The sequence below is a fragment of the Notolabrus celidotus genome, chromosome 11 (assembly GCF_009762535.1).
Source record: "Notolabrus celidotus isolate fNotCel1 chromosome 11, fNotCel1.pri, whole genome shotgun sequence".
Lineage (NCBI taxonomy): Eukaryota > Metazoa > Chordata > Actinopteri > Labriformes > Labridae > Notolabrus > Notolabrus celidotus.
Genome location: NC_048282.1, coordinates 25,925,829 through 26,048,996, shown reverse-complemented (window position 1 = coordinate 26,048,996; position 123,168 = coordinate 25,925,829). Strand labels below are relative to the sequence as shown.

The 123,168-nt window shown below is 38.3% G+C and overlaps 8 protein-coding genes and 1 non-coding gene across 20 annotated transcripts in view; 6 read left to right on the top strand and 3 right to left on the bottom strand.

The window, feature by feature from the left end:
• The first annotated feature begins 8,406 nt into the window (after positions 1–8,406).
• On the top strand, positions 8,407–17,838 carry LOC117820915 (deoxynucleoside triphosphate triphosphohydrolase SAMHD1-like). The gene is made up of 11 exons (XM_034694860.1): positions 8,407–8,435; positions 8,591–8,600; positions 8,853–9,013; positions 9,243–9,358; positions 11,352–11,431; positions 11,615–11,770; positions 11,862–11,962; positions 16,095–16,209; positions 16,305–16,396; positions 16,612–16,727; positions 17,693–17,838. Exons 1-11 carry the CDS (start codon positions 8,407–8,409, stop codon positions 17,836–17,838), a joined length of 1,122 nt encoding a protein of 373 aa, XP_034550751.1.
• A 371-nt stretch (positions 17,839–18,209) lies between these two features.
• On the top strand, positions 18,210–24,152 carry LOC117821764 (deoxynucleoside triphosphate triphosphohydrolase SAMHD1-like). 2 transcript variants are annotated; one of them, XR_004633055.1, is made up of 6 exons: positions 18,210–18,378; positions 19,669–19,743; positions 20,627–20,731; positions 20,873–21,007; positions 21,117–21,240; positions 23,950–24,152. XR_004633055.1 is itself a non-coding variant. In XM_034696253.1 (5 exons), the coding sequence occupies exons 1-5, from the start codon at positions 18,376–18,378 to the stop codon at positions 21,120–21,122; spliced, it is 324 nt and encodes a 107-aa protein (XP_034552144.1). In that variant the 5' UTR covers positions 18,210–18,375; the 3' UTR covers positions 21,123–21,450. The 2 variants fall into 2 exon arrangements, 1 of the variants encoding a protein (XP_034552144.1); XM_034696253.1 differs by lacking the exon at positions 23,950–24,152 and having other exon boundaries at positions 21,117–21,450.
• A 2,859-nt stretch (positions 24,153–27,011) lies between these two features.
• On the top strand, positions 27,012–37,844 carry LOC117820969 (deoxynucleoside triphosphate triphosphohydrolase SAMHD1-like). The gene is made up of 15 exons (XM_034694930.1): positions 27,012–27,100; positions 27,255–27,264; positions 27,517–27,677; positions 27,900–28,015; positions 29,177–29,256; positions 29,440–29,595; positions 29,687–29,787; positions 33,921–34,035; positions 34,131–34,222; positions 34,438–34,553; positions 35,519–35,658; positions 35,991–36,065; positions 36,948–37,052; positions 37,194–37,328; positions 37,438–37,844. The coding sequence occupies exons 1-15, from the start codon at positions 27,072–27,074 to the stop codon at positions 37,441–37,443; spliced, it is 1,437 nt and encodes a 478-aa protein (XP_034550821.1). The 5' UTR covers positions 27,012–27,071; the 3' UTR covers positions 37,444–37,844.
• A 5,433-nt stretch (positions 37,845–43,277) lies between these two features.
• samhd1 (SAM domain and HD domain 1) lies at positions 43,278–55,800 on the top strand. Its single transcript, XM_034695929.1, has 16 exons — positions 43,278–43,645; positions 44,314–44,380; positions 45,217–45,289; positions 45,824–45,984; positions 47,539–47,654; positions 47,824–47,894; positions 49,716–49,871; positions 50,167–50,267; positions 50,359–50,467; positions 50,566–50,657; positions 50,757–50,872; positions 52,874–53,013; positions 53,480–53,575; positions 53,678–53,782; positions 53,939–54,076; positions 54,606–55,800. The coding sequence occupies exons 1-16, from the start codon at positions 43,465–43,467 to the stop codon at positions 54,753–54,755; spliced, it is 1,872 nt and encodes a 623-aa protein (XP_034551820.1). The 5' UTR covers positions 43,278–43,464; the 3' UTR covers positions 54,756–55,800.
• Positions 55,801–59,016: 3,216 nt separating this feature from the next.
• On the bottom strand, positions 59,017–69,771 carry LOC117821554 (NACHT, LRR and PYD domains-containing protein 3-like). Its single transcript, XM_034695928.1, has 12 exons — positions 69,569–69,771; positions 67,905–68,042; positions 66,852–66,989; positions 65,487–65,722; positions 63,133–64,993; positions 62,650–62,826; positions 61,456–61,632; positions 60,882–61,055; positions 60,528–60,701; positions 59,822–59,995; positions 59,396–59,569; positions 59,017–59,247 (listed from the first exon to the last, which is right to left on the bottom strand). The coding sequence occupies exons 2-12, from the start codon at positions 68,033–68,035 to the stop codon at positions 59,226–59,228; spliced, it is 3,438 nt and encodes a 1,145-aa protein (XP_034551819.1). The 5' UTR covers positions 68,036–68,042; positions 69,569–69,771; the 3' UTR covers positions 59,017–59,225.
• A 22,524-nt stretch (positions 69,772–92,295) lies between these two features.
• On the bottom strand, positions 92,296–94,558 carry snai1b (snail family zinc finger 1b). Its single transcript, XM_034696583.1, has 3 exons — positions 94,314–94,558; positions 93,466–94,020; positions 92,296–93,173 (listed from the first exon to the last, which is right to left on the bottom strand). Exons 1-3 carry the CDS (start codon positions 94,393–94,395, stop codon positions 92,992–92,994), a joined length of 819 nt encoding a protein of 272 aa, XP_034552474.1. The 5' UTR covers positions 94,396–94,558; the 3' UTR covers positions 92,296–92,991.
• An 8,712-nt stretch (positions 94,559–103,270) lies between these two features.
• trnaa-ugc lies at positions 103,271–103,342 on the bottom strand. The gene has a single exon. It is a non-coding gene; the product is annotated as a tRNA-Ala (tRNA).
• A 7,284-nt stretch (positions 103,343–110,626) lies between these two features.
• LOC117822134 (tumor protein p53-inducible nuclear protein 2) lies at positions 110,627–119,564 on the top strand. Of its 10 annotated transcripts, none has more exons than XM_034696790.1 (4): positions 110,627–110,930; positions 115,850–116,211; positions 117,302–117,458; positions 117,552–119,564. In XM_034696790.1, exons 2-4 carry the CDS (start codon positions 116,088–116,090, stop codon positions 117,817–117,819), a joined length of 549 nt encoding a protein of 182 aa, XP_034552681.1. In that variant the 5' UTR covers positions 110,627–110,930; positions 115,850–116,087; the 3' UTR covers positions 117,820–119,564. The 10 variants fall into 10 exon arrangements, with proteins under 10 accessions (XP_034552681.1, XP_034552682.1, XP_034552675.1 ...); XM_034696791.1 differs by having other exon boundaries at positions 110,637–110,926; XM_034696784.1 differs by having other exon boundaries at positions 110,641–110,926; positions 116,885–117,458.
• Positions 119,565–121,912: 2,348 nt separating this feature from the next.
• The window catches only part of LOC117821468 (glutathione hydrolase 7), a 13,780-nt gene continuing 12,524 nt past the window's right edge, over positions 121,913–123,168 (top strand). Inside the window, exon 1 of one of the 2 annotated variants that reach the window (XM_034695757.1) lies at positions 121,913–122,491. The gene's annotated coding sequence lies outside the window, so the exon portion shown is untranslated. The remainder of the gene's footprint in view (positions 122,492–123,168) is intronic. The other variant, XM_034695761.1, reaches the window with a different exon arrangement.

The window sequence follows — 123,168 nt, the reverse complement described above, 5'->3', positions numbered from 1 at the left end:
TCTATAATTTCTTTAGAATGGTGACATTTTATCGTTGTTAAATCTAATTTTGAGGCATTGTTATGATTTTTTTATTACGCTTTTATGCACAGTATTTGAGAAAGATGACTTCTCCTATAAAAGCATTAAAACTGCCGCCATTATGCTTTACTACCAAGAGGCAACCTCTGGTCTCAAAATATGAAGCTAATGCAGAAGTGTTATAAACTGCAATTCATCGAGAATGAGCTTGAGGCTGGCACATACACACCAATTCAAAAAAGCCAATCTTTACAGCAGAAATAAACATGTTGACAGCCTGGTACAAAAAACTGCTTGGGTCTCAGAAGATATTAAGATTACCAGTTTTGCCCATTTAAGGACGTGACTGACTTGACTGACTTGACTGACACCTAGCTGTTGGCTAGGAGGCTCAGACCCCGCCTCTTTACCTCACACTACGTTTAGTTGAGTTCAGCATTTCCAATATGGCTCCCGCCGACGATTGGCTTCAAAACAGTGCTCAGGAACAGATGGGTGACGTCATGGATACTACGTCCATTAATTATACAGTCTATGTTTACTACCCAGACCTCTGCTTACAGGTGCACACAATAGGAGGATGGTAATTACATCAAGTTGTCTTCTTAACTGCTAACTAGCTTCATCAAAACTCCCAACTACATTATATTGTGCTTTAAAACATTCCCTAAATGTCGACAGGATGAATTTGTTTTTGGAATCCAGAAATGTGACTTCATTCAGGCTAAGTTCACACTTCATTTGATACATTTGTGCACAACCATGCCACATTTATTAATATAAGTTCACCATCAGTTTTCAATGAAAAAAAGTAATACTGAAACAAAATAAAGAGTTCTGTGCCAAAATTCAGAGCCCAAAATTAGTATTTGTTTTCATTTGTTTTGTGTTGGAACACTTTTACTTAGATAAAACTATATAGTAATTCTTAATAATGAAGATAACAATAATTCATAATAATTAACAATAAAATTAATAGTGATAATAACCATAATTTCACTTGGCCCTCTTTTTTGAGTCGTACGTTTCAGCAAGTTCAAACACCTGCAGTTCCATGACAATTGAACTACTGCCACCTACTGGGGACAATCAATAAATTCAATGAAGCCTCGAACAAAGCTGCAGGGTGAAGTTTGGGATGACAAACAAAAAAGTGCATAGTTAGCTGTTGAAATCTAAAATGAAAGACTTTAGAGCAGATTCTATTGGATGTTGATGTTTTTAGCTTATCTGGCAACAAAACTGACTCATAGATAGTTTCTCTTCTATTGCAAATCTTGTAAAATATACTTTAGCTCCCGGTTTGACGATGTCTGACACTTTATGTTTTTTGCTGCCGACTGTCTTGGCCAGGTCTAGCTTGAAAAGAGATTGTTAATCTCGACCAAGCTGATTAAACAAAGGTTAAATAAAAAGAAAGAAAGAATATGGGCTCAATTTTAGGAGTTGAAAAAAAGAGGGGCAGTATTGACTTGAAGTGACATTTAATAAGTTAATGAATAAAGCTAATGCAGGAAATACATGTTTGAAGATATTTGCAGTTCTTAGAAACTGAACTCCATTTTCAGAACTCCTGTGTTGATAAAGGGTGACCAGGATTTTACAAAAATGTAGAACAAGAATTGTTACCCCATCCATCCATTATCTTGACCGCTTATACCGTTAGGGGTCACGGGGGACTGGAGCCTATCCCAGCTGACTACGGGCAGAAGGCAGGGTACACCCTGGATAGGTCGCCAACCTATCACAGGGCAATTGTTAGCACTAATTAAAAATTCACCTTGTTTAAATGATCAGAAACATGTGTTTTGATGACGAGAGTAGCAAAAATAACAAGGTGCTTCGTAGTTAACAGTAGGAGAGGAAAACTGCTTTCTAGTCCTCAAATGTATTTCGAGTGTGTTAATATTTTTCTTTTCAGCCATTATTATATTAGATCATTATAATTATTCTACCTTGAAAACACATTATACGTTCATAAATACAACACATTGTTCAGGATAAAACTGTTTGGTTTGTAACCCCCTTTACAGAAATATCACCTTCAACTAATAAAAGACATCTTGTTTCATTTCAGATGTATTTTAGTTTTTAGTTTCTAAACTTGTTTTTGCATTATAACCTCAATAATAATCATCTTAGGACCCCACTGATTTTTTTTATAGATAGAAAATTGATCTGAATACCAACACTGGGGGGGAAACCCTGCTTCAATATCATTTTGTGGAGATTGAGTTGAATTAACTCTGTCTTTCTTGTGCCTATCGTGTCATATTAAAAGTTAATTATCCAAAAAGTTGAAAAGTTGGGTTCTGAACAGTAATCTGTAAGATCCCTGTAATGGTCTCCTTCACAGAGAAGCTCAACGCGCAGAAGCAAAGACTTGACTTTAAAAGTCAGAAAAGGATCACAGTAAGGTAACAATAGCTTCAAGCATTAAAGTCATGTGTGGGCCTCCTGTCAATCACATTAACATTTCCCTTACACAGTATGGACTCACAAACCAAACACTTTATAAAGATGCTGAAGTATTCCAAATATCTGCTACAGTTACGAATGCAAACCAGGGGAAGTGGTTCACTGTTAAGTCCTACAGGCCAAGAGGCTTTTCTCCCGGGTCCCTCACGTGTGGATGAAAGTACTGTTGAGTGAACAAAGCAGCTACACTTTACTGGTTTTTAGGCTGATTACTGGAGCTCAGGCAGGTGAGCAACTGGGGCATTATGATGAAGAAATCTTTCGTATTCACATAATGTGAGTCCTTCAATTTCTCTGTTTGCTTGTGCCTCTGTCAAACACAACTGTTAGGGTACTTCAGTTGAATTTGTTGCAGGAAAATGTGCTCACATTCAAAGCACTGAATGTAAACATGATGCCACACTTTAAACCAATACAAACTACCACATCAGTGTTTAATCTGCATTGTTGGATCATATATTCATGTATATGTGAATATACAGCTTGCTTTTATATATCGTGATTTTGTGTTTAGTTGCTGTATGTAGTGTTATGTGACTCTCTTACTGACTAGGCTTAATTAACAGCAAAATCAGTAAATCTAAAATTCAGACCACAAAAAAATTTCCATATTTAGCTCAAAATTACACTTATAGCACCTTGATAAAATTCACTACACATTCATCAAGAATCAAATTTAGATGAGATTATATTCATGCCAATTCTAGTCTTTGTTTTTCTCACAGTGTAATCAGTTTTGTGTTTTCACATCTTATGTGCAGTTTTTAAAAAATGTTAGCCACAGCATAGATTAACATTTTATCAAAACAGATAGTTTTCTTATTTTGGATAGACAGGAACATGAACCTCATAGTGTTTTCTTTTATCTTTTAGATAAATGTATACACAACAGAATCCACCTAATATAAGCGTGCTACAGATGTCTCCTGTCTTAATCCTCATATTTATAATTTTAATTTCCATTCAGGTTAGTCAAATAAAAATAAATAACTTATTTGAGCATTTCCTGCATTAGAGCACACATCTCACTGCTTTGCTGCAGCATGTTCAACCTAATTAAACTGCGCAACACTGTCATCTTGAGGCTACTTGAGGATTTGTAGTGTTCACATACAGATTGAAATAGATACAAATGTAGTACACAAGCAGTGTTTTGAACATATCACTTCTTCTCTTCTCAATGAGGTGACTCACATTGACAGGGCGATGAGCTGATCCAGCTAGAGAAGTGGTTACAGCCTGAACCATCATGTCTTTTTAATTTGTTACAGCAGTTTTTCAGAGCATTTGAAGATTATCCAGGCAAGATCATTTCATATTTGGTATGATTTATGAAATAACCTGCATGGAATTTGTTTTCTGTGTTCTTCTAAGTCCCCCTTTTTTATCTGGGCCAAGTGTTCAAAAGTCTGTGTTGTGTTGTCAGGGGTGGACCTGGCTCCACCAAACAGCTGCAATAAGGTGAGGGATTGTCTCAACGGCCCAATTGTTCAAAAGAAACTGATAAGACTATGGCAATTGGGTTGAGTCCAGTCTTAAAAAGATTACTCCCAATAGGAATAAGCAGTATGGAAAATGGATTGATGGTTACATTTTCAAAACCTCTTTTCTGTTACCCAATATTATCCAATCAGTTCCATAATACTCCTCAGTTAGCTGTTAAAATATGCTTTTTTATTACTGTTGATATGTGAACAACACCAAATGTATTCACACATGTTAAAGTTACCATCCTCCACAAATTATAACTGCATCTTAAGACCATACTTTCTATGAACACTAGATGGAGATATCGTCACCTGGAAAACAAGACTTGAAAGTATCTGTTTATTTGTATTGGATAGAACAGATGTTAAAGAAAAACATGAACTGAGTGTTACTGGTTGGATTGCCAACTTACTTAGATTTAGGCTTAAAGATAGAATACATGGTCAATGCAAAATGAAACTGCATTTTGACATTGTACAGCTTGTGAAGAGACAATGATTCAATAAAGGGATTTAAAATGGTTGTACAATAACACTATCACATTCTCTGCATAAACTGTTTTCTGGATCAGAGGAGCCATTTCGACAACTGCAACTGAAATTATTCATTTTTATTCTTTCAGTTGCCTTTGGAAATTATGATGTATTTTCTGTTTAGCTTTCTGTAATGTTTTCTTTTTTTAAGAACAGAAGACTGTCAGGGCAATCAACCATCTTATAGGTGTGGTGGAGATTTAATTACCAGGTATGTTTCAACCCTGGGCGTCGTTTTTGACAATCTATTTAAACAGTCCACCAATTAGTATTTCCATGGTCACAAATTAGTATTTGGTTGCGAAGCAATTTTAATTTGTGGTCAATAATTATTTTTATTTTATCATATGTCACCTGAGGGGCTCCTACTTTAAACAGTTGAGGAGCTATTTGAAACTTTAGAGCTAAAAACTAATGGTACCTAAATGATTCTAAGTTACTCTACACAAGAACAACAGAGTTTAGTTTCAGTTTTACTTCTCCTCCTCTTTAAGGGTGGGGTTGTTTGTATGCAGCTCTTTAAATGTGGTACAGCATTTGATGACTCTTGTTTGACAGGTTTTAACCGACGTCCAACGTGTGAAACAGTTTGATTTGCTAATGCCTTGCTTGGGTGTAACCATGCTACGTTGTTTTGTTTTTACACCTTCTCTCTTGTGCAGCATGTATTTATTACACAAGTTCAATTATTCCAGTTGACTTAGCAGTGTGACAACCCCTCCAGACCACTAGGGGTTCCTGTGTAACTGTTTTTTTGTCTTTCAGATCCGGAGTCATCATCAGGGTGATGAGCTGCACCTGTGCCAGATGGAGCTTTCAACTTAAAGCCTTCTCCCATTTGGTATTTCTCATTGGCCCTCACACTTCACGTGTTGGCATCACGGCGTGCTGCTAGTGTTTTCTTTATTTTATGCACCCATCTTCTGTTCTATTATTTCCTTATTCTTCTAATAAATTTGCACACTCCATGTCTCCTCTCCCGTTTTGTAACATCGTCTGAGCCAGGTTGTAACAGCAGTTACATAAGAGACAATGATTTGATAAAGGGACTTAAAAAGGTTGCACAGAAATACTATCACATCACCATAAAGACTATTTTATTTATGGATCATTTTATTTGTTGTTCTTTCAAAAGTGTCTTTTTGAAAACTGCAACAGCAAGTGCAATCTACAAATTCAGGAAAATGTTGTGGGGTCCATTCAAATATCCAAACCAAACTTCCAAACCAGTTTACTCCTCTTCATTACTTTTTATAAACGGGGATATAGAAACCTCGGACTTTCTGTATTATAAAATGGCATGTCCAATGAAGTCAGTTTAGGATAAATCACATTTCTTCTTGTATAAAATTGGACAATGCATTTTATTGCATGGAAAACTTGTGGTAAACAGTGTAGCTCATCATGATAAGATAGACAAAGAACGTGTGGTGTTTAACTTTAATCAGGGTTATGATATGATTTTTACTGAAGTCACTTTTAACACAGTTTTCTTACTTAAAATCTTGTTGTGCCTTAACTGTGAAATTAATTATTTTATTTGTTCAATTGCCCTCAGAAATTATGATGTTTTACTGTGTTGCTTTTCCTGTTTCATTGTTCAATAACAGAGGATCATAGGGAGAACAACAAAGTTTGGGTGGGGTTGCATATTTGTATGCAGCTCTTGAAATGAGGTGCAGCTTTTTGGGACTCTTGTTTACTGACATTTGATGTTATGTTTTATTGTTCAATAACAAAAGAATATCAGGGCAGTGACACATCTCATAGGTGGGGTGGAGATTTAATTGCCAGGTATTTTCCAACCCTTGGTTGGAACACAACATAACTTAAACTTGAAAGTAAAAAATAATGATACTTAATGATTCTAAGTTACTCTGCACAAGAACAACAGAGTTTATTTATAGTTTTACTTCTCCTCCTCTTTAAGGGTAGGGTTGCATATTTGTATGAAGCTATTTAAATGTGGTACAGATTTTTCGACTCTTGTTTGACAGGTTTTGTCCAACGTCATTAGCTGACATTTGACTGATTACAGTTAAGACTGTTTAACAACTAGTTTGATATATGTTTTTAATGAAAACATCCACAGTAAAATAAAAGGACAAATAGAATTATGTTTTAGTCTTTGTTGTTTTGTTTTTACATCCCCTCTCTCTTGTCAGGATGTAGTTCAATTATTGCAGTTGACTTGTCAACATTCCCTCTCTCTTGTGCAGCATGAAGACATTTATTACATGAGTTCAAATATTCCACTTGACTTGTCAGTCACATATTACAAAGGAGAGACATTGATTTGATGAAGGGTTTTAACAGGGTTGAACAGAAAAACTATCACATCATCACCATAAAGGCTATTTATTTTCTGGATCATATTATTTGTAGTGCTTTCAGAAGTGCCATTCTGAAACTGCAACAGCAAGTGCTTTCCACATTTTCAGGAAAATGTTATGGGGTCTCTAACTGTGTGGTCCTGGATCAAAACCAAACATTAAAACCAGTCTCCACTTCTTCATACTTTTCATCAAAAGGTATAGAAACCTCACTCTTTCTGTGTTAAAAATGGCATTTCTTCTTAACAAAATGTGACAATGCATTCTGTTGTACATAAGTAAGTAAGCATAGTTTCTGGGAAACAGTGTAGTTCATAATAGTTAGAGAGACAAAGGATGTGTGGTGTTTAACTTTAATCAGGGTTATGAAATGCTTTTTACTGAAGTCCCTTTTAACACAGTTTTCTTGCTTAAAATCTTGTTGTGCCTTAACTGTGAAATTAATCATTTTATTTGTTCAATTGCCCACAGAAATTATGATGTTTTTTCTGTGTTGCTTTATGTAACGTTTTGTTGTTTTACAATAGAGAAATGCCAGGAGAACAACAACGTCTAGGTGTGGATGCATATTTGTATGGAGCTCTTTAAATGATGTACAGCTTTTTTGGACTCTTGTTTACTGACATTTGACTGATTGCAGTTAAGACTGTTTAACAACTCGTTTGATATATATTTTTAATGAAAACATCCATAGTTAAATAAAAGGACAAATAGAATTATGTTTGTAGCCTCTGTTTTGTTTTTACATCCCCTCTCTCTTGTCCAGTATGTAGTTCAATTATTGCAGTTGACTTGCCGGTCAAATATTGCAAAGGAGAGACAATGATATGATAAAGAAAACAGAAATACTATCACATGGTCAGCATGAAAACATAATGACATAAAAAGGTAAAAACATCACACCTTCTGTATGGAAATAGTGCATATCAGTCAATTATGTCAATTGAGACATTTCTTCTTAAAAAATGGAACAATCAAAATGTGTACCTACATATGTGTCTTTCTATGTTTTTGTCTATTAAATCGTCTTGTGAAGGTCTTCTGTACTTTGTGTTGTTCTTTGTGAAATATATGTATTGATTAATGACAGAAGTCAATCATCAGTGCCCAGTCTGGATCAGGTGGTATCATGTGATGTGGTAAAGAAATAAATGCCAGGAATGTTCCAACCCTGGGCGTCACAAAGGTTTAAATAACTTCCACCAGCTGTCAGATCAGCACCAGAGATGTTAGCTTAATACAGATAAAACAGCTAGCAGCTTCAAAGCACTAAAGTAAAATCAATTGATTTAAACAGTAACAGGGAGTAAAGGAAGCGTGTTTGTTACTGTAAATAGACAAACTTGGACAACTGGAAGAAAAGTTCAGAGGTTGGTTTTTCTGATTTGTTTTTTAAATTAATGGTTGTTTTTTGGTTTGGTAGGTTACATCGTTGGATGTCTTTCCAAAATAAGTTTGCCTGTTGAGTCTTGCTCATATATGTAGCTTTCATTGTATTGATTGTCATTGTCATAATACAGTGACTTTTATCTTCCACCTCCTCTTTCAAAAGGATGGCAACACCAGATCCAGAACCAGAAGAGTAAGTGTCATTTTCCTTGTTGAAAGCAGACTGGAATGTCTAAAAGTAACAAAATCCTGAAAAGAAAATGTATTAATTAAATGTCTCTACAGTTTAGTACTTCATACTTTGTCTCTTATCAACTCTCCTATTTATGTCTTTTTTTTTATCTCCAGGAAATACAAGGTAATATACACCACATGCCTTACAACACATCACACCATGTTTTTGTGTCTGTTGAGATAAAAGAGAAAAGAGCTAAATAAACAGAAATGATGATGGCTGGCACAATAACTGCACGCAAACCACTGAGTCCATTGTCAGTATTCCTATCTTAAAGCTACTTCACAGAGTCCTCAGGACAACTGGAGCTTTTTTTTTTCTGGTATTCTTTAAGGTATTTAAGTTTTGTGTTTTTTGTTAATTGTTTTCTGACAGGTGATTAATGATCCCATCCATGGGCTCATTAAGTTGCATCCACTTCTCATTAAAATCATTGACACACCTCAGTTCCAGAGGCTACGACACATTAAGCAGCTTGGAGGTGTCTGCTTTGTTTACCCTGGAGCGACTCACAGCCGCTTTGAACACTCTATCGGGTATGTCAACATATTTCTTTCAAGTAACCTAAGTCAATATCAGATGAAGACTGGTTTGAAGTAAAGCAAATGAAATGAAATCAAAACAATGAAATCAACATAAAAAGTACATATCTTATCATGAATGTTTATCATTTTGAATAGTTGTGCAACAGCATCCTAAAGGGATAGTTGAATTACATGTTTGTTTCTTCCTTTTCTTGTTCATTGTTGTATGTTGTGTTTAAAGGACGGGATACTTAGCAGGGCAGCTTGCAGAGAATCTAAGAACAAGGCAGCCAGAGCTCGACATCACTGAAAAGGACATCCTTTGTGTGCAGATCGCTGGTCTCTGTCACGATCTGGGTGAGTAATGCACGTCTCATCGATATTAGATCGAAAGTTAAAATATTGACATAATCCTTCCCTTTAAAGTAAAATAAAAATAAGGGCTTCCCCCATTAACAATTTAAGGCTCATCCATAATGAAAGTACTTTGTCATGTTACTTTTTAATAAAAGTAACATGATAAAGTAGTAAGATAACCTTACTAAGCAGATGGATTGTCAGATTCCATGTCTCTCATCAGGCTGCTCCATCTTGTGAAAGCTTCAAGCTGATACACTTGTTCCTAGTCAGAGAATGATTAGACCAATCAGCATCATTTTAGGAGAAAGAGGTGGGGCACGGTTTAGTTTGGACGTAAGCCTGTGAAGAGATCAGTGTGGATGCAGCTACAGCAGCAGTTTTATCAGAACTGGACAACATCTCATAAAAGAAGAGGGAAGGCCTTTCATGTGCAAATATTCTTTACAAAAATGACAATATTTATGCATTGAGATGTCAGCAGCTGCCTGATGAGCTTTCATTATGTAGTTTACTCCTCAGGGGTGTGCAACTACTACATCATGTATTTTGTTGCCCTAATTGGCAGATAATGATCTTCTTGAGACAAAACGTACTGGAAGTGCCTGACCAATGTATATTCAATAACACATGCACAAGTCCAAAACAAACGCATCAGCTGAAATACTCTGCAAATAAAAAGCAGGTTGAAAAAGGCAGAAACAATCGCTTTTGGCCTTAGAGTCAAAAACACACAAAGGCAGAAAACAAATGCAAACGATTAACGCTGCAAATCAAGGCTTTTAAACTGAAGTACTCCAAGCTTGTAGGGTTGCTATATGAAACTGCTTTATTGTTGACAGGACAGAGAAGAATACCCGGCACTGAGCTCATTGTTAGATGGGAAAATAAAAAAATAAAGTAAAATAAAAATAAGGGCTTCCCCCATTAACAATTTAAGGCTCATCCATAATGAAAGTACTTTGTCATGTTACTTTTTAATAAAAGTAATGTGATAAAACAGTAAGATAACCTTACTAAGCAGATGGATGGTCAGATTCCATGTCTCTCATCAGGCTGCTCCATTTTGTGAAAGCTTCAAGCTGATACGCTTGTTCCTGGTCAGAGAATGATTGGACCAATGAGCATCATTTTAGGAGAAAGAGGTGGGGCACTGTTTAGTTTGGACGTAAGCCTGTGAAGTAGGGATGCACCGAAATGAAAAGTCTTGTCCGAAACCGAAAACCAAAAGCAAGGAAACCAAGGCAGAAAACCAAAAACCGAAACCCCCACAACAACAACAAAGGCAGACAACTTAGCATGCTTGCTGGTGTTGCTCCTGGCTTTTCAAAATCAGATGAGGGCCTGGAGAGGGCCCAACTGTATCAACAGTTTTGTGCTACTCAGCATTCTCTGCGTGGACGGCGACTTCATACGAGAAGAAAGGTTTTTATTCTCTATAAGTCTGAACGTAAACAGTTGTTAGCCTCTCTGCTAGCCCGCTAGCCCAATTTAGCTTGTTGTTTAGCATAGACTAAACTGGTGTCTATGGAATGAACCAGTTTTCCAGGCTGGAAGCTGGTTCACTCGCAGTCGAAACACGAAAAGCCAGTTCTCCGAACTCCGAACTGGCCCTGAAACTGCCTTGGTGGAAAAGGGGTATATGAGGAAATAGTGGCTTCCCAGCCAATCAGGGTGAGGTAGTACGGGGGAGTAGCTCTGATTGGTCTGTGATAACGGGAAAGAGGGGAATAATAAAATTGCTTGATACAAAGACATTGGAAAACGCAGAGATTTCGCCACAATGTCAAATTACTTCACTTACAGATAAGTACCGATCGGTGTTCTGACCTTTTCTCCAAACCCAACAGAAAAAAGTACTTATTTTTTACACCATTCTTACCAATAGCAGCTTTAATCACAAGTTATTAATCACTGAGCCTGTAATAAAATTAATTTAATTCAACCCCAGAAAAAAGGTAGTTTTTACACACATTTATTTCTCTATATCAAGGTCATGGGCCATTTTCCCACCTGTTTGATGGTTGCTTCCTACCCAAAACAAAGAAATCAGAAGAAAAGGAAAACTGGAAGGTAAGAAATGATCACGTCATATGTGCATGGTGCAACCAACCCCCCAAAAAATGAAGCATATTTAAAAAATAAATCAATTCCATGATAAATACAAACCATTCCTGTTTAGGCATTGAGTCATTGTTTGTTTTTTTACTTTCATTTTGTATTTATAACATTTTAATGAGTCTCTATGTCTCCTAGCATGAACAAGGCTCTTGTGACATGTTTGACCACCTGGTGAGAAGTAATAAACTTGAGCCGGTGATGAAGGAATATGGACTGAAAGAAAAGGACATGACTTTCATCAAGGAGATGTTTTTTGGACCTTTGGACACTAAAAGAAATACAGACCAGAAGGTCAGTTCAGCTCATGGGAGTTGTGTGAAATCAGCCTGTGTTCTTATCGTGACATTGCCACTAATGCCAATATTGTCTATCATCTTCACAGTGGCCATATAATGGCAGGGAGGAGAAAAAGGCCTTCCTCTATGACATTGTGTCCAACAAAAGGAGTGGCGTGGACGTGGACAAGTTTGACTACCTACTCAGGTGATTTTTAGTGAACTTGCTGTAGATAAACTTTATTTTTCAGACAGTGTTGTGGAAGTTTTCGCCGTTACTTCCCGTTGCTGGTGAATAATGAAATAGAGACTTCTGCCGGCCGACAAGGTTTTATTTTCTTTGCAAGGAAAAGGTCAGTCAACACCCGAGCGGTTGGAATGGAGAAAGACCTCGAACATGGGGAAAGCTCGAACATTTATACCTGAGGACCGCCCCCTAAGGTGTGTTTCACACCCTTTGTCTGTTGCAGGTATCTACATCAGGGTGGGGTCCCTAAGGTGTTTTTCACACCCTTTCACACCCTTTGTCTGTTGTAGGTATCTGCACCAGGATGGGATTGTGTATTCATCAAGGAGGTTTCAGGGTCTAGACGTCACAATTTAAAACACAATGGGACCTAGTGTCTTGATGAGGGGTCAAGAGATGGGGCGTCTCGGGCAGTTGACCACAAAGGAACGGATTTTACCATTACAATTCTCCCTTTTGATCATTCATTGATCATTTAAGAGAAAAACAAAACAAAACAATTGTCACAACTTAATTATCCGACACATTAATTCCATGGATTTGTAGATGTATCATCATGGCAGTTGTTTACAAGAGAAGAATTAAACAAAACAAAACAAGACAAAACAAAACAAAACAAAACAAAACAAAACAAAACAAAACAAAACAAAACAAAACAACATTATTTACACAATGTCTTCATCAGAGTCAGAGTCTGAGCTGGGGTAATGGTGGGGATCTCTGTTTGGAGCAAGGGTTTTGTCAGTAGCGGTCACGATTGAGTGCCAATCGTGTGGGCTTCAGGGGTTTCTGCATAGGTACTTGTCATATGATATAATATGCATGAATTTGGCCTGATCGCCAAATTTCAGGATAAACAGTACAGATGAATGTTGTTCTTTGTCCTTCTGTCAGAGTGACAGTCTTGGCAGGTTTGTAGGTGTACTGTAGGCTTCTATCAGCATCTCCGAACATGATATGGTCAGGATCAGGTGGTGCATGGTGTAGTTCTCGGCCTTGTTCGTCCTCGCGTTGACAACTGAGTTCCTCCGTTGACTCAGGGACCTTCCTGCAGTGGCTGGCGTGAATCTACGTAACTCTCTCAACGATCTTCACAGCAGTATGCGTTGTTAGGAGCACCTGGAATGGACATCGCCGGCGTTTGGAGTGCCAGTGTTTCCTTCTTAGGTTCTTTATCACCACTCAGTCATCAGGATGGAAATCATGGAGTGATGTGGAAACTGGTTGTGGAAGGGCTGACTTCACCTGCGTTATGTGTTGCACGAACCATACATGATTGACAAAATTTTTGTGCATGAACTGAAAACCTTAGGTGAACCAGTGTTGAGTTATGGCGTCCGACATTCCCCCTTTTGACACATGTTACAACCCATGTGTCAATTTGCAAAGGCAGGTCAGAGCCACACTGCTTCTTTCTGTGTGGCACCGCAGCGTCTCCACAACGTCTTTTCTTATGATGTTGCTAAGGACTGTAGTGCTGTAAGGAAACTGGGAATAGAGATTGGAGTTGAACAAAGAATCAAGGATAATGGGTTGGAGAGTAGGTCTTTTGCAGCGGTATCAGCTTTTGCGTTTCCTAGAGAGACAGAATCTGAGTTGTTAGTATTAGCAAAGCATTTACAAACAGCAATTGAGTTTGGGAGCAAAATGGCATCTAGAAGAGCTGTGACCCTGTCCTGATGGAGAAGAAGATTTCAGATTTTAAGAATTGTCTGTGTTTCAACAAAAAAGAAAAAGATTTAGAAGTGCTTTTAGGTACCAGCTGGATTTTTCTAGGAGTGTTCACAACAGATGTTAAACTTTTGGAACAGCACTGCAGTGTCTGGGAAAAAAAACAAAACAAAAAACAAACAAACAAACAAAAAAAAATAAACCTTCTTTTTCCTTCTCATTTCTAGTTCCTTTCCCTTCAGTTTTTTTCTTCTAAAATTGATATGTTTCTTAAACTGAGGGATCCCCCTATTGGGAATCCAAACTCAGCTGTCCAGGCATTTAAATATTTTAGACTTTTATCCCCATATTTCCTTCTCATGACATCCACAATAGGTCCCTCTGGAGGTTTCACCTCTACAGACTTTTTACTGCCCATTCCAAATGTGATGCTCGTGCACAACAGATTACAATACAGACGTCTCTGTATTATCCCGTATATGCTATAAGCAATCAAAAGCACATTCCGTTTAGGCTATAAATGATAAATGCTCATTTCGTTTAGGCTACAAATGATAAAAGCTCATTTCGTTTTTTAGGCTACAAATGATAAAAGCTCATTTCGTTAAGCTACAAATGATAAAAGCTCATTTCGTTTAGGCTACAAATGATAAAAGCTCATTTCGTTTACAAATGATAAAAGCTCATTTTGTTTAGGCTACAAATGATAAAAGCTCATTTCGTTTTTTAGGCTACAAATGATAAAAGCTCATTTCGTTTTTTAGGCTACAAATGATAAAAGCTCATTTCGTTAAGCTACAAATGATAAAAGCTCATTTCGTTTAGGCTACAAATGATAAAAGCTCATTTCGTTTACAAATGATAAAAGCTCATTTTGTTTAGGCTACAAATGATAAAAGCTCATTTCGTTTTTTAGGCTACAAATGATAAAAGCTCATTTCGTTTACAAATGATAAAAGCTCATTTTGTTTAGGCTACAAATGATAAAAGCTCATTTCGTTTTTTAGGCTACAAATGATAAAAGCTCATTTCGTTAAGCTACAAATGATAAAAGCTCATTTCGTTTAGGCTACAAATGATAAAAGCTCATTTCGTTTACAAATGATAAAAGCTCATTTTGTTTAGGCTACAAATGATAAAAGCTCATTTCGTTTTTTTAGGCTACAAATGATAAAAGCTCATTTCGTTAAGCTACAAATGATAAAAGCTCATTTCGTTTAGGCTACAAATGATAAAAGCTCATTTCGTTTACAAATGATAAAAGCTCATTTTGTTTAGGCTACAAATGATAAAAGCTCATTTCGTTTTTTTAGGCTACAAATGATAAAAGCTCATTTCGTTAAGCTACAAATGATAAAAGCTCATTTCGTTTAGGCTACAAATGATAAAAGCTCATTTCGTTAAGCTACAAATGATAAAAGCTCATTTCGTTTTTTAGGCTACAAATGATAAAAGCTCATTTCGTTAAGCTACAAATGATAAAAGCTCATTTCGTTTTTTAGGCTACAAATGATAAAAGCTCATTTCGTTAAGCTACAAATGATAAAAGCTTGCCAACTGTGGATAATACAAGAAAAGGAAATATTCTGCCAAATTAAACCGTTTTTCAATCAAGGACAATCTTTTGAATATCAATATTTCAGTGCTCACCAGATGAATTTCGCTAAATTGCGTTCGTGGAATCCCTGCGGCAAAGATCTGGGGCGTCCGCGGTCAGTCCTCCCTTCTCAGAAAGAGATTTGAGGTAAGAGGCTGGAAAACTTTTTACTTCCAGGATGGCCTGTCACTGACCGCGCTCCGTCCCAGACGATCGCTCGAGGGATCCCACTTCTGACACCAAATTGTTGTGGAAGTTTTCGCCGTTACTTCCCGTTGCTGGTGAATAATGAAATAGAGACTTCTGCCGGCCGACAAGGTTTTATTTTCTTTGCAAGGAAAAGGTCAGTCAACACCCGAGCGGTTGGAATGGAGAAAGACCTCGAACATGGGGAAAGCTCGAACATTTATACCTGAGGACCGCCCCCTAAGGTGTGTTTCACACCCTTTGTCTGTTGCAGGTATCTACATCAGGGTGGGGTCCCTAAGGTGTTTTTCACACCCTTTCACACCCTTTGTCTGTTGTAGGTATCTGCACCAGGATGGGATTGTGTATTCATCAAGGAGGTTTCAGGGTCTAGACGTCACAATTTAAAACACAATGGGACCTAGTGTCTTGATGAGGGGTCAAGAGATGGGGCGTCTCGGGCAGTTGACCACAAAGGAACGGATTTTACCATTACAACAGCTAAAGCAAATTTGTTTTTCTCCTGAACAGTTATGGTGTTCACCTGAGTATTTCAATAATAAGCAGCATTTTACAGCAAATTCCGCCTGAGTTGACACTCATATTCTCGACACGTTTCCTATTTCTGTCTCTCCTCAGAGACAGCTACTATCTCGGAATCAAGACCAACTTTGACTACCACCGCTTCATGAAGTTTGCCAAAGTGTTTGAGGTAGAAGGCATGACGCGGAAGTACATCTGCAACAGAGACAAGGTGCTGACAGTGAAACTCGTGTTTTTTATCAGATTATAAATAGAAAACATTAAGTATCTTAACTTGGGACTAAACTATGACAATAACCTCTACAGGAAGTCAACAACATGTATGACCTGTTCCAAACAAGACACTCTCTCCACAGAAGAGCCTACCAGCACAAAGTCACCCAAATCATACAACATATGTAAGTGCTTTCCTTCAGTTATTAGTAGAGTTTAACTCTGTGACTTTCAACTGGTGGGTCAAGGTCGTAAAGTGGGTCGCAGATGTGTAAAAAAAACTGAAAGGTAGAAGCACAGCTCTGACGACATTAAATTAGGTGTTCTTCTAGAGTAGCTTATTTGATTTGCTGTATCATTTTCTTCTTTAATCAACATTATGTTTGGTATGATCATCCAGGATTGCTGAGGCTTTTTTAAAAGCAGACGACCACATCAACATTAAAGGATCAGATGGGGGAATTTTCACTCTCTCCACAGCCATAAATGACATGGTGGCCTACACAAAGCTAACAGGTGTGTACATTCTGTGTGGTGTTAGTACAATCCAGGGGAATTTGCTTTCGGGTCTTTGTTCAGCCAAAATTCTTTGGCAATTTGGTGAATTTCACAGAGCAACATCAACATCCCAACTGGCCTTTCTGATCATTTCTAACATGTTTGATATTTCAAATCTGAACGATTGTGTCAGCACCTTCTGGAGGTGTCTATGTAGCCAATGAGAGAGGACAGAGTCACTGAAGCCTTAGTCATACATACAGAAAACTCCTTAAAACTTCCTGAACACAAACAGATTAATTTTTTATCCTGACTTTACTTGTACCTTTTCGAGTTGTGGTGAGCTGATGTGAGAGCAAAGCAGGTAAAAGTCAGCAACATTTGCTACAAGTGAGCGGGTGACAGTAATTATATTTATATAATTATGATATAGAAACTTCTGGGATTTAAGATGGGGTGAAAGGAAGCGGAAACAGTCCTTTCGTCAGATAAATGAAAATGTGACATTCTTTTTGGAAATCATGGATTCTGCTCTAAAGAGGAGAGGGACCACCTAGCTTGTTATCAGCACCTTTTCAAATGCCAGCATCCAGAATAGTATGGGGATGCATGAGTGTCCATCGCATGGGCAGCTTACATATTTGGGAAGTGACCATTAATGCTGAACAATATATACAATGTTGGAGTAACTCATTCAGCCATCCAGACAATGCATTACAAGGGGAGACCTTGCATATTTCAGGAAGACAATGCAGATATTACTACAGCATGGCTACCTAGTAGTACTCAAGTTATTGTTATGCAACTCAAATCACTGACACCAGATCCTGCATATAACGTGAAGCTGTACTGACTTTTAAATAATCATGCCAAATTGAACAAACATTTTAGAAAACAAATTAGATTTACCAAGGTTTTTGTGTCATTATTTGTAAAACAACGGTTTATTCCAACTCATCTCTCTTGCTCTGTTTGTCTTTTAGACAGTGTGTTCGAACAAATACTCAACTCTTACAATGAGGAACTGGCAGAGGCAAGGAAGATTCTGGAAGACATCGTCTCTCGAAAAATACCCAAGTTTGTGGGTGAGACTAGGCCAAGGGCACCCATCGAGGATAGGGAGGTATAACTTTGTTTTCCTGTACGCTTCTATGTGACACATTCAGAGGTGGGTAGTAACGAGTTACATTTACTCCGTTACATGTACTTGAGTAGTTTTTTCAAAAAATTGTACTTCTGAGAGTATTTGTTTTGCAGAGTACTTTTTACTCCTACTCAAGTACATTTGTGTTAAAAAATATGTACTTTTACTTCGTTACATTGGGCTGTCCAGTCGCTACTTTTACCGTTCCTTTTTTTCTACATTTTATATTGTTTTATACTCAGCCGATCTCTCACGCAGCTCCTTCTGATCCAGAGCTATAAATAGCTTCAACACTGAATGAACGGAGAAGTAGCTCCGCCCCCGCCTCCACCTACAGCTGGGGAGAGAGGCTGCGTAATACCTGCGTCCCCTTTGGAGGAACATGTTTACCCTGTACCCAACATCCGGACTCTCTCATAACTTCTAAATGACGAGGAGAAACAGTCACATTATGCGCTGCTTACTTTATCTATACGGTTGAAATCTTGAGCTTATAGAACAATTAAATCTTAAAAACATGTCATGGTGAGTAATCAGTTAGGTAAGCTAAGGATCATACTGGTTAATATTAAATCTTAAAAGCATCTTATAGTTAGTTATCAGTTAGGTAAGCTAATGATCATACAGGGTAATATTAAATCTTAAAAGCATGTTATAGTTAGTTATCAGTTAGGTAAGCTAAGGATAGTACTAGTTAATATTAAATCTTAAAAGCATGTCATGGTGAGTTATCAGTTAGGTAAGCTAATGATCATAGTAGTTAATATTAAATCTTAAAAGCATGTCATGGTGAGTTATCAGTTAGGTAAGCTTAGGATCATACTGGTTAACATAAAATCTTAAAAGCATGTTAGAAATGTTGGAAAGTGATCTAAAGTAACTTATAAGAGCAGTAAGGTAGCATGCTAATAAAAACAGCTGCTTCTGAAGCCCAACAGTCACCTCAGAGAGATTCTTCAGGACTGAGTTCATGGCCTTTTTAAACACTTCCAAGTTGTTTTAGTATTTTCAAGTTATGTTTTTAAGTAAGATGTACTGAAAATAAGTTAAAGGTTAAAAAAGAAAGTTTGGAAGGCATAGATATATTTTTTTTGTAATGTTGGAGTATTGATGTTCTGGAGTTCTGATGACATCTCAGACAGTTTGAAGTTCTAGCTTGTTTTAAAAAATGAAAGCGGTTACATTAGTTTGTGCACAGTACAGCTTCTCTTTCTTTAATGTTTGAAAGTAAACCATGCCTAACAGCATTCATTTTGGCATTTTCCTATTTATGTCACTTTATTAAAGGCAGTGTGCACTTCACATTGGTATTAGCATTTCCAATACAGTACAATTTTATATATGATACTACTCACAAGTTACTCACTACTTAAGTAGATTTTTTTTTAGTTACTTATTTACTCTTACTCAAGTACTTATTTCTATGAGTACTCTTACTTCTACTTGAGTAACATCATTAGAAAGTAACAGTAGTTTTACTTGAGTACTGTTTCGGTTTACTCTACCCACCTCTGGACACATTACCCAATTCACTGCCACAGCAAAGCTCAATACTGTGCTCATCTTGCAGTCAATAAGATAAATACACAAATGTTTACATTTTCTCTTGCCTGCATTGTTCTGGGATACAACATGGACAAACACTCTCTAAACAGTCTAAGTTCTTAGAAATGGAATTTGGATGTATAGCAGCATGAGCAGTCATAGAACAAACCAATAAAAACAAAGGAATAAGAACATATCCTTAGTCAAGATGAAAGTAATCTTTAGTATTTTTCTTCCAATTGTTCTCATCTTTTCTGCTCCCTTCTCAAGGCACTGATTTCTGATTGGAAAAAAGAACTGGCTAAACACCTCCCTGGAGGGAAACCAGAGGACTTTGAAGTTTTGGTGAGTTCAGGTGTTTTTTGGCCTCACCTTGAGTAAAAGCATTTGATACTCATTTATAAGATAAGATACTCATTTATTCGTCCCACAACGAGGAAATTCATGGAGTTACAGCAGCAAACAAAAAGGTGTACAGTACAAGAATTTCAACAAGAATATATATAGAAAAAAAAAAATTTCATCAAAGACGACAGCTTGGCCATAGTTATCCTGTCAGCCACCACCTCTACAGGGTCCAGGACTGAGCTGGCCTTCTTCACCAATTAGTTCAGTCTTGCTCTCCTGTATCCTGTCCACCCACAGCAGGTGAAATCCTTCCAATGTGGCGTTCATGTCCAGTGTTAGCTCTGTTAGCATGATGCTACTCTGCCAGTATTCCCTCTGGTGCTGGGTTAGCTCGTCCACCTTATCGTAGATAGATCTTACATTCCCCATAACGCTGGGTGGAAGGACAGGTCGATGTCGTCTTTTTTTAGCTTGCACCTCAGTACCAGCATGTCGTCCTTGCCTCCTTCTCCTCAGCTCGCAGGGAACATGGGGCCTAGCATCGTTTAGCATCAACATGCTACAGGCTGCTCACAGCTGATCTCGTATGTAAACAATGTTACCATGGATACACACGCAAGATCTCCGGACACAGACAGGAACAAAAATAGCAAAAACACCACTGAAAACGTAGCCAGTTTTGGTGTCGATGGCCAACAAATAAGTCATTAAAAGTCATTACAGGCTCCAAATACAAAGATAACTAAACAAATATGAAAAAAAAGTTGAAAAAAGAACATGGAAGAGAGAGCTGCTGCAACAAGCAGCCACTCGAGCTGCGCTAAGCAACGGAAAATTTGATCTGTAAAGATGTTGTCAAATTGTTGTTGTTTTTTTTTAGGTCGCTAGGATGGACTACGGCATGAATGACGAGGACCCTGTGGAAAAATTTCCTTTCTACAGCAAGTTTAATCTTAATGTGGCAAAGTTCATCACTGGAGACCAGGTCAGAACTTAATCTCAATGAAAAGTAGAATTAAAACCTAATTATTTCTTTACATTCAGTAATATTCCTTGGGTTGATTAATTGTAAGTCAGTCTATGTTGTGTTATGTTATTGCTCTTAAATTCAAATGTATCTTGTCAGGCAACCAGGATGGGCACAACACGCTTTTCTGAGGAGCTGGTCAGGGTCTACTACAAGAAGGCTGATGACATGCGTGGATATCTTACTGCCAAGGAGAGTCTTGCCATGTGGTGGAAGCAATTTTTAGATTCTCAGGTAACAACATGTCTGTTGTAAATGTCTGCTTCCCTTTATCTCTCATTAACTTTTCTCTGCACTGCTTTCTTTAAAACTGAAGCACTTACCTGTCTTTATGTCCATGCAGGAATAAGATCCAGAGGAATCTGCCTGAAGTTTTGAAACACAAAGACCAAACCTGCAAGAAGAAAGCAAACATTTTCTAATATCACTGGTTCATTATGATTTATACTATTTCCATGTTGCATAAGGTGAGGGTGTTAGTAATCGGTAAAGACACAATTTGTCCTAAAATGACTAAAAGAGTATAGATTATTTAATATTTAGACCCTGAGCACAGGTCTTCAGAGACCTGTTATTAATGAAAGACACACTGAATGTTTGTTTTCGTTCACCTATTTGGGGGTGTAAATTATATGTCCCAACATGATACCATATTAAATCAGTTGTCTGGAAAATGATATGCTTACTGTTAATGTCACACAGCTATCAAAATACCATTTATTACAATAAAGGAGCCAGCAGTTAATATGAGATTGGCCAATTACGTGACTCATTAAATACAATTAGTTACATCATGTCCTGCTTAAACCTTGAAAAGATCCGCTATTCAGTCACTGGCTGCAGTAACAAGGTTAACCAAATGTCGGGACCTTTCATGGAGCACTTTCAGCAACTTCAGTCAATTTAAGAAGCACCCTCCTTCTTTGTCTTCGTCTCTGTCTCTGTCTTTGACCTTACAATTTTCCTCTCTGTAGTATTTTTATTTTTCTTATTTTTATTTGTTTACACTCTTTATTCTATGTATTCCCACCAGATTATTGTTATGTCTAGTACCTTTGTAATCCTCGAAAATAACTGATGACCTGACTTCCAGCACTTGAACACGGTTTACTCCAGGACTGTTTTTTACTAAATGTTCGCACTATTGAGCCCCTATACGGACATTGGGACTGTTGGGTTATGAGGGATGGGTTTTGTTTTAGAACCAGCTGATCTCATCGTGCAGTTTTCTGTGTACATTTGTCTATTTGTTTTTGTGTGAAAATCAATACAAATTATTGAAGTAAAAAAAATACAATTAGTTACACTTCTATCAACACAGAAAAAAACATTTACAATTTTGATTCAATAGGTAAAAAATCGTCCATATGCTTAAATAATAAAAAAGTGTTTTTGAAAAAATGTAAATAAAATATACAATATCAGCGATACAGTACATCTTAAAGATCAAACACTGGACGGTTAATTGATCTGAATTATTTAACCATCTGAATCCAATGTGATATATCCAAAATAATTCAAGAGTCATTGTCTGAAACCAATGTCTACAGCATGTTTATGAATTGATGTAGTTTTTGGTCGTATCAATGCTTGTTGAGATGTTCTATGTATTCCTTGGTGTTGGGAAAGCTTAGAAATATGTATGTTTAGAGATAACTTGTGCGACTATTTAGAGTTTTAAAATACTTTGTGATTTGGTCTGGTTTTGTTTTTCATGGTTATATTAATGTTGAAATCTGATCTTGACCTGGGTAATGTTTGAATTGGGTTTATTTGGTGATTGTTGTTGTTTGGATTTGGCTATGTTGATGTATCTTTTCTCATCTACAGCATTTTTTTTGGCTCTTTTATTTAGGTGTAACCAATTCTATCTTTTGAAATAGGCTCTCTTGAAGCACTTTGCATTTACATCTAACAATTTGGAATAAGAAGATTTTAAAAAGTTATTCATATACTGTGTGTTTAAAATCATGTATTACAAGTTTAGAAGTGCTTAGAAAACTGTGTGCAATAAACTTAGTAGACAGCTTGGAGTTTATGGTACATGATGGTGTCAGGCAAAAGTGGTGCTCCGACTTTTGCATGGGTGATATGAATTATATGTGCTGTGCACCCACATGAATGAAAACCATTTACTTACCCTGTCCATTTTCAATAATCATATCTTCTTTGCTAACATTAAAGTATAGATAATATTCTATATTTATAAAGATTTTTTTATTTTTACTTTAAAAAGGAACACAACAGGGTGGCAACATTTAAGTCTTCTTAGCTTCAATTCCTAATGACTTCAAATGAAGATGAATACCATCTGTTCATCAGACTAACCATGCCCTGACTCGTACTAACATTTAGGCTTCATATTATTTTAACAGCATGCCATCATCTCCCACCCTATTAGTGAATAGAAAAACAAAACTTAGGATCAAGCTGTTGTTTCCACCAAGCTCTAAACTTGTTGATTCCTGCTGTTAAAAAAAAGCTAAATAAGGTATCTTTTGAGGTTTTGTGGTGCTTGATGTGTCATGTCCCTGCCAGTCTAAAGCGGGTTAGTACTTTTGCGTCGAATCAAAACTGTAGCAAGTGCCATAGGTTTGCATAGCCCTGTACCTACGCAGAAGTCGACCTACATAGCCTGACATGCGCCTCCTTCAATATGTAACAACCAAGCCGCAATCTCAGTCTTTGGAAATGAAGCTGATGCACAATTGCCAAAAACTGCAGTCCTTTGAGCGTCCCTAACAGTAAAAAAAATCATGATTACATCCTGATGCAAAAACTAGTTTGGTCTGGTTAGCTCATTTGTCTATCCACACAAAGAATACAGGGGGGTTAAACTTTTCTATAACTCAATAGTTCTGAACATCATATGGTTAGCGTTTTGCATAATTAGGCACATGCATACAGTCTATGGGCATGGCTGACTTGACTGATGAGTGGTACAGCATTTGATGACTCTTGTTTGACAGGTTTTAACCGACGTCCAACGTGTGAAACAGTTTGATTTGCTAATGCCTTGCTTGGGTGTAACCATGCTACGTTGTTTTGTTTTTACACCTTCTCTCTTGTGCAGCATGTATTTATTACACAAGTTCAATTATTCCAGTTGACTTAGCAGTGTGACAACCCCTCCAGACCACTAGGGGTTCCTGTGTAACTGTTTTTTTGTCTTTCAGATCCGGAGTCATCATCAGGGTGATGAGCTGCACCTGTGCCAGATGGAGCTTTCAACTTAAAGCCTTCTCCCATTTGGTATTTCTCATTGGCCCTCACACTTCACGTGTTGGCATCACGGCGTGCTGCTAGTGTTTTCTTTATTTTATGCACCCATCTTCTGTTCTATTATTTCCTTATTCTTCTAATAAATTTGCACACTCCATGTCTCCTCTCCCGTTTTGTAACATCGTCTGAGCCAGGTTGTAACAGCAGTTACATAAGAGACAATGATTTGATAAAGGGACTTAAAAAGGTTGCACAGAAATACTATCACATCACCATAAAGACTATTTTATTTATGGATCATTTTATTTGTTGTTCTTTCAAAAGTGTCTTTTTGAAAACTGCAACAGCAAGTGCAATCTACAAATTCAGGAAAATGTTGTGGGGTCCATTCAAATATCCAAACCAAACTTCCAAACCAGTTTACTCCTCTTCATTACTTTTTATAAACGGGGATATAGAAACCTCGGACTTTCTGTATTATAGAATGGCATGTCCAATGAAGTCAGTTTAGGATAAATCACATTTCTTCTTGTATAAAATTGGACAATGCATTTTATTGCATGGAAAACTTGTGGTAAACAGTGTAGCTCATCATGATAAGATAGACAAAGAACGTGTGGTGTTTAACTTTAATCAGGGTTATGATATGATTTTTACTGAAGTCACTTTTAACACAGTTTTCTTACTTAAAATCTTGTTGTGCCTTAACTGTGAAATTAATTATTTTATTTGTTCAATTGCCCTCAGAAATTATGATGTTTTACTGTGTTGCTTTTCCTGTTTCATTGTTCAATAACAGAGGACCATAGGGAGAACAACAAAGTTTGGGTGGGGTTGCATATTTGTATGCAGCTCTTGAAATGAGGTGCAGCTTTTTGGGACTCTTGTTTACTGACATTTGATGTTATGTTTTATTGTTCAATAACAAAAGAATATCAGGGCAGTGACACATCTCATAGGTGGGGTGGAGATTTAATTGCCAGGTATTTTCCAACCCTTGGTTGGAACACAACATAACTTAAACTTGAAAGTAAAAAATAATGATACTTAATGATTCTAAGTTACTCTGCACAAGAACAACAGAGTTTATTTATAGTTTTACTTCTCCTCCTCTTTAAGGGTAGGGTTGCATATTTGTATGAAGCTATTTAAATGTGGTACAGATTTTTCGACTCTTGTTTGACAGGTTTTGTCCAACGTCATTAGCTGACATTTGACTGATTACAGTTAAGACTGTTTAACAACTAGTTTGATATATGTTTTTAATGAAAACATCCACAGTAAAATAAAAGGACAAATAGAATTATGTTTTAGTCTTTGTTGTTTTGTTTTTACATCCCCTCTCTCTTGTCAGGATGTAGTTCAATTATTGCAGTTGACTTGTCAACATTCCCTCTCTCTTGTGCAGCATGAAGACATTTATTACATGAGTTCAAATATTCCACTTGACTTGTCAGTCACATATTACAAAGGAGAGACATTGATTTGATGAAGGGTTTTAACAGGGTTGAACAGAAAAACTATCACATCATCACCATAAAGGCTATTTATTTTCTGGATCATATTATTTGTAGTGCTTTCAGAAGTGCCATTCTGAAACTGCAACAGCAAGTGCTTTCCACATTTTCAGGAAAATGTTATGGGGTCTCTAACTGTGTGGTCCTGGATCAAAACCAAACATTAAAACCAGTCTCCACTTCTTCATACTTTTCATCAAAAGGTATAGAAACCTCACTCTTTCTGTGTTAAAAATGGCATTTCTTCTTAACAAAATGTGACAATGCATTCTGTTGTACATAAGTAAGTAAGCATAGTTTCTGGGAAACAGCGTAGTTCATAATAGTTAGAGAGACAAAGGATGTGTGGTGTTTAACTTTAATCAGGGTTATGAAATGCTTTTTACTGAAGTCCCTTTTAACACAGTTTTCTTGCTTAAAATCTTGTTGTGCCTTAACTGTGAAATTAATCATTTTATTTGTTCAATTGCCCACAGAAATTATGATGTTTTTTCTGTGTTGCTTTATGTAACGTTTTGTTGTTTTACAATAGAGAAATGCCAGGAGAACAACAACGTCTAGGTGTGGATGCATATTTGTATGGAGCTCTTTAAATGATGTACAGCTTTTTTGGACTCTTGTTTACTGACATTTGGCTGATTGCAGTTAAGACTGTTTAACAACTCGTTTGATATATATTTTTAATGAAAACATCCATAGTTAAATAAAAGGACAAATAGAATTATGTTTGTAGCCTCTGTTTTGTTTTTACATCCCCTCTCTCTTGTCCAGTATGTAGTTCAATTATTGCAGTTGACTTGCCGGTCAAATATTGCAAAGGAGAGACAATGATATGATAAAGAAAACAGAAATACTATCACATGGTCAGCATGAAAACATAATGACATAAAAAGGTAAAAACATCACACCTTCTGTATGGAAATAGTGCATATCAGTCAATTATGTCAATTGAGACATTTCTTCTTAAAAAATGGAACAATCAAAATGTGTACCTACATATGTGTCTTTCTATGTTTTTGTCTATTAAATCGTCTTGTGAAGGTCTTCTGTACTTTGTGTTGTTCTTTGTGAAATATATGTATTGATTAATGACAGAAGTCAATCATCAGTGCCCAGTCTGGATCAGGTGGTATCATGTGATGTGGTAAAGAAATAAATGCCAGGAATGTTCCAACCCTGGGCGTCACAAAGGTTTAAATAACTTCCACCAGCTGTCAGATCAGCACCAGAGATGTTAGCTTAATACAGATAAAACAGCTAGCAGCTTCAAAGCACTAAAGTAAAATCAATTGATTTAAACAGTAACAGGGAGTAAAGGAAGCGTGTTTGTTACTGTAAATAGACAAACTTGGACAACTGGAAGAAAAGTTCAGAGGTTGGTTTTTCTGATTTGTTTTTTAAATTAATGGTTGTTTTTTGGTTTGGTAGGTTACATCGTTGGATGTCTTTCCAAAATAAGTTTGCCTGTTGAGTCTTGCTCATATATGTAGCTTTCATTGTATTGATTGTCATTGTCATAATACAGTGACTTTTATCTTCCACCTCCTCTTTCAAAAAGGATGGCAACACCAGATCCAGAACCAGAAGAGTAAGTGTCATTTTCCTTGTTGAAAGCAGACTGGAATGTCTAAAAGTAACAAAATCCTGAAAAGAAAATGTATTAATTAAATGTCTCTACAGTTTAGTACTTCATACTTTGTCTCTTATCAACTCTCCTATTTATGTCTTTTTTTTATCTCCAGGAAATACAAGGTAATATACACCACATGCCTTACAACACATCACACCATGTTTTTGTGTCTGTTGAGATAAAAGAGAAAAGAGCTAAATAAACAGAAATGATGATGGCTGGCACAATAACTGCACGCAAACCACTGAGTCCATTGTCAGTATTCCTATCTTAAAGCTACTTCACAGAGTCCTCAGGACAACTGGAGCTTTTTTTTTTCTGGTATTCTTTAAGGTATTTAAGTTTTGTGTTTTTTGTTAATTGTTTTCTGACAGGTGATTAATGATCCCATCCATGGGCTCATTAAGTTGCATCCACTTCTCATTAAAATCATTGACACACCTCAGTTCCAGAGGCTACGACACATTAAGCAGCTTGGAGGTGTCTGCTTTGTTTACCCTGGAGCGACTCACAGCCGCTTTGAACACTCTATCGGGTATGTCAACATATTTCTTTCAAGTAACCTAAGTCAATATCAGATGAAGACTGGTTTGCAGTAAAGCACCTTATCGAAACAATGAAATCAACATAAAAAGTACATATCTTATCATGAATGTTTATCCTTTTGAATAGTTGTGCAACAGCATCCTAAAGGGAAAGTTGAATTCCATGTTCGTTTCTTCCTTTTCTTGTTCATTGTTGTATGTTTTGTTTAAAGGACGGGATACTTAGCAGGGAAGCTTGCAGAGAATCTAAGATCAAGTCAGCCAAAGCTTGAAATCACTGATGAGGACATCCTTTGTGTGAAGATCGCTGGTCTCTGTCACGATCTCGGTGAGTAATGCACCTCTCATCGATATTAGATCGAAAGTTAAAATATTGACATATCCCTTCCCTTTAAAGTAAAATAAAAATAAGGGCTTCCCCCATTAACAATTTAAGGCTCATCCATAATGAAAGTACTTTGTCATGTTACTTTTTAATAAAAGTAATGTGATAAAACAGTAAGATAACCTTACTAAGCAGATGGATGGTCAGATTCCATGTCTCTCATCAGGCTGCTCCATTTTGTGAAAGCTTCAAGCTGATACGCTTGTTCCTGGTCAGAGAATGATTGGACCAATGAGCATCATTTTAGGAGAAAGAGGTGGGGCACTGTTTAGTTTGGACGTAAGCCTGTGAAGTAGGGATGCACCGAAATGAAAAGTCTTGTCCGAAACCGAAAACCAAAAGCAAGGAAACCAAGGCAGAAAACCAAAAACCGAAACCCCCACAACAACAACAAAGGCAGACAACTTAGCATGCTTGCTGGTGTTGCTCCTGGCTTTTCAAAATCAGATGAGGGCCTGGAGAGGGCCCAACTGTATCAACAGTTTTGTGCTACTCAGCATTCTCTGCGTGGACGGCGACTTCATACGAGAAGAAAGGTTTTTATTCTCTATAAGTCTGAACGTAAACAGTTGTTAGCCTCTCTGCTAGCCCGCTAGCCCAATTTAGCTTGTTGTTTAGCATAGACTAAACTGGTGTCTATGGAATGAACCAGTTTTCCAGGCTGGAAGCTGGTTCACTCGCAGTCGAAACACGAAAAGCCAGTTCTCCGAACTCCGAACTGGCCCTGAAACTGCCTTGGTGGAAAAGGGGTATATGAGGAAATAGTGGCTTCCCAGCCAATCAGGGTGAGGTAGTACGGGGGAGTAGCTCTGATTGGTCTGTGATAACGGGAAAGAGGGGAATAATAAAATTGCTTGATACAAAGACATTGGAAAACGCAGAGATTTCGCCACAATGTCAAATTACTTCACTTACAGATAAGTACCGATCGGTGTTCTGACCTTTTCTCCAAACCCAACAGAAAAAAGTACTTATTTTTTACACCATTCTTACCAATAGCAGCTTTAATCACAAGTTATTAATCACTGAGCCTGTAATAAAATTAATTTAATTCAACCCCAGAAAAAAGGTAGTTTTTACACACATTTATTTCTCTATATCAAGGTCATGGGCCATTTTCCCACCTGTTTGATGGTTGCTTCCTACCCAAAACAAAGAAATCAGAAGAAAAGAAAAACTGGAAGGTAAGAAATGATCACGTCATATGTGCATGGTGCAACCAACCCCCCAAAAAATGAAGCATATTTAAAAAATAAATCAATTCCATGATAAATACAAACCATTCCTGTTTAGGCATTGAGTCATTGTTTGTTTTTTTACTTTCATTTTGTATTTATAACATTTTAATGAGTCTCTATGTCTCCTAGCATGAACAAGGCTCTTGTGACATGTTTGACCACCTGGTGAGAAGTAATAAACTTGAGCCGGTGATGAAGGAATATGGACTGAAAGAAAAGGACATGACTTTCATCAAGGAGATGTTTTTTGGACCTTTGGACACTAAAAGAAATACAGACCAGAAGGTCAGTTCAGCTCATGGGAGTTGTGTGAAATCAGCCTGTGTTCTTATCGTGACATTGCCACTAATGCCAATATTGTCTATCATCTTCACAGTGGCCATATAATGGCAGGGAGGAGAAAAAGGCCTTCCTCTATGACATTGTGTCCAACAAAAGGAGTGGCGTGGACGTGGACAAGTTTGACTACCTACTCAGGTGATTTTTAGTGAACTTGCTGTAGATAAACTTTATTTTTCAGACAGTGTTGTGGAAGTTTTCGCCGTTACTTCCCGTTGCTGGTGAATAATGAAATAGAGACTTCTGCCGGCCGACAAGGTTTTATTTTCTTTGCAAGGAAAAGGTCAGTCAACACCCGAGCGGTTGGAATGGAGAAAGACCTCGAACATGGGGAAAGCTCGAACATTTATACCTGAGGACCGCCCCCTAAGGTGTGTTTCACACCCTTTGTCTGTTGCAGGTATCTACATCAGGGTGGGGTCCCTAAGGTGTTTTTCACACCCTTTCACACCCTTTGTCTGTTGTAGGTATCTGCACCAGGATGGGATTGTGTATTCATCAAGGAGGTTTCAGGGTCTAGACGTCACAATTTAAAACACAATGGGACCTAGTGTCTTGATGAGGGGTCAAGAGATGGGGCGTCTCGGGCAGTTGACCACAAAGGAACGGATTTTACCATTACAATTCTCCCTTTTGATCATTCATTGATCATTTAAGAGAAAAACAAAACAAAACAATTGTCACAACTTAATTATCCGACACATTAATTCCATGGATTTGTAGATGTATCATCATGGCAGTTGTTTACAAGAGAAGAATTAAACAAAACAAAACAAGACAAAACAAAACAAAACAAAACAAAACAAAACAAAACAAAACAAAACAAAACAAAACAACATTATTTACACAATGTCTTCATCAGAGTCAGAGTCTGAGCTGGGGTAATGGTGGGGATCTCTGTTTGGAGCAAGGGTTTTGTCAGTAGCGGTCACGATTGAGTGCCAATCGTGTGGGCTTCAGGGGTTTCTGCATAGGTACTTGTCATATGATATAATATGCATGAATTTGGCCTGATCGCCAAATTTCAGGATAAACAGTACAGATGAATGTTGTTCTTTGTCCTTCTGTCAGAGTGACAGTCTTGGCAGGTTTGTAGGTGTACTGTAGGCTTCTATCAGCATCTCCGAACATGATATGGTCAGGATCAGGTGGTGCATGGTGTAGTTCTCGGCCTTGTTCGTCCTCGCGTTGACAACTGAGTTCCTCCGTTGACTCAGGGACCTTCCTGCAGTGGCTGGCGTGAATCTACGTAACTCTCTCAACGATCTTCACAGCAGTATGCGTTGTTAGGAGCACCTGGAATGGACATCGCCGGCGTTTGGAGTGCCAGTGTTTCCTTCTTAGGTTCTTTATCACCACTCAGTCATCAGGATGGAAATCATGGAGTGATGTGGAAACTGGTTGTGGAAGGGCTGACTTCACCTGCGTTATGTGTTGCACGAACCATACATGATTGACAAAATTTTTGTGCATGAACTGAAAACCTTAGGTGAACCAGTGTTGAGTTATGGCGTCCGACATTCCCCCTTTTGACACATGTTACAACCCATGTGTCAATTTGCAAAGGCAGGTCAGAGCCACACTGCTTCTTTCTGTGTGGCACCGCAGCGTCTCCACAACGTCTTTTCTTATGATGTTGCTAAGGACTGTAGTGCTGTAAGGAAACTGGGAATAGAGATTGGAGTTGAACAAAGAATCAAGGATAATGGGTTGGAGAGTAGGTCTTTTGCAGCGGTATCAGCTTTTGCGTTTCCTAGAGAGACAGAATCTGAGTTGTTAGTATTAGCAAAGCATTTACAAACAGCAATTGAGTTTGGGAGCAAAATGGCATCTAGAAGAGCTGTGACCCTGTCCTGATGGAGAAGAAGATTTCAGATTTTAAGAATTGTCTGTGTTTCAACAAAAAAGAAAAAGATTTAGAAGTGCTTTTAGGTACCAGCTGGATTTTTCTAGGAGTGTTCACAACAGATGTTAAACTTTTGGAACAGCACTGCAGTGTCTGGGAAAAAAAACAAAACAAAAAACAAACAAACAAACAAAAAAAAAATAAACCTTCTTTTTCCTTCTCATTTCTAGTTCCTTTCCCTTCAGTTTTTTTCTTCTAAAATTGATATGTTTCTTAAACTGAGGGATCCCCCTATTGGGAATCCAAACTCAGCTGTCCAGGCATTTAAATATTTTAGACTTTTATCCCCATATTTCCTTCTCATGACATCCACAATAGGTCCCTCTGGAGGTTTCACCTCTACAGACTTTTTACTGCCCATTCCAAATGTGATGCTCGTGCACAACAGATTACAATACAGACGTCTCTGTATTATCCCGTATATGCTATAAGCAATCAAAAGCACATTCCGTTTAGGCTATAAATGATAAATGCTCATTTCGTTTAGGCTACAAATGATAAAAGCTCATTTCGTTTTTTAGGCTACAAATGATAAAAGCTCATTTCGTTAAGCTACAAATGATAAAAGCTCATTTCGTTTAGGCTACAAATGATAAAAGCTCATTTCGTTTACAAATGATAAAAGCTCATTTTGTTTAGGCTACAAATGATAAAAGCTCATTTCGTTTTTTAGGCTACAAATGATAAAAGCTCATTTCGTTTTTTAGGCTACAAATGATAAAAGCTCATTTCGTTAAGCTACAAATGATAAAAGCTCATTTCGTTTAGGCTACAAATGATAAAAGCTCATTTCGTTTACAAATGATAAAGCTCATTTTGTTTAGGCTACAAATGATAAAAGCTCATTTCGTTTTTTAGGCTACAAATGATAAAAGCTCATTTCGTTTACAAATGATAAAAGCTCATTTTGTTTAGGCTACAAATGATAAAAGCTCATTTCGTTTTTTAGGCTACAAATGATAAAAGCTCATTTCGTTAAGCTACAAATGATAAAAGCTCATTTCGTTTAGGCTACAAATGATAAAAGCTCATTTCGTTTACAAATGATAAAAGCTCATTTTGTTTAGGCTACAAATGATAAAAGCTCATTTCGTTTTTTTAGGCTACAAATGATAAAAGCTCATTTCGTTAAGCTACAAATGATAAAAGCTCATTTCGTTTAGGCTACAAATGATAAAAGCTCATTTCGTTTACAAATGATAAAAGCTCATTTTGTTTAGGCTACAAATGATAAAAGCTCATTTCGTTTTTTTTAGGCTACAAATGATAAAAGCTCATTTCGTTAAGCTACAAATGATAAAAGCTCATTTCGTTTAGTCTACAAATGATAAAAGCTCATTTCGTTAAGCTACAAATGATAAAAGCTCATTTCGTTTTTTAGGCTACAAATGATAAAAGCTCATTTCGTTAAGCTACAAATGATAAAAGCTCATTTCGTTTTTTAGGCTACAAATGATAAAAGCTCATTTCGTTAAGCTACAAATGATAAAAGCTTGCCAACTGTGGATAATACAAGAAAAGGAAATATTCTGCCAAATTAAACCGTTTTTCAATCAAGGACAATCTTTTGAATATCAATATTTCAGTGCTCACCAGATGAATTTCGCTAAATTGCGTTCGTGGAATCCCTGCGGCAAAGATCTGGGGCGTCTGCGGTCAGTCCTCCCTTCTCAGAAAGAGATTTGAGGTAAGAGGCTGGAAAACTTTTTACTTCCAGGATGGCCTGTCACTGACCGCGCTCCGTCCCAGACGATCGCTCGAGGGATCCCACTTCTGACACCAAATTGTTGTGGAAGTTTTCGCCGTTACTTCCCGTTGCTGGTGAATAATGAAATAGAGACTTCTGCCGGCCGACAAGGTTTTATTTTCTTTGCAAGGAAAAGGTCAGTCAACACCCGAGCGGTTGGAATGGAGAAAGACCTCGAACATGGGGAAAGCTCGAACATTTATACCTGAGGACCGCCCCCTAAGGTGTGTTTCACACCCTTTGTCTGTTGCAGGTATCTACATCAGGGTGGGGTCCCTAAGGTGTTTTTCACACCCTTTCACACCCTTTGTCTGTTGTAGGTATCTGCACCAGGATGGGATTGTGTATTCATCAAGGAGGTTTCAGGGTCTAGACGTCACAATTTAAAACACAATGGGACCTAGTGTCTTGATGAGGGGTCAAGAGATGGGGCGTCTCGGGCAGTTGACCACAAAGGAACGGATTTTACCATTACAACAGCTAAAGCAAATTTGTTTTTCTCCTGAACAGTTATGGTGTTCACCTGAGTATTTCAATAATAAGCAGCATTTTACAGCAAATTCCGCCTGAGTTGACACTCATATTCTCGACACGTTTCCTATTTCTGTCTCTCCTCAGAGACAGCTACTATCTCGGAATCAAGACCAACTTTGACTACCACCGCTTCATGAAGTTTGCCAAAGTGTTTGAGGTAGAAGGCATGACGCGGAAGTACATCTGCAACAGAGACAAGGTGCTGACAGTGAAACTCGTGTTTTTTATCAGATTATAAATAGAAAACATTAAGTATCTTAACTTGGGACTAAACTATGACAATAACCTCTACAGGAAGTCAACAACATGTATGACCTGTTCCAAACAAGACACTCTCTCCACAGAAGAGCCTACCAGCACAAAGTCACCCAAATCATACAACATATGTAAGTGCTTTCCTTCAGTTATTAGTAGAGTTTAACTCTGTGACTTTCAACTGGTGGGTCAAGGTCGTAAAGTGGGTCGCAGATGTGTAAAAAAAACTGAAAGGTAGAAGCACAGCTCTGACGACATTAAATTAGGTGTTCTTCTAGAGTAGCTTATTTGATTTGCTGTATCATTTTCTTCTTTAATCAACATTATGTTTGGTATGATCATCCAGGATTGCTGAGGCTTTTTTAAAAGCAGACGACCACATCAACATTAAAGGATCAGATGGGGGAATTTTCACTCTCTCCACAGCCATAAATGACATGGTGGCCTACACAAAGCTAACAGGTGTGTACATTCTGTGTGGTGTTAGTACAATCCAGGGGAATTTGCTTTCGGGTCTTTGTTCAGCCAAAATTCTTTGGCAATTTGGTGAATTTCACAGAGCAACATCAACATCCCAACTGGCCTTTCTGATCATTTCTAACATGTTTGATATTTCAAATCTGAACGATTGTGTCAGCACCTTCTGGAGGTGTCTATGTAGCCAATGAGAGAGGACAGAGTCACTGAAGCCTTAGTCATACATACAGAAAACTCCTTAAAACTTCCTGAACACAAACAGATTAATTTTTTATCCTGACTTTACTTGTACCTTTTCGAGTTGTGGTGAGCTGATGTGAGAGCAAAGCAGGTAAAAGTCAGCAACATTTGCTACAAGTGAGCGGGTGACAGTAATTATATTTATATAATTATGATATAGAAACTTCTGGGATTTAAGATGGGGTGAAAGGAAGCGGAAACAGTCCTTTCGTCAGATAAATGAAAATGTGACATTCTTTTTGGAAATCATGGATTCTGCTCTAAAGAGGAGAGGGACCACCTAGCTTGTTATCAGCACCTTTTCAAATGCCAGCATCCAGAATAGTATGGGGATGCATGAGTGTCCATCGCATGGGCAGCTTACATATTTGGGAAGTGACCATTAATGCTGAACAATATATACAATGTTGGAGTAACTCATTCAGCCATCCAGACAATGCATTACAAGGGGAGACCTTGCATATTTCAGGAAGACAATGCAGATATTACTACAGCATGGCTACCTAGTAGTACTCAAGTTATTGTTATGCAACTCAAATCACTGACACCAGATCCTGCATATAACGTGAAGCTGTACTGACTTTTAAATAATCATGCCAAATTGAACAAACATTTTAGAAAACAAATTAGATTTACCAAGGTTTTTGTGTCATTATTTGTAAAACAACGGTTTATTCCAACTCATCTCTCTTGCTCTGTTTGTCTTTTAGACAGTGTGTTCGAACAAATACTCAACTCTTACAATGAGGAACTGGCAGAGGCAAGGAAGATTCTGGAAGACATCGTCTCTCGAAAAATACCCAAGTTTGTGGGTGAGACTAGGCCAAGGGCACCCATCGAGGATAGGGAGGTATAACTTTGTTTTCCTGTACGCTTCTATGTGACACATTACCCAATTCACTGCCACAGCAAAGCTCAATACTGTGCTCATCTTGCAGTCAATAAGATAAATACACAAATGTTTGCATTTTCTCTTGCCAGCATTGTTCTGGGATACAACATGGACAAACACTCTCTTAACAGTCTCAGTTCTTTGAAATGGAATTTGGATTTATAGTAGCATGAGCAGACATAGAACAAACCAATACAAACAAAGGAATAACAACATATCCTTAGTCAAGATGAAAGTAATCTTTAGCCTTTTCTTCCAACTGTTTTCATCTTTTCTGCTCCCTTCTCCAGAGACTCATTACTGATTGGAAAGCAGAACTGTCTGGACACCTCCCTGAAGGGGAACCAGAGGACTTTGAAGTTTTGGTGAGTTTAGGTGTTTTTTGGCCTCACCTTGAGTAAAAGCATTTGATACTCATTTATAAGATAAGATACTCATTTATTCGTCCCACAACGAGGAAATTCATGGAGTTACAGCAGCAAACAAAAAGGTGTACAGTACAAGAATTTCAACAAGAATATATATATAAAAAAAAAAATTTCATCAAAGACGACAGCTTGGCCATAGTTATCCTGTCAGCCACCACCTCTACAGGGTCCAGGACTGAGCTGGCCTTCTTCACCAGTTAGTTCAGTATTGCTCTCCTGTATCCTGTCCACCCACAGCAGGTGAAATCCTTCCAATGTGGCGTTCATGTCCGGTGTTAGCTCTGTTAGCATGATGCTACTCTGCCAGTATTCCCTCTGGTGCTGGGTTAGCTCGTCCACCTTATCGTAGATAGATCTTACATTCCCCATAACGCTGGGTGGAAGGACAGGTCGATGTCGTCTTTTTTTAGCTTGCACCTCAGTACCAGCATGTCGTCCTTGCCTCCTTTTCCTCAGCTCGCAGGGAACATGGGGCCTAGCATCGTTTAGCATCAACATGCTACAGGCTGCTCACAGCTGATCTCGTATGTAAACAATGTTACCATGGATACACACGCAAGATCTCCGGACACAGACAGGAACAAAAATAGCAAAAACACCACTGAAAACGTAGCCAGTTTTGGTGTCGATGGCCAACAAATAAGTCATTAAAAGTCATTACAGGCTCCAAATACAAAGATAACTAAACAGATATGAAAAAAAAGTTGAAAAAAGAACATGGAAGAGAGAGCTGCTGCAACAAGCAGCCACTCGAGCTGCGCTAAGCAACGGAAAATTTGATCTGTAAAGATGTTGTCAAATTGTTGTTGTTTTTTTTAGGTCGCTAGGATGGACTACGGCATGGATGACGAGGACCCTGTGGAAAAATTTCCTTTCTACAGCAAGTTTAATGTTAATGTGGCAAAGTTCATCACTGGAGACCAGGTCAGAACTTAATCTCAATGAAAAGTAGAATTAAAACCTAATTATTTCTTTACATTCAGTAATATTCCTTGGGTTGATTAATTGTAAGTCAGTCTATGTTGTGTTATGTTATTGCTCTTAAATTCAAATGTATCCTGTCAGGCAACCAGGATGGGCACAACACGCTTTTCTGAGGAGCTGGTCAGGGTCTACTACAAGAAGGCTGATGACATGCGTGGATATCTTACTGCCAAGGAGAGACTTGATGAGTGGTGGGAGACATTTTTAGATTCTCAGGTAACAACATGTCTGTTGTAAATGTCTGCTTCCCTTTATCTCTCATTAACTTTTCTCTGCACTGCTTTCTTTACAACTGAAGCACTTACCTGTCTTTATGTCCATGCAGGAATAAGATCCAGAGGAATCTGCCTGAAGTTTTGAAACACAAAGACCAAACCTGCAAGAAGAAAGCAAACATTTTCTAATATCACTGGTTCATTATGATTTATACTATTTCCATGTTGCATAAGGTGAGGGTGTAAGTAATCGGTAAAGACACAATTTGTCCTAAAATGACTAAAAGAGTATAGATTATTTCATATTTAGACCCTGAGCACAGGTCTTCAGAGACCTGTTATTAATGAAAGACACACTGAATGTTTGTTTTCGTTCACCTATTTGGGGGTGTAAATTATATGTCCCAACATGATACCATATTAAATCAGTTGTCTGGAAAATGATATGCTTACTGTTGATGTCACACAGCTATCAAAATACCATTTATTACAATAAAGGAGCCAGCAGTTAATATGAGATTGGCCAATTACGTGACTCATTAAATACAATTAGTTACATCATGTCCTGCTTAAACCTTGAAAAGATCCGCTATTCAGTCACTGGCTGCAGTAACAAGGTTAACCAAATGTCGGGACCTTTCATGGAGCACTTTCAGCAACTTCAGTCAATTTAAGAAGCACCCTCCTTCTTTGTCTTCGTCTCTGTCTCTGTCTTTGACCTTACAATTTTCCTCTCTGTAGTATTTTTATTTTTCTTATTTTTATTTGTTTAGACTCTTTATTCTATGTATTCCCACCAGATTATTGTTATGTCTAGTACCTTTGTAATCCTCGAAAATAACTGATGACCTGACTTCCAGCACTTGAACACGGTTTACTCCAGGACTGTTTTTTACTAAATGTTCGCACTATTGAGCCCCTATACGGACATTGGGACTGTTGGGTTATGAGGGATGGGTTTTGTTTTAGAACCAGCTGATCTCATCGTGCAGTTTTCTGTGTACATTTGTCTATTTGTTTTTGTGTGAAAATCAATACAAATTATTGAAGTAAAAAAAATACAATTAGTTACACTTCTATCAACACAGAAAAAAACATTTACAATTTTGATTCAATAGGTAAAAAATCGTCCATATGCTTAAATAATAAAAAAGTGTTTTTTGAAAAAATGTAAATAAAATATACAATATCAGCGATACAGTACATCTTAAAGATCAAACACTGGACGGTTAATTGATCTGAATTATTTAACCATCTGAATCCAATGTGATATATCCAAAATAATTCAAGAGTCATTGTCTGAAACCAATGTCTACAGCATGTTTATGAATTGATGTAGTTTTTGGTCGTATCAATGCTTGTTGAGATGTTCTATGTATTCCTTGGTGTTGGGAAAGCTTAGAAATATGTATGTTTAGAGATAACTTGTGCGACTATTTAGAGTTTTAAAATACTTTGTGATTTGGTCTGGTTTTGTTTTTCATGGTTATATTAATGTTGAAATCTGATCTTGACCTGGGTAATGTTTGAATTGGGTTTATTTGGTGATTGTTGTTGTTTGGATTTGGCTATGTTGATGTATCTTTTCTCATCTACAGCATTTTTTTTGGCTCTTTTATTTAGGTGTAACCAATTCTATCTTTTGAAATAGGCTCTCTTGAAGCACTTTGCATTTACATCTAACAATTTGGAATAAGAAGATTTTAAAAAGTTATTCATATACTGTGTGTTTAAAATCATGTATTACAAGTTTAGAAGTGCTTAGAAAACTGTGTGCAATAAACTTAGTAGACAGCTTGGAGTTTATGGTACATGATGGTGTCAGGCAAAAGTGGTGCTCCGACTTTTGCATGGGTGATATGAATTATATGTGCTGTGCACCCACATGAATGAAAACCATTTACTTACCCTGTCCATTTTCAATAATCATATCTTCTTTGCTAACATTAAAGTATAGATAATATTCTATATTTATAAAGATTTTTTTATTTTTACTTTAAAAAGGAAGACAACAGGGTGGCAACATTTAAGTCTTCTTAGCTTCAATTCCTAATGACTTCAAATGAAGATGAATACCATCTGTTCATCAGACTAACCATGCCCTGACTCGTACTAACATTTAGGCTTCATATTATTTTAACAGCATGCCATCATCTCCCACCCTATTAGTGAATAGAAAAACAAAACTTAGGATCAAGCTGTTGTTTCCACCAAGCTCTAAACTTGTTGATTCCTGCTGTTAAAAAAAAGCTAAATAAGGTATCTTTTGAGGTTTTGTGGTGCTTGATGTGTCATGTCCCTGCCAGTCTAAAGCGGGTTAGTACTTTTGCGTCGAATCAAAACTGTAGCAAGTGCCATAGGTTTGCATAGCCCTGTACCTACGCAGAAGTCGACCTACATAGCCTGACATGCGCCTCCTTCAATATGTAACAACCAAGCCGCAATCTCAGTCTTTGGAAATGAAGCTGATGCACAATTGCCAAAAACTGCAGTCCTTTGAGCGTCCCTAACAGTAAAAAAAATCATGATTACATCCTGATGCAAAAACTAGTTTGGTCTGGTTAGCTCATTTGTCTATCCACACAAAGAATACAGGGGGGTTAAACTTTTCTATAACTCAATAGTTCTGAACATCATATGGTTAGCGTTTTGCATAATTAGGCACATGCATACAGTCTATGGGCATGGCTGACTTGACTGATGAGTGGGCACACTGTAGCTCTTAGCGAGGCCTGCCTTATAACTCCACCGGACGACCAAAAGTTGGGTTGAGTCAGGATTTTCAGTATGGTGCCAGCCGTTGATAGAGTGTCAGAACTCCACTTCAAAAACCAATGGGTGACAACGCTGAAGCAACGTCCATGTTTTATACAGGCTATCTTACACTTTGAAAGACCCCAAACGCAAGCCCTGTGATTGGTCTGCTGGGTAGCATTGTATTTCCTTCTTTACTACATTTCTCTAATGCTAAACATCTATCTGCTCCAACTCCAACAAAATACAAAGTGGATTCAGTCATCATGGTTACCTGTGCACAAACAAGCAGGGAATGTAGTGGAACCAGAAACTGGCAGAACAACTTGATATAAATCTCACTGTGAACTAGCATTTGGGCAGAGTATTGCAAAGTAATGCAGGAAAAGAACCATACAATGTCTAAAATCCTTATAACTTGGTTTACCTTGAACACTTTGAATCTAAATAACATGGCTCTTTAAGGACCTCTAATTTTACAGCTTTTTAAAAAAAAAAAAATACAGTGACTTAGGTTTAAATGAGTTTCATCCAGAACAGGGGTTCCCAAACTTTTCAGCCCGCGACCCCCAAAATATAAGTGCCAAAGACTTGTGACCCCCACTTTCCCTCGAAGTGATTAAATGTTGCTTCATACTTCAAAATAAGTTTGCCTACATGCACATGTGACGGTGCTGCTGTGAAATAACCTGCTGCTACTGATCCTTTTGTTAATTCACTCTTAGCTTACCCTAACCCTAGATTTAGGAGTCATCTGGCAACAAAGAAAGGCAGAAAACTAATGAAATGAACTTATTTTCAGGGTTTTATTTAAAATGTAATCACTATGTTTGTCTATATTTTTTAAATAATGGGTAAAATAAGTAAATCAAAATACTTAAAAATAAAAAATAAAAAAATTGGAAGACATCTATTGGTGTCTCAGAGGGTCCCGACCCACACTTTGGGAACCCCAGATCTAGAACACGGTATAAAAAATATTGGTCATCTGTGCAGAGAGCTGGCCAGAAATGTAATAAAGTAATAAAGCACTAACTTGATTAGTACTGAATTTGAATAAGTTTCATCTGGCAGGTGTTTCACTTGAAGTGTCATTACAAAACATGGACAATGTAAGGTACTGTAGAATACCTTACCTTGAAGCCTCCACGCACATCACCACGTTTCACATCGAGAGGTCTTTGGATTTAGGATATTTAACCACTGCCTTGGCAAAACGTGGATTAGCAGATTTAAAAAGGGCCGGCATGTTGTCACTGTGTGTTTCTGGGAGTTTCGCGTCCACGCTCTGGCCTCATTCGCTCCTCTATATTTGGCTCCACCTTCTGCGCTCAGCCACAGGACAGGGACCCTCTGTCAAGTCACATGCACGCTGCAAGGAATTTACCGGAAGCAAGGTGTTTAACCTGCGAAATAAATCCTCTTGTTCACGTGTTCCCAAAAATATATTCAGAATTTTCAGTCAAGGTAAATGTAGGTATCATTAAATATTTTTTTATTCACCAGAAATATCTTTGTTCTTGTATTCAAGGTCACCACAGAAGTCATGTAGGCTTATTATTTTAATTATTTCAATTGTTATTTTAATCACTATTATTTTAATCATTGCTTTAACATTGATCTATCGTATTTAATTATTTATTTATCTATTTATTTCTTGTATTCTTCTGATCATGTTAACGCTACCTTATTTTGACCTTTTTTTCCACTACTACTTATTTTATTAATTTCACTGTATTGATTTTATTTTATTTTAAAGTATTTTATTTATAATCATGCCTTTTATAATTTTACCATTGCTGTTGTTTTCTGTCCCTCTGTTATTCTGTGAAGCACTTTGGGCTGCATGTTTATATAAGATAAGATAAGATAAGATAAGATAAGATAAGATATACTTTATTGGTCCCCCATTGGGGGAAATTCTTTTGTTACACCAGCTTACAACACGGGACAGGGGAATACAACAATGTACTAACATAGTTAAAGTTTTATGTATGAAAGGTGATAAATAAAGTTGAGTTGAGTTGAGTTGAGTTGAGTTAGTTTACATTTAATTATTGTTTCACACTTCCATTTGGTAGCTTATAACAGTCTTTTTCGATTGTGTACACACATTATCTGAAAGCATGCCTCATACTCTCAGAACTCTACACACAAATCAAAAAACACACACACAATGGGCAAAACCCCTCAATTCACCTGCAAAATTAAACTTTATATTCAAAACAATGTTATTTCTTCTCAAAATGCAATATTATTTTCAAATGACACACAAACCACCATATGAATAGACATTTATAAGAACCAGTTGAACACTGATGTGCTCAATGTAAAACACTGATGAATGGAAAACACTTCTTCTCCATACATCATAATGACTTAGGCCTTTTTTTTGTTCAGTGTTAAACTTATTACAGACAGTACATACATAAGTGTGTTGTAAAATATTTTAGAATATTGTTTTTATTCTCAAAACACATAAATACACGGAAACAAATATATTTCAGACAAAATAAACAGTGCACACAGTGTACATCCCAACCAACACAAAGTTGCACAAACTGTGGTCTACATACAAAACAACAGAATAATTTACTGTATACAGTTACAGTAAAAAAAAAAAAAAAAAAGTTTTAAAAACTATGCTGCATCCTCTCTCATCTGTTTTGGTCTGGCCACAGCACCTGATCCACATAACAAGCAATGTTTTCCCTGGCCAAGCAGCGGACGGAAACAAAGCTCTGATTGTTAATTGTAAAACTGTGTGACAGGTGTTTGCTCATGTGATGAGTCAGTGTGCATAGTAGGGCAATTAACTTTAGATTTTGAATGACAGTGTGTTCCTTGTGAAAACAAGAGATTTTCTTCATGAAAATTGTGCCAAATACAGAGAATTGTGTGTAGTGTTTTTTTTTTTTTTTTTAAGTGTGATTTAGAACTGCAATTTGAGTGTAGAGCAGGAAATGTGCTAGCAGAATTGGTTCAGGGGGCTGGTGTATGGGTTACATGTTGTGGTCATTGTGTCTCAAGGACCAGTATTTGTGTGTCAACAATTGAGAAAAACTGTAAACTAAATCTAAATTCATCATGCTCAACGTTAACAGGTGCTGGCTGGTTTAAATCTGGCAGACAGCTTTAGTGTTGAGCTGAAGACTTTTATTTTGAAGGCAGAAACCGGAAACTGTATTTGCGTTTGTATTTAGCGCGAGGTACTCGCTGTGGTAACAAAACCCGGGTATTTTCACCATTCCTGCTACAGTGTCTCCACTGCTTTACTACCTCACCAGCTGTTTACAGTCGACGTGTGAATCGTAACCGACTCTTGTATTGGGACTCTCGTGTTCTCGGACTTGCTCTGATTCCCGCCGGTTTGTGAGATCAACATGGAGAACAGGAAACGACCGTTCGGGGCAGTTTCGACCCCTGATGACAGCTTCAAAACGCCGGAGAAGAGAGTGTCAGTGGTCCGGCTGCAGGACTATGACTACATGCAATGGGGTGTGGATGAAACTTGTCGGTACCTACGACGAGAAGGTCTTGAAGAATGGGAAGATGCATTTAAAGGTTTGGTTGCTTCCATTGATTAATTTGATCTTAATTATGCCAGTCGGATGAGGGTTTCTAGACCAATTTTACTTGGGGGGGGGCAGGCTGGGGCCAAGGGTGTTGTCAGAGGGACACATTCAACCCTGATTAAAGAGACTGAGAAGGGTGAGGACCGGCTGAGAACAAACTGGCAAAACATCAGTGCATCCCTATATACTAGGCATATACTACTGTGTATAGGGATGCACCGATCCGATCCTGGTATCGGATATCGGCTAGATCGGACTCAAAAAGCTGGATCGGATATCGGTGACAAAGTGCCATATACTACCGAGCAATATGGCAGATCTATTCATCTTAGTTCTATGCTTTTCTGTGTTTACAATACACTAGCACCAGCCGGTCTTTGGCAACTTCAGGCTTTTCTGACTTTGTAAACCAAAATAAAATAAACATTTGTTTGGCTGTTTACACTCAACATGAGTCCCTTAGCGCTCTAAGGGACTGGAACCAAGTGCCACACGCATGTGTTCCGCCTGTAACATCGGCGCGTTACCGAAGCTTTTTTTATTGTATATTATTTGTTTGGTGTGGAGGGGGGGGGTACAGGTTCAGTTTTACAGGGGCACTGGCCCCTGTTGGCCCCTCCCCAGAACCGCCACTGACTACATGTTTCCGTTATCCAGCACAAAAAGTCACTGGTGTCAGCCTGAGGCTTCTCAACGATGAGGATTTGGAGAAGATTGGGATCAAGTGAGTGTGTCCTTTTTTTAACTAGTCATATTTTTGAATCCTGAAGCCTTTTGAATTGTGCAATGTAAATGGCCATATAACGAGGCCAAATTATCCTACTGGTGTTACTTTAATGTTCCATTCATTCATTGTATGTCAGGGGTGTCAAACTCATTTCAGTTCAGGGGCCAAATTGATCTCAAGTGGGCTGGACATAAATAACAAACATTCAAAATTGTTCTGTTTGTTTTAGTGCAAAAAAATACTATCTTGAACTATCTTTTTACAAAAACAGCTGTTGTATTTTTCGCCATATTGAGTCTCAAAGTGGGGCCAAATATGATATTATTTAAGCACTGAAACCTGCTGCAAACACACCATGCATACAGGTTTCCCATTCAGCTGACACACAGAGTGTAATGTTTACAGCAAAAGAACAGATAGATTATAACAATGAAGAAGGTAAAGTTGACTAATGTTGACTCCCCAGCTCCAGCATAAACAGTTTGTTTGCTGGACAGTGTTGTATGCAGGAGTCCAAAAAGTCTATGAATTTCAACCGGATTATGCAATTATTGTTTTTCCTCACTTTGAGAAAAAAAAATCCTGGAGCGCTGTTCATGTGGCTTTTGTCAGCTGTTTGAATGTATGTGACCCCCAGAGAAAAAAAATTAAATAGCAGTTACTTTTATTTAAAGATTACAGTTAATGTCTTCTCTGTAATTTTTTAACTTTTCAAAGTCATCCTGTGGGCCAGATTGGAACCTCTGACGGGCCGGTTTTCGCCCGCGGGCCGTATGTTTCACACCCCTGTTGTATGTCGTTCTCTCACCATTTTGATGATTTTATTTTTCAAGGTGTCTTGGGGACCGGCAGAAGATCCTACACAGCCTCAGGAAGCTGCGGCAGAAAGTAGCAGAGCTAAACAAGGTATCATGTGTCAGCAAGCTAAACTCTCAAGGCTTTAACAAGAAGAAAGACATAACAGAGTGAGGACAAGTGAAACATAACCACAGTGTAGAGGGAAAACCATATGATTGTGCATTTCTTAAAAAGATAAATGAAACTTGCAAGCTGAAAAATACTTATTAAATGGTAATAGTGAGTGAGGTGTGATACAAAAGGAACTACTTCTTCTGGGTAATGTGTGAAATGAAGAGACCTACCTCCTTGGTTCTTGGTGTGGAACTTTCCACTGAAGTGAAACTAATCAGAGAGCCTCTGACAGGCCACAGAAACTAGTTAATGCCTCTTTTGCTCTGACATCCTGTTTGATTAGGAGTTGAATTTCAAATTTAAATGAATGAATGGCCAGGCAATATCACAATTTTGGAGCAGGAGTTGAAAATGCATTTCACCCAAAGAGGGTCACTAAGATTAGGTACATTTGAAAAATTATCTTTGAATGGAGATATAGTTATCTTTAGTGTTTTTATTGATGTTTGTTGTTCTGTTTTCTGCCAGGTCTTTAATGATCCCATCCATGGGCATGTGGAGCTCCACCCTCTTCTCATCAAAATCATTGACACACCTCAGTTCCAGAGATTACGAAACCTCAAGCAGCTTGGAGGCGCCTACTTTGTTTTCCCTGGAGCGTCTCACAACCGCTTTGAACACTCCATTGGGTATGTGTTAAGTGAGATAAAGTGGTTGTTGATTAAGGCGTATAATGACATAATTAACCAGCACTGCTTTTCTGTTGGATACACATTTAAGTAAGCTGTTGGAGTTGTTCGAACACAAATGCTAGTATCAGTATATACACAGATGCTGCCTAAAATGTGTTATTATTGGGTATTGACGAATGGTACCATGTCTTATCAACCTTCTATCATTTGGCTCAGGGTAAAAATTGTCATTCAACAATAACAATCAATAACAGTGTGGTGTGAGCAGAGTGTGAAATGTTAGTAAAAGCTCATAAATATCAGCATTCAGTGTTTTTTATTTTTGAAATCTTTTTATTGGAATTTTTTCCTTTTTCCTTTTTTTTTCATACATTAATTCACACATCACAACATGTATCAACCCAAAAAAAAGACATTAACAAACAGCAAAAAAACAACTTAACAAGGCAATCAAAGCCTAACAAATGTAGAAAAGAAAATATACAGAGTACAACAACATAAGTATTTTAGACAAAACAAAACAAGACAGCAGAAGAAGAAGGGAATGAAAAAAGAAAGACACTCTGAGATTAGGGGGAGGAGGTTCAAGGAACCCAGATATAATGTTCACTGTTTAGAGGTCACATTTTGTTCAAAGTAAGAGAGGAAGGGTTTCCAGACTTTAAGAAATACTTCAGCTGAGCCCTTAATGGAGTATTTGAGTTTTTCAAGTTTTAGATGGGCCATCACACTTGCCGCCCAATTACTGTGTGATGGTGGTTCTGTGGATTTCCAGTTAGTCAAAATTAGACGTCGGGCCAGTAGCGACAAAAAGGCTAAAGCGTCACCCTGTGCACCTGTAAGTGCGAAAACTCTGGGAACAACTCCAAATAATGCAATGATTGGGTCAGGATGAATCTCCTTTCTACAAATAGAGGAGAATGTCACAAAGATGGCCGACCAGTGTTTTACCACTAATATTATGTGTGCTCTTTGTGAGATTGCTATTCAGTATCCTTCGATACTGTGGTTTTGGAATCTGTATCAAAAAGGAAAAGGTGAAAACGAAACATTCCTTCTATTGAAGAGGGCGCATCACATGGACTGAACTGCTGTGAAGAATACTTGTCTGAAAATAAATCTGTCAACAAAGCTGTCTTGTTTTAAAAAGAGCATGACTCCCGTCCTCAAAAGAGGAACATGTAGTAATCTACGTGGTGTTTTGGTAAAAATGGCAACAACTGGAAAAGTCAGACTGACCCATAATAACTACTCTTTGGAAAAGCAGTCAGTGTCTGGCCTTGACCTTGAGCTCTGCCTCTTTAAAACCCCACTGTGGAGATTAGTTCAATGAAGAGTGTTTTTATCATCTAACTTGTGGAAGATTTGGTCCCCTGAGGCTTTTTCCAAGATATTCTTTGTTCTTCTCTCTTCATCAATAAAGCCTCACACATATCTCTAAAATAGTCCTGAAACCACATGAAACTTGACTCTCTTCTTGACACTCTGTTTGGACACTCGATGAGGCTCATTTTTTCAAACTGATAGGTGTTTTTTTGTGCGCTGATACAGGGTGGGTCATTTGGCGGGGAGACTTGTTCAAGCTCTGAATGAGAGGCAGCCAGAGCTACTCATCTCATGCAGAGACATCCTGTGTGTACAGATTGCAGGGCTCTGCCATGACTTGGGTGAGTAATACACACAACCAGCTAAAACAAGTTTGAGCAAATTAAAGTCAGATGGTGTGGTCAATACTCAGAATGAAAATGAAACTATTCTGGTTAAGTTTCCTTTTTCCAGATAAGTCTAAAGTTCACCAATGACAAATTAGTAACCTCTTTTTCATGTACCCCCTAGGACATGGGCCATTTTCCCATTTGTTTGATGGGAAGTTCATCCCCAGGGCACGTCCTGGAATAAACTGGAAGGTAAGAACTATGGGATTTAAACTTCTCTTGTCCTTGCCATAAACAACATAAAGATATTAATTTTAAGTAAACATATTAACAACATGAAAGAGAGCCAGTGAGGCCCAATCTAGCTACAGAATAATTCAGAATTAATTTACTTCAATCAACGAATAACTTAAAGCTCCTGTGAGGAGTTTTTATCTTGTTTGTAACATACTAAAATTAATAAATGTCTCTTTATGATCTCCAAAAGCAAACAAGGCCATCAGTGACTCGAACAACATTTTCTCTGTTGTGATCATTTATGTCTGAAACTGCTGCCACAGGGTAGGTGTCAGACAAGATAATGTACAGTACCCTGCAAAAACAGCCCTACTTTTATCTGTTTCACAGCAAAGCTTCTTAAAGTGTGATACCCCTGACTATTACAAGAAAGTGATATGACATATGGAAAAGCATGACTTACACAAATACAGCACAAAATCAGCAAAGAGGAAGCAGGTACTGCTTCCTCTTTGCTGAAACCCAAAACCCTCACAGGAACTTTAATACGTGAGGGATAATGCTTGTTGAACGTAGAGGTTATCTAACGTGAAACCCTGACAGTGCGAGACAAGAACCCGGTACAAAGAAGAACTAATGTTTCACTGTTTTTGCCAAGATGTTCATCAATAGGATGCAGATGGCTGTCTAGCATGAGTCTGGTTCTTCTCCAGGCCACTGTAACTTGCTTAATGGCACAAAGTGGCATTAAGATGAGAGAAGGCTGAGTCCTGCCTGTAAGATGGGACTGGATTTTATCCTGTCTTGATGTTGGGGCTTTCTTAATACTACAACATAGGGTATGGTCTGGACTAGGGATGTAAATTTTAAGTATTTTCCATGATCATTTTTTTTTGTTAAATCGGCACTGGTAAACGGAGGCTCCTCTAGTCTTCTGATTTCTTTTTTCCTTTGACTTGAAAAGATTTTGTGTGCTGTTGGCATGTCATGTTACCCAAAATGTGTCTAAACAGATTTGGGGATTCACCAGAAACCATCTGGCAATCGTGGAGATGCAAATACACATTGTATGACTCACCACTCCTACATGCTAACCCACATTTGCACATCATTATCAACTGAATTACCGTAAGGAATTCCAAAGGAACCTCTTTGTTTGTATGACCACACATTTTAAAGTTTAAGTAATTGGTTTAAAACAGCATAACTCTCACAGAGAAGGGAAGAAGAAAATACTTGATATGGAATGGTGTGATGTCTCCCTGTAGAGTCACACTGGCTCGTACCATCTGGTTCTTATAAGAGTAAACATTGATCATTGCCTTTTTCTTTGAGCCATCACTTGTGGGGTTCTTCTTAGTTTTCTAGAAAGATCGAACAACCAGACACAAATCCTTTCTCCATTTAGTCTTTTTGATATACAATGTAGACTTTAAACTCCAGTCCTCCTCAGCACTGACTGCATGGATGAAGTATTCTCTCCTTATCTTCATCCTTTCCTCTTTTATTGGTTGATTAAGTTGTTAAGTAGAGTAGTAAAGTTCCTTCCTGCTCTTTCTTATTTAGGCAGTTGTACCATAGAACAATGCCACTGTGCAAAGCGTCACCGTCAATTTAATGATAAGAAAAGGCAAGAACATGGTTTTTGTGAAAGTTATGACCCCAGACGTGCCATCTGGTAACCATTAGTGATAAGATGAGGATTCATGTTTGTGTTGAGTCATGTTTGAGCTGAGATAAGCCCTTTATATTTGAGTCGTGAGGCACTTAGCTTTCGTTTTCAAACATGAGTATTTACATTCCCATATTTACAAAATGTGATTGTTTGTTTTGCAGCATGAGACCGCCTCTCTGGCAATGTTTGACTACCTTGTGGAGGACAATAACCTGAGACCGGTGATGGAGCAGCATGGCTTGGTGCTACCTGAAGACCTGGACTTTATCAAGGAGCAGATTGCTGGACCGCTGGACAATAAACCAGCTCAAGGCAAGGTATTTGCTGGTTCTGCCTTACATGGAACCATCACCCCAGGCTTAAAGCTAAGCTTGATAGCCATGGAAAACTAGCATGAATTTGAATGTAGCATTTCCTTGGGACTCCATCTTTTTTCAGATTTAGTTAACTTTTGCACTTTGCATTCTGCCTCGGGAAGGACTTTCATTGTTCTGAAAGCTGTTACCCCAGAAGAAAATCTTTTAAATTAACTGTGAACAGTTAAGATTCTTGACAAAAACAAATGTGGTGAATAAAACTAATCCTGATTCACGACTCTCTTGTCCTCCCCAGTGGCGTTATAAAGGGCGTCCAGAAGACAAGTCCTTCCTCTATGAAATTGTGGCCAACAAAAGAAATGGTATAGATGTAGACAAGTGGGACTACTTTGCCAGGTAGGGGATGTTGACCAATAGAAGCTCATACTTCTCTCTGCTGTTTTTTTCCCTTTTTTTGGTATATATTTTTCAATCTCTGTCTTCTCAGGGACTGCTACCATCTGGGAATCCAGAACAATTTTGACCACCGCCGCTTCCTGAAGTTTGCCAGAGTTTGTGATGTGGATGGTCAAAAGCACATCTGCACGAGAGACAAGGTGCAGAAGTTATTATGGTTTCTTTTGGTACATTTTTTGAACGTTTGACCCGTTTAGGTAGTTTATAATGACTAACATACAAGTCATTTATTTAACAGGAGGTGGGCAATCTCTATGACATGTTCCACACGAGGAACTGTCTCCACAGGAGAGCCTACCAGCACAAAGTGGGCAACATCATAGAGATGATGTGAGTAGCTTGTGGATCTGATGATGTTTGTTGTCATTCCTGTATGGTAAACTGGTATTATGGAAAATGGTTCTTTATCATTTTTTGTATATTTTTTAGGATCACTGAGGCTTTCCTAAAAGCAGACAAGCACATCCAGGTGGAAGGCTCAAAAGGGAAGATGTTCACTCTCTCCACAGCCATAGATGACATGGTGGCCTACACCAAGCTCACAGGTGAGTGGACAGGGAAAAGAGGACACAGATGAGGTACATAATTGCCTCATCTGTACCATCTCTTAATTACATGCTGGGTTACTGAGACCTACTCTGTGAAAACTACTCAGATGTTCAACAAGTTGATGTTTCAAGTATTCAAGCTCCTGTGACTGCCTTTCCTTTCCTGTCTGTGGCCACTAAGATGGCTCCACAGCCTGATACAGCAGCTCAGAAATAAATTCTGTAATGTTCAATTTTGATGAACAGGTTATTTATGCATTAGTAAACTCTTTGTTTGATATCCAGCTTGTAGTTTGTAGTAGTGTTGAAATTAGCTACAATTCAATTTGGAAATGTTTTAAATGTGTCGCTGATTTATAACCGTAGATGGGGAAACTGGATAGGCAGCCCCACAGGCTAACAACTATGCCAAGCCATAGACAAAAAGCTCACTTATCTGAAAGAAGAATGGGTAAGAGTTATAAGTATAGGGGTATCAAATGTATCACATTAAAATGCTACATGTATACATTTTTTCAGGTTGTGATTGCTGCATGTACTAAAACTATAAGAGACGTTTGTCTGTTTGTTTTTGTTTAGTTTAGTTTAGTTTTGATCATGTTTTCTGTGGGAGCATTATATGTTTTTTCTTTGTGGGCTTTTGTGTATTGTAAAATCTTTATTTAAGAATAAATACATTGAAAGAGAGAAAATAAAACAAAAATTAAACTGGAGGAACACAATAAAATATATATATATATATATATATATATATATTTAAAAAACAGTTACATTTCCAGTCCTGTCAAAAAATTCCCCTAGTGTGGTTGTACCTTGTACAGTGGAGTGGTTTGGCTCTTAAATGTATGTATTTATTTTTTTCATTTAAAAGGACCATGCATATTAATTAACATTTTTGTAAATATGCCAGAATTAGCCAAAAGGCTAGTTTACATCCGTAGTCCCTTGCAAGATGTTAAAAAAGCTCCCTAAAAAGATCAAGATTAAACAAAAAATTATAATAAAGTATAGTAAAATAAAAATAAAAAAGGGAGGGGAGAAACCAGAACACAAACAAAAAAGAAAAGAAGAAAAAAAAGTACAAATAACACCATACCATTAAAAATGACTGAAGAGCTACATAAATGATGGTAGTTGCAAAGTATGCACAACATTGTCCTCATCTTTTTTTGAGCAGGAATGACTAACTGCAGCATTTACTCTACAGGGTAATGGATATTTTTAATTAAAATAAATGATCATTAATACAAAACCACTAATTTGGCAAACAATTTTAAAAGTGAGAGTTGAATTAACATCTTCCAATAAAAAGTGGTTACTTCTTACCTCATTTTTATTCTGAGTCAATTTGTCAGAGTCAGAGCTTTTTTTTTCTCCCCCTGACATATTGTTTATTCTTGCTCAGCTCTTTGTTGGCTTGAATTTAGAGTGCTTGTGCCAATCTGAAGTGTGTGCTCACCCACATGTGGATGGATCAGAGTCTGCTTTTGCAATGGTTCCTTTTTAAAGTGCTAAATGCTTTGACCACACCAAATGGAAGCAGAAGTGTGAACGTGCCTATTGTATCAAGAATAATCCTGCTTTAATGAGATCACACAAAATTGATTAAAAAAACCTAGAAATCAGTTGTATTCCTCATATACAGTTATTTTGTGTGGCGTATTTTAATAAATATAATTTTGAGTTCTTTACTTTGGATAAAAAGGAGTTCTTTAACGCAAAATGTATTCCAGTACAAGCTTGAATCCACTTTAATTCATGATAGTAAAATAAATTAATCTTTAAATAAGACTCCTTGCAACTTTGTTTTACAGTTTCACTTCAGCCCTCCTGTTTATATTGACAATATTAAGATGGTTGAGGTAAAAAACAGGTCTGAAAACAGTTCTAAGGATAGAGCCTTTACACTTAACACTACAAAGAAAAAATTATTCAGTGAGGATGGTGAGGTCTCTGTTTAATCTGATCTGACTCATTCACTTTATGTTTGATTTGTAGATCATGTGTTTGAGCAAATACTCAACTCCTCCTCCTCTGAGCTGGCTGAAGCGAGGCAGATTCTACACAACATCGTCTGTCGACGCCTCTACAAGTGTCTGGGCCAAACCCAAGCAGATAAACCCATAATCGTCAGCCAGGTGTGTGTGTGTGTGTGTGTGTGTGTGTGTGTGTGTGTGTGTGTGTGTGTGTGTGTGTGTGTGTGTGTGTGTGTGTGTGTGTGTGTGTGTGTGTGTGTGTGTGTGTGTGTGTGTGTGTGTGTGTGTGTGTGTGTGTGTGTGTGTGTGTGTGTGCGTGTAACCGTCTTTTTCTTTTCTGTTCCAATGTGTCTATTTGTGGATATGATTAAGTACTAAGCCATATTAGATTAGATTAAATCAAGTGAAACTTGTTTGTGTCATTGTCCAGTAAGTATATGAGAGTTGATTCGATTTTTGAAAACTGGATTAACGAATGGACAGAGAGAGGATCAAATTTGAGCTAAAAAAATTGTTTGTATATAAAGATGTGCCAGCACTGAGACTAGAATCATGAGTCAAATGTCATGTAATATCCCTGTACAGATGATATATGTTTTTTCACTTCTTGCTCTTTTTCTTTCACAAGGATAAAATTCACAGCTGGGAGGCAGATTTAGCGACGTCCATCCCTGAGAACAACCCCCCGGATATCTGTCTGCAGCCAGAGGACTTTGTAGTCAATGTGAGCTTTCCAATATTAGTATAATCAAATTTAGCTCAGTTATAAGCCAATGCTTCTGTTTATGCGTCTTGCCCCTTAATAATCTGCCGCCTCTCTTTTTAGGTTATTAACTTGGACTATGGGATGAAGGAAAAGAACCCCATCAACAATGTGCAATTCTACTGCAAGGATGACCCGGACAAAGCCATCAGGATTCGCAAGAACCAGGTTCGAAGCAAGAAAAACAGAATTTTAATCTTACTCACTATGCATGAGTAATTCATCTTGCGGGCATATTCTGTTCCATGCATTTAACTTATTTGTTGAAGCCCCTGTTTCAACTGTATCCCTCAAAATAAACTGTGCCGCCCTCTTTCTTTTTAGGTGTCTAAACTTCTCCCTGAGAAGTTTGCAGAGCAGCTGATCAGGGTCCACTTCAAGAAGACTGATGAAAGGAGTCTGGAGGCCGCCAAGAAGCAATTTGTCCAGTGGTGCATGGACAATAACTTCTCAAAGCCACAGGTACAGTGTCACAGTGTTCACAGTGTTCACAGTGTTCACAGTATTCACTCATCTGCAGCTAGAAACTCTCCCTTGAGAATTAGAACCTTTGTTTTAATGACACAGTCTTCCTTCACAAAGTCTAAATTAACAATGATGGGACAGTAGTGTACCTCTACTCCAAACTATACGTTTATCAGCACTTTCTGACAAATGTTGACTAAGAGGCAATAATGTCTCATTTATTTCAGACGTGGCCGCCTGAAATACTTTACTTCACATTTAGATCTGCATCTCACAATCAGCTTTATTGCTGTTCTTCCACCCTCTTGTGGCCAGACCCTGTAATTAAGTGTTTACATGATTTCCGAATTGTTAGATAGTCCCTCTCATAGCTACCAAAAAAAACACCTGCATGATTTTAGAGTTCAGTTTAAAAATTAAGAGCTGTGACGTACTGCCACGCAGCTGTCCTGATGACATCGTTGTTAATGTAAACTCTACACTGTTCTAGTTAACACCCATGTCTCTTGCTTGTATTGACACACAGAATGGGGACATAATAGCTCCCGAGCTGACTCCTCTGAAAGCAAGCTGGGCAAACAACAATGAAGGGGAGGACGGTGAAGGTTGCAGCTCCAGGGAAGTCCCCAATCCCAGCCGGAACGGACAAAAGGGACGCAAAACTCTAACTTACTAAGAGGAGGAGAGCAGATACCCTTGTTCGGTGGTGGACAGAAGGAAAAGTGTGGAGTGAAAACTATATTTTTTTTTACAGGGTGAGGGTGTTGATGAGCACAGAGAATATTAATATCATACATTCTGTTTGGAACTCAATTTTTACTCTAAAAACAAAATATTTTCAAAGTTTCAGGGAAGAGAAATCAGAAATGCATATTCAGGGTTTGTACTCAGGGCTTTTTACATATCCTTCTTCAGTAATCTACACACAGTTCAGTTTTAGTAAGGGCTTTTTACATATATCCTTCTTCAGTAATCAACTCACAGTTCAGTTTTAGTAAGGGCTTTTTACATATATCCTTCTTCAGTAATCAACTCATAGTTCAGTTTTAGTAAGGACTTTTTATGTAAATCCTTCAGTAATCAACACATAGTTCACTTTCAGTTTCATTATTTTAATCAGTATTTCCTTTTTGACATAAGTTTTTAGTTGGAGCTACATTTTTCACATCTTTTAAGTTATTGTTTTATACAATGTGCAATTCATTAGCCTACTATCATCAAAAAAAATCATGGTCAAAGTTTACACAAAAAAAAAGCACATTGTATTTCAGGTCTGTGTCTTTTTACAGATGATGTGTTTCAGAGTAGTAATTTATTTAGCTTTTAAGAACACCAGATATGTGGTCAAAAACGTAATCTCAATCATCAGATGGTTTCTGGCTTTGAAAGGCAGCATTCAGTTTTACATTTGGAATTTTCTTTGGTTTAATTTGATCTTACCTTTTGTTTATTTATTTTTCAAAGCTCTTTATTTTGTATTCTTGAATGCATTGTGTGTTTTTTACTATTTTGGATACCAGTTACAAATTTGACCTCTTAGCTAGATTTTAAATGCTGCCTCATCAAACTTGCTTTATTGGTGGTTGTTTTGATTTGCTTTATGTAAAAGAAAATATATATATTGAAGATTGTAGAGGGAATCCTTCCAAAGTGTTTGCAAAGAGCCTTTGAATGGTGTTACGATTGAAAGGAGTTGAAAATAAAAATCTTTCCCTCAGTTGTGTCCTCTTGTAGTTAAAGTTATTGATGTTTTTTGTACACCACAGATAAATGTGTATTTTTGTCATGTAGAAAGCTGAATTTTACCTCCTGAAAGCACTGTTGTGTTTGGACATAAAAAATAAACAGTGGTTGCTGTCGTTTCTAACAATCTCAATCACCAGTCAGTTCAGATGTGTTTTAATCAATATAGCAACAAATCACTGTACATTTTTTCACACTTACACATATAGCAGGACTAGACTTTGTGATATTTACAGACCCATAATGAGTCCACCAATGAGAAATTAACAAGCACAGTGACAATAAAACTTCACATTCAACAGGCAGACATGTCAAACATCTGCCATGTCTTAAAACTAAAGATTTGACTTTAAAACAGTTTTAACCCTTTATTGTTTACTGGAAAATATCCCCTACACAGTCGAGGCAGATGGCTGTCTAACATGAGTCTGGTCATTGTAACTTGCTAAATGGCACAAAGTGCTCTGCTCATGGTGGATTAACCCTCCTGTTATGTTCGTTTTTTAGGGACAGCAATAATGTTCCTGGGTCAACTTGACCCGGGGCAGATTTAGTTATCCAAAAGTGTCCAAACCCAAAAAAATCCCAATAAACATTTTTTAAATCTCATTACTAACCATTTAAATCAATATTTAGTGCCATGGTGTTCTTTCATCCTCACAGATCATCGTTCAATGAGGATAACTCACTCGTTTTTTATGAAACTCATGTTAAAACTTTCTTAATGTACATTTGAAAGACCTAAATATATAAATACAATAGTTTTACATGACTTAGATTTTTTATTTTTTATTTTACATTTGTAATTATAGTTTTTTTTATGAAGTCTTGTTGATAAATTAACAAGAGACACCTCTTCTGTCACATGCTGCCCAGATTTTTATGCTGTATTTAGCTGGTTTCGAAGGCAAATATATTAAATGGCCTTTCATCCACTGTGACATTAGAAATGCGAAATAATACTTTTAACATTTTTTTTTAGATTTTTGAACTTTAAAATAACAACATAACAGGAGGGTTAAGATGAGACTGGATCTTGTCATGTCTTGATGTTGGGTATTTGTTAATAATATAACAGAGTATGGTCACTCTTTTTGACCATACTCTGAAAAACTGTCACATCGTCAGCATGAAGACTTTTGTAGTACACAGACATCATGCAGTGCACTTCCTTTGTTGGCTAATATAGGCTGGTTTGATTGAAGACTCCTCAATTTAAGACAATGTGATGGATAGATTGTGGCAAAACCTAGATAAATTGGTCTGGAGGACAGGTGAGCCGTCTGTATTTCACAAATATTAATGCTCCCATAGGCTGTGCTCAATCACAGGTCGCTGGCAGGGTGGCAATAACAGATGGTACTAGAAGGAGCTACACATCTGCATTGAAACGTTAAGCTGCATGAACACAGTTTAAACCTTTTTCCAACTGGGAGCCCCTTCAAAACAGACCATGTTTGTATACCGGTGTGTCTTATACAACAGATTTTATGGTATGTCTCAAAAAAAGTTTAGATTTAGCAATTGGCATGTGCCCACAGCGCCAGGAGGAGAGAGAGCAGATGGTGGAGATCAACCCCAAATTCTTTAGCACCACTGACAGCATTTGGTAAAGCTAAGTGTAAAGGAATTTCTGAAATCTGAATTTGGAGACACTGAGAGCTGATAGAGCAGCAGGTTCTTTTAAAACCCTGATTGATGTAAGACCATGGATCATGTTAGGCATAACTGTTTGATAGAATGGGATGTTACGGGTCCAACAGCATGAAAAGACAGATTGAACAAGGTGCGTGATCTGTTATAAAATAAGATGACTTTTGCAATTTAAAAAAGAATGCCTTTATTGGAGAGAGACAGGTAATGTGGGGAGTAGAGAGTGTGGGAAGACATGCAGGAAATGGGGTGAATTGAATAAGCGAGCTGCGTCGAGGACTACAGCCTCTGTATGTGGGGCGCGTGCTTAAACTGCTAGGCCAACAGCGCCCCACTTCATATTTAGAATTCAGTTTTCAAAAACAAAAGGGTGGCTATTTCTGTATTTGATCTATTAAGACTAATACCTGGAACCCAAAAAGAGTTAAGGTAGACTTGGATACAAAGTTTTAAAGGCTTTCAGTGCATGTGTCTGATCATGGGTGAGATAAAGGTCTCTTCATATAATGTTGTTGAACAGACAGAAGCCCAGTAAACTGACAGGATACATGTCAAATATATGCATGTATGCATATATGCATTAATAAATATATTTTCTTGAAAAAGGAACACTCAGAAGATCTGGCGAAGAATAATTCTTCTTTAAAACTTTCTGAACACAATACATTTAAAAAGCATGAAAGCAACAGTTTTTTCTTTAAACAGTAGTAAAGTCCATCATATTGCACCTCTATTGTTCACTAATGAACATACTTTATCTTATTTTTATCTGTACAAAAAGCAGATGTCAACTACATTTCCTTCCTTTTTAGAAGTTAAGGTGCTTAGTAATTTCTCTGTTAGAAAAATGTTCATTTAGTAGGCAACAGTTCACTGGTATTACATTAAAATATACATTTCAACACAGTTTTCTGATTTATTTATAACAAATTTAAATAAAACATGTTTTATCTCTATTTGAATATAGATATGTTACAGACTTCCCCGAGTAGAGGTATGAATGCCACCTAAAAGCCCTAACATGAACAGTGATCAAACGAGAGTGAGGGATAGGACTGGTTCTCAGTAGGGGAAAACTGAAAAGGGGTCCGCTAACCTTCACCGGTCTTCAGGGGAATATACTGGTCGGCGTGGGTGGCGAGGGACGAGCCCAAGCGTCTTCTTATGAGTTTAATAGTTGTTTTGTTTGGTTGGAATAAGTCTTTAAAAAGTGCTGTTGGTTCTCCGAAGGTTTGTGGTCGTCTCTGGTTGAGTCCGGTCTTGATGAGTTGTAGAGATGTGTCATGATCAAAAGTTGCGGCTCTGAGAGCCGATGCTTTATAGTGAATCAGAGGAGCCGGCTCGCATCGAGAGAGCCGGCTCCCAGTTTTTGCCTTTCGCTGCTTAGCTCTCGCAGTGCTCAGCCCCAGCTCTGCTCACGACAGATCTAACCCTAACCCTAACCCTAATCCCAACCCTAAACTTAACCCTTACCCTTACCCTAACCTTAACCCTAACCCTAATCCCAACCCTAAACTTAACCCTTACCCTAACCTTAACCCTAACCCTAACCCTAACCCTACGGCTACAAAAGATCCTAAATTAAGAGCCGTTCAGGAGTCAATCCCAATTTCCACATGAGAACCAGTCAAACAAAAAAAAAAAAGAAAAGAAGAGGAGGCTTAAGGTATCCCTTTGTCCTAACAATACAGCTGTTGTGTTTCAGTGTTGTGGTGATCTTGGCAGACCCAGCATCGACAAGACATCATTCTTAGAACTCCGTTTCTTCCATTCTGTAGGGATTGTTACAATAAACACGTCATCACATTAACTTTCACTGAGTGTTCATTGAGTCTCTATTCTTATCTCAAATGTTAGCCAGGCAAAGCAACCATTTATACACTTAGGTGCAAGTCTAACTGTCTCAAACAGACAACTGACCTGAGAGTCTCCAGTTGATAGTGTGGACTCTTCAGGACCTCAGACAACAGCTTTACACCTGATTCCTGCAGGTTGTTTTTCCTCAGGTCCAGTTCCCGCAGATGGGATGGGTTGGATTTCAGAGCTGCTGCCAGAAAAGCACAGCCTTCATCCGTGATTTGACAGTGTATCAATCTGCAGAAATTAGAGGGTTGTTGTTACATTTAATACAAGATCACTATGCCATGTAAGCATACATACACTAAATTATGTTCCCCAAATGAATAGATGCATCATTGCAGGGCACTGAACAGTACCATCATGATGCACCCAAAAACAATAAACGCATTTCTAACCAACAAAAGAACTATTACACTAAATCATTCTTGCTCTCCAGAACATTTTATGAAAAATGTTGCTTATTCAGAGGAAAACCAAATTTCTCACCTCAGGGTCTCCAGTGTACAATGTGCATTCTCTAGGCCGGCTGACAGCATGTTTATCCCTGAATCTTGTACATCATTGTCACCTAGGTCAAGCTCTTTAAGACTGGAGTAGTTAGGCTTTAAAGCTGAGGCCAGAGAAGCACAGCAAATGTCTGACAACCAGCAGCCCCTCAATCTGAATAAAATATTAAAGCATGTCATTAGGGAGTATAGGGTTACAATGCTGTTTAAAACATTATAGGCTTATGTAATTGAAAAAAATAAATAAAATGAAAGCTGTGGTGAGTTTAAAGCATGAAGAATTAAAGAAATTTAACGAAAAAAAGAGAGCAGCCGTCCTCAACAAGAAACTAAAAAACACAGGTTCTTCACGACACTGTAGTCTAATTCAGATTAAAGCAGCTTTATATAAAATTATGGTCAGGACACCAAGAAATCCAAGCTCAAAAGATATCAAATAATGTGTTGTAATGCACTCAATAATCATGGTTTGATAGTGTTTTCCAGATAAATACGATACAGACTAAAGCACATTTGTATAAAGCCAGTTGTTGTTTAAGAAGTGACTGTGTCATGCTGTTTATATAGAATTCTGTTAAGTGTGAATAACAAAACAAAAACCTTTATACTGACATGTCCGAATTAATTTCACTGAATTATTAATTCAATTTTCGTATTAAAGTAAAATTGAAAACACAATGACTGACCTCAGAGCTTTCAGTCTACAATGAGGACTCTCCAGACCCACACATAGCAGTTTCACTCCTGAATCCTGCAGATCATTATTACTCAGCTCCAACTCTCTCAAACTGGAGGGGTTGGACATGAGAGCCGAGGCCAAAGACGTACAGCAGTCCTCTGTAAGCCCACATCGATCAATCCTGTAAATATAGCAGCGACATTACATTATTCATAAGGCTGGAATAAATGTTTATTTGTAAAGCACCTTTCATACAATTATATTGTAACACAAAGTGCTGTACATAAAAATAATTATAGGAGTAATACAATAGAATAAATCAATAATAAAAAAGAAGTTAGGAGATAGTGTCTACACTCACCTCAGATACGTCAGCTTACATTGAGGAGTCTGCAATGCTTCACACAACAGAATGACTCCTCCATCCTTAATCTTATTCTTACTCAGATCTACCTCTTTCATGTGTGAGGGGTTGGACTTCATAGCTGAGGCCAGATGTGCACAGCTGATTTCTGACAGTCTGCAGCAACTTAATCTAGACAAGAAGTAAGAAAGAGGCAGCATATTTGTGACAGCATTTCTGGTGATGGTTATTCTACTCATCATTGTATCCTATGCAATAAGGTTAGTTGGGCATCCCGTTCAGTGACAACATTAGGCATTGTTTAACTTCACATTATGGAGCCTTCACTGATATTTTACCATTGTATATTACTTCCATTATAAACTGGTCCCATAGTTGTTAAAAATATGGCATAACCATAGTAGTACCAGACAATGCTTTAAGTATGGACCATCATACAGAGCAAACAGAGTTGGATAGGTCACTAAATTCCACTCCAGGTGGGTCCCACAATCAATGCAACCCCTTAAACAAAACTACAGTTATGATACAAAACTCATCACTGCCTCAAAACTGACAAACTTGCACTTACTTTAGAGTTTCCAGTCGACAGTGTGGACTCTCCAGTCCAGCAGACAGAAGCTGGACCCCTGAATCCTTGAGGTAGTTGTTGTTACTCAAGTCTAGCTCTCTCAGACAAGAAGAGGTGGACTTAAGTGCTGATGCCAGAGAATCAGCACAACTTTCTGACAAACTGCAGCTCTTCAAGCTGAAAAATTGGATAGAGGAAATATTTCAAACAATAACTCAAACCAGGTCCTTTTTGTCACTATCTGTAGCTCATCACTGCTGTGCTTTTACAGACAGGCGCTTACAATTTGTTGTATATAGTGATCGACAACACGTCTCTATGTCTTCCTGTTGAAAATAAAGTTGAAGCCGAAACAACCTCTGTGAAATTTTCAATTTGGAAGACAGACTCTGCACAGTGATGATCGGCTGGTGGAGCTGAGGCATTTATGTCCCACCCCTTCTGCTAACCAAATCACATACTCATCTGACTGAAGAAACAGAGAAGACTGGCACAGTAACGTGTTCTTGTTTTCTCATTTAACCCATGTCCCATCTGTTAACATTGAGGGGGCATGTTTTATGACCTATACTGCAGCCGGTCAGTACAGGGAGCCCCAAATTAATTTCCCTTCACTTTTGGGGAGCTGCCATGTTGTCCATCTTCGTATATAGTCAGTGACATTAACTGAATATTAAATGCCATTTTATGTATTTGGATAGTTGTTATCATAATACAGTTGATTTGTCCCAATTCATGGGCTGCAGGTTTAATTTTAAGACCAAATGCATCACAGCCTTGTTTCAAAGGCTGTCCCATTTAAAGGCTCTTCAAAATGCAGCTGACATTTGTCCTACTGTCCTATGTGCATCCTTCATGGCCCAACATATCATGTGATTCTTTCAGCCCCAAACTCTCAAGCTGCAGAGTGATACACTGTTGAATAATAGTTTTTTGGTTTCAACTCAATAGCAAGCTGTATAAATGTTATAAAAAACAGATGCATTGAGTGTTGTGTTTAAGTTACGTGAGGCTAGCTTTGCCAGCGTAAGGGCCGGAACAGCTAGAATTTACTCTGTGCAGGCTGTGACGGCATGGTCCTTCAAAGGCTACAGCCCCTAAATTAGGACACAGCTGGTGATAAGCACAAGGACAACAAAGGGGAAAAGGAAGGGAATAATGAGACATTAAAGAGCTGTCTAAAAGTTATCTGACCTTAAAATCTCCAGTCTACAGTTTGGACTCTTTAGCCCAACAGACAACAGCTTCACTCCTGAATCGAGCAGATAGTCGTTTTCACTCAGATCCAGCTCTCGCAGATGAGAAGGGTTGGACGCAAGAGCTGAGGACAGAACTTCACAATGCCACTCTGAGAGTCCACTGCAAGCAAGTCTGCAAATAGTTTTTAAGTAAAGTTAGAATCAACTGGTGAAGTGCTGAAAATAGCTAGGTCTCTTACAGGTAAGGAAGCATTATAATAAAAGTAAACTTCAGTGTGTCATTATTAAGTTGCACATCTCTGTAGCACATTCTGAGATACAAAATGCCAGAGTTGTTCAGAGCTTTCAAGGCCTTTTTTCCATAAAAGTAAATATATGAAGGAAAGCATTGTACAAGAAGCTTGATATGTTGCCTTTTACAGAAATTGCAATAATGATAAAGTTACTTTAAACTACTGATATTAGCACCCTGACTCACCTAGCACATCTGCAGTTTCTAACAGCTGGGAGCAATCTCCGCCTTCCGTCACCTGATGAGTTATATTTCTTCAGGTCCAAAACATCAAGAACCTCATCTGACATCTGCAGCATGTAGGCAAGAGCAGAGCAATGTGTCTTTGTAAGTTTTTTCTCTGATCTGTTCCCTGACTGCAGGTACTCTTGAATATCCTGATGCACTGAGTGGTCATTCATCTCCATCAGACAGTGGAAGATGTTGATGCTTCTGTCAGGAGAGATATCATAAGCATTCATCTTCTTCAGGTTGTGTATCGCTTTCTGGATGCTCTCTGGATTGCTCGCTGTCCAGCCTACCAGACCTTTTAAGAGATGGTGGTTGGAGTCCAATAGCAGGCCATGAAGGAAGCGAACAAAGAGGTCCAGGTGGCCATTTTCACTGCTTAGAGATTTGTCAACAACTCTACTGAGAAAGGTATCCAGACCTGGCTCGTTGCCATTTCTATCCCAGTCTTCTCCCAAGAAAGTTGCCAGCACTTTTATATCCTTGTTCAGATAACAGTTGATCATGTAGACAGCAGCAAGAAACTCCTGAATACTTAAATGAACAAAGCAGTAAATCATTTTCTGAAAGAGTACACACTCTCTTTTGAAGATTTCTGTGCACAATCCAGAGAAAACTAAGGCTGCTCTGACATCAAGACCACATCGCTCCAAGTCCTCCTGATAGAACATCATATTCCCCATTTCCAGATTTTCAAATGCAAGTCTTCCCAACTTCAGCAGGACATCCTTATCAGTCTGCATCTGCTCCTGTTGGATGTCTTCTGTCTGCATCTGCTCTTGATGGAGGACTTTAGTCTGCATCTGCTCTTGTTGAATGATTTCATGCTCCTCGTTATACTTCTGTGTATTCCTCTTTGTCTGAACCAGCAGGAAATGTAAGTACATCTCAGTCAGAGTCTTGGGCAGCTCTTTTTGGTCTGTAGTCCACATGTGCTGCAGGACTGTGGCAGTGATCCAACAGAAAACTGGTATGTGACACATGATATATAGGCTCCTAGATGCCTTGATATGTGAGATCATTCTGCTGGACACAGATTCATCATTGAATCTCTTCCTGAAGTACTCCTCTTTCTGAGTGTCAGTAAATCCTCTTACCTCTGTCATCCTATCAATGTGGGAGGGAGGGATCTGATCAGCTGCGGCAGGTCTGGAAGTTATCCACAACAGAGCTGAAGGAAGAAGATTCCCCTTGATAAGGTTAGTCAAGAGCACATTGACTGACGACTGCTGGTTAACATCAGACACTATCTCATGGTTCTGGAAATCCAACAAAAGCCTGCTTTCATCCAAACCATCAAAGATGAACAAAACTTTGCAGAAAGCAAGCCTTTGTGCTGTGACCATGTGTAGTGCGGGATGGAAATCATGAAGCAGCCTCAAGAGACAGTACTGCTCATCTCTGATCAAGTTCAGCTCCCTGAAAGAAAGCAGAATCACAAGGCTGATGTCTTGATTCTCAAGACCCTCAGCCCAGTCAAGAGTGAACTTCTGCACTGAGAAGGTTTTGCCGATGCCGGCAATTCCGTTTGTCATAACTACTCTGATTGATCCCTTTTGGCCAGGTAAGACTTTAAAGATGTCATGGCATTTGATTGGAGTTTCATGCAGGGTCTCGTTTTTAGATATAGTCTCAAGTTGCCACACTTCATGTTGGACATTAACTCCTTCACACTGTCCTTCAGTGATGTACAGCTCAGTGTAGATCCTGTTCAGATGGGTGCGAGTTCCTGCTTCAGCATTGCCTTCTACTGCAAATTCACATCTTCGGCTGAGACTAATCTTATGAGTGTCTAAAACCTCCTGCAGACTACCAGTGCCTGAAAATATGCAAAAAAAAAGTTGTTTATATGTTTATGCAGTTTCTTTCCATCACAAGGTGAACCTATGCTAATGCTGGTTTATCACAGCCGAAACTGATGTTGATAATTAGAGAGCAGGTTGGCCAATGGTCGATATGTCACATCAATATCACATTGTTTTGTTCCCTTTTTTTGCATTTCCTAAAAAACAGCAATTACATACAAAATATGTAGCATTTTGTATTGTGTTGTACTGTGTACAATGACAATAAAGGCATTATATTCTGTAAAGTAAAATGTTGCCACAAGGGACCTCTTAAATTCCATTCTGCTGTAATTATTACAAATAAAATAAACAAGGTAAATATTGGTGTTAAAAAAGTAATTTACACTTCCAATATTTCATACACATTAGCTAGTGACAAGTTTTAGCATATTAAGAGAAGTCAATGATGATCAGGTTACTTAATAGAACCAAAAGTTTAAAAAAAAAAAAAGAAAAGACAATTACCTTCTTCAATTCTATTTCGACCAGGTGTTTGCAGTCTAGGATTCTTCCTGCATCTTTTTCCACAATCAGGACAAGGAGGATTTCCTGGTGAGTTGCATTCCTCCCAGTTTAAAGCAATACACTGCTTGCAGATGCAGTGTCCACAGCTGGTAGTTTGTGGATGTCTCAGGACCTCCTTACACAAACCACAACATGGCAGCTCATCCTTGATACATTCACCAGTCCTTTTCCTTTCTCTGTAATTATAAGGACATATCATAGTAACTCTGCCGTCATGTTCAACCCTAAAAAATTGTGCAGTTTCAACATGGTTTTTCCCTATTAATATATTTTCATCAGTACTAGTGCTTAGTCAAATTATAACAGAGTAAGAGGTGTATTCTCAGGATATCAACTGCAACCCTTATTAAAAAAAAGTGTGGACGCTATGTAAAATGTTGATTAAAAACAGATTTTGATGGTTTGCAGTCATTTTAACCCAATATTAAAATGAAAATAATGCAAAAACAACATGTCAAATGTTAAAACTGGAAAAAAAAAACTATTGTTGCATGAAAAAGAAATGCTTATTTCTTAAACTGAACCCAGCAACAGGTTTAGAAAAAGTTGGGACAGAGACAGTAAAACACTGAAAAAGTTGTGTAACGCTGAAAAAAAATACATAGTAACATCTCCCAATTAATTCAGTTAATTGGCAACAGGTACGAAAAGATGAGAGACTGTGTGAGCAAGTAGTCCAATAATTCAGAATAATTTACAACTCAGCAAAAATTTTAGAAGAATGTGGAGATTTAATTTATTTACAGTACATAATATCATGAAGAGATTTAGAGAACCTGGAGAAAGCTCAGTAAAAAAGAGACAACTAAAACTGAATGGCTGGGTTCTTTGGCCTTCAGGTGGCACTACATTAAAATCAGACATGACTGTCGGAAAAATCACTGCATGAGCTCAAAATCACTGCCAGAAACCACTATCTGTGACCACAGTGCAGAGAATACAAAATGCTGAGCAGCAGCAGTAGCAGTAGGTCACTGTGAACAACCTTATCTAGCCTCCTTTTTAAACTCCTACAATTTACGCTGTGTGAAAATAATTGGGATGCACTGAAGCTGTAAAAAGTTATAACTACATACAAAATGTTTACACCTAAGAGAGGTTTTTAAAATAATGATACCCTTGTTCCTCCTGATCTAAGTCTTACAGGAATAACAGCCGGCACTCTTTCCTTAATGTTTGTTTACTGCCTTATAATGTCAATACAAATCTGTTTTCTGTAATATGTGATTGGTTATTAGTCCCCCTAGAGAAAACAGGAAAAAATAGTTTTTTTCTGCTGTGGATAAACATCAAATAAAGTCTTACTTTGTTTGAAAAAGTCCAGGTTCATTATTGAAGGCAAGAGGAACATCTTTGGAGTGGTCACTCTTCAGGGACAGACAGGTGGACACTGGAGAGTCTGTTCTTCTTGGCCCGTCTTTTTCACCAAACCTTATCTTTGGACTAAATTTAAAATAATAAACACACAATGAAAACAATTAACTACAGAACCTGGGTAGATATAGAAGGAACATTCAGATTACACTCTTTAACTGTGTTTTTTTATTTAAAAATTATTTAAACATTTGAGCTTTGAAGGATTTACCACCAGGGCAAAATCTTTTGATCTGTGACCATGCCTACATGTATACATGTATGCAGAAGGACAGGTTTAATAGATATGTTTGAGATGAGTCTTTGCTGATATATTTTGACCATTTATTCTTATCTGATCTAGTTTCCAAAGAAAGAAGAGGAAAGAGAAAGATGTTTTTGTTTAAAGCTTTCAATTGAAATGCTGTACAAGGGCCCCTTTGTGTAGATACAAATTGAAACCTGTTAGTCAATCAAACTAACTTAATTAAATAAGGCAGTTGCTTGTGTTTTTTGTGCTTTAATCATTCATGTTTGTTTTTTTGAATCTCAAAAAACACAAAAAATTTGCCTCTACCAATATCAATGCATCAACAACCTAAGATCATTTTTGTACTTCTTATTTTCGTTGAGTAAATATGCATGATAGCATAGTGATTGTAGAGAAAAAAATAATAATTTCCTCAGCTGGCCTCACTCACTGAATTGTTAAATGACTCTTTCAACCTGGACTCTCGCACCAAAGATATAAGTTCAGCAGTCCAGTAACCATTACAGCCAAAGCTAACTGACATGTCAAATTTAAAAGACACTAATTTTAAGTATGTCATGTTGAATTAGAAAAGTGTTTGTCATGGGACATATTTATTTTTTGAAAGAAAGATGAATGAAAGAAAAAGTTTGAAAGCTAGTTATATCTGTACAAGCTAATGTTTTGACCCAGCAGAGTCCCTCACCACTGACTGTTGTGTGTAAGTGCCAAGGCTGAATAAGGACAGCACTTACCTTAAGTCAGATGGTCCCAGTTCATTACTGAAGGCGAGAGGAACATCTTTAGAGTGGTCACTCTTCAGTGATGGACAGGTGGGCGGTGAAGACTCAGATCTGGCTTCCTCATTCTCCCCACTAACGCTCATTTTTGGTCTAGGAGGACAATAGAAATAAAAACAAAGTAGCAGTGGCAGCAACAGTCACCTGATAAATTCTAATACAGTCATTATTTTCATACATTGTTAGTTAAGCTATATATATATATATTGAAATTATTTATTTGGAATAACCCCTTGAGATGTGTCATCTCGTTTTCGAGGGGGTCCTACAGTACAAATATATAATACACACGCAGGTCATTGGCTTTACAACAGTGAGTTAGAGCAGAGTAGTCTGGTTTGACAAGGTGCATTCCGGGAATGCTTAAATAGAGCAAAATATAACTGGGAATTTTTAACTGTGTGTAGGTATGTACAGAATAATAATAGAAAGTAGCTGTTTAGATGTAACGTGGAGACCGCTAGGCTGAAGATCCACCAAAATGGTATGGGGGCAGCTTTGGTTGCTTGGCAAGTAGTTATATTGGTGGAGCAAAATCATTATTACAAACACAAGAAGGCCCAAATATATAATTTGTGCTTAGAACTTTCTACCGCTATGTTGTATAACTGGTTGAAAAGCAATTTCACAATTGAGGTCGAACAAGTGCTGACAACATGTCCAGTCATTCTCTTTGGAACTGTGCCTTGCTTGTGACCTCGTGGCCATGACAGTTACAGCTAATTTTCTCTACAGCAAGAGTTCCCAAAGTGTGGGTCGGAAACCCCCGGGGGGGTTGCGAGACAAAAATGGGGGAATTGTGAGATGTCTTCCAGAATGTTTTTATTTTTAAAGTTATCTAAAAAAATAGTACATTTTACCCATTATAGTAAAAATATCACCAAAAATAGTTGCTGAACTTGAAATAAAACCCTGAAAATAGAACATGTACTGAGTTTTCTGCCTTTCTTTTTGCCAGATGATTCCTAAGTTTAGGGTTTGTGAACATCAGTAGCAGTAGGTTAATTCATAAAGGCACAGGAAACACAGCCACATGCTCTTGTAGGTAGGCTTATTTTCTGCAGTCCACCTAAATGAAGCCACATTAAAGCATTTTGAAGGACAGGGGGGGTTGCCAGTCTTTGGCATCTATATTTTGGGGGTCACGGGCTGAAAAGTTTGGGAACCCCAGCATAAGGCTACTCCCTCTTGTGGGATATTGCTTAAGCACTGAGAGGCACAGAAAACAGGAACCGGTGCTCTACAGCATGAGGCTACTCCCTCTTTTGGAATATTGCGTGTAAATCCTGAGTGGCACAGAAAACAGTAACCTATTGGAAGTATTTAAAAAACAGAACTAGAAACAGGGAATAAGATTAAAGTACGCCATAAAAGGTGTCCTAATATGATTAAATGAAAGGTTCAATCTTTCAAATTAGTCAACAAGTCCCATTTACATTCATGGCAAGCCAACATTAGGTCAACGTTATAGTAAAGTTAATTCAACCCATACAACCCATCTCTCTCTTTATATACAGCCTTATGTGGTCTGTGGTCTCAGAAAGGTAATTAGACCATGCCGTTTCATTGCCTTCAAAGATACATCCACACCTTTAACCAACCACCGCCCATTCACTTACCAGTCATTCGACACGTGAGTAGACCGATCCTTACTTCAAACCAGGCTACTTATTTGCTTTGCCAGCTTGGACGTATGTGCCTCCCGTTATCCTCATTCTTTATTCAGAGAAAGAAACAGCCAAATGAAATGAAACGCTGCCTGGTAGAAGTCATACAGTTGTATTTCCGCGTTCTGCGCCTTTGCCTGTCCCTGTCTTCAAGATGTTACGGTAAGTGGTAAGCCCGGTAAGCCCCATCCTTTCCCACACTTTCATAATAAAAAGCCTACAGCAAAATCAAGAGATCAAATGATAAGTACATTGTTGCCCACACGTGCTTCCAAACTGTTACAAAGTAAATAGTTAAATCGAATGTCAGCAAATAAAAAACATAAGGTGAATAAATCATAACCTTGATGCAGGGATTACTTCAGCTCAGCTTCAGATGCATAATATTCCATTATGTCCTTCATGTACCAGGTCATGCATGCATATCTGTTAAATCAGCATAATTATTTGTTTAACTGTAAATAGCCCTATAAACCCCTGAAAATGTGTCCACATGAAGTAGCCTATAGTTCATCATTTTAATGCCAAATGTAGTGTTCATCTCGACAACAATGGAGGTTAAAGTAAAGCTGTGCTTTCTAGCATGCAAGATGTAAAGCTTACATGCAAAACTGTTCCATTCATGAATATTTTCTTGGTGGACTAAAGACCAACCTGTTGTTAATGTAGCCTATCTATATTACATTTAACTTAGGCTACATTTATTTATTTTATTTATTTATTTATTTATTTAATTATTCAAGAGTAAAGGTGTTCATATACAGGTAGTAGAAGACAGTAACACATGTAAATTAAGTGAAGACAGATTAAGTAAGATAAACATATCATACAAACAGAAGATAGGACAACAATACAATATATATATATATATATATATATATATATATATATATATATATATATATATATATATATATAAGTAAATACACTTATGACAACAACAATTACTTATAAAGTAAATACACTCATAACAAAAAAAACTTATACAAAAATATGTAAATGTTTGTTACTATGAGTCTCAGGGAAAAAGGTGTTATAATAGTTCAGGAATTTAATAATAATAATAATAATAAATAATAATACATTTTATTTATGTAGTGCTTTTCACAGAACTCAAAGACACTTCACAAATAGCACACAACAAGAGACACAATAAAATAAATTAGAAACATAGTGGATATAAAAACATTAACAGTTAAAAGGAGATTTGATGCATTTTTTGGTCATTGACTAAAATATTTTTTTTAATAAGGGACATGAATTCTAGAAGGAAAATTGAAAACTTCGGAAGTGACTTTGAGAATTTCTGTTTGTGAATGAAAAACTTGGCATACAGTTTAATGAGGTTTATGATATAACTTAATTTAGGCTGCACGGTCGAATTGACTAACTTTTCTATGACGCACTTGCTTCACTCCTCGGACTACCGTAAAGATGAGAATACGCCAACTTGACAAGGCAAAGACACTTTCGCTTCCCTCCACCTCCAGCTGTTTTAGCTTCCTGGATTTTACAAGAGTACCCTACTGCAGGCAAGATGGCGCCGCCACAACATCCACACCGGAAGTCCATACCGGAAGTCCATACCGGAAGTTACAAAGCTAAAAATGTTGCAATAACACCCACACCGGAAGTCCATACCGAAAGTTACAAAAATAAAAGCCTTGAAAAACAGGAACGTGAACGCAAAATAAAAGCCTTCAAAAACACGTAGGTTTACGCGTAATTCTATGAACTTTTTTGCACTTACATTTTAATCGTATCAGTATTATTGACTAGTTGATTGACTCCAAAAGTGTATAGGCTGTTGAGAATTTACTGTTTTGAGAAGTTACTTAGAAGCCTGCACGAATCACTAAGTTATAGTGTTAATGTCTCAGCCATGCACAGCCTTTTGTTCCGAGTGTGTGTTGAAATACTTAAAGCTGATTATGATGCTGCCGTGATGACATCTGCATATGCCTCTCTTGTTTTGTCTGGGTCATATGCTATTTTATGTTGTGTTAGCCTGACTGTACCTCAGTACAGTTTGCTGTAGTGTTTGTTCCAAATTACCTTGCATGCTGTCTGCCTATGTGATCACATGTATAGATTAATGAATGAATGAAATACAGATCCAGAGTAGATCCACAGTCACGAGAGAAGAGCAGAATGTTATCTATGGTGCAGGGGCGAGTGGAGGAGGAAAATGTAGAGGTGTGTGGTGACTGTTTCTTTTTTAACATAATTTGTAACACGTTACAATGACACAGTGACAGGGGTGTTCATTAACCACAAGAACAAACGGAGGGAATGGTTTCTCCTTCTATTTTGAGACATTAGATGGGCGTAAACACTCTGAGCTTGTCAAACAGTTTTATTCAGATTGAATGCTTGATGCATGTACACCAATGTCTTAACAAGATCACTTTATTTGGCGTCCATGAAAACATTGAAGTTTGAACCTTCAATTAGAATGACTAGAAAAACTGCAAATGTATACATAGCTACTGTTTCTTTCCATCCAACCCATACTTGAAATGTAGAATTATACTTTATTTTATGTTCTTTTAATGTTATATGTATGATGTCTTAACCCTTTTGTATTGATAATGTACTTGAAAAAGAACAATGCACTTTTGCTATTACAAACTCCAAATCAACATAAAATATTAGGACTAAAATATTTCAACTTGAGGCACCACTGTCAGCCACTGATGATAGATGTACAGTACACATTTCTGGGGAGCCTCTGTTGTTTCTGTGGTGAATATAGATCTCTGTGTACAGCTTGAGTGTATTTTCCCTCTTACTTACAGTCTTTTCCTTCTCATCCCCTCCCCCCACACACACTAACACTCTACATTATTCTGTTCTTCATACACAGCGGGATCTCTCTCACTCACTCTCTCTATCACAATTAGCTTTCTGCTAATTGATTTAGCAGCGACAGACTAATGCAATCAATACGCTACACGAAGAAGAAACTTCCAGTTCGAAGCATCCGGCATTGGGTAGAGAGGGGGTTAAAGAATCACTTCCGGTATGGACTTCCGGTATGGACTTCCGGTGTGGATGTTGTGGCGGCGCCATCTTGCCTGCAGTAGGGTGCCTCTCGGATTTTATTCTTGTGCTGGGTTCCCAACACAGGGCAAAATTTGCCTATATTACATACAAACAAGCAGAGCCGTGGGAAGTAGCTTTAAGTTGGGGGTGCTGTAGTAAGAGGTGCAATTTTTTTTTTCTTTTTGCATTTAGGTTACTTATGCAACTGATAGGCTATAGCGCACATACATTTTATTTTTATTTATCTGGTTTGAATACAAGCTTTCAAGAGAACTTTTTCATAAATTGCAACTTCCATACCCCGTTGTACAGCAAAGAGCAAACAAGCCAAACCTGGTAAAACAGGCCCAAAAGACAGTAAAGCGCATTGAACAGAACTTATCCAAATACGTTTAGTTCTTAAGCAGGCACACACACAGGGCCCATGCATCGGGTTATTTTAAAATGAATAATTATTTAAAATTGTTATAATTATTTCTGAAATCTTCCTCAGGCATTACATTTTCAGAAAATAATACAATAAAAAAATGATTTATTGTGTTAATTAATTGTATTTGTTTCAACTTATTTATGTATTCAGAAAAAAATGTGTGATGCCTTTTCCAACAATGGGTGCTGCAGCACCCTCAGCACCCCTACTTCCCACGGCCATGCAAACAAGTCGTTTTGGATTAAATGGTCGTGGATATAGTATTTGATGTCATGCGGACTTTACATCAGGCTATTAGGCAAAAAATAATGTGATGAATAAACAAAAATAAATAAAAAATAGTGCAAACGTAATAAAACTGATACAGATATTGCAGACGTAACGTTCTTCGACGGGATTTTTTTCTAGAAAATATAACGAAACAAAAGTAAGCAGGTCTATTCTCAATGTGCAAGAAAACTGTCATACAATTAAATATCATCAAACTTCAGATGGTGCATTATGGGGCGCCGTTTGCAAAGTTGTTCACACCGAAAATAACAGCAACATTTCTCCACATTTAGCTCTAAAACATGAACGTGAATTTTTAAAAGGCACTTTTTTTTATATCACATTTAGAGAAATATTTGTGATATTCTTCACATTTAATTTTGTTGTGAAAAATATATTAAGTTAAAATAATTGTTAAATCCAATGCTAAATCTAAATCTAAACGTTAAATATAAATATTAAATATAAATATAAATGTTAAATATAAATATAAATTTTAAAAAATAAATATAAATGTTAAATATAAATATAAATGTTAAATATAAATATAAATGCTAAATATAAATATAAATGTTAAATATAAATATAAATGTTAAATATAAATATAAATGCTAAATATAAATGTTAAATGTTGCTCTGCGATCCTAAATATTTAGCTGATATATTTAGATTTAACATTTAAGATTTAGATTTAGATTTAGAATTTAGATTTAGATTTAACATTTAGATTTAGATTTAACATTAAGATTTAGATTTAACATTTAGATTTAGATTTAACATTTAGATTTATATTTAATATTTAGATTTAGATTTAATATTTAGATTTAACATTTATAATTAACATTTTTATTTATATTTAATATTTAGATTTAGATTTAGCATTTGGATTTAACAATTATTTTAACTTAATATATTTTTCACAATAAAATTAAATGTGAAGAAGATCACAAATATTTCTCTAAATGTGATAAAAAAAAATAAAAAAAGTAAAAATTTGACTTTAAAATTCACTCTAAATTTTTATGACGTTTTGGTTCTAAATGTGGAGAAATGTTGCCGTTATTTTCGGTGTGCACAACTTTACAAACGGCGCCCCATAGTGCATATCCTAGAAATATGCTTAAAAGGTGTTGCTGGTTGAAACTTGTATTTGACTGTGTAGCTCATGAAAGAAACATAATTTTGTGAAGATAATCATAATTTTCTTTATGATCTCAAATGCAACTAAGCTGTGAAATAAAACCAATTTAAAAGTTGAATAAATCTATCTCTTTATTTTGGAGCATAAAATTCGAATACTCTTAAGTACCTCATAATTGTCTTGTTAGTTACAGTAGTGGAGTTTGACTTTCAACACTGCAAACGCTAATCCTTCATTCATATTCAGTAAGGTGAATTCTAACTAAGTGAAACTCTCCCATTCACCTCTTTCTGTAATAATGCCTAGTAACCACTAGAGGGGTCCCTACATTAACATGTGCAAAACAACTGTATGTTGTAGACCTGTAACTGATGGTTTTGTGATACAATATAAACATACCAGTGCACCTAATAATAATAATAATAATAATAATAATAATAATAATAATAATAATAGAAATACATTTTATTTTAAAGCGCCTTTCTTGACACTCAAGGTCACTTTACAGAAAGATTTAAAACACAGTAAATAAAACAACACGATAAAATAAATAAAAAACAACAAGCAGAGTAACACCAAAAGTTGATTGAATATTTTTAGAATACAGAGTGAGGATTTGTATTTTCATACACAAGTATTTTCAATATTTCATCTTTGACTCTATAACAGAACTTGCTCCACAATTCATACAAATGAATCATTACAATCTGAATTTTTATAATTTTTCATCATCAGCTTTAAAGAATTGTTTAACATTATTTCTAAACAACACAACTTTATACCAACAACATGCTTTAAATTCCATCTATGACATCTAAAAAAAGAGAAGCATTGATTAAAATCAACATGATCCTGAGACTCGAAAAACATTGACTTTTTGTATGACTGATTGATGAAAACATGGGATGAACCTTTGTTGTTCGACCAGGAAGGTGATCTCACAGGATGTAAGCAGAAACACACACCCTGATGTACTGTGGGCACACAGACACACACACACACAGATACACACACTTTCCCATATCCTGTGGCATGGTGGTAGCCACTCACACTGTGCAGCAGCAGGACCAAGGCCAACAGCCTGCTAGTATTTTTATAATCCTCATCCTCCCTGACCTGTTGCTCCCCTCCTGGCGCCAGTGGTCTCAGCCCCCCCTCCCAACTCTGCCATGCCTCAAACTTACACAGACACACACACACACACATGCAAACACACATGCTCCTGTACACCCTGCAGCCCCTCCACAGATAATTGAGACCAGCTGTTGCAAGGTGCCTCTTCCCTCGACCCTGCACCCCTCCCAAACCCTGCTGCTGCTGCACTTGCCTTTCTGACAGAAAGCAATAGAAGTCCCCCCCTTCGTTTTTCTCTCCTTATTCACCCCATACCTCTTCCTCTCACATGCCTCTGTGCATTTGCCACTTCCCATCAGGTGTGTTCTTTGACCAGTAGGTGTTTTTTTAATTCATTTATTTTCCATTTGCTATTAAGCTTACACAATTAGTGAAATGAATCCAATTTATTCAGCTACCTTCTTGCCACTATAGTCAATATCAACTGCCCAAAATACTGATTACAGATCAAAATCAAATGCAATAACTCAGAATGTATCAATACAAGCAAGCAGTTTGTAACATTTGATGTATTATAGACAAATATCAATTCCTTGTATATGTACTCCAAATAGATACTACATTAAGTCATATGAGTCTGTTTTTGAGGACCCCCCTTTGTGTTTCCCCTACTTTTTTCCCCTTTCAGAATTTTTTTCCTCTGGAGGACATGAGACATGAACCAGTCAGGGGTGTCTATGAGTTACCATGCTGTAGCTGGAATTTGAAAAGTTTAGCAGAGGAATGGAGGAGGGAGAAGGAGTAGGGTTGGGACAGGCATGTCAGACTCTTTTCCAGCTGGTGTGGAGGGGTCAAACTGTGTGTGTGTGTGTGTGTGTGTGTGTGTGTGTGTGTGTGTGTGTGTGTGTGTGTGTGGTGTGTGTGTGTGTGTGTGTGTGTGTGTGTGTGTGTGTGTGTGTCATGGCCTCTCTTTAGGGGGGAGACGCTGTGGCTCCAGACCCCCATGGAAGGATTGCTGGGTGAGTCTGCAGTGATCCTGCCACTTTGATGCCCCTGACCCGTCCCCCCCCACGAGGAGGTTAATGAGCCTCAGTGAGCTCTGTAGGCTGGCTGGTATTCTGTTTGTGTGTGTGTGTGTGTGTGTGTGTGTGTGTGTGTGTGTGTGTGTGTGTGTGTGTGTGTGTGTGTTTGGTGTGTGTTGTTAGATATGAGTTGGAGGCATTAAGAAGAGTGCAAGGAACCCCCAAATCCCCAAAATTCTTTCATGTTTTTTATTTTACAGTGGTTTATTTATTGGTCAGATCAAATGACCCGTTTGTGGAGAAGGACTTTAATAAAAACATTACAGCCACACCTCCATGTGCATCCATTCCTGTATAACATATGAAGGTTAATAAAATGGAACATAACCTTTGGAGAAACTCAAAGAAATTAAAAACACATAGTTTCAAACTGCATCCCATAAGGTCAGCTTGGTCAGTTGAATTTGGATGTGAACACCCATCACTATAAGCAGTAAAGAAAATTTTAACTTTCACATTTTCCAGACGAGATTCAAATTTTAACAAAAATGACACAAGTTACTTTTCAAATTATGTTTTTGATTTGTTTGAAAATATGTTTTAAGTCTGCAAAGTGTCTAACTAACATTATATTATATCACTAATAGTATGATGAGACATTAAAGCCTCTGGTGTACCTCACCATCACTAGAAATTTCACAGCAACAGCCTGAGCTCTTCATTTACATATAACACCTCTTGTGCTTCTACAGCACAGTTTCTCAATGTGAAACAAAATCACACACTAGGACACACACATTAGCTTTTGGGGGATTTCAGTGTTAAAAAACGAAGTTGGAGATGGCTGAGTCGTGTTACAGTGCTGCTGTGCAACCTCACCAATGATTATTGTAGAATGACCCTGTCTGACTTTTGTTGCCATCTCTACTCATATCTAACACCAAATAACTGACCAAGAACCACTACACATAGCTGAACATGCAGCGAGGCATGCATGTGTTGTTCTGGGAGGGGCAGTGCAAGTCTTGGCCCGCGAAGAGGAAGGCATCACAGTCCAAAACAGGTGCTCAGACTCCCTTTTTTTCTCTCATTTCTTTTCATCTTTCACTCCCTTTCTGTCTTTCATCTTTCACACCTATTGAGGTGTGAGGACCCATGCTGGTTTAGCCATGGTGATAACTTAACTAGCATACTTAATCTCCCTTACTAACCCAATCTGCCATCATTCCCTGCTTACCCTTGATGTAGGGTGTTACTTTGGGGTTGATTATTTGTTTGTTTTAGCACTATTGCAAAGGTTAAACGAAAGGGGGAAGGGGCAGGGAGGTAGGAGAAGCAAATGGGAAACCTGATCATTACTTACATCTAAAAAAAAAAAAAAGAGGAAAATAAACAATATAGCGGTGACCTCTCACAATGGTAACTAGCAGAACAATTCCAGAAAATGTGAGTAATGACCTGTAACGCAGTTATTGTTGAAGACAAGGACAACCAAGCATGGCTCACCTGGAAATTTAACATAGCATCCTGTGATGTCTCAGATTTTCAGAAAATGTCATTATACATTTCTTAAATTTCCTTCAAAGTTGCAAAAATGTTCTGAAAAGTTAATTTCCATTGAAAGTCCCTGAAAATTCCCACAAGTACCACATTAAATTGACCTTTAATGCTCTGAAAGTGAGAACATGAGGTGCACATTTATAACATGAGCACACTTTGTGAATTTACAGTCATTGGACTTTCAATGCAATTAAGTGCACTTCTTTTTGACCCTGGAACTCAAAAACTTGTCATTCAATTAAATTAAATTCAAAACCTTTATTTATTCTCGAAAAGACATTAAGGTTTCCCTCATTTCTAATGTCGTTGAGATCACAGGCACATTAGAAACAACAAACAAACACACACAATCATTCACAAAACAATAGATTCATTATAACAGATACAGTTTGAGACACAGTGGTCATATGTCATCAGTGCCATCTGGTCTGCGCTGAATACCTAATATATATATATATATATATATATATATATATATATATATATAAGGTTTGAAATGCAATAGATTATGTGTGAAAAAGGCAAAAAGAAGCTTTCATTGATTTGATTCTGCTCTGACTGCTGACTCTGAGGCCAGCAGGTGGTCTCTGCCCCCTGGTGGAGCACCTTGCAGGGCTGTCACTAAGCCCACTGCCAACCTGTCTGTTGTCACCTTGACAGGGATCAAGGTTTACCCAGCTGTTTGGGATTACCATGGGTGGTTGGGGAAAGTTTCCTTTAACCACCTGTGGTAGAGTATGAACTTCTGAGATATGTCCAGATAAACTGTTGATTAAATTACCTGTTTTATTTTGACTTGTTTGTGAAGAACCATGTCAATTGGATTTGGAAAATAATGGTTAAACTGTGTGTTTATGTAATGTTATTACAAATAATAATTACAATAACTTTATTTACACTATCAGTTAAAAGTTTGGAAACGCCTTCTCATTGGAGGGTTTATATTTATTTTAATTATTCGAAACACTGTAGATTAATACTGAAGAAATCAAAACTATGAAAGAACATATATGGAATTATTTAATGAACAAAAAAGTGTTAAACAAAGCAGAATATGTTTTATATTTTAGATTCTGTAAAGTCGCCCCCTTTTTCCTTCATGACAGCTTTGCACACTCTTGGTATTCTCTCAGTCTGAGAATAATATGAAATATATGTGGTGTATTTATTACTCCAACTGGCTGTAGTGGTTAAAGTACAGACACCATGGCCTCTAAGCATTTATTCAGACCACTTTGATTCTCTTTGAATGAAGCTATGGAAGCAAAATATATTGTAAGATTCTTATATTATATTGAAAGAAAAGTCATTATTATGTTTACAAGTAGCGTTTAAATAAAGAGGAGGACATCTCATCTATAAAGTATTCCCTTACCATCCAGGGAATATTTACAATGATGTGTTACCATCTGAGAATTAATTGCATGACCATGGTAATACTGTGAGATAATCAACCTCATCTGTACTTTATTTGTTTAACAGATTACCTGGCTCTAATGAAATCTGACTATGAATCCTCATGGATTAATGACACTCGAGTTTAACTCATTTGTGCACATCTGGAAAGGCTCTAATTGAAGACTCTAGTGTGTGTGTGTGTGTGTGTGTGTGTGTGTGTGTGTGTGTGTGTGTGTGTGTGTGTGTGTGTGTGTGTGTGTGTGTGTGTGTGTGTGTGTGTGTGTGTGTGTGTGTGTGTGTTTGTTTGGCTGTCATGTGGAAATCCTCTCAGTATTCACCACAGGAGGCTGTTTTCTTTTACTCTCCTCAAAATAAGCTCTCAGGTAATGACTTCAGTGTGTTGCCTGTGTTTTTATTTTTTTAAGTGTGACACTAAAATCAGCTTCAGTCAACCCAGAAGTGACAGAGAGAAACATCCATTTATGACATCCAGACACTGCTCTGTTTTTTGTAAATGGTGCATGTGTGTGTGTGTGTGTGTGTGTGTGTGTGTGTGTGTGTGTGTGTGTGTGTGTGTGTGTGTGTGTGTGTGTGTTTGTGTGTGTGTGTGTGTGTGTGTGTGTGTGTGTGTGTGTGTGTGTGTGTGTGTGTGTGTCTGTGTGTGTGTGTGTGTGTGTGTGTATGCGTGTGCGGGTGCATGTGTGTGTGTGTGTTTGTGCATTGTTGGGCACATGTGCGTGCATGCATGCCACCCTGTGCTCCTCTCATCTGGTCCCCGGGCCCTCTAGCTGGTAATCTGAGCATAGAGATTAGAAAGAAAAACAGCAGAGAAGAATGTCTTTGGTTGAGCCAGCGAGGAATTTATAATGGCCTTCAGGCTTCTTTGACCTCTCCCTCCCTTTCTCTCTCCATCTCTCCCTCACCCTCTTTATCTCTCACCCTGCACCCTCACATCACTGGAAAGAAGTCGAACAAGACAAACCCGTTTTCAAATAAATTTGGTGAAATGTAAACCTACGCAAGAGTGTTAAAGTTATGATTATCATAGGTTCCAGGTTTTGATGTAACAGAGTTAACATTTTTTTGTTCATAGCAAATGTGATTTGACTTTTTTGTGGTTTTATTCTTCTTTACACCACCTATCCAACAATCTTCCATAGCGGATAAGGAGTTACTTATGTGAATAATTGAAAGATTAAAATCCTAATCCAACCATCATGCTACAAAAAACATATGTAAACTATATTTAATTCTTGAGAAGACAAAAATAACTCTGATTTATTTATGAATATGTCCTGTAGAGACTGTTGGCATTACATTTTAAATGCTCTTTCTTTTAACTACTTTAGAATTCCCTTAATTAGATTTTTTATGATTTCAAAAAAACTTAAATTTGGGTATTTTTAACTTTAAAAAGCGGATATGGTAAAACTCAAATGGTTTTTAACCCTCCTGTTATGTTGCGGGTCAATTTGACCCATTTTAAAGTTAAAAAAATCTAAAGAAAAATGTTAAAATTATTTTTTCGGTAAGAAACTTATTCTGCTTGGCTTAATTAGTGCAATCAACATATAGAATAATTAATCAAATAACTTAATAAAAACAAATAATAGAATAAAATGCAAAATAAAATTAACAAAAATCTAAGTCATGTAAAACTGTAATTATATTTAGGCCTTTCCAATGTACATTAAAAAAAGTTTTAACATAAACTTTCATAAAAAACAAGTGAGTTATCCTCATTGAACTATGATCTGTGGGAATTTAAGAACACCATTGCACTAAATATTGATTTAAATGGTTAGTAATTGGGTTAATGATTAATGTTAAATGTTTATTTGGATTTTTTTGGTTTCTGACACTTTTTAATCATTAAACATGCCCCGGGTTCAAATTGACCCAGGAACATTATTCCTGTCCCTAAAAAACAAACATAACAGGAGGGTTAAAATGATGTAATTATGTACGTGCCTACTGAAGTGTTACAGATATATTTTGAGATATGATTCAATGTGTCAGATCTTTTCAAATATCTAATCCTTTCAGAAATCTGTACACATCAGGCAAAAAGAAAGTGTTGCAATTGTAGAGGGAAGATATGTTTTGTTACATCCCCATCTGTTTTCACAGAGGAAGTGATCTGAGGAGGCTCGGTCACAGCTTGCAGCGATGTCACCATGTGGGCAGTGATGACACCATGTTGCAGGACAGAGACAGACACAGAGAGAAAGAGGCAGACACTTGGATTGAGTTCTAGTTTCAGGGGGACAGCTGTGTGGATACTCAAGACAAACCAGCTACCAGACCACCTGATCTGATTCTCAATCGCTCCGTCACAGCCCAGCAACCTGCCTTCCTCCCTCACAAACCCCAGCAAGTGTGTGTGTGTGTGTGTGTTACAGGGAGAGAGGAGGGGTACACAGGTCTCTGCACAGATGAAGGGGACAGGTGTTAGGGACAGGAGGTGCCGTGTGGCCCAGAGGCGTGGTCAAGTGGTGACACACCTGTCCCTACTTGCACAAGAGGGTCTGGTTACACACACACACACACATGGAGTCACACAAGCATGCACATTAGCTTGACCATGTGTTCTGACATGCAGTGAAATACCCTTGTGCAATGTGAATCTGCTCTGCATGACAAATCACATCCTTCTCTTGTTCTACCAAAGAAACGTGATCAGATTTACAGAGTAGCAAAGTGACGTGAATATGTGAGTAAGTAAAGGGGAAATTGATTGAACAGTAAACATGCTATATAAAGCTCTGAGCGTGACAGAGATAAAGGCGTAGAGAGTACATAATCTCTGTCTCTGGATGTGATTTATTATTGTTTTTCAGGTTTAACTGTCTCCATGCTCCATGTTCTGTCTGGGAAAAGGGAGAAAATAGTTTGAGGGCGAGTCACCTGACTTTGTCGCTTTACTTAGAATGACTGGATCAAATGAGACAACACAATGAACACATGTATTCATGGGCAGATTATTACATTCATAACTTTCATTTTTATTTCTTGAAACTCTTTGTTGTAGCATCCCAATTGAACAATATCACAGAAGAGGGATTGAGCTGTATATAAGCATGGCTGTGATAATAATAATAATAATAATAATAATAATAATAATAATAATAATAATAATAATAATAATAATAATAATAATAATAATAATACATTTTATTTATAATGTACTTTTCATTTAAAGAAATCTCAAAGTGCTCAAAGTGCACACAGTAAAAACAAACTTGAACATTTCTTAAAAGGAGTACTTAAAATAAGCTAAAAGCCTCTTTAAAGAGGAAAGTCTTTAAATGTTTCTTAAAAGCATCCACAGTCTGTGGGGTCCTGAGGTGGCTCGGCAGGGAGTTCCACAGACGTGGTGCAGCAGCACAAAAGGCCCGATCTCCCATGGTCCGGAGCTTGGTTCTGGGAGGTTGGGGGAGATTCTGATGTGCAGAGTGGGTGAGGAGTTCTCTGAGGTATGGTGGGGCGTTTCCATAGATGCATTGATGGGTGATGAGTGCGACTTTGTAGTGTATTCTTGCAGTGACAGGAAGCCAGTGAAGTGTGCGGAGTACTGAGGTGATATGTTCATGTTTTCTGACTCTGAGTAAGATCCTGGCTGCGGTGTTCTGAATTAATTGGAGCTTGTGGAGACTTTTGCTGGGGATCCCAATGAGGAGGGCATTGCAGTCATTGATACCGTCATAGGCACAAGGCCACATGGCGAGTGCTGGGGTATAATCAAAACCGTGCCAATATCCAGTACAGCAGCACAACCATGCTTTAAAGAAAACAGCTTTAAAAGCAGCATATACCATTAGGAAAATATAAGTAAAATCAGACATTTCTATTTGGTTTATTTGATGATTCATTTTGCTCCATCAACACAACAACTTCTAAAACTTGACTGGAATTAGACTGCTGCAAGTCTTTTAACAGATTTTCTCTTTTGGTGTCATATGACAAAGACTGTTAGCTGCAGCATTAATTAGCAGTTTCTACAACACCTGAGGTGGAGAGATACACACACTTAAAAGTCTTGTTGCTGATGTACTAGACATTAGCATTCATTCGATGCCTCATGTCAAATCAAACTGCTTGGTATGAACTAACTGTTAAGCAGTCATAATTAATTCGAGGTGTTTTCTACATTTTCAAAACATAAAACATAAAACACCTCTCTTTCATGTAATCCCATACTGGCAGTCATTTTTCATTCGTCTGCTCCAGCAATTATCAGATTTCACACAACTCCCTTTGAAACTTAAGACGCTTTTTACAACTGTTTTGCATGGGCAGATCTCTTACAGTCCTTAAACTTAGAGATTTGTTGAATATCCTTTCACCTGACAGCTGTTAGGAGAGTAAGTCTGCTACAAATGAACAACAATCTCAATGAATAAAAGTTCAAATGTCTGATTTTTGAGATATAACGTGTTTGGTTTTAAATTGGTGATTGGCTCTCTTTTTTAAGAGTGTAAATGGACCCCTGTGTGTGGCACATGCTGTGTTTCTGTAAAACCTTAGATACAGGGAGATAGGCGTCTGGCCCTGGGGTATGGATTTCAGGCAGGTGCATTCGCCTGCCCTGCGGCTCCTTGAGGGACAGGATAGGACGGGACAATCTGTGCTCTCTGCAGTCACACACACACACACAAACACACACAAAATCTCCAGATCCCCAACTCAAGGACTGATCTCCACCCGTCTTGGCCCCCCCTAAACCCAACAACCCCTCCCTCGCTCACCACAGAATCCTTCATTGACTGGAATGCATCAGGACAATAGAGGTGTCCCAGTGCTTCAGCTGACGCCCCCCTGGGCCCACACAGGTCCTGACAGGAGGACAAAAGTGCACCTTGCACCTCTCAACACCACCAGCAGCACCCCTGGGGGAAAATACCTGAATAACTGAGGTAAATAGGAGGTACAGAAGGAATGACACAACACAAGGAGGAGACTGGAGAGAGGGGTGACTTGAAGTGAGGAAGAAAAAGTTTCTGCACAGTTGATTTTATACTCTCTGATGTCAGGTATAACAGAGTCTTCCAGAGATCCAAGCAAAACACAAAACAGGCTTTCTGGTTTCATTTCTTTTCGTAGCCACTGTTCTGGTATTTCTTTTCAATATTCTGACACCTGCTTTCTAAACAACATCCCCCAGGTATGCACTCTCCAAAGAACCCACCCTCTTACTCTGTCGTGCCATGACTTGCTCACCACTGCCTTGCTTACTCTGTATGTGGTTTGTGCAAATCTGCCTCAGACACTTCTCCTCTTGCACCACACAGTAGCCTTATTGGCTAACAGTTGAGTTACACAAGAGTACAAGCCAAAAACATTAACTGTGTAATAAGTCAACGTGCAGGAGATCACAGATCTTAGTCATTCAGCTGTCAGTAAATCAAAGCCCAAAGTATTTCACCCCAACTAATCCATGTGTGTCGCTGACTTCCGTCCCCCTCTCTCTTGCTCTCTTTCTGGGTGAATGTTTGCTAATCGGTGAAATGAAGTGTGTTAAGCCAAGATCACATTACCACTCTCACAACCACAATGACTTTGCTCTATGCAACAATGTGCACAAGGCTTCGAGGGGATGCTACTGGAGCAGGTGCTCTGAAAAGGAGAACAACTTTTAAAAAGGGTACAAATTTCAACTTTGCAAGTAATGCATCACTAGTACAATTCTTAAGTAAAAGGATTTTTTTTCACACAGTGGAAAAATGTGTTTTCATCTCAATCTGAATTTTCTCAAAGCCACAGAACCAAACTGGCCTTTTCTTTATTTTTCCTTGTCGTTTTTGTTCTTCTCCCTCTTTTTCTTCTTGTTCGTTTTTGGTACGATTTGTTTTTAATATCTCAAAATACTCTGTTACTCAACTTCTTTTCCTCCTACGCTATGCTTTGTATGTTTTGTATTGACTACAATTGTCTATTGTTGTGACATTTTCACAGTATAAAACATATTATACAAACACCATAGAGCTGAAAACTAAGCTAAGTCTTTGAAAATATGATAACATGACTTCTGGGATGAAATGAGTAAGCCAAGTAGCCTCCCTTTACATTTGTAAATGTATGTGTCTAACTGATGAAGAGTAATTGTTCTGGACTGCAGGACTCTTTTAAGAAATGTGTAATATAAAAAAATAAAGTTACTGTCACATCTATTAGTCAACCTTGTGCACCATTAAGAAGACCTATGGTGGTGAAAGTAGTGTTCAAAATGTACAATTAAATAAAAGAAGTTGACCTTTAAACAAACCGACAAGTTTTGCCCATGTCATGTATTCAATAATAATCACATATAGAAATATTACAATGCAAGTAAAATTCTTACATGACGAGCAGAAGTGGGAAGCAGAATAGTTGAATATATTTCAAGTGTGGTCTGCTTTGGCGAAAGTTTCTTAACTTCACTGTTCCTCTAAAGCTGGGGTTGGTAGTCAGATGTAGATACACTTTTGTTAAACAGGTTAAAATGATCTTTATGTCCCGATGGCAATCAATACATAATGTGTTCCTAAAAAAGAGCGGGAAAAAAAGCTGCTATTTACAGCCGGAGTAAACCTGGGAAAAGACCAACCAATCCCTGCCATCAGGAGCCAAAGTATGAAACCAATCAAATCCCACCCTGCCGTTCTGCCCGCCTCCTGCACGTACATTTCATGTTTGTTTGTGTTTTTAACTTTCACTGTGATAATGTTTTGGTGTTTTCTTACCGCTGAGTGAGACATGAGTTGAGGTAGTGCAAAACACAAACGATGTGCTGAGGACCGATTTTAAATCAGTCCCGATCATATGGCCGCGAATCAGCGGCGCTGTGCATGTGAGCAGGGGGCGTCGTTTTGGAGGAGCTCCAAGGGGAGGGGGGGGGGGGGGGGGGGGTTAGACGGAGTCCTGAGGAAATGCTACATTCAAATTCATGCTAGTTTTCCCTGACTACCAACCCTAGCTTTAATAAACACTGAACAAGATTTCACTTGCATTCAGGAGTGTTTTGATAAACCTTTACATATCAATTGTACATTTAATTTAGGTTTTGTCACCTGTTAGCTACCAATAAACAGGAATTCAGTTTATACTTAGCAACTTTTCTAGCTAACATTAGCAATTCATAATGTTACTGTGTCTAAAAGTGAGCAGCTTCCAACTGTGTGCGAACTGAGATTAACTTTGCAAACATTTGACTTCTATTCAGCACCATTAGGACTTAGCAAACCTATAGTGAAGCACGACATTACCACAGCATTTTAGCTCCCCATCATGAGCATGACATCAGGAGAAAACGGCCACTGTGTGAATCTGGTAAATGCAAACCTGGATGGCACAAAGTAGGAAACTTGTTACACACTGACATGACATATCTCATCTGTTTACCCTCCTGTCCCTTTACAGCTCCTACCCTCTGACCCCGGGGGACAGAGAGGGTCTGTGTCTAGGAGGAAACACGGCACCAGTCACACACACAAGCACAGATACACACTACTGAAGAGGAACAGTAGGAGTGCGGAGGTGGGCAGGAAATGGTGTGTACCCCCTCTGCTAGGCCATATCCTGTCCTTGGGTTTGCTTGTTTGGATATCTGAGCTGTATGTGCAAATTTTAGGACTTAATGGTGTCCTGAAACCATCCATAACCAGCCTACAAATCCTTCACAAAAAAGGACTCATGCAGAGCGTTTCTCCATGCCCTCACAGCACATCATTGATCAATTCTGCTTTGCAACATTTGGCATTCCTCAGCAAGTCATACTCCCTACTGATTTGATAAAGTCTACGAACAGAAACATTCATTCTTTAACACACACACCACCCAACTCACTCCTGCTGCTTCATCTCATCCTCTATCCATTATCATTTCTTATCTCGGCTTCACCCTTTCCTACAAACCCTCATGTACCAAAGAACTAGATTAGTTCCCCACAGCCAAACATTGGATCATGGGCAAATGTACAAAAGGAAAACAACATCTTGAGGGGGTCTAAAATATTAAAACACACAAAAAAAACAAAAGTGTTTTAATGCTCCTGTGAGGAGATATTTTTATCAGGCTATGAAATAGACTGAAATTAATATTGATGGCACTCTATGATCTCAGAAAGAAGCCTGTTTTGGGAAATATATTTTTCCATGGCAGATATTTTGTTATATTGTCAAAATAATGCAATGTTGATTATTTTATCAGAAAACATCCCTTACTTTGATTTTTTTTTAAGTTTAAGACAAAAACTTAATATTTCCTGTACAATTTGGTCACTCAAGCTCCATACTATACTACATAATGTTACTTCATACAGGCTGGAAAAATGTTACTAGCCTTTGAAATATTTTTTTTTATTCTCTGTTAAAAGACTCAAGAAGATGATAGGAGGCTGCCGCTGAAGCTTTGGGCAGTGCCATTGTGTAAGGAACACTGCAGCTTGTTTGAAACTTTAACCCAGTGACTAAACCTCCTTGGCTTGAATCTGATCCTCTGGTGATTCAGCTCTGCAACCCCCCTGCTCTGATTTCAGCAATATACTGTACACTTTCTCTTTCTCAATATGGTGCATTGTGAACCCCTGACAGAGAGAAAACTTCACTTTGCAGAGACTCCCAAACAGGCTTGTATATCTGTGCGCTCAAAAACAGGGGTGGCCGCACCCAGACGCCTTGTTTCACTGCATATTGGAAGAGCTGAGTTTATTCCAGACTGACAGACCACTTCCTGTGTACCAAGCATTTTCACAAACACATACAATGAGAAAAGAGCAGAAGACGTATAAATTAGCAATTTCGGCTTTGCATAGTTAAAGTCCCATATGTCAGAAAAGGTTTGTTTTATTGTTCATACACAGTGCTGCTTCCCATGGCTCAAATCAGTGGGGTTTATACAACACTGTAATCTACTCTGGTTCACACATGTGGGGCCATAATTATGAGTATACACAGGATGATTGTTTAGAGAGGGCATTTATTTCTGCTCCCAAGATGACGGCAGTCTATAACAAAGTAAAACTCATCCGGCTGCAAACTGTCAAACATCAGCTTTTGTGTACACAAAACCAAAGTTTACTCTACGGAGGAAATCCAGGCTTCAAATTCTGTGCATATCAGCAAAAATGTTGAAAAACAGATAATAAATATCAACTGTTTTCATTTATTAAAGTGAAGCAATAATGCTTAGACATTCTTTCCATGGAAATACAATGCTCACAGAAAATGAAAAGTGTTGCAAAGGTCCGAATGGTTTCAATTTGGAGAAAATGGGGCTGCAAATTCAATAAAACATTCAAAGTCTAACACAAAATATAATAATGGGTGACTGCAAATGATGAAATGTGCTCCAAAAATTCAAAACAGATAAAGGTATGGCAAAGCTGGTGCTTATAAAGAGAGAAAGCAATGTCAAAAATACACAAAAACAGCAAACAATTTTTTTTTGCATAATGTCTCATGACAATGGAAATGTTCAGGCCTGTAGGACAATAAGTAGAACAGTTCCATTAATGATGGGGGAAAAAAGTGACCAAGCCCCGAATCTACTGACTTAAGGACCAAAACATGTAAATACACCCAGGGCTGGGACTCACCGTCCACTCTGCAAAAACACAGTTCTCTAACTTGTAAAAAAAAAAAAAAGAAATACACCAAATCTCAGTTTCTGACTTTGTTAAATATGGATAATTTTTGGGAGAATGGTTTCTTGTTGACGGATAGCTTTGTAACTATTTTTGCCAAGCTTAGATGTTGTCAGCATGTTAGCTAAAACGGTTGACCCGATCATTGACTGCATATTAATATGGATAGCGGGCCCCGCCTCCTCCCATTGTGAGATGTAAGCAAGCGGCAACCTCCGGTCTAAAAATATGAGTCAATGCGGAAGAGTTAAAAGCTGCAGTTCATCAAGGATCCGCTTGAGGCTGGCTCCGGAAGTACCGGAAGTCACATACACATGAATGGGGAAAAGACGATCTTTGCAGCATTAATAAACATGTTTACAGCCTGGTACAAAAGATGAGTGTAGTCTGAATAGCTCATTTCTCGATGTCCTCTCACTGTGAGGGGGGTGAATTTTTTTCTAATTCGGCAATTTCGAAGATATTGAGATTACTAGTCTTCCAATGAGAGGCACAGCTGCCTGTGGGAACACTGCAGCTGTTGGCTAGGAGGCTCAAAGCCCGCCTCTTCACGTCACACTGGCTCGACAGAAGCAATATGGCTGCCGCAGCCGATTGGTCTCAAAACAGCTCTTCAGAAACAGATGGGTGACGTCACGGATACTACGTCCATATTTTTTACAGTCTATGGATGTAAGGCCATCTTTTCAACATCAAAAATCAGCATGTTAAGAACTGAGTACTGTAGACAGTCACTCTGATGAACTCTGAGAGTTTTGGCTGAACTCAGGATCTGCTGGTCTGTTTATGGTTTTACTTAGTTTCATGTTCATGCTTTGCATACTGTTAGCTTCTCCTCCAGCTTTTCTCGTTAAATATATTTCTCCAAAGTCCAGGTCGAACTAGAGCCCCTTACAGTTCTGGGGTACCGCTGTTCTGTTTATGGTGTAACTGTGTCCGTTGCATTTGTATGCTTTCTTTGTGTGTATTGAAATTTTGCGTTGTAGACATAGACTGTATAAAATATGGACGTAGTATCCGTGACGTCACCCATCTGTTTCTGAAGCACTGTTTTGTGGCCAATCGTCGGCGGCAGCCATATTGCTGCTGTCGAGCGATGGTGACGTAAAGAGGCGGAGTTTGAGACTCCTAGCCAACAGCTACAGTGTTCCCGCCTGTCAAGTCAGCTGTGCCTCTCATTGGAAGATTCGTAATCTCAATATCTTCAAAATTGCCGCGTTCGAAAAAAAATCACATCCCTTATAGTGTGTGCCGATCGAGAAATGAGCTATCCAGACCACACTCGTCTTTTGTACCAGGCTGTAAACATGTTTATTTCTGCTGTAAAGATCAGCTTTTTTGAATTTGTGTGTATGTGGTTTCCGGTACTTCCGGAGCCAGCCTCAAGCGGATCCTCAATGAACTGCAGTTTTTAGCACTTCCGCATTGGACTCATATTTTAGACTGGAGGTTGCCGCTTGGTTGTAGATCAATTGTCTGTGCTCATGCTTTTAATTTATTTCTTTTAGAATTTTGTTCGTGTCGTTGAATCTGGCTATTTATAATACCATAAATAATTTGTCTGAATTCACTTATTGTCAATCCCCTTTTCTTTGTACTAAGGTCAGGACATTCTTTCCTGTAACAGGAAAATAAAATTATTACCGTGACTCACTAGCCGACTGCAAGGACAGCAGACTGAGACGATTTTTTTTTTTCTGTCAAATGGCCGTATTGTATGTCTGTCACTAATGGCTCAGGAATGTCGCATTAGTCAGGGGCCACATGCATGACGCTGCGAAAATTAAAACACTTTGAGGAGACTAATATGATATCACACACACACACATTAAATGAAAAAGAAAGGTGGCAGCTCCAGTGATCTCATCGCCTCAAAGCTACAGGTGATAGAGTGCCTCCTACACACTGCACACCATCAAAAAATGTCCCTCTAGCTAAAGATGAGTTCAATTTCAAAACAGCCGGCAAATATCTAAAGCTGTAGAGGAATGTCATTTTGTGAAGGTTTAGTTTAGACTTCAGAGAAAAAGTTGAATATTACCAAACATTATAGAGGTACTTCATAATTTGTCCTGTACATCTCACAACTCATCCAACTCTGTCTGACTATGTACCCACTAAATTAGACTATGTTGGTAGTTCAAGTAAGGTTCAATCCCCTTTTGTGGCCCACTTCTTTGCCTTTCTGACTCACTGGCTGCGTAGGTGTGCCTCAGTTAAATGACTCTCACCTCTCACTTCAAAAACAGCCCAGAGAGGTACAGGCAGACAGATGAAAAATCCCCTATTAATCAAAGTAAAACCTCTTTACTTGAAACGTTTTTTGTGCAGCTGTGTGCATGCATTCTTTTCTGGTGCTGTTTACACTGGATGAGCAATCATAATAAGTCGTGCAATCCGATCCTTAGCTTTTTGAGAGCCTCCTTAACCCAACCCCCCTTTTCCCAAACCCTGACATCCACCACTCAACACCAAGAGCTATTGGAGGAAACGCACTGTTACCTCACTAAGACATGCTGGCGTCAGTGTGTGCGGGTCAGGAGGGCAACAGGGGCTGTGGACACATTGCTGCCATATGTGCACCCTGGATGTTCTCTCAGCTGGGTTGCATATGCACAGACTTCCTCACTGAGTTTCTGTGAGGTGACCAGATTAGAGGCAGATGGCTGCGCACTCTTTCTCTCTTAAGTTATAGGATGGTCTTGAGTTTAGGTTTGCTGTAACAAGCAAGTCAAGGGATTCCGAGTTCATTTCATGTAGCCTTTATTCCTTAACCCTTTCTCATGTCTCTTTTCTACCACTCAACCTTTTTGCTATTCACCCTGCCTCCCACCTGCAGTCCCTCTGTTCAACCCCCTCTCTTCCTCTGCATGTGTTCTCCATGTGAGCTAGTGTGTTTGGGTGCTGACAACCCAGCAGGTGTGTGCAGGTGTTCCCCAGATCTTTCATCATCACACAAACTCTTGCCTGGTCCTCTTTACACTGACACACACTGCTCTATCTTCCCATTCAGAATCTGTCATGTCTGTCCAGGTGAGCTCATTAAGTTGCGAGTCAATACAATACCTGTCGACATTGTAACTCATTTAACCAGCACAAAACCAAGTCCAGAGCAGGTTTTTCTTTTTAAAAAACAAGGCTTTTATTTAAACATGGCAGAAAAAGGCACAGTATTATCAGTTTGAAATGCATGTTCATCAAAAATGGTCATAAAAACCTTTCCCAAAAAAAAAACAGGTCTTAAATCATTAGGTTTTTCATCCAAGATTAACATTTAAAGGCGAGTTGTGTTTTTGGTCAAGTTTAAGTGGTTCTTTCATGTCAAATAACACACAATGAGTGTGACATGAGGAGGGTCACCTGTCGCCGAGGTCACAGCTAACACGTCACTCAGCACCCTGCCTCCACAACACACCATACACAGACAGCTGGCCCAACACACGCACACTTGCTCATACACTCACACATGCCATGTATGTATAATATGGCGAGGAATGACATACACACACACAAGCAGCTGCATCATGGCCAGAGTCCCGGACCGGCCGGCACCGATGGAGTTTCCTGGGAATTAACTGCATGTCCAGCTGCCCTCAATTCACACACACATTAACACACACTTAACAGGATGTGGCAGAAAAAAATTTTCTGCTGATACCAATATAACCTCAGAAAAAATACAGTCTTGAAAATGTTAAGGCACTTAAGAAGTCTTTGGGTAAAAGCAACAGTACTCCAGCTTTTTCTGTCCCATCCAGTGTCCCTTTGGGTGTGACTCATCTGGCACACAGTGACAGTTCAAGGAATGTGAGTCTAAGAGGCAGGGCAGCATCCTGACGCGCTGTGTTTGTGCAACAGGGACATTCGGCTGAATGTTCTTGAGCAGGACCTGCACTGGTACTTCTTCACTTCAGAGTGGGTCTGCAGGTGGGCACGCAGGTTGGAACGATCAGCAAAGGCTCGGTTGCAGTGTTGGCATGCGAAGGGGCGCTCACCTGGGAGAGAACAAAAAGTCAGATGCAGGGAAATGAGTGTTTTAGCATGCCAAAAGGTCTGTCCTCTGGTCAATGTTTTCTAAATGATTGAGAGATAACAGCAGATAAGAGCAGGACAACTACCCTAATTTACTTAATGCAGATTGCCTTTTGCATGTATTGTCAGCCTGAGATAAGGTTTGGTCATGCTAAGCAATAACATTTGTGCACAGTGGGGAACATCAATGGAGAACAGGTTCCAACCAGCTGTTACATTTACAAGTGAGTGATTAGTCTGACACATTATGCATACCTGTGTGTGTGCGAATGTGTCCTCTGAGCAGCCATGGTCGGGAGAAGGCTTTGCCACAGGTGGGACAAACACATGGCAGAGTGTGTGAGCGAATGTGCATCTTAAGCGCTCCCAGGCTGGTGTACTCCTTTGGGCAGTGTTTGCAGTGGAAGGCCGGGCGTGTAGAGACATCACCCGGGAGGGATGGTGTCTGCTGTACAGGAGCACAGAGGGAGTGTGGGTGCTGGGCCATCTGATGGTGGGATAGTGCAGAGAGGCTGGTGTAGCTGTTACTGCAGTGCATGCAGTGGTAGAGGTGCTGGATAATATCCGGGCTGGGGGGATCAGAGGTACGTCCGCCGTCATCCTCTTCCTCGCTGCTGCTGCTAGAGGGAGAGCTGCTGAGGTCCAGAGGGTGCAGTGGTGAGGGGGACAGGGACACGGGGGTGATCGGGGACAGCGGTACAGGAAGGGCTTCAGCGCTGCTGAAGAATGGGCTGGTGGGGTAGCAGGTCAGGGCCGAGCTGTTGATCTGCATTGGAAGTTCAGCCCGGGGAAAGCTTTCTGGAACCAAAGCTGGTGAGAGAAAGGACAGGAAGTCAGGTCACTTTACTGGACAGATTATTAAATTAAGTAACAAACTTGTTTGCATTCAGTGTGTCTTGTTAATGCTTGGGTTTCAAATTAATTTAACTTTTCCATCAGAAGGTTTAGCTGGTAGCCTATCTTTTTCACAGCTTCAGAATGCATGTTCATCTTTACTGGCACAGAAGTGTTTTCAGCAGGTGAAGGTACCTCTGCAAAGGTCTATTTTTGTGACTGTCATTCGTTGTAGTAGAATTAGATACATTATTCAGTTAGACGCTTACCTTTTTGGCTCTCCAGTTGGCTTTCCCTGTAGCATGGCTTCTTGTTAGAGAAATATTTCTTGACAAGGAATGACCGAGGCATGTTGAGGTCTGGCTTTTCCGGTGTATTGAGCAACAACGTTCCGCCTGCTGGGTCCTCGCTGATCCAGGGGTCTACTCAGGGAACGATAGAGGTATGAGTAAGGACTGGGATCACCACCGGGGTTGTGTGTGCATTGCTGGCTGAAAGCAAAGTTGCCGCTTGATATAGTAACCAGAGGGGAGAGGCAACGGGGTGGGTGGGCACTACTTCCCCGCCCACAGACACACCCCGTGCGTCAGGGCGCCACCAGGCAGCCCCATTCAGCAGAGGTGCCTGATGTGCCAGAATCCGGAGTAGAGCCCAGATAACATTGTGAATTTTACAGCCTCAATGGTCCATTCTTAAACTGCAAGGATGCATTCGTTAGTACAGAACGTGGATTCCACCACATTATTTCATGTTATATTTGCGCAGAGGTGTTGGAAAGGCAAAAGGACAAATAGGAGCAAACAAAAATGTAAAGACAGATTTTTTAGAAAGACAGTTATTGTATAGTTCTGTGTCATTGCAATCTGAAACTACAGCGTCCTCTGTCGGTCATAAATCATCTTTGTCTAAATTGATAGGCTCTACCAACAGCCTTATATTGTAGAACTAAATACACAGCAACTTCAAATGAAATGCTGCAAATGAGCATTAAACTGAGTTGAAAGTCACGATTAGTGGAATGTCACTTCTTGGTTAAACATAAAGATTGATAGAGATGATTTTGGCATTCAATCCATGTCTAGAAGAGTTTATGGGTAGCTCACATCATACATTTTGTAAGAGTTTGAGGACACTGCGACCTTTCCCCTGCCACTAAAGCGTCTGATTTTACGCTGGCTCATTTGTGCGCCCGTGCCCCGGAGCTTTTACGCACCCACGGTGAGACACATCTTGAGAAGGTGCATGAGACAAACGCTCTGTTCACTTGGCAGTACAAGCCACAAAGCATACGGTTCATCCTGACCGCAGCTTTCTTTCTCTGTCTCTCTGCGGGGAATAAATCCGTGTGAATAAAAGAGGCACTGTTCACCCAGCGTGCTCACAGCATGATCTGAGGTCAAATTAACCCAGCTGTCAGGAGCATCATGATGATGTAAACTCGGACAGGGCCCTATTTAATCATGTGCCTTTGGGTGATATACTATGAAAAGACCCATGATTATGCCCTGGGAGGATATGGGGCCTCAAAGAATGACGATATGCCTTCTATTCTTAAATGCGTAAATCTGCGTAATGATCCCTGTTTAGTGGGAGCTGCGTCCTGCTCCAAACCAACACTCTTCCCTGATTATACTCACAAGGTAAATTAGAAAAGATTCCAGGAACATTTTAAAGGCGTACAGTGCAGTAAAAAAGTGATTATAGTAGATTAACAGTCTGGCAATCCTTTGCTTCCTGAATCCACATGTATCTTGCCCCTCGAGTGACATAATCTTTCAATCTTGTTTCACGGCGTTCATCCTCATTTCATGGTTATTTTTTTCGCACATAAGGTTTTAAATCGCATATTGTCGTCGACTTGGTTGCATGTTTGCATTAAGAATTTCTTGCTCTAACGGTGTTCAATTGGATGTATCTGAGAAGTGATTTACTTCCCTTGAGTCGTTTGGGGTTTTTTGTTTTTTTTACAGGTTGAGTGTATGCACACACACATATACTCTGTGTGTCTGAAAATCAGGTGCCAACCATCACATTGGAATGTGTGATGCCTTCAGTGGCTCCTGTTTAGCATTGCAAAGAGTCTAAAAGCTCCACGGTGGCCGCTGATGGGGCTATATGCACCTGTCTAAAGGCGCCATTGTCACTGCATGCCCAAAAGTTCACACGTCGTTATAGTGCTTGTTGACGCCGACGCCACGTAGACTGGAGGTCAGGAGGGCAGGACAGCAGTAAAAACAAAAAACAAATAGCAGAGACACACGAGAAAGTAATCTGAGGTGCAGGTCTGAATGCACAAATGGTGTTCGAGGGCTTTAACTTTGTGTCATATTGCAAACAAAGTATTGACATTAGGGATGTTAATCCAGATTAAGATCTGAGTGCATCCCTCCTTTTTTTTACATCATTATGGCAAAATCACGTGACCTGAATCCGTTGGAGTGAAAACAGATGGTTAAACACTTTTTTTTTTTTTATTCGGAGGACAGCAGTTTGCAGACAATTTGTGTCACAACATGGTCAGTGACCTTATAACACACCATAGATGTGAAGACATGAAAAGTTTGCTGCTCAGTCAGAACAGATGTTCTCTCCTGTCCAGCCCCAGGGATAAAACCAGCAAGTGTTCCCACAGAGGCTCGAGCTGCCTACTGAACCCTCTTCAGACTCAATAAAATGCTAAACACAATTCTTCATTAATTTTACTTTCATGGGGTTCATGAATGCCAAAAAGATGCTGCAACACGTTAGTGGTCAGAAATGAAGCAGGCTATGAATCAGGCTCAATTACTCATAATACTTTCAAGAAATTAAGAGTGTTCCACAAAATGCTTTTGTAGGCTACAAAACTTCAGCAACATCTTATTGATAAAATACAACTCTTAGTTCAATACATATCACCATCATTGTCCCCCCTTTAGTTTTAGGCATATGTTGACTTTTGCAGATCCCTTATTGTTGAAAAAAAGAGTTGAATTCTTACAAAAACAGAATTCATAGTTGGCTCGAGATATGTCATCAAAAATGTCTTACTTTAAAATAACATGGTCTCTTAAAAAAAAGGGTACCTAACTATTTCGAGTCAGTGCAGTCAGAACAGAACATACTTATTGGTCTAACCCTTGATTAGGAGGTCATTAGTACAGAAAGGGAATATTAATGAATACACAATGTAGCATTTAAAAAAAAAGGGGGGGGGGGGGGTGGTATTAAAGCATGTTGTTCGGTTTAAGACACTTCTGCATTGGCTTCAATTCTCGCTGCCAAAGGTTGTTGCTTTAAATAAAAATAATGTTAACTCCAAATAAACTGTAGGTAGTTGAATTGCATTGTGGATGTTATTATCGTAGGGTTTTTATGAGTAGAAAAAACAAGGACAACAAATTATGCAGGAATTGATGATACTATAAAAATTGGGACATCCCTTTTCTTTTAAAAGATGCTGCAGGGAACTTAAACTGTGAGTTGGTGCTCTTTGTGGGCAAGAAATTGTTCAGGTAGTATTTTACTGAGAAAACATTTCATCCTGCCTTCTTTGAAAAGTCAAATATGTCACATACTGTGAATATTTGCTGTTGAGAATGTAAAGAAAGGCTGTTTTTTACTGGGCTGAAACTCACAGCAGTTTAAGACATTAAAAGTACAAAATCAAAAAATATAATTTGGTTGATCAAGGTCTAAATTGCCTTGATATGTCATCAAGGGCATCACAACTTATTCTGGAATATATGTCAAAAATAACTCTTCACAGTTTGGAAAGATATAGGACTTTTTCTTCATTTTGGTTGTAATGTAGCAGTTCTAACTAACTTCAGATGTTAGAGTATGAATAGGTGTTTTTTTTACAGTTAACTTGGGATCTGAAGTAGAAAAAATGGTTATAATGATTGTGATCATCTTTACATATAACATTGACTGAAATTGACCTCAATGGTTTTCATATTCAGTCCATCAAATTTTCCAGAATATTTTGTGAAAGATTTTTTGTTTAATCTGACAGGATGGTGTTTTTTTTTTGTTTATGAAATAAACATAATATCTGAGAGAAATGTTGTAAGAAGATGTTACTTTGGCTTCAGTGCATTTATTCCGTCCTCTTTTTACCTGGAAATTACTTCATACCACACCTAAACTGATGTCTGGTGATCACCCTTCACCCCAGAGTCCTTTCATATGCCTAAAAAGAAGCTAACTCCCAAACAGCTTCTGTGAATGTACAAATGCTTTTGTGTGCAATATGTGCAAGTAAAAGCCTTGTTTTACATTCAAATGCCCCTTCCTGACAGCCTTTGAACAATCAGGTTCATTGTTAGCATCAAGATCATTCAAGCACCATCCATTAATCACTTGAGTGAATTTACATTTGATGTTAGAGCAGGTTGTAGTTGTTTTTTCCCAGACGATCCTGAAGCACAACAACACAAAAAGATCAAGTGGAGTCAAATCTTCTTTGTCTGTGCAATGATATTAACGACACATCAGATCTCCCAGTATGAAGGTGTGACGATGCAGTGATGCTCAGACTGAATCTGAAAGGAACCAGGTGAATGAATAATCTGCTGCACCATCAACACCTCTATGTTTTGTAAAGAAAAACCAGTCTGGCATGAAGTTACATTCGGGAGGGTCCCTAAATGACCACTTCTGCCTGATGCCTGTCTTTAAGGAGCATGTGGGCTGCTTCTTAGGTTCAGAGGTCCATAAGCTCAGCAGGAGAGAGATAAGATTACCCCACTGGAATGCAGATCTGGTCATATGGACACACACTCCTACTCACATGCTCTATAGTTTGAACACACACCTTGTTGTAATTTCTCTTCTAGATAGACCCAAACACACATGTCTGAGTGAGTGTCGGATTTTACTGTGGGCCATAAAAGAGCCAGTTGAAATTACTACTAAAGATTAGATATTTTGCAGTGTAATGATCTCTCTTTAATGCAAAAACAAGAAATGAAAGCAAAGATTCACACAGGTTCAACCAAGCCAAATTTTTTGCACAAAAATGTTGGATAAGTCTGTATTTTGTATTGTTTGGATGTCTTGGGAAAGTGCATGTTTGCTCCTTTAAAAAAAAGAAAACTGTTTGAAAACTAAATTAATAAAGCAATACATTAAAACAATTATTACTGAAAAGTGAAAGAGTGAATAACAGGGATGTGGTTTCAGATGTAGAGTTAAATGGCACACCGCAGTCACCCCAGTTAGTAGCAAAACATGCTACCTTGTAAAATTTGAAAGCTGCTGTCTGTATTGTGCTGACAAAATATGCTTATCCTGCCCCTCGTCATGAATGTGATATACTGTTAAATGCATCACTAGCTTTAAATTATCAATGAACAACAGATCATTCATGATTAGGCTGCTGCATGATAGCCTGATCAAACAATGTACAAGACAATAACATCTAAGCAAGCACACGCTCATAACACACTTACTCTTCACATGCAGGTGATGAAAGAAGATTTAAGTCCAGACAACTTGACATGCAGTGTGTGTTTGTGTCACATCATGCATACAATTACAGAGCACATTTTACATCCTCCTTAAACACACACTGACACTCATACTAAAACCGAAAGTCTTCTTGAAATGCCAGACAAGTTGGAATTCGACCACATTCATGCACATGTGCGTTTCTGCCCTGACCTTATCTGGACAACATGCAGACACCACAGTCAAACCACAGGCGTCCTTTGATGTAATATATTGCACCAGTGACGGTCCTCTAATGGTCAGCTGTTTGTGTTTGGTGGAAAACTAACACTGTAGAAGATAAAAACCTGAAGGGTCAGAAAAGGTTCCCCTCTTTCAAAACTATTGTTGAATTCAAATTATTACTGATTATTTAAGTGTTTGCTGCTTTCTTTGTTTTTCTCTTTGTGATCCATCGCTATGTTTGTTTTCTAGATTCATTTCTTTGTCGCACAAAACTTTATGTCCTGCTTTAAAGGTGCTATAAGAAATTGGCTGGCTTTAAGACATTTTCCTGAAATATTTACCTTTTTTTGTGTTAACACACATGACGTAATATTCCATGGTTTAAAGGGATAGTCTGTGTAATTCTGAAGTGGGGGCTTTGGCGATACTTTTGGATAGTAAGTGTATTACCCCAACAATGGATCCCCAATAGCTCATCTTAAGGGACTACAACCAATGGGGTTGCACTCAGTGTAAGTCTGCACTCTATTTAGGAACATTTCAGTGCTTTACTTTGCTGTGATAAAACCCCTTTATTTTGGCCCTGTGCAAAAATGAGATATCCCTTTAATTGTTATCCATTTTTATATCTTTTTAAGGACAAACCAGGAAGTACCTGATTGAACGTTCTTCTCCAACCTTTGATGGATGTATCAGTTAGATTTTTGAACAGACTAAACACTTTAACTCTAACATAATGCTTTTAAATGTATTAATGAAACACTTCCAAATTTGCAACTCACATCTTTTCTTATTTAGCTTATCCATTTCTTACAACACATTTAAGAATAACTAAACCTACCCATATACAGACAAAAAGGTTTTCTTGCAGCCATATATGAACCTCTCTTCAGAAATAATCTAACCTTAAATAATGTAATTTAACTTTGATTTGAAACCTGTATTTATGGGGGGAAAGGGGGAAAAATGATAGTAGTACATAGGATTGCTTCTACCAATTAAAAAGGTGCGCAAATGGATTACTTGAAGTCATGACTTTATATGTTAATTTCTTATTCGTGTTGTTAGTCATTATTGCTTTTATGTAAACTATATTATAACATACATCTGTTTATTTTTCAATGTGGACCAACTAAGAAGTAATTTAAACTGTGTTTACATGACTTTCAGCTTTGCAGGATAAGGGTTGACTTAAATTCAGCCCTGAATCTTTGTTTAAAATCAATCTTTCCAGTGCTAAATCTTAAAAGTCCATCACTATGTTTGTTTTCTAGATTAATTCCTTTGTTGTACAACACTTTATATCCCACTTTAAAGGTGCTATAAGAAACTAACTGGCTTTAAGACATTTTCCTGAAATATTTAACTTTTGACGTAATATTCCATGGTTTAAAGGGATAGATTGTGTAATTCTGAAGTGGGGTTGTGGGGATACTTTTGGATAGTAAGTGTATTACTCCAACAAGGGATCCCCATTAGCTCATCTAAACTGTCATATAAACTGTGTTTACCTGACTTTTCAGCTTTGCAGGTCAAGGGTTGACTTAAATTCAGCCCTGAGTCTTTGTGTAGAATACATCTTTCCAGTGCTAAATCTTAAAAGTCAAAGTTTTAAAAAAAACTGCAGCTGGTGCTTGTAAAAAGAAATGAACAAAGAAGTGGCGCCATCTACCTTTTAAATTATGTACTGATTTACAGCAAGTTATTCTGAAACACACCAGAGGGGGGCAATCAAGGACCAATGATGAATGTGTCATTCATGGGGTTTCCAGGTCAGTTGGTAAATCAGAACTGTCAGATATGGAGTCATGTTGATTACTTAAAATAAACACAGCTAGATAGCAGGAGGAGAGAGAGATAGCATAAATACACAGCACATCAGTATCACTGTACAGACATACAGTTGTCATGTATATGACACATAATTCAGAGGACTTTTTGTTAGTGTAGAAGAATGGGGTGAAAGGTCCACATCAACCTGTTGTGGCTGATGACTCAGCAAGAAATCTTTTAGTTGAGTGTACACACACACACACACACACACACACACACACACATATGTATATATATATATATATATATATATATATATATATATATATATATATATATATATATATATATATATATATATATAGCCACCAGTAGCAAAACTGACCCAAATTCATCTTCTTCTGTAGTTGAATTTGGGTCAGTCTGTGTCTTGAAAAGCTAACTGGATCACATTTTGTACAGATATGCATGGCGTGCATTCAGCAATTTGACCTGCAGCTAAGGTTTAGTTGGCAGTTAGAGCTCAAGACAGGAGTGACTGATGTCTCCTCTCATTTTTCTCCTATAGGAATGTTAGCTTGATGCCTAAGGAATGAATATGTCACAATTACTTAAAAGCCCTTCTTGATGTAATAATGTACAGACATATGATGGCGGTAACTAGGTTAGTCAGGTATAGGCATCTAAAGAGAATTTGAGAGGAGCCAACTCTCAGAGTAAGTTAAAGATTTGGGATCTATCTGAGTACGTGTGCGGCTCTTCAGTAATAGTTACTCATATCTAAAAGGAGTATTGGATTTCTAGGATTTCTGTCAGAGTTCTCATTTCTTCCTTTCACAGCCGAATGAGGATGACACTTCTGATTTAAACATCTTCGTAGAAACACTTCAACAGTTCATCATTAATGAAGAGTAAATATAATGATCAAGTGTATGTTTAAGAACACCTCATAAAGAATACATTCAGAAAACAAATCTGCCATCATGCTAACTTTTTACCACACATTGATGTTTACTCTGCATTATACACTGCTTATATGAAAATACCTTACATTTTGATATATAATAGCTATTCTGTCAAAACTCTTGTTTGATTTTTTTATGATAATGTTTGATTTTTTGCTCTGTTCTAAAAACTTGTTCTCTACCTCAAGTAGTTGCACAATTCCCAGTCTTTCAACAATGTGTAATTTCCTATAAGCAAATATTCATAAAAACTTAACTTGGCTAAGGAAATGTATTGTATGGAATAACTGACTTTCTCACTGATACATGCAATGAAAAAAGGTGAAAAATATTGGAAGAACTGGACAACTTATATGAATGTGTAATGATGTCTATATTTTCATATGTTCTGTTGTGGAAAATGCCTTGTTTGTGCCTCCTGTAGACAACCTTGAACTGACAGGACCTTAAGAATTTTAAAGAAATTCTCAGACACGTAAGAACTGGACATGCATGCTGTTGAATAACACAGCTAGCCACCCCACTACTTGTTTGTTTGTTTGTTTGTTTGTTTGTTTGTTTGTTTTCCCCCTCTCTGTCCTTTACTATAGTATATCATGTACGTATCATGTCAAGCATTTTACCTCACTCAAGATGATGACCCTGTCTGTCTTATGTTCTCAGTATTGTTTGTAAAATATTTGTTACAAAACAAGAAATATAAAGTCTAAAAAAAAAAGGAAAAAAAAACTTAATTTGTCTTGAAACAGATCAAACTAGTAAATGTTAAATATTTTTAAAAATATTGATATCTCCGAACACAAAGTTGTCTAACAGTTAATGAAAAGGAGTGGAGATGCCGGGGATTGAACCCGGGGCCTCATACATGCAAAGCATGCGCTCTACCACTGAGCTACATCCCCTACTGGATGCTATCAGCTGATACCAATATAGTTAAACTCGTGCAAGTAGTCATTCTGTGAATTTGTAAGACGATCTGACTGTGGAGAGGATATTTTTGTTCCGGCTGAAGCCAAGTTATGTAATTTCAGACCACAACTTTAACCTGGTTTCAACCTTTAACCGAGACCTGTGAACTGTACTTTTTTTTTTTTTACAGTGTGTTGTGTTGTGTTGTGTGTCAGTACATAAAACATAACACAGGGATATTTAAGTTTTAGCTAATAGATAAAAGGGAAACTACTAGGGGAAAAATCACGATATAAATATACATATTAATTAAATATTAATTTAATAATTGGCAGAAAATTAATTGGGAAAATTTAAAAGGAGAATAAATAAATAATCAGAATAAGAATTAGAAGATATGTTTTTGTCCTGGGGGAAAGCCTGTAAAAAGAAGGCATACTTTTAAGAGTAAATTAATAGTTCAAATTTAAAATACTAATTTGTTTACTTTTTATTCAACTTATCTTTCATCCCTAATAAAACATACGATGACATTTGAGGGAGATATTTTTGGTTCTGGGTGAGGACAGGTTATGTAATTTCAGGGCATAACTTTACCCTGATCTCGAGCCTTGACTCTGACCTGTGGTGTGTATTTTGTGCACATGCGTGTGTATGTGTATGTGTATGTGTATGTGTGTGTTAAAAGTCAGCTATCAAATGAAGAACTTGTACTTTATAAATGTGTTTGAAGTACTGTACATGCTCTGGCTCAGACTTCACAAACTTATGACCTCTATTGACGTTAGGGTGAATGAATGGAAAAGAAACTGGTGTATTTGTAGCACATCTTTCACTAACTTTTTTTTTCTTTGCCCTGTGCTATTTTTAGCCTTCAGGTCATGTTTTGGTTTAAGTTAAGCATCACATCCAAACAAGAGGCTCCTCATCTTCCCATGCTAAATTGGTCTTTGGTCTGGATTGAGACCATTATGCCATACATGTCAGGGGAATTTACCTACAGAAATTAGTAAAAGAGTTTCTGAGATCAATTCAGTGGGACACAAGTTGTCAAATTCAACCCTTCCTCATCGCACAAGGTATCCTAATCCTTAAGGGAATTTAAAATAGCTTCCTTGTTATGTTTCAGCCTCTAGGGGAGCGTGAATGAGGGACTCTAACCCCCCTCTGGAGAGCACAGCCTGTCCTCACTCAGGCAGTGTTTATCATCACACTCCTGCCAAGGACACCACTTCCAGGCCCTGTTTGCTTAAGCCTTGTAGGGACAGACCCATGAGATGCACGCATGGTCTGAGAGCTTTGGGAGGGCTGAAGAAGTGACTAGCAATGAAGGAAGGAGAGAAATTGGGAGACCTGCCTCCTCTCCTCAATGCTTCTACAGAATGATACACTCCACAAAGGGGGTGGGGCTGGTTGATATCAGTTGTAATGTGGTGCTGGATTGGTAACAGCGATTCATCATGTTAAGCCTGTGCTGAGTAAGGAATAGCAGTCAGACAAGTGTTATTTTTGTGGAGGGGGGGTGTCCTGTGACTGTGACGCTGTTGGTAGCAGCATGACTGGCTGCATGCAATATGACATGCAGAAATAAATACCTTATCTAAGAGCACAGGCCTCCAGACACCACAGTTCACAGACTAAATAGAGCAGGTGTAACAAGGTAAAGGCACTGCTTATGCAAAACAACAGCCTCTGAAGACTAAGCATACATACTGGTAATTAAATTGTTACTAGTAAAGCATTTTGCCTCTGCAGCTAGCAGGAATTAAGGTAGTTTTATTATTAACCTATGGGGAATCTAAATTGCAGATGTTTTCCTGCAAGTGAACATTTTTAAGTGCTCATTTTGGCAAAACCAGGCGTCCAAAAGTCTATATCTATGAATGATGAATAAAATACTTAATTGTCAAAACAGGTGAAGAATATTTTCCTGTTGTTTGCATTACATTTTGAAAGAGTTTATGTTACTCTATTATTTATCTAGTTAAAAACAGATATAAAAAAGTATTAGTAACTATTGCTGTCCAATAATAAAGAAAAACATCAAGTTGTGATAATGTAAAGTGAAAATATGAAGTATATTTATTTAAAAAGGCAAAAGAAGTTCCTCAAAATTGTACAGAGTTTAAGTTGTTGGCTGTTCCTTTTTCCTTTCAACCACAGTCTCCCTCACACACAATTACACAAATACACAAAATGCACATAAACACACTTGGACCAAACATCAAGGGGAACAAATGGAGCACCAGCTGCATAAACTGTCCATTGAGTTTCTTTTTTGAACAGATGTTATTTTTTCCACATTCCCATGTGAGATTTGCAAATCTTGACAGTTTTCATGTTCACATTTGGCAGCGTTTTGTGTTCAAGATTTGTCACAGTGCGGATTTTGGAGACAGTGATGTAGCTGGAGATAAAGATGTATTTCTCATGAGTAGCTTAACAATTACCTCCAAGTTTGGAATTACACCTATCACTATTTCTTCTGGTCTTGTAGCATATCTGCACATGAACATGAACAGGACAATTTTTTGGAGGAAGCCCAATTGCATGAGTTATAAAGACAATGTATTTTCTAGCAGCAGCCAGGTGACTACCGTTAGTCTTTGCTTGTTGCCAAGCAACTTCAAATTCATTTAAATATTCATGGAGTTAAATAGCTCTGGCACACTGACTCCAGGCACGAAACACATTGGATAACCCTGTAACATCATCAGATTATCAATTCCATATGTTCAGTACTTTTGTTAATGACATAATAGGCCTACATACTAGATGGACGGTGTCGTCTGCCACAGTTAGCCATGAAAGCATAATAGCTTGCAACTGTAGCCTAGCCTTGAGCTGAAAGCACTGAAATGCAGAGTATTTGTTGTCTTTGATTTTGTAAAGGCATAGTACATACATGTTTTTAATTATATTACATTAAGTAATGAGATATGGGTTCTATTCTGATTCAGTAAAAATAAACTTGTGTTACTGAATTTCTTATTTACCTCCGTCCATTGTTTCATATGATGTACAGTTGTTCCTTTTACATTATCCACTACAGTAGGTATGGTGTGATGGTATGTTAAAAATATTATGAAATGTAATGTGATATTTTTTCATAGTCCTATGGTAAATTTACCACAATATGGTATGTAAGGAGCACTATTGAACTTTACCTTAGTACAAACCATATTGTTTACTATGGTGTACTACAATGTTACATTTACCATGTTAGTACCATGCTACTCGTACTGTGATACCATTGTAGTATCTTAGAATAAGTACTACAGTAACACTATGGCACATGTGCCAGGGTCCTACAATAAAACAAATACAAGGACCCTGATACTTGTACAATGGTACCATTATGATACCACTATAGTAGAAGTGGTACAATCAGAAATACTTTATTTATCCTGGGGGGAAATTCAGTCATTAAAGTTGCTCCTATACAAAATAATTAAGAATATCAAATAATATTAATAGAATATTATTTATTATTGTTTCATATTAATATCAATCATTTGAGTAACACTGTACCATGGTAGTACTCTTGCTATGGTACCATGTGATACGGTTACACCAAGGTACTACCATGGTACATATCCAAAGGTACGGTCTAAAATACCCTGGTACTTCAACCAGAGCAATGCCCTGTTTCTAGGACTATGGGTTACCACCATGGTTAGAGAACAATGGTAAGATTCCTTATGGGGACAGGTCCCAGGGTGCAAGGACAGCTAAGTCTTATTTTTGCTTTCTGTTTATTGGATTGATAGAATAAGCAAGGCACAACATGTTAAAAAGAGAGCCATCTGTATGAAAATCTTTAAGAAAAATAATTGCATCAAGTTCATCCTTCCCACATTTTTACTAACTAGGCTGATCAAATTTAGCTTCATATTCAAGTCATGATGGTGGAATTGATTCTCATATGCTACTCTTCAACTTCTAGAGATTTGCAGCTTGAAAATCTTCACTGCTGCTAATGTAAGGCATTGGTAACACGGTAACAAGGTCTGACCTATCTGCTTTTGGCTGTTGTCTTATCATCTACCAGCAGCCAGCCATGCATGGGGCAGAGGAGCCTGACATCCAAGAGAGAGGGGCACCAAAAATAAAGGCTGCAGAGGTAGTACATGTAAAGGAGGTCACAGGGGCCATACAAGAAGTCCTTTAAAATTTAAAAACAAAACTCTCAAGGGGTGGTTTATAGCATCTGAATACAATGAGTTTACACAATTTAATTTCTCCTATCCATGATTTTAGTTCCACTGTTAGTATTTTTTTAGAATGAAGCCCTCTTTGATGATTAAACACAGACACTTTGGCAAGCAATACAGTGTGGGAACAAAACATAGGGAGCCCAGTGAACTTTATGCATGTCTGTACTGTCACGATTCACCTCACCCTTCAGGATTTGTTTTTCCCCCACTCAAGGAATGGATGAGTTGTCCATTCAAGAGGCTTCCTACAAACAAGTTAGTCCACTGTCTGTCTGAAGCATCAGACCTATGAGTCAACCTGCTCAGGGCCACACCTTCCTCTTTAACATGAACCACACACAAAACAGCTGTGTTTACAACACAAGTGTTTGAAGCCCTCTGCATTCATGCACATGCCTTAGCTGGTTGTGTCAGCTGGGGAAGGGCAGGCATGCTGTTAAATAAGAGCAGCGTGTCACGTTCATGACCATGAAAACACACACGGGGGGAAGAGGAGGTGTGGACTTTGCTGTGAACTTTCCCCTATTTCCCCAACCAGTTTGGGGAGACTGTGGGAATCCTGTGAAGTCAGGCAACTACAGCTAAAGCTTAGGCACAGATAAAGAAACTAAAAGAGGCAGACAACAGAGAGCCATAACCTTTTTCTCTGTGTTGTTGCACTGTATTTACACTTCAATTAGTTACATAAGAGGGGATTACATGCATTTAAAGGTAATAATTACAAATACCTTACATTACATTAATAGTGAATCATAGAAACTGGCACCGCATTAAATGCTACAAGGACAGGACATAACAAGTTTCTTCCTGATTACTCTGAAACATAGATGCACAAACTGTTCTTGCAAAATGTTTTAGCTTCGAGTTTGGATAGCATCTTTAAAGCAGGTTGACAAGGTGTCCGTGTGTGTCTGTGTGAGTTGCCTAGCACCCGGTAACTGTATAGGCCGAAACCTTATAATTCTGCCTTTAGAAATCGCACGCTGTGCTATCATCTCTCACTGCTGAGGTAATAACATGACAAAGTCTACGGCAGGAAGAGTTGGTGACTTAGGAGTCTGTGTGAGAAAAGGCGTCTGGGGACACGACACTGTTAGGTGTGGTTCATTTGTTTTCAATTTGTGTTCAAGATGCCTATGCACACAGTCAATCCTGATCACTCATCTAAACATTTCATGTTTGTGAGGGAGAAGCACATTCCTGGAACAAAATACTGTCATGCCAGGTTTGCTGCCAAAAGCTGCAGTATGCTACACACCTAGGGTCATTAAGTGAGAGTACAGAACATGTACTTATTGTACTATACATTGAGGTTATACTGTAACTCTTGACAAGTAGTTGACTACTAAAATGAGTACAGAGTATTAATATCATATGATCAATATCAAAATTGTAGCTCACAATGGGTTGAGCTTCACTCATTAAGTAGAATACAGGAATCCCAAACCCTATAGAGTACATGGTCATGTGCTCAGACTTCTGAGTGAGCTGACCAGGTTAAAACGAGCCATCATGGCCAGACTTAAGAAAGATCAGGCCACAGTTCTGAGTTTTCATCTTTACAAAGAGAAAATTCCTCTTCTGCAATTAGCATGTAGGTTCACGCACATAGGGCCCACTTGTGCAGAAACACCCAGTTCTGAATGCATGCAGACGGCAGCGGCTTAGTGGTAGAGTTGAAAGGTTGGCAGTTCCATCCCTGGTCCCACAGTCCACATGCCAAAGTGTCTTTGGGCAAGACACTGAACCCTGAATTACTCTTGATGGCCTTGCTAGTGTATGAATGTGTGTAATTGGGATTATTAAATATTGAGGGGCACTTAACATAGCATCCTGTTACGTCTTTGAATGTGTGTGTGAGTGGATTAATGCGACAGGTGTAAAAGGGCTTTGAGTGGACAAAGAAAAAGTATAAGTGTGATTGGTTTTAAATACTTTATAGATATTAGCAAAACTATCTGGGAGGCTTTAAGAAAATTCAGAGTTATGAACAACTCTACAGCTTACATCAAGCACAACCCAGGATAATCTCCCACCTAGTGGAAGACACATACATGCCTAAACAAGACGTGCGTGCACACACACACAGTTACATCCACAGTAATTAGTTCATTCAATCTGCAGTAATAAAAAGCAGTGGGTTTTGTCAAAGCTTTACAGACTGCAGGGCTTAAAGGTGACCACCAGGGGGTTTTAAAACCCCACCACAGCTCATTGGTTACTCAAATGCTGCATTCTGAAAAAAACTCATCTGATTGGCTGGTGTACAATGAGTGGCACGTGGAGGCCCTCCCTATGAAGGCGGAGTGAAAACATAGATAGTGAGGGGGAGGGGATAGAGGTCTATTTACAAATGAAATTTAAAGTAACATCACCAGCATCACTGGATGAGGAAAGATTATCCAATCTGTAAAGTTGCACTGCTGCTGATCGTTTGAATAGTCCAGTTTGGCAGGATGTGTTACAGTAAATAATTAATCCTATAACTCTGTCACAAGAGGAGAATATGCAAAGGAGATAAGGTTACCTGGTCCCTTTTATGTTGGGTGTGATAGGTTATATATATGCATCACTTCCAAAAAAAGTTAATTATTCAGCATCATATTTCTTTATAAAATGTTCACAGAGTAAATTGCATCATGGAAAGATAATGACTCTGTGACAGTGGTCAAAAGTCATGAGTTAATGTCATAACTTCTGTTTGTGGATCTCTATAATTAATTAAAAGCCAAGCTGACAACTTAATCACTTCCTTACAACAGACCCTCATCTTTTCTTGTTATAAAAGCTTGAATATACACACAGACTCGACATCAGTTTACCATCCCCCAACCCTGAATTCACACAGCAGGCTTGGGGAAGGCAGAAGCTGATCACGGATCGGTCTCTGGGCCGAGTTTCCATCTGGGAGCAGGTTGACAGCTCCTCTCGCCTCCCAGCCCCCACCCAGTTACCTAGAGAGGCCCGGCTTGTAGCTTGTGTAATATTCCCATTGGCTGGTTTGTTTGGTGTGGGCGGGAGAGGGGCGTGGACGAGCGTATTGTGATCTCACAATCAGCTGTTTTGTACGTTCTACATTCTGATCCGAGGATCAGCTGGAGGCAGCAATAAACAGAAGGAAAATCTGCAGCGAAAATATACAGAAGAAGGGGAGGAAAAATAGCTGCAGATGTTATGATCTAAAAATCATCAGTGTAAAGTTTTTACACGAAGATCTTCTTCTAAGAAGAAAGCCTTTTATTTTTGTATTATGGTGTTTTAACTACCTCACTTTAAGATTATCTAAAGCTGTGCTTTAAGAATTGTTGTCGTTTCTACTGTGTGTGAGATCTCGTTTACAACTTGAAAAACATTGTAAAGGCAGGTAAGCTATTTTTCTTTTTGCTTTGCTTCTAACATGATATTTGTTTTATGGTCAGGCTATGTGCTATCAAGAGGTGTCAAGCTACACTTGTCTCTGCCAGTGAAGCGGTTGCATTCCCCATATAAGCTCTACATGCAGAAATATCACATATCAGCTGTTATGAAAGCAGAGAATATGCAGAATTGCGTCCTTGTATATGAGGGAGTCTTTGTATAACGTATCCTTGACTGCCGTGTGATATAATTCGTGAGGACCTTTTATTAGGTCATGAATAGATTTGAGACAGCAACCCAAACCTAAAGGGTAAATTAGGCCGATTCGACGTCCTGTATCCCGAATCATAACGCCAGTGAGCATTCTATCTTCCAGGATGCCAAGAACCCTTGTTTTGTTAAATGCACCAAATGCTGATGTGGAGTCGAGTCGATGGCGGATGTTGATGTTTTTTGCTGGGAGGCGGACCTTGAAGACTGTATAAGGTTTTGTGCAAAAATAGTCACTATTGTTATCAAGTAAAAATAACATTTTTCATTGTATCGTCGGAGGTCTCTCCAGCTGATGACTTTCGTTCAGTGTCGCTATAAGCCACAACTGTCATTGCTTTGACCCCTCAGCTGTAGGGCTTATGGGGATAATTCATGTCTAACCTGGATACTCTGCATAAAAAAAGTCCTGTCTTGTCTCGGACAGTTGGCAAACTAAAGCCGGGGTAGAGGATTATTTTTGCTACATTAATGTAAAGGCGTCTTTGTGCATTTCAAATGTAAACATTGTGTATGAGTGCATTTTTTTGTGCTGTTTTTTAAACTCCCGACGACAACCATCGACCTTATCAAACCAATGACATACTAAGTGCTTCAGCAGATTTCACATTAGACACGAAAGTGCTTATTTCTGCCATAAATGCGGTTTTAAAATTTCACATTTTCGCTATGTTTGCAATTTGGACCTATTTTTTTCCCCCTCGGTCTCCATACAGGCTGTCTCTGTCAACGGCAGTGACGTAAGCGTAGCGTCTTGTTGCGTCTTGTTTTTATTTCTTGAGTCCCCTCCCATCCGACTACTAGGCCCCTCCCACTTTTAAAGAGACCATTGTCAATTGGAAAAAGCTATTCAAGTAAGCCTAGTGTAGAAAAAAAAGTTTGATGATATGCAGTTGTATGTCAATTCAATGAAACTGCAGTGGAGGTTGTTTTTTTAGCTTGTTATATTTCAGTCTGGCTTAAAAAAAAACTGTTGTCTTAAGAGTAGATGCTGTAAAAGCTTCCTAAAAATAGAACAAAAGGGCCTTTCTCACTATATCAATATTTACTCCAGAACAATTATGAACAAGATAGTTGTGTACACATCAAACAATCAACAGTCTGTCCTCTCTTTCTTCACTTTTTTTTCTTTCCCCCTCTATCACGTAACCGATTTTACTTCCAGTTACATTTATTAGTGGTCACACTTTACAATAATGTAAATTTTGCAAAATAATGCTTAATTAATGTTGAAGTAATGCATGACTCATGATGAATTTCTTTATGAATTAATAATTAATTCCTGTTGTTCACCATGAATTAATGATCCTGTCACTATGACTTCATGTAATGACAATGTGTTTAATACATCATTAGTTAAGGTATGGTAATTAACAGTTACTTCATACATCAGTTCATATGTGACCAAATTTGCTGGACAGACATGTTTTTTTGGGGGGGATAATTTCATATGAACAGCCTCACAGGCTGAATTTTAAAACTTCATATTCATGTGAACAAACTGAATGGTGTGTGTGTGTGTGTGTGTGTATGCATAGGCTATACATATATAAACAGTATATAAACACACACACACACAAACACACACACACACACAAGTATATAAATTTATATATATGTGTGTGTGTGTGTGTGTGTGTGTGTGTGTGTTGTGTTTATATACTGTATATATGTTTATATATATAGTATTTACACACATATATGTGTTTATATAATGTATATATATATATATATATGTTTATTATGTATATATATACACACACACACACAACATTCATCTCAGAAATATGACGTTTAAAAATTCAGCCTGAGAGGCTGTTCAAATGCAGTTATCCTAAAAAAAAACTTGTATGTCCAGCAAATTTGGTCATATATGAACTGATGTATGATGTAACTGTTAACTACCAAACCTTAACTAATGATGTATTTAACATGTTGTCATTACATGAAGTTATAGTGACAGGATCATTAGTTCATGGTGAACAACAAGAATTAATGATTAATTCATCCAGAAATTCATCATGAGTCATGCATTACATCAACATGAATTAAGCATTATTTGTTTCTCTAAGAAAACTATTCCATTATTGTAAATGGTTACCTTATTAGTTATAGTGGGTGGTACAGTTGTTAGATTATGCCTTTGCATGTATTATGGTCTCCTCCAGGATAGAAGCTAGTGATTACTGTGCAGTGTTGTCAATATCATTAACTATATTTACCCCTCTCAGATAGTCCTGGATGAGCTGGTACAGTCACTAAACTGATAATACTGTTTTATCACGGACATGCTGCATGTTGTTCATACTTGGTCTCTGTGTTTTGTGGATGTCTGCTCCACCTTATGCAAAGCAGCCCTAAGGCCTCGTTTACTCAGTTTGTTTATCTGTATTTATTTGTCACAGCCTCATGACTTAAGCTTCTATTTGTCCAGGAATGCAATAAAACAATCTCAGCGTTGAGGACTTACTGCAGATCAGACTCAGTTCAGACTCAGTTCATGGTGTCTATTTAGGCTTCATTTTCAAATTCCCAATAGAAACATAGGCTTTATTGAAATTTGATCCTCTGGATGGGGTTTGAGGTATGATGTAGTAGAATAAAGTCACACAACCTGGAGTATAAAACGATGTAAGGCTCTACTTTCTCAGGGTGGTATTTTTGCCTAATTTAACTACAAATTTTCATCACCTTATTTAGTATACCCCTTTAAACAGTCTTCCCACATGACTATGACTATTAAAATGACTGTTATTCACTCTGACTTAAGAACTCTGCGGGGCACTGAGCAGTTACACTTAAGATGCCTCTTCCCTTATTATTTCTGGTGGTGGCCATGGTGATTTTCCAAAAAAGGACATAAAGTTTCAGCCTCCCATGAAGCATCCATGCATATCTCCTTCCATGTCTCCTTGTTCTGTAGAAAACTCTCACCTTTTAATCCTAATGCTTCTTCATTATTGTTAATCTCTGTCATTTTTTGTTCAACTCATTTAGGAGAGGGAATAGCTGAAAGTCAGCAGCACTGGATTTCAATTAGTGTTTGGAGATGGTCTGGGCTGGGGATTAAACAGGCAATGGACTGAAATATGAGCTGGAATATGAACCTCTTCTTAAAACTTTTTTTTTTTTTTAGAAATAAACAAATATCCAAGAGCCATTAGAAGTTAACAATTAGACAGATTACGTAAAAGGAGTTAGCCAGTAGCAGAGGAACTGCTAGAGATTTGCACTCAGTGATCTCCCTATCAGATAGAGTAAATACAACTCAAACTTTGAACATGCAGGGTTTGTCTTGTCAGCGATTGCTTTTCAAACATCTGTTCAACATTACATCATCCTGTTCACATTCAGGACAGGCACTTGTTTTCTGCCTCAGTGCCATCAGCATTAATGACTCTTTCCCTACATTCAAACATCTTGGTCAGTCACTTTGTTTGATTTTGTGAAAGCTTCAGTCTTTGTTTCACCTCCTGTCACCTCCTCTTCTTCTCCCTTGCTTTGTCCATCTGTCCTCAGACTTTGCTGATTGGTTTTCTACATTTCTGGGGGGTGGGGAGTGCAGCCATTATGTGCTAGCTACTTGCTATTTACATTCATTGCATACAGGTGACAGTGCCGTACAATGTGTTCTCATATGTATTCTCATGACTCCAATATAAATGTCATTCATTCTTTCTCCCCAGTTAGGTATCTGCTCTGCCTCTGACCACTCCTGCCTGGATTTAAAATAACTAATTAGCTATTTAGCCTGACCTACACTGAATTCATTCCAAAACCACACAAGCTTCAAAGCTGTGAATCAATATTTTTAAAACTGAGAATGGGTCAAATGATTGTGTTAAACAGGGCAAACAAAGGCACAAACCACAGTCCATTTTCATCAGTTTTAAGCAGTTTTAGTTACTGTTTATGGCCCCAAATCTTTGCAAGTCCACCATTACCAGTTTCCAGATGCAGCAGACAGTCATAATCTGTAAATCCACTTTATGACTGTCTGCTGCAAGAAAGTGGAGCATTTTACATTTAATGGGTGTGATAATGGGTCAGTCTTTAGTTGGAGGAGACCAAAAATGAGTTAAAAGGACAGCTTTTGCTCGGTATACAGTACATCCTCACTTAGCAAAGTGACTCTAAACTACATGATAATGTACACTGGCGACTGTGTGCTATCTCATTCAATATGTGAACATTTTGATGTGCAACTTATGGCTATAGTGCTGCTCTCTAGTGGGCAAAACATTAGCTAATGAAAGTTTAATGAAAATACATGAACAACATGTATTATGTAACTTAGAAACATTACGTCAGGGTATAAGAAGCTCCCCTGCAGTATTAACATGGGCACCTAAAAAAAAGAGAGCTTCTTTTTTTAAAAAACACATTGTGTAAACCTGCCACTACATGTCAAATTGATCAGAGGCTTAAGTCCAAAAGATACTTCCAATGTGTAGCGATGTGTCCTGAAGTAACCCTGAAACCGCTCTTAGCGCATACATGCTCATTTATTGTGCCTATCTAATGCACTCTGACCAAGCATCAGGAAATTACCCAAACGACAGATGTCTCTGTCTGTTGGCTTTATCTTTTAAAAACACACATGATCCTCTTATTACCACTAACAAAAACTCTTTTTTTTCTCTTCCCTCTTTCCAGGCCTTTGCTCCAAACCAAGTGAAACCTTACATTTGCACTACTGAAGCCTGTCCACTCCTGTTTGTCAAAAACCGAGATCCAGCAAAGGGCTTCAAGATCACAACAAAAAAGAACTGTAAAACAGCAACAAGCTATACAGAAATACAAATAAGAAATTCACCAAGGCAGCTACAGCTTTTTCTTTGTGGACGTCTAAAAAAAGCACCCAAGTCATCTACATTCAACTATACAGGCAGTCATGTTCCAGCGTCTGAGCAGCCTGTTGTTTGGGGAAGTAGAGGAGGTGACAGCTGAGCTGAAGGGACCCAACCCCTGCGTGACAGAGGCAGACGAGGAGGGATGGATGCTCGTCAACCTGCCTGGTGAGTCTCAACAGAAGAAGTGAAATGGTGGGCTTTATGAGTCGAGGTCAAATTTTGTGTTTTATGGTTAAGTGTCTAAGTAGCTTTGAAAATTTGAGTACTCACTTGCATGTCTATAACTAAGTGTAGAAGTAATAATGGCTGTGATGGGGTGAGCTGAAGAATCAGTAGGGGCGTGGCACAACTTTACCTATGCTCCCCCATATGGCTGCATCACCAAAAGTGTGGTCTGTCAGATGATGGCAAAACACATACATCCCCTTCCTCTTTGTTTATGATCTCAGTCATGACAAAGTCAGTTAGTAAATATGAAAATCAGCTTTGGCGCCCAATCAAAAGCCATCCAAACATCAGAAGTAGCCCTCAGCAGAGTCAAACATTATGTCGCTGACATAATCAGAACCTTAGAGGGTCAACACAACTAATGATGTGACTCTTTTATGTTTTGTGTTTCCTTACCCCCTCTTCTCCCCCTCCTCCAATATATTTAAAAACCCTTGCATTCCCCACACTGGTATGTGTGCGCGTGCGTATGTGATCCCTCAAAAATTGCACCATCATCCCGCATGACTTTTTTTAAAAATATCTTTCATATTTTTTCCCAATCATGTTTGCAACTTTCTACCTGATGCTTATGGCCTTATTGGCTGTCTCATCACTGCCATTCATTCAGAAGAACCTGACTGCATGATGCAGGCCCAGGATGAGACAGGAGCCCCCCTTACTGCACAATCATGTCCAGACAGTAACCAATCAAATCATCAAGACACACATACAAGGACTGAAAGCCCCACCCTCATTCCCCATGTGCCTCACAAGCGCCGTAGGACACACAAAGGCCGGGCCCGAGGTGCAGTAGCATCATCAGACCCCCTTTTTTGTCAAAGCGCTAGTTTGTCAAACTTGGATGCTACTACACCCGTGACCCCACCGAGACGGGCCAGACTGTCCACGTCCTCCTCCACCCCGTCAGTGTCCCCTGGCTCAGGAAGTGAGTGGGGGGGCAGTGGGGGTAGCAATAGGTCAGGTCCAGAGAGAGGCTGCATGGATGAGAGCTGGTTTGTCACCCCTCCCCCCTGTTTCACTGCAGAGGGAGCCAAAGCAGAGGCCAGCCCGATGGAGGACCTGCTCATCGAGCACCCCAGCATGTCTGTGTACGTCTCCTCCAACAACCTGTCCATGGTTTCCAATGGCAACCTGTCTGTGGTGGGAGAGGAGAGCATTGTCAGCCTGGCGAGCAGCGTTAGGTGAGAAAAGTAGCACCCTTTGTGCTGTTTCTGCTTGACCTTCCCATCCTATTTTAGCGTATATCACAGCAATCCCTTCTTTTTTCCTTGCAGCAGAGTGGCAGAACCAGCTGCTGTCCCGGCCACCCGTGGCAGTATGCCCACCAGGGTGACTCGTGGAGCCGCAGCCCAGGCCGGAGCTCTGGCCAAGGTCACCCAAGTGGCGAGGGTCCAGCGTAGCAAAGCCCGCATCGAACGGCGCCATCTGGGCCGCAACCGCATCCACCGCCAAAACCTCACCAGGGAGCAGGTCCCCCGCCACGCAGCCCACGCCAGAAACTCCTTCCTTCACCAGCCCAGCAAGCATAACGTCTGCCACTAAAAACCTCCCACAACCAGGGGTTGTTGTTTACTCTGAGGGCATTAATAGTGCATAGTCAACTCTGAGACACACAAGATTAAATGTATTCACCAACTGCATATTCGCTTTACATTATATCAAATTATGCTCCGATACAAGTAAACAAGTAGATTTTTGTTGTCCAAAAAGAACTCCCCCTGCTAGTTTTATGCCCCATTCCGCTGGGACAAACCAAGCTCTCTGAGTAGATCTTCATAGACTGCTATCATGCTCATTGCTCAGTGCAGTATCCAAAAGTCTACATGATATTTATACAAGTTTTACTTACTAGAATAACATCTGAAAAACAACAAAAAGTTTAATTATATTTCTTTTTTTTTCTCCTATCTAAGTAAAATATAACTTTTTCTTTCGCTAATCCTCAAGGCATGTTTTATTTATTCAACCATTTGAATCCTGAAGTACTTTGTTCAATTCTGAGGTATTTGATTTGAAACATAAATGTGTAGTAGTTTAGCAGCTTTCTGGCAGGAACAATGCAAGACAGAGACAAGATAAACCTCACAGGGAAAACAGCTCATCGTGTCTTCTAAGACATTCATCACAGGTGATTTTTTTTTAATTTTGGAAGGACATACCGTGTGTGATGAGTGCGAGAGTAAAATCAAAAGGCGTGGGTTTCCCTTACAGTTTGATCAAGGAAACATGGGGCAACCTGTGTCATAATAGGAAACAAACGTTGTGGTATTTCTCTCTGCTCACTCTGTGAAGGTTTGGAGCAAGTAGAAGATGGAGAGAGTATGAGCAAAACAGACTAAAGAGTAAAAGAAAGTATTTAAAGGAATGGGATTAAAATTAAATAGGAAGTGTTCTGTAACCCTCTGAGCATAGCAGAAAATGGCCCGTTGCATATTTTACTCATGCATACGGCTGTTTATTGCATCAAAATAAAGTTCTAGAAAGAAAAATTTGAATGCAGGGGCTTGCCTTTGGGTTGCAGGGAACAGCAGGTTATAGGAAGTGCAAAGCGGTATCATAGGCAACTCTTTATTTTGTTTTGTTATATTGTTTTCTGCTCATTTTGCTTAAATCAGAGTATTATTTCACTGTCTCTGTCTGCATTGTTCTACCCAAGAAAAAAAGATGGCTTGTTCCTTTAAGATAAAGAGAAACTACAAGTTCACATTAAAAAAAAATCGCTCCTTACGGATGATACACTGCATAATGATCATTAAATGTGTGGTCTGCAATCCTAAGTAATGTGCCCGGCACACATCGGCCATCTTCACCTAAAAAAAGTGTGTGCCGTGATCTTCTTCACACATTAACCCATTTCTTTGAAAGTGGACACAAGTGTCTCCCTAGAGCCTAACAACACCCATCTTCTCCAACTGCACATTCAAAACTATCATCTTAACACAGGAAGCGCAACAACCTCCACCTTCTCCATGACTGTCTGTCCTGTCCTCATCATCACCACATCCAGCCCTTACAGTGTCCACGTAAAGATCTAGCTTACTGATATGTATTCAACAACAATAGTAAACAATGGTGCTGAAGTGTATACTAATGTTTGTAAATTATTTGAGACATGGATGTAAGTTTGCACTGTCACATTTTGTGAGTCAAAGTTTTAGCTGTGTGCCGTGTGCTTGTTTTTTCTTTGTAATATTTTTTTCTTTTTGTTTTGATTCAAATTGTGTGTGAGAAGGTGTACGAACATGTTAACTGCTAGAAACTACTTAAAAAGAAATGAGAACTGCTCATTTATTTGTCTTGTATATATTACAAAACAATTCATAGGTCTCTGGTAGATGTTGAAGCCTCTCTCAGGACTTGAGTCCTCAACGTTGCATCCGATGGGACAAACGAGAACCCTCTCTCTGCCTCACCTCTGTGCTCATCATTAAATCAAGAGGGCATTTCAGTGGCCAAAAGCGGTGTCTTTGCTCCATCTTTGGTCTCATCTCTTTTGAGGTGTGCCATTAAAACAGCACTCGACTAAGAGTTGACGTGCCATAGGCAAACACTGCACTCTAGAGGGTCTACGTAGCACAGCTCTAGCTGTATGGATGCTGGTGAGTATACAGCCTAATGACACGGCTTTAATGGTGTGTTTAAAGGACAGGCTGGAAATCTGATGATTTATTTTGGATTGCCAGGGAAATGGAAAAGTCTTGTCTCATACTGGTCATCAAGATTAGAAATATACATTATTTCTCCTTGAATCACATACCACATGTTCATTATTTCTGCCAATATTCCCATAAAGGACTCTGTTCTATTCAAAATCTATCAGATACATTTAATTTATGATATTAACATAAGAATGTTTTTTTCTGTTTTAAGATGATGATTATGTATCCTGTTAGTTTCTCTACATGGCACAGAAAAAGCTGGATCTGAGGTGATGAATCCAACATGCACACACATGGCGCTCACTATTCTAAATGAATTAGAGGTTGAATTTGGTTGCCTGTTGAAAACATTTTTGTGAAGACAGGGTAAAACCGATCAAGAGATCACAGATGGAGGTGTGCGTGCATGAAAAATGTGAAAAAAAATCACCCCAAATACACAGCTGCTGCTGTTGTCCCTCATATTATGTCCCTTGTCACCAGTGTCATGTAAAAAGGAAATGTGCTCTTGGTATGTTGTGTGTGATTTTTGAATTGTGTGGTTTATGACTGAAGATGACACAGGGGGAGAGGGAGTGGTTGCCCAGTGTGCTAAGCCTAAAAGATGTGGACAGGGAAAGGATGAGGCAGGAGACAAATAGTTATACAAAAGATTAAATAAAATGTATCATTGAGGTATAATAGAATATGCTTGTATTTTCCCATATTGTTATTAGAACAGTTGTTCACCAATATGATGTTTTAAATGAACGGCATGAATGTCTGAGGAGTTTCGTATATTTTTTGTTGTGCCCTGAAATGATGGCAGCTTAAACACACTTGATGTAACACCATGTTACATCTCAATTAGTACACCCCTCCCCCTTCATAAAATGAAATATATAGTCATATAAAATTTGGTGTATCTGATATCTACAGTATGGTGATTGTGCCTTTCACTATTTCTGCATGGTTTTTGTGATGTACTGATTTTTCCATCCCTAAAGTGGGCAGATGTCCATTGACAGGCAAGACCTATGCAAAAACGATCAGATGGGTTTTCCAGCATCCATTCAGAAAACACAGGTACCCGCCAAAAAAAAAAAAAAAAAAAAAGGAAAAACAACAACAATAAATACTCAGGTTTACACCTGAATCTTGTGTCATTTTTTTGTATACATTGAACAGCAGGGGGACATGGGATCAGCACCAAGAGCATTTATTTAGTATAATGCTCCAATAGAGAAGTATTTAGGTCCTGTGGTCAACTAAAAAGCAGTACCACAATACACACATTAACACTCCATTACAAGTAAAAGTCTGGCCTTTTGGTAAATCAAAAGTACGTATTAACAAAATCTGATTACAGTAGCAGGAGTTGAAACAGTGATTATGCAGAAAAAAAGCCTCTTTAATTTTAAAAATAGGTCAAAGTGCATATGGTTGTCAAATAACTGCAGGGGGAGTAATGACCTGCCATACCAGTTGAAGTAGAAATGTAGAGAAGTTGAAATACCACGGTCTTCCTTTCCAGTGTTTCTCAATTTGAATGTAGGCAGAAGTGTTAGGCTACAGCATGCATGCAAAGTAAGACAGGTGTGGCACAATTCTGCAAATAATGTTGTGACTGCATGTGGGTGGGATGATTTCATTAATAACAAGTACTTACTTTCTGTGAAGCACTTTGTAACTCTGTTTAGAAAAGTGCTATATAAATAAAGTTTATTATTATATTATTATAATATAAACTTATGGAGTAAGATATTGGGTGAAGTAAAGAGTGAGTAAAGCAAGACAAAATAAAATAAAATAAAACAGAATAGAATATCTTTATTGTCATTGTCACAAGTACAACGAAATTAAGTGCAATCTTGTTTCAGTGCAATAGATAACATATAAAAAAATAAGTGCTAAGAAAACACAGAAACCCACAAGACAGACAAACCCACACATACATCTACATTGCACATTCATTGCACAATTCCCTTAGGCAAGATATCCCAGTACTGAATTTATGTTTTAGCAGCGTTCAGTGCAGTGATGGCTGTGGGGTAGTAGAAACTGTTTTTCAGTCTATTTGTCCTTCGTTTCATGCACCTGTGCCTCCTGTCTGAGGGCAGCAGTTTAAAAAAAAGCAAATGCATTGTATTTGCTAAGGTGTAGGATTCCTTTTTTTTTTTTTAAATGCAGCTTTTGTAGCTAATTGCTGCGTTCCATGTGCGACTGACCTCTGACCTCTTTGAGGTTTTTTTTGCACCATAAATGTAGAATTTAATGATCCTCAGACGCCTACTTAATAGGTGGAGCAACGAGAAAAGAATTAGGTCATGGGAAGAACACAGGTTTGTAATTGGAGCCAGTTTTCTGCAGACTTGCTATAACCTGTCCATCCACTTCCTTATCCAATATTAATCAGAGGGACTTGGAGTGTCCTCTCGGAGCTTCTCTTGAAACCTCAGTCACAATATTGGATTGCAACTCGCTTGGAGCACCTGTGCAAGGGAGCGGATCTGGACATCAGCCGGTGGAGATGAGATTTAAAGGACATTTATGGGCCCAACGCCATTAACCGTGAAGTAAGTGTCATATTGGTACCTCGACAACAACCCACCCATTAGCTACATTTCCTACGATGTTGTGAAACAGAGATGTTGTCTTATATGCTGTATGTACTGAAGGATTAACGTTAAGGACTGCTACTGGTGTTGGGTTTTTCCAAACGAAGATTTAAAGTACCTTTTATCTGGGTTTCTCCGACAAGTCTTACCGGTTATCCGAAGATGTAACGTGAAGCTAACTTCCTTTCCTGTCGTGTGGCGTCGTGATTCAGGAGCTCTTGTTAAAGATGGGATTTACAGCTCTTTGAAGGGAACCGGATCTTCAGGAGCCGCTCGTTTCAAAGAGCCGTTCAAAAGACTGGCTCTTTGGCTCATTGTTAAATTTATTTATTTTTTAGAACTCAATCAGGGGTAACTGGTTTTTATTTAGGAAACAATCGCTGGTAGCAGTTATAAGAGAAGATTTGGATCAGAATAATTCAAACTTACACAATGATTCTGAAATATTGATTATAATTTCATTTGGCATTGTAAACATTGCCATATCCCCATGCCTCGACAGTGAGATCATATTTTGAATTTTGCCTCACCTAAAAAACTTTGTGGCACTATAAAAACTACACAGTCTATAGATAACTTCCATGCAAAACAATTTTACTGTAAAATTTTCCACACAAGAACATTTTAGCAATGCA

Bases quoted from the DNA above. Each gene is read 5' to 3' on its own strand.
- LOC117820915 (XM_034694860.1), top strand. From the start codon at position 8,407: ATGGCAACACCAGATCCAGAACCAGAAGA. The intron at 11,432-11,614 runs GTAAGAAATGAT...TATGTCTCCTAG, and splicing joins AAGAAAAGGAAAACTGGAAG to CATGAACAAGGCTCTTGTGA. The intron at 16,210-16,304 runs GTGCTGACAGTG...TAACCTCTACAG, and splicing joins ACATCTGCAACAGAGACAAG to GAAGTCAACAACATGTATGA.
- LOC117821764 (XM_034696253.1), top strand. The intron at 19,744-20,626 runs GTGAGTTCAGGT...GTTTTTTTTTAG, and splicing joins CAGAGGACTTTGAAGTTTTG to GTCGCTAGGATGGACTACGG. The intron at 20,732-20,872 runs GTCAGAACTTAA...GTATCTTGTCAG, and splicing joins AGTTCATCACTGGAGACCAG to GCAACCAGGATGGGCACAAC.
- LOC117820969 (XM_034694930.1), top strand. From the start codon at position 27,072: ATGGCAACACCAGATCCAGAACCAGAAGA. The intron at 29,257-29,439 runs GTAAGAAATGAT...TATGTCTCCTAG, and splicing joins AAGAAAAGAAAAACTGGAAG to CATGAACAAGGCTCTTGTGA. The intron at 37,053-37,193 runs GTCAGAACTTAA...GTATCCTGTCAG, and splicing joins AGTTCATCACTGGAGACCAG to GCAACCAGGATGGGCACAAC.
- samhd1 (XM_034695929.1), top strand. From the start codon at position 43,465: ATGGAGAACAGGAAACGACCGTTCGGGGCAGTTTCGACCCCTGATGAC. The intron at 53,783-53,938 runs GTTCGAAGCAAG...CTTTCTTTTTAG, and splicing joins TCAGGATTCGCAAGAACCAG to GTGTCTAAACTTCTCCCTGA. The intron at 54,077-54,605 runs GTACAGTGTCAC...ATTGACACACAG, and splicing joins ATAACTTCTCAAAGCCACAG to AATGGGGACATAATAGCTCC.
- LOC117821554 (XM_034695928.1), bottom strand. From the start codon at position 68,035: ATGAGCGTTAGTGGGGAGAATGAGGAAGCCAGATCTGAGTCTTCACCG. The intron at 65,723-66,851 runs GTAAGACTTTAT...TTATAATTACAG, and splicing joins CCTGGACTTTTTCAAACAAA to AGAAAGGAAAAGGACTGGTG. The intron at 59,996-60,527 runs GTCAGTCATTGT...TATTTTATTCAG, and splicing joins TGTAGACTGAAAGCTCTGAG to ATTGAGGGGCTGCTGGTTGT.
- snai1b (XM_034696583.1), bottom strand. From the start codon at position 94,395: ATGCCTCGGTCATTCCTTGTCAAGAAATATTTCTCTAACAAGAAGCCA. The intron at 94,021-94,313 runs GTAAGCGTCTAA...TTCTCTCACCAG, and splicing joins CCAACTGGAGAGCCAAAAAG to CTTTGGTTCCAGAAAGCTTT. The intron at 93,174-93,465 runs GTATGCATAATG...GTTCTCTCCCAG, and splicing joins ACACATTCGCACACACACAG to GTGAGCGCCCCTTCGCATGC.
- LOC117822134 (XM_034696784.1), top strand. From the start codon at position 116,088: ATGTTCCAGCGTCTGAGCAGCCTGTTGTTTGGGGAAGTAGAGGAGGTG. The intron at 116,212-116,884 runs GTGAGTCTCAAC...CCATTCATTCAG, and splicing joins GATGCTCGTCAACCTGCCTG to AAGAACCTGACTGCATGATG. The intron at 117,459-117,551 runs GTGAGAAAAGTA...TTTTCCTTGCAG, and splicing joins AGCCTGGCGAGCAGCGTTAG to CAGAGTGGCAGAACCAGCTG.